The 144,179-nt window shown below is 41.0% G+C and overlaps 6 protein-coding genes across 10 annotated transcripts in view; 1 reads left to right on the top strand and 5 right to left on the bottom strand.

Annotated features, from left to right (window-relative positions):
- Nucleotides 1-24,072: 24,072 nt before the first annotated feature.
- septin4b (septin 4b) lies at nt 24,073-31,579 on the top strand. Its single transcript, XM_054605119.1, has 12 exons — nt 24,073-24,168; nt 25,075-25,401; nt 25,811-25,907; nt 26,030-26,116; nt 26,228-26,351; nt 26,533-26,667; nt 27,543-27,660; nt 27,818-27,919; nt 28,552-28,648; nt 28,882-29,044; nt 29,634-29,730; nt 31,454-31,579. The coding sequence occupies exons 1-12, from the start codon at nt 24,073-24,075 to the stop codon at nt 31,520-31,522; spliced, it is 1,512 nt and encodes a 503-aa protein (XP_054461094.1). The 3' UTR covers nt 31,523-31,579.
- A 6,542-nt stretch (nt 31,580-38,121) lies between these two features.
- mnta (MAX network transcriptional repressor a) lies at nt 38,122-53,747 on the bottom strand. 2 transcript variants are annotated; one of them, XM_054596900.1, is made up of 6 exons: nt 53,539-53,747; nt 48,955-49,519; nt 48,537-48,578; nt 48,136-48,247; nt 40,763-40,955; nt 38,122-40,522 (listed from the first exon to the last, which is right to left on the bottom strand). In XM_054596900.1, the coding sequence occupies exons 1-6, from the start codon at nt 53,609-53,611 to the stop codon at nt 39,714-39,716; spliced, it is 1,794 nt and encodes a 597-aa protein (XP_054452875.1). In that variant the 5' UTR covers nt 53,612-53,747; the 3' UTR covers nt 38,122-39,713. The 2 variants fall into 2 exon arrangements, with proteins under 2 accessions (XP_054452875.1, XP_054452876.1); XM_054596901.1 differs by lacking the exon at nt 48,537-48,578.
- Nucleotides 53,748-55,702: 1,955 nt separating this feature from the next.
- Nucleotides 55,703-77,055, bottom strand: mettl16 (methyltransferase 16, N6-methyladenosin). Its single transcript, XM_054599564.1, has 10 exons — nt 76,892-77,055; nt 76,645-76,782; nt 67,413-67,600; nt 66,641-66,781; nt 66,267-66,382; nt 65,932-66,074; nt 63,578-63,647; nt 62,198-62,287; nt 57,382-57,555; nt 55,703-56,601 (listed from the first exon to the last, which is right to left on the bottom strand). The coding sequence occupies exons 2-10, from the start codon at nt 76,770-76,772 to the stop codon at nt 55,912-55,914; spliced, it is 1,740 nt and encodes a 579-aa protein (XP_054455539.1). The 5' UTR covers nt 76,773-76,782; nt 76,892-77,055; the 3' UTR covers nt 55,703-55,911.
- A 2,737-nt stretch (nt 77,056-79,792) lies between these two features.
- Nucleotides 79,793-113,319, bottom strand: LOC129090329 (lissencephaly-1 homolog). Of its 2 annotated transcripts, none has more exons than XM_054597950.1 (11): nt 113,078-113,319; nt 106,319-106,627; nt 94,469-94,553; nt 91,404-91,478; nt 90,905-91,111; nt 86,729-86,897; nt 85,207-85,309; nt 84,733-84,961; nt 83,021-83,122; nt 82,726-82,882; nt 79,793-81,569 (listed from the first exon to the last, which is right to left on the bottom strand). In XM_054597950.1, exons 2-11 carry the CDS (start codon nt 106,348-106,350, stop codon nt 81,496-81,498), a joined length of 1,233 nt encoding a protein of 410 aa, XP_054453925.1. In that variant the 5' UTR covers nt 106,351-106,627; nt 113,078-113,319; the 3' UTR covers nt 79,793-81,495. The 2 variants fall into 2 exon arrangements, with proteins under 2 accessions (XP_054453925.1, XP_054453934.1); XM_054597959.1 differs by lacking the exon at nt 113,078-113,319 and adding an exon at nt 112,561-112,740.
- Nucleotides 113,320-114,197: 878 nt separating this feature from the next.
- On the bottom strand, nt 114,198-133,397 carry cluha (clustered mitochondria (cluA/CLU1) homolog a). 3 transcript variants are annotated; one of them, XM_054625148.1, is made up of 27 exons: nt 133,043-133,397; nt 127,696-127,889; nt 127,056-127,227; nt 126,548-126,691; nt 126,301-126,428; nt 125,962-126,116; nt 125,469-125,594; nt 124,927-125,074; nt 124,732-124,824; nt 124,127-124,561; nt 123,466-123,725; nt 122,962-123,374; nt 121,892-121,993; nt 121,192-121,292; nt 120,929-121,081; nt 120,771-120,833; nt 120,436-120,680; nt 120,242-120,326; nt 119,999-120,152; nt 119,742-119,881; nt 118,966-119,046; nt 118,744-118,869; nt 118,467-118,588; nt 118,285-118,378; nt 118,049-118,183; nt 117,874-117,947; nt 114,198-117,546 (listed from the first exon to the last, which is right to left on the bottom strand). In XM_054625148.1, exons 1-27 carry the CDS (start codon nt 133,176-133,178, stop codon nt 117,420-117,422), a joined length of 4,206 nt encoding a protein of 1,401 aa, XP_054481123.1. In that variant the 5' UTR covers nt 133,179-133,397; the 3' UTR covers nt 114,198-117,419. The 3 variants fall into 3 exon arrangements, with proteins under 3 accessions (XP_054481123.1, XP_054481206.1, XP_054481289.1); XM_054625231.1 differs by having other exon boundaries at nt 123,049-123,374; XM_054625314.1 differs by lacking the exon at nt 133,043-133,397 and adding an exon at nt 132,086-132,174.
- Nucleotides 133,398-137,951: 4,554 nt separating this feature from the next.
- The window catches only part of ccdc92ba (coiled-coil domain containing 92Ba), an 8,320-nt gene continuing 2,092 nt past the window's right edge, over nt 137,952-144,179 (bottom strand). The window contains exons 2-3 of the mRNA XM_054604561.1: nt 141,765-141,812; nt 137,952-138,667 (exon numbers count right to left, since the gene is read on the bottom strand). Of these exons, the coding sequence (XP_054460536.1) occupies nt 137,952-138,667; nt 141,765-141,812 (764 nt within the window). The remainder of the gene's footprint in view (nt 138,668-141,764; nt 141,813-144,179) is intronic.

The raw sequence follows: 144,179 nt of genomic DNA, 5'->3' as shown, positions 1-144,179 counted from the left end.
TTGTGTGCTGCAGTTAAGTGACACACATCTCGGGCGGTGTATCAGCCAGACTGATGTTTGTTAGGATGGACAGTAGTCTGGGTGGGGGCCAAGATGCCTTGATCTTATCTTTGTGCTTCTGGGAGCAAAGTCAGAGAGTTTACTCTAATGGCAGGCACTGTGAAGACAGAGCTACACATCAGACAGATGGCAAATCATGACAGTAAAATATCAGTATCAGAATAGCTACTTACAAATGGTCATATGGGAAAGCATCTGAGGTTATGTTATTTTATGTTACCCACAGAGGTGATAAAGTAAAAGTACCAAGTGTAGGAATTTAATTTTAGGTGGATAATGTTTTGCAGTTCACAGTTAGAGCTCCCAAGACCTTCATTAATGTTTTTTTATGCAAACTAATTTAATTATTCCACATCATGTTAACCCATCAACAGTATCAGACATGGCATTCAGCCTTTTATTTTTAGTTCTTAAGATCTAAATATCAGATGAGTTACACATCTTCTGATGGCAGCCATGAGTGCTGAAGTCCGTGTGTGAAAATTAACATTCTTGCGTGTGTGTGTGTGTGTGTATATGTGTGTGCTAATGCATAAAGATGACAGTGGTGCGTGTCCAGAGCCAGCATGGTCCTCAGCTGCAGCGCCCTCCACTCCCCTTAAGAAAACACTTCCAGATGCTCCCTCCATGCTGCAGGACAGGGAGGGGAAATGCCATCCAAGCCAAAAGGAAGAGCAGGAGAGATGGTGGAGATCTTGTGGAGGACAGGGGATGTAGTAAAGGAATGTCCCCAGAGGACATGAATCCTCTATCTTGATTCAGTTTGTCAGTGGAAATGAGCCCCTTATCTTCAGGATCTGGGTTTAAGATATAAAAGGGGAAGGGTTTTGGAGAGTCGGAGATGATGTGGAGCAAAAGTAAAAGGGGCTGTGGTGTTAAAGGGGTTTGACTAGCAGTGATGTAAATTCAGAATATCCTTATTTAGACTGCAAAACGGCTTTGAAGAAACATAATATATTCTTCTATCCACAGCATCAACACAACCAGCAGGAACACACACACACACACACACACACACACACACACACACACACACACACACACACACACACACACACACACACACACACACACACACACACACACACACAGACAAAACAGATACAGATGGTGGTATCAGATTTAAGCACTTGGGTGTAAGTAAAGCATGGAATGTGTGAGCATGCTGTGACACAATGATAGATGGAGGAGAGAGGGCTTGGAGTTTAAGACACTTAAGACAGAATCACAATATTTAGAGAATGTCACTGTGAGTGGGATTTAGGAAGTGTTTCAGTGAGAAGAGGTAAGACGTAGAAAAAAGAAAGTTTGCAAACCAATCAGTCAGTGATTGAATGGATGTTGATCCCTCAACATCACAGACCTCCGGACCGTACGGCCAACATAAGCAGGAGACCTCAACCTGCACCAGATAGATAGTCGCTACACAAACAAACACACGCAGAGTAGCTGCTAGCCCGATGTGGGTAAACAGTGTCTGAAATGTAAGAGAGAGTAGGCAGAGACCAGGTGCCCTTTTATTGACCATAAGCTCGGTGTGTGAATTTTTCCTTCCTCTGACCCTTTTGTGTGTGTGTGTGTGTGTGTGAGCACGTGTGTGTGACTTAAACCAACTCACTGCACACTGCAGCCTTATTGAAGCTAAACGCTGAAATAACCACAGCACTGGCACCCCACCATTCTGTAAATATTTTCTACTCTTTGAGCGGTTTTATTTAAATATTTTCTGGAGTTTCATATGTCAAAAGTGACGCCTATTTTCTACTATTTTCCCGAATCTGGAAACAGATTTAGTACTTCATATCCAGTTGAGCTGCAGATGATTAAGCAGCATTGTAGGTGATTTACCTGCGAATTTTGCATTTTGTAGAAGTATATGCGCATAAAATCTGCTGAGAATCTGTTGAGATCTGATCTGCTCGTTCCACATACTGATGTTACTACATGCTCTACAATCTCTTTCATCTTTCTTGGCAGCTCAGTCTGTTTTCTTTTAAAAGATCTGCACAACTATGTTTAAAATCTAACAGCTTAAGGCTTTTCTATTGAGACTTTTTTTCTCCTTTTGAAAGTTATGTTGGAAAGAATTACAAGCTATTTTTGATAATCCCATTTAAACAGAGTGTCGTGGAACAAAACAACAAACTGTGAACTACCAATACGGTAAATGTGGCCAATGTTGATGAGAATCATCATATGTTTGGATCATCTCATGACATGTTTGGGTACTTGTCTGGGTTTTGATTGGTTTCAAGTAACAACCTTGATCAATAAACTGTCAGGTATGTAAGTCTGACTCTTGTGGTAAATTCTTTGAAATACAAAATGTCAACGATTGAAATCTTTCCTGTTGCCCGTGTTGGGATTTGGGACGGAAGTGTCTGAATGTGCTTCTGTGAGAATTGGGATCATATGAACTGGGTGAACACCACAACATGTGCATCTTATTGAAGGATCAAAGAGGAGACTCGTGGCTCCTGCCTCCCTCGATCCCCAGAGTCTGCTCCCCCTTTCCCCCTTCACCTCTCTCCTCTTTCATGTGCTCCCCTTCTTTCTGAACCTGTTTTTTCTACTTTTGTCTTCAGGCGTACAAAGGAGCTCCCCGTCTAAAATAGTATGTTTCACTTACAGGCTTGACTCCCTCTGGCTTTCAGGCTTTCTCTCTTTAACTTCCACATAAACACACTTGCATACCTGTGGCATGTTGACCTTCCTATTATCCAGGAGCTCAAACCCCATCAGCGTTCCTCTTCATACCCATCTCTTTCCACATGTCTCCACCCTCAATGCCAAGCAAGTTTCTGAACCAAAAGTACACAAAGCAAAGTATAGTTTTTAGGAGAGAGCCTGCTTTAGATCTTCATAACTCATGCAGTTTTTCCCCAGATAGTGAAAAGCACAATGCTCAAAGATATTTGTTGCCACTTTATCTATATGACAGTTTGTCAGTTCAAAGAGTAATATTCATGATCCTCTCATGATCACTGCTGCATCTTTGTATCTGTTATGAAGACCCATTAGGGACCTATTAACATACTTAAATACTGCTTGTCAATGGCGGGTGTAGTGGAAATGTTAATCAATTAAGGCTGTGATAAAAACACTTCAATCCACTGCAAGCGAAATACTCATTTTTCGCTTCCTATAAATATTGATCAAGGTATCAACTGATTCCAATCAAATCTTGATCATTTTTCAATAAAATAAAAGTCCAACATACTTCTTGCATCCCTTATACCTCTCCCTCTATTTATATTCCCTAATTTAGGGGAACTCACAGTAAATCTACATTGATATTACTTGAGATTTAACCAAAATTGCTTAAATATAGGGTTCAAAACCTCTGAGTGGCAGGAAACCACATGCTCATTTACTGCTGCTCTGTGTGAGGTAGTTTTAATTACAGGTGTCTATCTTATCTTGTGTGTGTAAGTGTTTATGTATGTGTGTACGCACATATCTGATCTTCAAAGGTTGAGAGGACACAGAGCATGGATGCCCATTACTGACTGCTTTATGTAGCTGGCCTTGGTATTTAAGCGCCATACGGATCTAATGACTTCCTTATTTTTACTGTTGGAAAACCTCTTTTTTAGACTCCAGGTCAAAGAAAAAAAGGAAAAACATCCGGTACTTTTAGCAGATTAGCAGGTTGCCACAGGCAACTCTTTATAGGGTGATACACACTGGCAGTGTTAATAAAGACCTTTCTATGAGTATCCTTAGTATTTGTTTTTACTGTTTTTTAAACGACACAAAGACACAGGAAACTTTCTACAGCAAGTGGACCTCTTTAAAATCTGTACAAAAGAATCGGGTCACAATGACCTCTGTGTAGATGGTTAAGTCAGTGCTTTAAAAACTGAAACTGAAGGGACAATGAAGGCCGTGAAAGCCCAAAACATTTAATTTGTCTTAAATTAGCTTTTACATAAAAATATGTGTGTTGCTGAGGGTGACTGCTTTATGTCCAGCTAAATTAATCACATCAATTTCCCATAAAATCCAGAGCCCTCCAAGGTCAACGTAATGTTTAACTTTAGAAGTGAACTGTATCTCCAGCCACAGACAAGCTCCTAAATAGTTCACATACTGTTAACTACTGTGCATGTACACCTGCTGGACCAAGGATTGTCAAGCTGCGAGACCTTGGCAATGTCATATTGCGTCTTTAAGTTTGCTCATTAGTCTGTAAATTAGTGAAGATTCATACAGAAATGAGGAAGGTTCATCTGGTTGTAGATGTTTTTGACTGAGGTATGTGCCCCTGTGTGATCTAGGATATGATGACCTAAGTCTTAGTTTTTACTCATGCTGTGATCTGAAATTTTTTTATTGTCTGTCTCTGTTTTATGTTGTATGTCTGAAACTGTGTTTAATGTGCTGCTGCTGTCTTGGCCAGGACACTCTTGTAAAGGAGATTTTTAATCTCAATGAGGCTTTTCCTGGTTAAATAAATAAAATTTAAAAAAAAAAAAAAAAAAAAAAAAAAAAAAAAAATGGCTGTTGTGTTGTTGCTCTGATCTTGGTATCATTATCTCTGGTTCCTTCCTGCAGATGGTAACTTTGAAAACCAATGCTAAATTGGATTTCGATAATGTACAGCATGGAAGTGATAGAGTTGATATAATCATAGCACACCACAGTCTATATACTGTATGTACACATGAATTCCTTCAATAGAGTTTGTTCAATCAAAAGATATGCTGACCTGGAACTGTCTGTCTCCTGGAGATGTCAGGGTAAAGAAGAAAAACCAGGGCGGTCCCTTCCCTGCTTTCCTGATGCAGTGTTTATTTTCTTAATTTATACTAACGAGAGGCCAGATTTTCTCTTTTTTTCAGTGCAGTGTTACAATTTGTTTTACCAGGGTTTGCTATTGATATTGGTACCCTAAAATAATGTTAGTGAATGTGCTGAATGTACGAGTAAATGTTTAAATGTCATTTAAAATAATTTAAAGATCTTGAACAATCCCCTCAGGCTCCTATACCATTGGTACAGACCACAGAACAGACCACTGGGCAGTACATAAACGCCCCTCAGTGTCCTTGCCCTCTTACTCCACCTGTTAACAACGGCCACAGCAGACTGCCAGCCGCCCTCTCGTGCCGCCTGTCTGGGATATTTATGATTGTGAGGAATGTGACATATTTAGAAGCACCCTTTGATGATGTATTGAATCAAATTACAAAACACACACTGAGGACATCTAAAAGCAGGCATCTTCAAAGTTAAGTAGCACTGGAATTGGTGTAGTTTTCTTCATTCTGTTCCCAAGACGACAGGGAGAAACTTTGTAGTTGAGACCATGTTTATCTAAAAGGACACTTGTGGTCTTTTCCACTCAGCCACTTTGGTTATGACATTGTTTTCACTGGGAAAACTACAGCATGAATGTGCCAGGGGTAAAAAAAAAAAAAAAAAGAAAGAAAAGATCTCTTGGCATTGCATAACATCACAAGACAATGTATACCAATCCCCCCACCGGTGCCGTAAACAAAGCAAACCTCAAGTAGGAATTCCTGTGTGACATGACGATGCTTGAGCTGTAAATTTAAGTCACCATAAAACACAGAGAGTCAGTTTATAGCATGACAGAGGACTGGCGTTGCTAAAAGCACATCTCAGAAGCCTGTCAGACGTTGTTCATCTTTCGCTGGATTTAGGCAACTTTTTGACTGATTTACAACCAGCTCTTGTTAGTGTTGGAGCTGCAGCACACAAATATTCTCTAAAGACCTCTCTGTTTTTCAGAGATTGTGGAGACTAATGTTTCCTCACTCTGAATGACCATTCTGGATATGGCATCGCAGAATCTCCTTCACATTGCTGTCCAGTTTCCCTGGGAGTCATGCCAGTAGGGTTGCCCCCTTCTCTGCAGGATTAGCATGGGAGGGAGAGGGTGAAGGCTTGTGCTTTGTCATTTTTAACCATTCTGCTCAGGTTTGATCGCAATGCAGTAACAGATGTTGATATTTTATAAAGTGCATGACAGGTGTCGACTGAAATGTAAGGTCTTTGCCATTAGTTGAAAGTTTTAAAACTCTGTAGAAGTTGATTTGGGGGCCATGTTTTTCTTTCTGATCAACTGTCTGGTCCATCTAAAGCCAGACTCGAGCAGGGCCCGGCGAGCGAGCTCTGGCTGCTGACTTAGGAGTCCCGCTCTCGCTGGTGTCTCGGCTATTAATAGAGCTGGCCTGAGAATTCAGACTAAGGTCAGCAATCAGATTCCTGCTCCCAACTTATGCAAGGGAACAAAAAAGGAAAAGTCCCTCCCTCGAAATTATGCATTTTTCACATTTCTATTCATGTAAACTTCCACTCATGCAGATGCTCTGTGAGGTAGGAGCACCCACTCCTGCTGTGCCCACCGATGTGTCCTCCTTTTATATTATTCTCACAGTGGAGAGTTCTCTACCCACGGGATTGTCTCATCAGCGTCCCAACTACATTATGTATTTTAAATTCATGAGGTGAAACATTTTTTGCACTGGAATTGTTGTTCCATCTCCACCTTTTTTGCTTGAACACAAATTTGTGTTTGAGAAGTAAGAAAATGACAGCTGTAAACAAGCGACAGACTATTTTGGTTCTAAGTGGTCCTTTGGTCCTTTTTAGTGGACATTGTGGATTAGAGGCAGTGGCAAATAAATATATTAACTTATTATTTATTAGTATTTTTTTCCTTATATGTAACAAATTGTTTGGTGCTACAATATATCTTCTTTACCTTTACCAAATAAATCTTGCCAATGTCCATTTCTTTCATTACACCATCATACCCTCAAAATTTCACTGGCCACATGTGACATTAGTGGTTAGATGGCATTCAATGTATTTCTCCTCTGAAATAGCTGTGGTTTTCTTTACATTACAGATGTGGCTGACTGGATTATTGTTATTAGCACAGCACAGCTGCTGGCTAGACGATGTCAGCTTTGTCAGCAAGCTGCCCTCTCACACAGAATAGATAAATAGACACACAAGCGTCAGTGAACATAAACACACAGTCACACACATCTGGAGTTTACAGCTTAACTCAGAGCCGCACAAGCCCTGCTGTCTCACACTAATTTAAACCAATGTCAACACAGGACGCTTATTTCTCAGTCACAGATGGCCTGAATGAATTCAATATAGTCCCTGCCAGATTAATGTCTGAACATCATGACCTACACAGATTACCATCCTCTCTAAATCTACACATATGAGGGGTTAAATAGTGCATGAATGTCAGTTTGACTCCATCTTTGACATCATCACCGTGTGTTTGTTTTCCTTAGAATAGTTTAGTGTGTGACTTTGTATTTACAATTCATTTGTATTTGCATTTACAAAGTAATCTGGTCTGATCGTTCCTAAATGTGTGCTTCAGTCACTTTGTGTAAAAAAAAAAAAACATCTGGTGGAATGACTTTTTAAGTGCCACATGGAGAGCTTCTGCAACAGAAGCAGAAACAACTCGTTATAAAGTGCTGGAAGCATTTTGCTATTTACAGTCAATCCATTTTATGTTTTTTTTATTGCCATTTTTAACTTGAATGAATTGCAGGAATGTGAATTTCATAGGCAAGCTTATCATTTTTGTCCTTTTGGGGTCATGCCTGTGAAGGATAGAGTGAACAGAGCCAAAGGAAAAAAACAACAAACCCTTGTGGATAGTTATGAGATGTCATTTAATTCTGGGTCTCTGGTCTCTGAATCTCTGTGCTTCAGTCTCTGCATTGCTCAAAGCTTTTTCTCTCCCCCTCTTGCTATCTTCCTGTCACTGTTGTTAATTCCTCTGAACTTGCCCTTCACCCACATCCTTCTCTCCACATCACTGTTACGTGGGGCCATGGTGGCTCAGTCCCTGCTGTTCCCAGCAGCCATGAAGACCCAGAGGCTTTTAAACAGTGGAGTTCTTCTCTCCATTCAGCTCGACTCACAGAGTGTTTCTGACTGCAACTTCCTCAAAGAGGCTTCTTACAGTCCCTGATAAGTTTAAAATATCTCTCCTGGAGGAGTTCTGTGCCACTTAACATTGTCTTTATTATCTCCATATTTTGCAGCCTTGCCAGGTTTTTGTGTTTGGATTGGCTGCTAAATACAATTATCTAATGATTAAAATAAAAACATTTTCTCTTACTAAGGCAATCAGAGAAAACTGCACGCAGAATTGAATAATACTGGATTTAATGCTGCATTAAAAGAAAATCTGAATACACTTTTTTCTCTATCATTATAAGAAGAAATATATCACAGCTAATAGTCTGAACAATACTATTACACTCCACTAATGCCTCCTTTGTGAGGTATTTCCTACATTTTACTACACTAGATCCTGGATCTTATGAACCGCACACAGGTCCTCTCTGATGGTGCAATGACCCACTTTAAGAATGAGGGCGTCTTTGAGATTGTTCTCTGCTTTTGGTAGTTTGTTCCACAGAAACATAGCCATGATAGGTATTGACTTACCATTGGCCTTAAAGTAGCTCATAATATCAGCAGAGCTACTGTCTGACATTTATTGCTCAAGTGTTTTAACATCTGCAAAAGATCCCAATATACAACTCTCAGTATATAACTGTGCCTGTGAGGAAAATCACACCATGTGAGACCCTGCAGGGTGCAAGGTGTCCTGCTGACTCTGTGCCGCTTCCTTTTGACACTCTTTAGACACCTCGTTTATTTGATGTGTGAGTTCTGGTGATGCACACCATGTGCTCTTCATAATTTCATGCTACCTTATTGGGATTCAAGAATCGTGTGGCACGCTCCAGACATCTGCAGCACTGCTCTTCTCACAGCTTTGTGTAAACTTGTAGTGCTTTTTCTTTGGTTCATAGATAATTGAACAGTAAAGCTCAGTGGAAATAGTGACTATGAATATTTAAAGACAACAGAGGCTACAACAATCAACGTAATCAACAAAAGATTTTACTTACAAATCCGGTGACAATTTTGAACTTAAAGGGACAGAAGTGCTAACTTTGACGCTGAAACACTCTTAGCTACAGTACTTTTCAGTTCATGTGTGTGGGGGCAGTCTATGCACAGCCTAAATAAATATTATCATGCTCCACTGCATGTACCCAAACACTTTAGCCAGGGCAGCAGTTATCTAAACAAACTAGAGGTGACAGCCCTCTCTGCAGCTTTTAAAGCGAATAGTGGTTAAGCTTGTTTCAGAAGTTGGTTGTAGTGATCCCATTGTAGTAAACAAGGGTTTATTATTTGATTTGGCTTTGAATTAACCATAAAAATGTGTTCTGTATTTATGAGATGCATTACTTCATAAAATAAAGTTGTAAAAAGTCAATAAAAGGCATAGAGCATTTGAACAGACTTATTATAACATACTCTTATATTGTTTGTTTGTTTGTTCATCATTTTCTATTGTAAATCTTAATACTTTTGATTATGTCTTTTACCATAACACTGTGTTTAAACTGTGTCATGCGCCAATCAAAAAGCCATATTCCGTGTACGTGCAAACATAAACATCCGCCGTCAAACGGAGCTAATGCATCATTTTCTATTGTGGACTTCTAAAACATGTTATTAATGCAAAATCAGGTTTATCATAAAAGTAGATCAAATATTAGTATTTAGGCAAAGAAACAATGTTCAGTTTGTTTTTTTGAGCTGTTACAGAGGCCTGGGGTCTCTAGGACCTCAAACACAACATCCGGATTAAATGATGATGATGATGTTTCATACTTTAATATTAAGATTCTTAGAGTTTTAGCTCCCACCTGTTTTCTTCCAGAACCACACATAGCTTTTCCTTCCTCCTTCTGTCTGACCCTCACACACAAGCAATCCTCTCCCTTTTCTTCCACTACTGCTGCTCCTTTTTGCAGCAGAACACCAGCCAGTCGAGTCCTGGGTTTGCAGCTTGTGCCTGTGTGCAGCATTTTACGTTACTAATGTCTGCCTGTAAGACTGTGTAGCTCTGCTGGAGCTGGTCTTTCCGCACAGACCGTGAGCAGCTCACAGGCGGTCGCTGTCCTCCACTGGGTCGTTTGTGTGTGTGTGTGTCTGGGCCATCTGCAGAATGGTAAGTGCAGCGTGTCATCTGCATTGTGATGAGAGGAGAGATCAGCTCGGCTACAGGCTACCGGACTATAATGTGAAAAGGGTAGACACACCGGTCATGTTTTCATCAATCTGCTTTTAGTTTTCAGAGGCTGGTGCTCTGACCAGTTGTTTATCTGGGATTTTCCCTGCACAGTGTCCTCCGAACCAGTCAGGAGTCTTAATAAGGACAATAATGTGCTAATGACTGTCTGGAATCAGTCTGTCTACTCTGCATGTCTTGAGATTGAAATGTTCTCGTTGGCAGTGTTACTGAGGTGACTGAGATGTACAGTAGTGTTAGAGCTGGGGCTTTTTCATCTGTATGGGACGGCTCCTGGCAGGCAGATGTTCCTGTACGTTTATTCCAGCAGTACAGTAGCAGCTGGCAGAGGACTGTGTATCCTATATAAAGGGGTTGCATGCATATTAGTTAGCACAACGTATGTTTCAGCTACTAAAGTCACCGGCATCCCAGATGAGTTGGTTGGCAAGGCATCACGTTCATGTGTGTGGGTTCTTGTGTTGAGGTTTCCAAGCTTTTTTTTGTGGCTCTTGGTGTGTTTGAGAACAGATTACATCCGGGAGGAGGAGAGCAGATGGAAAGAGAAAGAGGAAGGGGACAATTATGTGTAGTTCTTGTTGGAGCCCAGACCGGTCGGGCACCGCCCCAGAAGACACCAACAGTTTCGGGTACAAGTCACGGGTTAATGAATATCTCTGGATCCTAAATCAGAATCAGCAGAAATCATTTACTTGTACTATTGTTTTGGATTTGTCGAGCAAAAGAGTCGTCTAAATGTAAATGTTAACTTTACAAACAAAGTTGCATACTACTGAAACTATTTTACCACATATGAGAGCAGAGATTGTTGAGGCCACATGGTTGCAAACCAGCTCTAGCTGGCTCATTTACAGGTGAAGCCCAGATGTAACATTTATATTCCTCTAGCCTTTGTAGCAGCTTTTTAGCCCCAGTGTGTGTAGACATTTTCTGAACTGCTAACCTGCTTATTATGCTAACTGCTTCATAATCCTGAGCACACAAGGATTCCTGATGTGGTGTCTGGTGCTTCAGTCACAGGCCCTTGTAGGCATCCCATTGTCAATCAATAAGGCTTAACAATATTTGAAATACGAGATGAACGGCTCAATCACCAGGAGAGATGGCACGGTAACTAAGGCAGTTTTGCTCTTGACAAATATTGGATCCAGGTAAAACATCCTGATCTTGTTTATTTGGGGAAGACATATTGACCTATCGTATATTTATCTCCCCAAACTTTCCACAGATAAAAGGATATCTATGTGGTAGATTTTCTTTAGAAAGGAGTCCGTACAGAAGGTTTTACCCTTACAATCAAGTCCTTTCTGCTTTATAAGAATTTAACAGTTTCAAATATCGGACTTCTCTCACTTGAAGTAACACTTTTGCTGTATACATAGTGTTGGTGATAGCTATTGTGTAATGGATGTACCAAGGGGGAACATGTACACTTACCATCTGCTTTAAGGCCTGCTGTGTGTGTATTCACGTGTTTGTGTGTCACATTGTGCTCTTCGCTCAAACATACATTACCGTTCACCGCAGCAGTCTGAAGCCTGTTTGTGCTGCCATATGTTGCCTCTTCGTTGGTCTGTATATTTCTGATGTCAGCAACATCATTTGCAATGACGTGCATCAGAAATCCCTTCTACTCTTTTCTTTGAAATCTTATTCCCGAAAGACAATCTGAGTTATTTCAGATGTTGGGGGTTCTCCTGTGAAAGGACATTATGAAATGAAAAAGTGTATTTTAATCATACAATATGTTGCATTTAACAACAAATGCTATCGAAACCAAGCACAATAAACACTTGTAAATCTTGTAAGTCACAGCCACCTTACTTAAAAAACATATTGTTGAAGGTGAATGGATGTATATATTAGTTGGATAGATACTGGTAAATGGTTTTAAAGTGCAGACACAGCTGCTGGTTTGGCTTGCATATTCATGTCTTATTGTTACAGGTCTCAACAAAAGCACATGTTTGCATTTTACGCCAAACTCAGATTTGACAAATTAAGGCTGATAATGTTAATGTAGCAGTAAAACTGCAAGTTGTTAAACTTCACAGATTATTTCCCTGGCGTGTGTTTTGCCTTCAGTACAAATTTACCATGTAGTCAAACTAGTTTTGCATAAAGCAGATGATGTAATAAAGAGTCAAGCCCCGAGCATTGCCTTCCATGGAGACTGACGACTGCGGTTTCTAAATCTATTGTTGCAAAAGTAATGAACCTGAGAAATGAAGCTATTTACAGTTTGTTTCCACTTGATTGGCACTTTTAGCAAGACAAGAAACCCGGTCCAGACACTGATGTAATTTCTCTTATTGAATCTGTTCCAGACACAAGGCCAACACTGTTTCAGCAGATCTGTGGCTGCGACTTCAGACTTCACTTCAGTAGCATTGAGATAAGGCCCATCAGGAGCCAAACGAATCACACAAGGTGGTTTTGTGTTCATGTAATGTGGGAGTTACACTGGCTGGGATTCAGTGTTGCAGAAGCGAGTCCACACAACAACCCAGTGACTTCCTTTCACCGGGGCAAACAGAGTTCAGCAGCCAGCAGATGTTGATCTTGTTTTGTCTGATGTCGCCTTTTGCCTCACAGGTGTGTTTTTTTTTCTGCTCTCTTTGGGTGCAACAGACCAGTCTTACATATATATTAATAGCACGTTTCTAGATCGGATCACTGTCAGTTTGATCTGTGTTCTCTTCACAATTCATCTCACTGGAAGTCAGTGGAAACCAATAGACGTAATAATTCCTGGTTCTCATTTTGAATGGTGGCTGCGAATAAACATTACAACTCATTAAAATCCCCAGGTCTCTGCCAGAAATTGTGATATATAAGTGCTTAGGGGAAACCGGACCCTTTGTTGTGGCTTCTGTAGAGTAATTTCAGCGTCTGGCGTGTGCTTGTCTGAATTCGATAAGCTCTAAATCTGCTTGATATTTAAAACAATTCCTTCCTAATTCATCCAGGTCACATTATACCATCCATGCTTTTTGCTAATGATGCAGTTCAGACTTCTCAAACTGTTGGAAAAGATTACAAACAGAAAAGTACATACACCCCAAAACTGAGAACACAGTTCTTATGGCCATAATTGCCTTATTTTCTGCTGTTTTCCCTGAAATATGTTTTATTTGTTTTGTAGATCTCTGACAAGGAAAACCAATTCCTAGCTAAAATCTTAGCTAAAATGATCTTAAGATAGATTTTGGGACAGCTGGATGTCACTAACTCTGCAGGTCGAGCTGGTTCATGTTGCGTCAGTGGACATACAGACTGGACAAGCCACAGGTGATTGCTCCTGGCATTACATGACACATAAATCTGGCAGCTCATTAACATATTGTGGATACTAGCTATGTCCCTCCTAAACCTGTAAACCTTCAAATGACTGTGGATTGTAATATACTGTGTGATTAAAATGAACAAAGGCATTCCTCGATTTTAATCTGGAAAACCCTCTGACTTTCTTTAAGTCGTACAGCAGAAAACACCCTCCTCTCCAGAGCCACATGAGCCTTTGTTGCACCACGCCACCTTTTTAAGGGTGGAAAAAACAAAGTAAGAAAATGCTTTAGCCGCTTTCCAACAGGAATCTCTCTGTGTCAGATAAAGAGCCTTAATTGAATGGAGGAGGAAGTGTAGGAAGTGTAGGTTCAGCAGATCCAGCGTTCCTCGCTGTTGTTGAACAATATTTATGTTCCTGGTGGAAATCTGCTTCAGAGGGCGTCAGCATCCACTGACTGTAAGTGTAATGTTGAGATGTTTCATCCAGTTTCTCAGACGGTTCAGGAGAAAATGTATATCCAATTCAAAGTTTCTGCATATTTTCTGCATATTTCCTGTTGACCTCAAACTACACAAGTTTTCATTCTTTCTTGGGTTTTCCTCTGTAACTCACACAAAACAGCCTGTTGTAGACCGAGTCACAGGACTGCTCGTGCTTGGGGTGATGTTGTCGGTGTGTTCAGAGCTGCTGTTTAGAGTCTGTATATCAACATTTAGTGGAAACGATATTGTGACGATATGACCACCATTCCAAGCTGTAATAAATAAAAGGTTTTCTGATGTAGTGCTTAAAAGCTGCACACAGATTGTGTTTAACATTAATTGTATGAGGTTTCTCCATTTGTTTTTATGTTGTGATATATTTATCGATACAAGGGAAAATATTATCACCCATAACTTAATTAAAATTTCAGCCAAATCGCCCAACCCTATTTTGTTTTATACCTTAACATGTCTGTGAGCATCTAGATCTTCACATAATCAATGTTACGGTTGTGAATGGTAGGTATTTTCCCCTGTAAACATTTTGACATGTCCTAGTAGGAGAAGCAGAAGTGTAAATGATAACATTGAATAAAGCAGGAATACATTTAGCTGCTTCAGGTTAGGGTACTGGTATTCCTGCTGAATCACTGTCATGGCTTACTGGGAGTCTTTAATAGAACAAAGCCATCGTCCATGTCAGAAGTAACACCTGTGCTTCTCTGCTGCTAAAAGTCAAAAAGGCCAACGACACATGTACGTACAACAAATGCCATTCAGGACACACAAAGACCTTTCAGCACATCTACAGATGTTCGTCTATAGTCCAGCTGTTTTTTTTAGTCATGAACAGCAGGTGGCACTGCCCTCTCTCCACTGTGTGCTCCCATGGGGCACAGCTGCGTCCTCTACAATAATTAAATGCGTTTTGCACTCCATACACATAAAACACAGACAGTTATGCTTTGTGGAGATGCAGTCAGTAAATCAGACTTCTCTTTGGTTTGTTGGTTTGGGTCTTTATTGAATACCAGCGTTTTTTTGGGCTGCAGATGTTGGTTTGTGTTGCAGAGGCTTTTATCAAGAAACTCATTCCAGTCCTGCTGGACCAGAGCCAGGCGACCTCCCAATGTAAACAGGGACAAAGAGACATTTTAATTACCGCCGGCCATGTGATCCTCACAGCACCATAGACGGCACTTTACTGTCATGTCATGTGTGTGTGTGTGTGTGTGTGTGTGTGTGTGTGTGTGTGTGTGTGTGTGTGTGTGTGTGTGTGTGTGTGTGTGTGTGTGTGTGTGTGTGTGTGTGTGTGTGTGTGTGTGTGTGTGTGTGTGTGTGTGTGTGTGTGTGTGTGTGTGTGTGTGTGTGTGTGTGCAGGCCAATATACAGTATAAGCTGATGCATGTGCATGAATGTGTGCGTGCAGCCGGAGATTGTATATCTAAAGCCATCCATCCCTTGGGCACTGTCATCCCTTTCAGACAGTCCATGATAGTAACCCTTATGATGAGGGCCAGCCAGAGAGGATTAACGCAGACCTGAAGTCGGCTCCCCAGAGTATTTTCTTACAGGAAGTAACGTCTTCCGTCTGTAAGACTAAATTCTGCCCCCTCTCATCTGGACCATTTCTGTACGTGTCTCATTAAGAGGGGGTTAAAGAGGGATTTGCCTACTGTGTGGTTTGTTAGACTGGCATGTCTGTTGACCTGATACTATTTGTGTTACTCTCTGTCTACTACTTATGGTAGTTATTACCGTTGTGTAGGTTGGCACACTTTGCAGTGTGAGCTATTAAGATTGGGATCATGTTACGTTTAGTTGTTCCTCCCAAAGGCAGAAAATGACCTCTCAGCTGAATTGTGCCTCTGTTTTTTCCCTCTCCCTCTTTTTCTCATGTTAAACTGAAATACTGGAGATTATTTCCCAGACACAAGCTGAACTTTTTGAACCAGATCTCTGTCTTTGTGGTTCAGACAGTGTCGGGCTGTGCGGTAAATATCTCTTTGTACAAACCATACAGTAGATGAGACTCATTAAGCTCATTCACTTCTGTACAATATTCAAAGAAATCCCTTAATCACAAAATCCTGATTCCTTAAGAATGTGCGAGTCTTAAAAGACTTGCCAAGCTCAGAGATCCATCGAGATTAATGGAAAAGATTTGTGCTGTGGCCCGTTTAAGATGTGTGTGCGCGTGTACGTACGTGCGTGCATGCGAAAGAGAGAGAGAGAGAGTATATTAGATAAAAAGATTATTTGTAGCATGTAGGCCACAAGTCACCTCTCCTCCCCACCATGAACGAACAAACACACACACTAACACAGATTCCTCTTGTACCACTCTGGCCCTGGCATTGGCAGCTGGAACGTCTGGGTTGGATGTGACATCCATTGTAAGAAGTCGTCTGCATACTGCTGTTGTTTCCCTCTGATGCTCAGACCTCATATCTTTGATTTATTTTAATTAAATCGATTGATTCATGTTTCCACACCTTTTTATATTATCGTAGTAGTTAATTTCTGTATCGGTCCAGAACATCTACACTCTTTCATTCATGAATATTTGTAGTAGTGATTAAGTTTTGTTTGTGTGTGCGTTGTGCAATGATTTGTGTGTTGTGATCCCACAAGAGTGGGGCTAGGATTGAGGGCACGACAGGCTTGTAGCAAGGTGACAAGTCAGATGTTGTCGAGCTCCCTTCAGAGCATCACCTCCTCTAAAGTCGGGTCGCCTCTGCAGACACGATCTGCCGTCACTTCAGCTGCAGCTCATCTGCATATCAGCTGCAGATTAGCCAAAACACCAGAGCAGGGTGGGGCTATTGAAATCTAGTTATTGAGTGGCGGAGATCGAAGGTGTACCTGTTTAAGAAAGAAAAGCTGTTTCCAGTCCAACTGGGTGGGGGTGGGGGGGAGTCTGAAAAGAGAACACTGGATGCCATCTGATTGGTGAGGCAGGGAAAATAGGTGTGCTTATGTAACGTGGGGTGCCCTGAAACTAAAGAAGTGACACTCAGTCTGAGGAGCTTTCCAAAGGCCTTTTTTTATTTTTTTATTTTACTGGTTTCTGTCTATTCTCTGGCTGTCTGGTGAAACTAAAGGAATACTGGTTCTGAACGGATAATATGGCAGCAAATACAGAAACAAACAGTGATACAGAGGTATGTGCTTGTTGCTTTTTCTTCTAGCTTACACTGCAATTATGTGCATCTATCTGTTGGTGGACTGCTCTTTTTTTCTTTCTATCCAACATAGTCATTTGTGGCTGCAGGTTTCCCCTCCTTTGCATATACAGCACACATGTGTTAGAGTATAGATTATCCACATGTGAGCTGGACCGTTCACATGCATGCATGTGACATGGCTTTGTGCTCTAAAATGAACATATGAATAATGACAACTTTCTGCTGAGCCACTGAGAGGAGTGTCTGTTTTCCACATGACTGCAGAAACACAGTGTTGAGCTTTTCCCTGCTGTCCACCTCTAAGATGTTAAAGCAGACTTATATTGATCAGATGTGACAGCTTAATGCATTGAGAGTGGGATGACTGAGTGTCTCTGATGGTTGAAGACCCTGACAGGAAATTCATTTGGGGCGGAGATGCACGCACCTTTAGTGTACTGGCATCTTTTTATCTTTCTCTGACAAGCACTGAGAAACTGGAAGTCCCAATTGTGTTCTTCTGTTACAATGAATATGTGGAGTTTCAGTCACGTGGATATTTTATCAGCTCTATATCTGTGGGAGTGTGTGGTAAAGGGGGACTATTTCTGTCTCTTTCTCTCTGTCTCTCTCTCCCTCTCTGTCTCGCTGTCTCTCTCCATCTGCACTGAGCCAGCTTCACACAGAGCCCCGCTATAACTATCCAAACAACCACAGCATTCACACAGAGCGCACATGGCTCACTTCCCCACCTGCTACTGGCCTCGCCACAAGGGGAAACCTCACTGGTATTCAGCCTTTGCATTCCTCAACATTCACTTTTTAAATAGGGATAAACACTGAGCGTTGTTTCTGGTGAATGCCTTTGAATATCTGCATTTATAGTCATGTTTGTTTTATTTTTAAAAGCTGTCTAAAATGCAAAAGGGAGCTTAAGATCACAGTGTATTGGTTGCTGCAACCCGCTTTAATCTCCCACATTTGAGCAGCCCTCACTTAGGTGAGCATTCCTGCCAGCAGGGGCGAAGCTTGTCAAGCAAAAATGATTTCGCATTCATTGAATAATGGCATAGTAATTACAGAGCTGGATTATAAATGAGTATGTCGACTGCATTTCCTCCTCAGCTGAAATCTGCTTTCATCATAGAAGGTCAATGACAACACGCCTCATAGTTTCTTTATGACTTCTGGCAACTTCTGATTGCATTTCCCATGTCATACAGGGCGCATTACAAGTGGGCTTTCCCCCCGAGAGCTGTGTTTCATGCAACAAATCATCATCCATCAGCACTGTGGCAGCCGAAAAAAACACTACCACGATCCAACACTAACAAAGCCGCGAAGTCAACCACACAACTTGTTTATGTTGAATTGGGTTTCATGTCCTTCAATTGTTTCTCAGGGACTGCATGGGCTTTAGTCCCATCATAGAATGTCCCACAATCTCTGACATACTCAAGAGCCTACTTACAATGGTCTCCTTGATGAGCTTTGACTCAAAGGGCATTTGTTTCTGTAGTTGTGCAGCAACCTGCCATTTGCCCCTCAGACTGCTTATTAAATTTGATTAAAAGTATTGGATCCCTTGGTTCTGTACTGTGTATGCAATAAACTGCTCTGTGGTCAAATAGCTGCTTAAGCTCCACTTTACTCAATTCACATGACAAACTGGACATTCCAGGCCAGCGTCTCCACGAGAGCGCAGATGTTAGATTGAGCTAAAGATTAAGTTCAGCATATGAGTCTGTTAGGAGGCATCAACTGGAGTATTGCAGGAAATGCCAAAGAAGCAGCTGTTGAAAAAGAATGATATTTTTATTAAGACTTAACATCTTTGTTTAATTTCCCATTATGTATAATTCATTCAACTATGTAGAAAATGTTTTAAGTAATGGGAGGAAGTCTTTAAAGCCAAGTGGGCTTGAGTTATTTCACTCTATATGAATGCTTATTTGTATCAAAGTAGTCCTGGTGAGGTTTTTTGTGATTTTAGCTCTGCTGAGGCATTTCCAGCCATGTGTCTTGCTGCAGGGCCTCGGCTTTATTATGCTACTCTGGACCTGAACCAGCCACTGAGGTTTCACCTGGTCTGAGGCTTATTTATCTTCTTTATTAACTGACAAAACTCTGCATGGCATCACAGCTGATAAAGGTTACTTATTAGTCATGATGGACCAACCCTCAAGAGGACCTGAAATGTCAGTTTGGCTAGTTATGGAAATTGTAATTGGTTCAGGTCTCAGCTGTGACTCGTTCCAGTGGGAGACTCTGAGAGGCCACCTAATGAAAATGTGTGAAATTGATGTCAGAGCCCATTAGGTTTTATTCGAGATATAGAAGACTGTTTTCACACCGTCTAATTAATATTGCAGAAATGCAATCTTACTCAAATGTTGGTTCTCTTACTTTTAATTGACAAACTATGTTGTTTGATTTTGAAAGGAATAATGACTGCATTATTTGCCTTCTCTGTGTTGGTATTGCTCACCAGAGCTGGATTGATGTTCGTATGGACAGTCAACCATGTGTTTGATAAGTATATTGATTTATCTGCTACACACACAATAACCTGACTTTTTCTATCGGCTGTGTTCTGGACGTGGCTGCCAATAACAACACACAGTTGTTGGCAGATAGTACATGTTTGACTTTGTATGATATTAGAGCATTCTACATTTGACACTTAACTATAGGTAAACTTCCCTAATGATCCCACCAAATCCACTTTTCAAACATTTTTAATACATTTTGCCCCAATTTAAGGGGGAATATTTAAGTTAAAATACTAGTTTTATTTCACATTTTAAGTGTAAATAATTAATTTATACCAATTTATAATGTAATTTGTCAAAATATGTCAAAAGCCAGGGTTTATTATTTGGAACACCCATGGGCTTAAAGGGTACATTACAGTAGAGTAGGTACATATGAAGCCCATATTTGTTCCCAATAAGTCCACCTCATGCTTTGATTATATATGATCAGGCGGTATTGTTCTAACATACATGATAAATTAAAGCTTAAAGACATATTAATAATGTTAGGATAGATTATGCACCTATCCAGACCTATATAATATTACTAATATTTAAACATTTCTATTAATTATCTGAATTATGGATCTGATTCATCAGATGAGGTCAAAATTAAGGCAGAAAATGGTTTGAATGTCATAAGGGTGAGAATCCCCATTAAAACACAAGCAGTTAGGCTTAATGGGATCAGTGGACTTAAAGGGAACATCGGTGAATTTATTGTTAGACGAGAGAATATTTTTTTCTACGCACATTACATTCAAAAAACAATGACATTGAATATATTTGCATATATGGTGCAATAGCATAACAAGAAAGGAATAAATTCATCATGCAGAGAAGTAATTAGATGCTCTACCTCCACCCCAGACCATGTGATGTTCTTTTTTCTACCTTCCCCCATCAGGTAAATAAATAAAGATAAACATAACCATATGTTGTCTTTTTAACAGTTTAATAATATAAACTGCATACAAAATGTGAACTTTTATTGTTTATCATGCTTTATATCATTGCAATGAACCATACTATGCAGCTAACGTATTGATGCAGCATGTGGTCGATTTGTTAGCATGCTAAAGCTCATATTTGGATTTTTAAAAGAAAAAATATGTCCCGTTATTGTTGTTGTTGTTATTCAAAACACTAATAACTTATGATAATAAATAAGTACTTTTCCAAAAACAGAAGAAGAAATATGCAAAATATGTAACCTTCTGAGAAAACCTACATCACCAGTAGACACATGTCACTTGTGCTTCGATAACTCAACAAGTCTGATAAAAGTGTAATTTATGTTAGTTAGTTTTAACAAGCAACTTCATTGGAAGAAATACAACAAAGTAAACAATGATTGTCTTTTTTTTTTTATTTGACTCAGTAGTTGCAAGTGGGCTTATATGATATGTGTGCTTAATAGGGCCGTTTACCATGTTATATTAGTTTTTCTCTCATTTTTGGAGAGTTATAGCAAAAGTTTTTGCACAGTCAGACTTCCACCTGGATTGTGGTTGATCTGTGGAAAACTAGAGTTGAGTGAGTGACGCAAAAGAGCAATTCAGTGGTATTAAATTTAAGTAAAGGATTGAGTGCTACTGCTTCTGTGTGACAGGAGAAACTGGAATGCCTTAATAAAGTTCTGCACTAGTGGAAACGTTTGCATGTGGAAAAAGTGCTCACAGTAGGAATCGGATCAAATCTCTCCTCTCTGTTGAACTTCTGAGATTACTGAAGCGTAATAATTCTCCCGTATCCCTTTTTCCGCTAATGCAAATGTCAAACCCTGAGCTTTTCCCCTCAGCGCACAGCTGTTTGCCAGGAACACCAAGAACCTCTGATTGGAAAGCATGATGTCCCCAATACATCTCTCAGTAACAAACACAATTTTGTGCTTTAGCTGTGATAATCTGCTTTCTCGTTACATCTTCTTTCTTTTTTTTCCCTTGAGCTGACTGTCAGAATATCAAATATAGAATTCAAGAGAAAACCTATGTGTTTTTGGTCTCCTGGGCAGATATGTATAAAAAAGAAGGATTACTACAACAATTAAATTCCCTTTCTTTCTTCAGTGCCTTAAACCCTTTCAGCTGTAACTGTTTTTTTTAACTTGAATATCAAGACTCGTAACATCACGGACTAATAACCTGGCTGGTTCAGTTGGAGAGGAAAATGTTGCATCGTGTTCTAGTTTTGAATTCATGGTGCTCAGTGGAAAGTGAATCTACTACCTGCACAGAGCAATGCTTCACTTCTTAGATTTAAAGATAGTATGTGTGGCTTAGAGAAGAAAGCTGTGACCCAGCTCAAAAGGTAGGCTAGACATTTAGAAATGCCACTAAGGGAAAGTGGTTGAACTTTTAAATTGAATAATAATAATAATAATAATAAAGACACACTCCTCAAGAAGGTAACATACATACATGTAAAAGTAAGTTTAAAGTTTATGAAGTGCACATAAAAAATTGAGAAATGTTACAGGACTTGCAAAGTATGTCATCTGTTGATGCTATTACACATTAATGATAACTGTGTGAGTAGTTTCATCCCAGACATTTTGTCATCATGGTGCTGTGTGTCTCATGAAGACAAACACCCTGCAGAGTAGATAGTCGGATTTCATTTTGGAGCAATGCTGCTTAAATTTGCATATGAATGAGGAGATCTCCTCAATGCTTAATGTGGAATGTGAAGACAAGTACGTTGGTATTTAAATAGTTTGCAATTAATTAATTTATAAGCCTAATTAGGGAATTCATTAGCATAACAGGTTATGATTAATATATATTTTGTGGTTATGACGGGCACGTTAAGCAGGTCAAGTGGCTCGTCTCAGTTTGGTGGATACACAGGTTGAACTCACTATACAGGTTTGTTATGACTCTGCCTTTACTGAACCATCCATGTGTAAGTATGTTGGAGGCTGATAGAATAGCATTGTGTCTGATAGAGAGCTCTATACTGCTATAACTTGTAAGTAGATTCATCATTATAGAGCATGTTCTTGGTGTGAACGGTGATGCGTGGCTCGTCAGTGCTAATGATCAGTTCCCCGGGGGGGCACTGAGTGGCTCGATGGGGCTGAAGGGCGCTGTGTCCTCTGGGATGGAGGCGTATAAATGCTGGAGCCTCTGGTCTCTGCTTGCTGCTGCCTGCTGGAGAGGGCATGACAAGCAGTGAACGCATAGAGACGAGAAGAAGAGGCTCTACGTGTTGATAAAAGGAACCACAGGTGAGGCACTGCAAGAGAGGAGGTGAGGCTCTGTGTAGACGGAGGGTGGGGCTAGTTTGTGAGTTTGTGATGCAACTTTTATGATCCACTTTTCTAAAGATGAAGGCTTTTGTGGTTTAATGTTGTTTCTGTATACATGGCTGTTGTGATTTTTGCAAGAGATTACATCTGATGATCTGGTTCTCTCAACCAGTTCGCTTTTTAACAACAAAATCAAACAAAAAGAAGGAAACTGAATGATAACGTTGTTCGCAGTTCTGCTCTAAAGTTGTCAAAGCTTCGCAATCGACCATCTCTTTTATGTGGGTCACAGGATCCTCCATGTTGGACATTGATCTCTGTGCTTTGATTGTAGCACAGGAAAGCAGGTCACTAATTTCCTGTGAAACTATCAATTTCTCCTCTGCCCTAAAGCTCTAAATCGCAGCATAATTAAAACTACAGGCCATGGATGGAGGACATAAACCGTGTGGGGGTGACATAAACGATTTGGAAAGATTACATTTTAGTTTTTTTGGGGTTAAACAGTGATGGAGGGATATCAAACCTAATAATCTGTTAACATTTTGCTTCAGACTTAAAATACTTCCAAGAGAGGATATTAACGTGTAAGCGAATAAAACACAAACCGTGATTACTGACTCCAGAGCGGCTCTGGACATAACTGGGCAGAAGTGTGACTCGGCATGATTTACTTTGCTGCTCATCAAACTTTCAAAGATTCTCTGCATTATGTAACTGCAGCTGGCACAGACGATCGTATCTGCTGGCACTGACACTGACTGGACTGGTGCATTATTGGAGCCTGAAACACTGAATACAGCGATATCAGAGGAACTAATAGCATTAGTTCAGTGCCGTTATGGCAGAAGGCCAGATTGGGCTACATTATATTGGAAGACTATTGAAACAACTGCTATCAAAATGCCAATATGCATCGCTCAATCATCTCTCTGGTGACTCACACCATTTTCTGTAGTAAAAGGTATGTTATTGTTTTATATGTCGTTACCTTTGCTTTATTTAATTTTTGTTTTCATTTTCCGTCTTGTTTTCCGTCTTTCCCGAACATTCACTCCTTCTGTCACATTGCTCCCCATTATCCTTCGCCCTGATAAACCTCTCCACATGTGTGCTCCCTTCTGGTTGGAGATTGCAGAGTGCACTGTAGCCCCAGTTGCAATGGCTGACAGTGATCATGAGGCTCACTCTTCATCAGACGAGCAAGACTCCTGCCCTGCCTCCCCTAGTCAAAGCAGGGACCATGACGCTGAAAAGGTACCAGTGACACCCCCCAAAAAAACCTGAACCCCTTATTTAAACCCCCCTCTAGTGGCAAACTTTGTGTGATTCAGTCAACTTAACCTGTTGAGCCTTCGCAAAAGCAATATATATTTTTCAAACTGACTAGTGTCTTATTAGTTTAAGTTGTCTCTTGTGTCCTGCCCCATACTTTTACCCCTCAGCTAATGCATCGCGCATAAACATAACATGAGTGCAGAGTCACAGTATGGGCTTACTGCTGAATTTAAATTGCCTCATTGCTTTCTGAGGACCACTGCATTATTTATCTTTGTGCTCGACTAGCAGGGAGACTTTAGTTTGTGGTAACTGGAGTCCAGAATATGCACATAGTCCTACACTTCATCTGTGTATCCTCTTACAGGAAAAGCTACACTTGTATTACCCCTGGAAGAATTAACGTATGTGCCCTAATGTCTGTCCTCTAATAACAACCATAAAGAAGACCTTTTTTCCTCACATTAGCACTTTAAAATTTATGAGGTTGTCAGGAGATTTATAATCCATGATGTAGGAAAAACTCCCTCTCTGCTTCCAGGAATGTACAGCTCATTCAATATTAGTTTTAAAGTAATGAAAAAACACACAAACACACTGAGATAGATGTCTGGTTTTAGTGCTCACCTAACTTGTCCCATCCTCATTATTGATGATAGTCAGTGATAACCAGCTGTACCTAATATTTTGCTTATGTTGCATTATTTTAAGTTATCATAAAATATTGCGACCGTTTCTAAAATTGTTCATCTTCCACCCTCTGGATCTCCATCCCTTCCCCTCCACAATGACACCTCTACTTTCCACTACTTGTCTTTGCCTCTCTGTTTTTTTTATTCCTCTGCTCCGCCTCATCCACCCCCTTCAATCATGGTCTCTCTCTAGCATTCAAGCCATTCAGACGACTCAGAGGTGGAGAACATTATGCAAGACCCTCACCACCAAGGAGGGCACAGTCAACATGACCACAACCACCCCCACCATCATGGCCACGAGCCTTCTGATGTGGACAGGGAAGCTGAGGGCGAAGACCGCCCTCACACCCCGTCATATTTGCACCCCCCTGTGGCGGGACGGGGGCAGTCGGGTTCAGGTTCAGAGCCCAGTGTTCCACAGAGCAGAAGTGTGGAGTTTGACTTGTCGTCAGTCCCCATCAGTCCCACCAGGCCCAAGAGTCCCTGGGGTCGTTTTGACCCGTACAACAATAATGAGGTAACACAAGGACAAGAAACCCAGAGAGGATAAACAAGATCTGTGTGGTTCAGTTCTGCTGTAAAGGCGATTATGATTGTGTGCTGTTATGTATTGAACAATTCATGCTGATGAAGAACATTCAGAGGTTGTGACTGAGCTATAATATGTTGCTTTATGTGGTATAAAAAAGGTTGATTTGAGCTTATTTTCCTCTGGTGGAACAGGTTGTGATTGGGGCTTTGAGATGGTAGTGATGCTTTTCGTTGTTTATTTGGGTGTCAAACTTTTGTGGAAATGTTAACATACTGTAATTCGCACAAGCAAACTTTTGGAGTGGTTGATAACAGAGCTGTATAATTCTAGTCATACATTCAGGGTGATGCGTGCTTCCTTGATGTGTTATTTAATCTCTCTCTGTATTTTTCAGGACCAGGACAAGGAATACGTGGGTTTTGCAACGCTGCCAAACCAGGTTCACCGCAAGTCAGTGAAGAAGGGATTTGACTTCACGCTCATGGTGGCAGGTAAATCCTCGTTTGCACATGAGCAGACATTTGATCTTAAGCCCACCTTTTACTTTGAAGAGACTGAAAAACACAAAGGCGTAAACCTTGCTCTTTACTTCTTTGTTGTTCTTTGTTTGAAGGGGAGTCTGGCCTGGGAAAGTCCACCCTGGTCAACAGTCTCTTTCTCACAGATCTTTACAAAGATCGGAAGCTGCTCAATGCTGAAGGTGAGGGAGCCACAGCTTTTGATGTTTTCTTTTTGCTTTATTAAATATTTGCCCCACCATGTATCATGTCTGATATTAAAAACAGTGGTCTGTTTGTGTCTTTTTCCCTAGAGCGGATCACACAAACAGTAGAAATCACCAAACACACAGTGGACATAGAAGAGAAAGGTGTCAAACTGAAGCTCACCATCGTGGACACCCCTGGGTTTGGGGATGCTGTAAACAACACTGAATGGTAAATGTTAAACACCTTTTAATGAATGACCTGAAGTGAAAGAAAATGGACATATTCCCAGAGGAAAGATAAATAACCTTATTTTAGCTCTGCTGTGTTTAAAAAGTCATGTGCAGTATTTTGGTGTTGCAGTTCGAGCATAGCCTCAGAGAGTGAATGTTCCTGTGTGTTTCCGCTCTAGCTGGAAGTCAGTGGCTGACTACATCGACCAGCAGTTCGAGCAGTACTTCAGGGACGAGAGTGGCCTCAACCGCAAAAACATCCAGGACAACCGCGTACACTGCTGCCTCTATTTCATCTCACCCTTTGGTCATGGGTATGACAAATCCTCAGTGCTCTCTAAGGGATTAGTTAGCCTTCACTCTCTCTCTTCTATCACTCCTAATAATGGGGGATGTTAACCCCTTTCTACTGCAGTGGTAACATCTGTGCTGCTGGCATTTACATCAGACCAGTGACAAACTTTTTCTTTCCCTTACATGCATGCTAATACACAACTTATTATTTCCTGCACAAACACAACCACATGAGTATTCAGTTTTATCGTAAATCTCTAGTGTACCAGTATTTTCTCGCAGTGCATTCAGTCCCATAAATTGTTAATGCATAGCCCTCTTCCTGGAGTTAAAACAGTCCTCAACTGCCTCCAGGTGAATTTACATCTAGTGCAGAGCTCTTACTCTAATCAATTGTTTTTGCTGAGGTGGTGTTTTTTGCTGCAGTTGTGCACATGCACTGTTCCACATCACTGCGCTCATTAAAGTACAAATTTGCTCTCAACCCTAAAGTATTGCTGCAGATCATTCTTAAAGTCAGTGATGGAGAAACTGCCCCCTCTGTTGATGAGCGTCAGTCATTACTCATTAGATACCAGGAGGTCACTTAGAGAGCAAACCTCTGCGACCCCTGATTGGCCAGAGGCATCATCTTATGTCTTCAAATCTATTTCTTCAGGCTGCTAACATATAATTACAGTCAGGCTCAAAACTACCATTTCTATTGGCAGAAGAACACACATTTTAATCATTACTAAGATACATTATTTGTCCCTTGATCCCAACAACTGTCATTTGTGGACATTTATGGAAATCTGTTGATCTGTTTTGAAGATATCTCTTTGATAGACATAGTATCGGTTCACTTTGAAGGTATTGTGTCTCACTACACATGTATGTTTCATATCTCCTCTAGCCTTCGGCCTTTGGATGTGGAATTTATGAAAGCTCTTCATGAGAAGGTTAACATCGTCCCCATTTTGGCCAAAGCAGACACACTCACCCCTACTGAGGTCAAGAAAAAGAAAATCAAGGCAAGGCTCATCCCAGTCAATAAACTCGTCATCTGTTTCATCCCATAAATGAAACTGTCACTACTAAGCAGAGATTCACAGCACTCATTTGTGAGTCTTTAACAGTCAAATTGCATGTTTTCACTCTGTGCTTTCTCTGTCATCTGTTTCCCCGTAGATCCGAGAGGAGATCGAGCAGTATGGTATCAAGATATACCAGTTCCCTGACTGTGACTCTGATGAAGATGAGGACTTTAAGCAGCAGGACCATCAGCTAAAGGTAAGAGCCAGATCTGCCAGAAATCTTCGTGTGGATCATTTAAAAACAAGGATAGACATCACTAATAGCAAGTAAATCATTTTTACATTTTTTAGGCATTTCTTGTCATGCCAAAAAAGCATTATGCACTTCATGAGTGTAGTGATTTTAATGAATATATAAACCCTGTAACACAAGACCTTGGCAGTCAGTCCACCACTGACTTCACAGTCTTGATGAGTCAACTGTTTTTTGCTCTCCTGGCATCATGAGCTGGCAGCGAGGACACAGTCATTGTGCCAATATTTCTCTCTTTGCCTCTGTCCTTCAGTAGCCTCTGATAAGAGGACTGTGTTAACTCCAGCAGACAAATGGCTAATGGGAATAAAATATGGAAGATTAGAAATTATGAATGGGAAGTTATTTATAACTCCTTTGACAAAAATATGGAGTGGAGTCTGGATTTTAGGAGTAAATTGAGAGTAAGAAGAAATGAGAAAGGAAAGGAAAGATGGCAATGAGGAGGAAAACAACAATAAACACATCTGCACTGCACCACTCACTCCAACCTTAACTCATCTACACCCTCCCCTGCCAGATTTCTTTGAAGCGTCATTTTACATTTTACGATCCTTTCCTGTTCTCCCAACAAGGAAAGCATTCCCTTTGCAGTGATCGGCAGCAACACAGTGGTGGAGGCCAAAGGGAAGAGGGTGCGAGGCCGTCTCTATCCCTGGGGCATCGTAGAAGGTAGGCCCATCCTCATCCTCATCACATGTTAAAGTGATTTGTATTAACAAAATGTAAAACAGCCTTTAGAGACACTGCATACATGTTGACAATGACTGTGCTTGAGTGTGTTTTCATTGATCCTTTATCCTTTTATACATTTTTATTCAGCGTTGCCTGCATGATTCAGTATGAGCAGTTTATGAAGAATACTAATATATCGTTGAAATTGATCCTCACGCTCTGGTTTGCAGTGGAGAACTCGGCGCACTGTGACTTCGTGAAGCTGAGGAACATGCTCGTTCGCACACATATGCAAGATCTGAAGGACGTGACCCGGGAGACTCACTACGAGAACTACAGAGCCCACTGCATCCAGAGCATGACCCGCATGGTTGTGAAGGAACGCAACCGCAAGTACGCTTAAACTGAAGCAAGGGGTCCTTTACATACTGTACTGAAGTTTAGAAGAGATATTGGCAGTTCAATATCAACATTAAAAGACCATTATTTTTGAAGAGCTGTGAAGCATTTTTCCCTTTATTTATCCTTACGGACACATGTACATGAGTCTATATCCTGATTCTTTTATTTGGTATTTTAACGAGGTCTGTCAATAGCATTAGTTAGAGGTCAACTAATTATCAAGTGCCTGAGGCAGATTTAAAGAACTTTCCGTGTTGTGCTGTGCAGATGAAAGTTTTTGGCTTGTGATTGTGATAAGAAGACTTCTAACACTGGTGATCCGACACAGCTCTGGTCTTGACCTGATGTCTTTGTGCATAGTTTCTGTATTCTATGGTAACCATGATAATGCCATACTCTACAGACACATCTTTTTTAAAGATCCTAAGTAGCCTTTTTCTAATGCACTTAAATCCCTCAGTCACTACTGAGTCACTCATTGGCCAATGACATGTCAGATCCAGATCCACCTAGTATTTTAACCTCAATCTTTGTGATACAATTAATGTTTAATTTCTCCATAACGTTTATCTCTCTGCAGTAAACTAACCAGGGAGAGCGGCACAGACTTCCCCATCCCTGTGGGGCCCGCAGTGGGTGACGAGACAGAAAAGCTCATCCGAGAGAAAGATGAGGAGGTACGGCACGCCAACCAACAACCGGACAAGCACCACCAATACGATCACGAGTCTGAACATAATTCTGCCCACCATGAGCATTCAGAGCCTCAGCCCAACACAGAGACGCACTATGATCAGAGAGATCTTTCCGATGAAGCCCTCTGAGTGTCTTTAGCTCACATTTTTGTATCCATAATATTTATTTGAAGCACATTCGGATCATGTTTTCTGAGGCTGACAATGAGTAGCCTCAAAAACATGAATTCGTGTATTTATACATTCAAACCCCTACCCCTGTCCTTGCAAATTCTTTGGACCTTTGAACCGTGCATAGAAAAAATAATAATGTTTCATAATCCCTATGAGAGTCAGCACTGCGTTTATCCCTGCATTGGTAAAAACTTGATCCATGGCAGGTTTTACACAGTGAGTCAGTGCGGTGCATACAAGGAACTAGTATTGTTAGAATTCAACAATCATTTTTTAACACCCCAGCAATTATATTTAAGGGCTAAATAAAATTGGTATGACATATATTATAAATTGTTTCTTCTGCATTTCTTAGAAGAAAAAAAATTATTCGAGGAAATACAATTACTGTAGATTAAAAATGATTCCTTTTAGACTCCTTATATTTTAGTTTTTTCCACATACAGTATGGACCCTCCTTCTGTGATTACTTTACTTAGATAAAGTAATTAAAGAGAACTGACCAGAAACACATAATTGTACATGGTGTAAGTTTTCATACTTAATCAAAGAAAGCCAATGATACAGCTGTTCATGGTGAATGATCACAACCGTTATCCCCACTTCCCCACTAAATCTATTTATTTTATTTAATAAAGAGATTATTTCTTTCAAGTTGTTTTTTTTTGTGTAACCAGCATTAAAATGTTGTGGACAATGGAGCTGCAACAGTCAATTAATCAGAAGCGATTTCTTTTTAATAATCGTTTCAATCACTGTTTAAGCACAAATGCGAAACATTTCATGTTACGAGCCTCTCAAATGTGAGAATTTGCTACTTTTTCTTGTCTTGGATTATAATAACATGAATATTTCTGGGTAGTTAAGACAACAAGACATTTGGTGATGTCAGTGTGGGCTGCAGGAAACTGTGATGGTTATTTCCTTCCTGTTTCTGGATGTCCCGTGTGTGAATTAGTTACTCAAAGTAAATTTAAATAATCCTCACTGTGGCACTATATTATCTCACTATGTGTCGGGAAAGTGGAAAAAGGGAAACATTTTGTCCATATTTGACACATATTGTACACGAAAGTGCATCACAGCACAAGACTGCATGTGTTCTTTTTCAGTTTTTGCATGATTCCAAGAAATATTAAGGATTGGAGAAAGCAAATATTTGAGTTTGACTTAAGTCTTTAGACCCCCTGAAACCAAAGAACTTCACATGATAAACTATTTAACCAGATACTACTTGCTTTTGTATATTAGATACACTGCAGTGTAGATGAAGTGGCAGGTGGAGGAGCCAGCCGTTTCCTACAGTTGTTCAGCACAGGTCACATGTTCTAGAAAGAGCAGTCTGATCTCCCGAGTGTTATTGAATTGTTGTCTGTGCAGTCATGTGTAAATAATTAGCCTTTTAAAAGGCTGCACCGCCTGTAGACATCCCCAGATTGCACGCCGCTATTTTTGCAACAGTAGATGTGTACACTTGTGGATGTGTCGAATCAAACTGTGGTACTAACATTTGTCTCCTCTCTCCTCACAGTTGCGGCGGATGCAGGAGATGCTGGAGAGGATCCAAGATCAAATGCACACTCAGAAAGAGGGCTATTAACAAAGGACAGCACTGTGTCCATGTCTCTCTGTAACTGGGATTTAAAAAAAAAAAAAAAAAAAAAAAAAATTCACCCAGGAAACCTTCATTCCTTTTCTAGAACATTGACATCCCTATGTGTCCACCTGACCACCACTCAACCTCATCAACAGCACGTAACACTTTGATCAGGGACCTGCAAGGAGGTGGTAAGATATTCTGACATGTGCAGCTTCCCTTTATCCTCTCTGACGTCATGGCACCAGTGCTGCAAAACACTCAACCCTCCACTCCACTGTTTTCTGTTTTGTCAAAACTTTTCAAATAATTCAAAAACAGTTTTTTTTATATTGTTTGAATAAACTTTAATGGTAAGAGGGGTGGAATAGCAGCGTATGTTGCGATCTGATTTTTCAAATATATGAACTTTATTAAGCCACATGATCACAGGGTTATTCTATTTTTTACATGATATCTGATATGAGGTTTACATGTGGTGACCTGCTCTTTTTTATTTTTTTGCATACTGTAATAATTTAATTTTCTATATTACACTCATATTTGTTGTACTGTTTTTCATCTTTCTTTGTATTCCTGGTTTTTATTTAAACTACACAGCTTGACATTATGTATGGATGATTGTTTTATGTATATTTCCCTTCATCTGAAATTCTTGCTGGTTAATTTGGTTTAATCTTAATCTGAGGATTGTTTTCATTCATTTAAACTTTGTGTTATCAGTGTCTGCATGTTTATCATAGCTGCCACCTCTGCTGCCTGACAGCATGGATGTTAGTGGCTCCACTCGATGTTAGCCAGTCTTAACTCAATGCTTAAAAAAAAAAAAGAAAATCTACCTTTAACAAGACAAAGGGGTCTATTATTAATTGAAGAGTACCCTCAAAACAGTGTTGTTCCAATGTCAGTTTATCTCATGACAAAACCACCAATAGTTCACCTGTGAGAGCAGATGACATCTGTTAGTTGTTAGAGATCATTAGGACTTTGATAAGATAAGACTTTCTGATTTGCACGAGATGAGTGTCCAAGGAAAAGGTTGCATCAAAGGCCATGCAGTGTATTTATTTTTGCATGTGTTGTGTGAAGGTTTGTCAGATTGCAGATCAATTTAGTGATCATAAGGTTATATATGGGCAATGAAAATATGTAGCTACTTAATTGTTGGGGAGAATATATTGAGAGGAGGTGGATATTTTATTTTATTTTGTTTTGGTCGGTTATAATTATGTCCTCAATTTAAGGGATATTAAAAGTTGGATGTGTGCTAACCTTTACGTTTATGTTGTAACCAAAGCCAACAATGACAAACTTTATTGATTTTCCTTTTCAAAGTGCAAATTTAGTTTTGTATTGACAAGCTAAGAGTAATGAACACAATTATGGGTTGAACTTGATTATTTTGCTAATCGTTTCTATGTTCAGAATATAAAACAATGCAATGTTGTGAGACCTTTGTTATGTTAAAAAAAAAAAAAAAAAAAAAAGACATTCCTCGAGCTTCTGTCCAAGAGTCAGGTATTACTTTTGTTTCAGATTTTTTTTTATATTAAATTTGTCTTTTGTTATTCTACTTTTTGGAGTATATTTATGTAATAAATTTATAATAGAAATGCGGATGGAGAAGACGATATGTACAAATTCTAATATCGTAATAAAATATGAGTATAATTTCATGAGGACATTGGGTTTAGCTTTTATGTTGTTAAAATGTAAGCAGATTTGAATAAACAAGTTTAACCTGTAACACATATTATTCAACTAATCACCATCACACACTGTGTGTTATAAGCGACATAGCCGCATGTAGTTTTAAGTACTTAGGACTTGCAGTTAGAACTTTTGTTAAGATTTCTGACTTAAAGGCAACTGCAGGTGTGGCCCCGCCCCCTAGGGTGACGCTCATTAACAGCTGTTGTTAATTGCTAGTTAACTAGCTCCTGTGGCTCATTAAATGTTTGGAGACATTTTTGTAAATCTCCCGAAAAAAATCTGTATCGTCAGTTACCCACTTATATTTCAGTCTTAAGGCCTTTGCACACCGGGGCTTGGCGAATTAAAAGCGACACCATGCGAACTTTTGGATAGTTGCAAAAGTTTTTCAATTAAAGATTCAATTAGATCTGCTCAGGCAGAGGACCGACTAATGGGTCCTGTTGACTCAGAACAACGTCTGGTAATCTTTCTGAGGTAAACTGTTGTCAAACCAAATCTAATGTAAGCTAAAATAACTTCCTTTTAGCAAAATGCTTTTTAGTGAATTTTCCTCTAGTCAACAGTTACATAATGAATATTTGTATGGCTTTTTTTCATGAAAGGTTATGCGTTGCTGTTGTTCTCTTGGTTTGGACTACGTAGCCTCATCCGTGGTTTCCCACTTTTGCAGAACGTGATTGGTTGATGCCTTTATTCGCCCTGTCAAAGCTCAGAAAAAAAACTATTGTAAAATTAGCGCACTGTGTGAATGAACAAGAACAAAAATGGTTTGAAAAACAATATTGACGTGGAATTAAAAAAGTCCCCCGGTGTGTGAAGGCCTTAAAACTGGTTATTTTTGTGTTCATGTAGCTTCATCTGCTGCCCTCCCTCCATGGCAACCAGATGGCATCAGCTACCCGTTGGTCAGCAGGCAGTCAGTTTTTTTGTTTTTTCCTCAGGCCCTACTATGACTGTTTCAGGAATTTTTTTGACATAATATTATATGACTTTTTTCATGATACTAAAATATGACTGTTTCAGGATTTTTTTCAACATACTATACTATGACTTCATTTTTACTTTTTTCGTCACACTATACTAGGACTTTTTATGACTTTTTCATGACTTTTCGCAACCTGCCATACTATGACGTTTTTCGAGATTCTAAACTATGGCTTTTTCATGACTTTTTGTAACCTGCTATATTAGGACTTTTTGGACACACACTATCCAATGACTTTTTGCGTCATACTTTACTATGACTCGTGATACTAAACTATTAGTTTTACATGACCTCTCGACATGCTATGCTATGACTTTTTTATGACTTTTTCAACATACTATACTATACTAGACTATTTTTGAAATGCTATACTGTGACTTTTTTGACATACAATACTATGACTGTTTCATGACTTTTTTTATGACTTCTTTCGACATGTCTATTCTATGTATTTTTATGATTTTTTTCAACATGCTATTCTATGTCTTTTAATGATTTTTTTCAACATGCTATACTATGACTTTTTAATAATATTTTTCATCATACTGTATTATGACTTCTTTGACTTTTTTCAACATACTATACTATGACTTTTTTATGATATTTCTTTGGGTTATACTATACTATCACTTTTTTCGACATGCTATTCTATGTCTTTTTATGATTTTTTTTTCGGCATACTACATTATGACTTTTTTATGACTTTTTTCGACATGCTATTCTATGTCTTTTTATGATTCTTTTTGACATGCTATACTATGACTTTTTTATGATATTTTATTTTCGGTTATACTATATTGTCACTTTTTTCGACATGTCTTTTTATGATAACATTTCTTTCTACAATCAACACTTGAAATGATGAAGGCACTTTTTTCGACATGTCTTTTTATGATTTTTTTCCACATACTATAATATGACTTTTTCATGACTTTTTGAACATGCTAAACTATGACTATTTTATGACTTTTTTGGACATACTATACTCTGACTTTTTCAACATGCTATACTATGTCTTTTTTGGACTTTTTTTTTTCAAAATGTCTTTTTTCAAAATGCTATATACTATGACTTTAATAATATTTTTCGTCATACTATGCTATGTCTTTTTTGGACATGCTATACTATGTCTTTTTATGATTATTTTTGACATGCTATACTATGACTTTTTGTCATACTATAGTATCGCTTTTTTTGACATGCTATACTAAGACTTTTTTGGACATGCTATACTATGTCTTATTATGATTTCTTCCGACATACTATACTATGACTTTTTCATGACTTTTTGAACATGCTATACTATGATTTTTTTTTTAAGATTCTTTTTTTCTTACTGTACTATGTCTTCTTTCGACATGCTATAATATGACTTTTTATGATTTTTTTTGGTCATACCATAGTATCACTTTTTAAGACATGTTATACTATGACTTTTCAACATACTATGCTGTCTTTTTTGGACATGCTATACTATGACTTTTTTGGACATGCTATTCTATGTCTTTTTATGTTTATTTTTGACATGCTATACTATGACTTTTCTATGATTTTTTTTTTTGGTCATACTATGGCATCACTTTTTTTGGACATGTTATACTATGACTTTTTTATGACTTTCTTCAACATAGTATGTCTTTTTTCGACATGCTATACCATGACATTTTCTGACATATACTGTATACATATACGTATGTATATATACATTTTTAAAAGTAAGTGGACATAACCGGTAGCTAATGTATACCTGCGTGTAAGAAAGGCTGTGGCAGTGAGCAAAGTCAACAACTTAAATAAGAAACAGGTCCGACTCAAATGTTTATTTGTTTTTCTAGTAAAGTTCATCAAAAACAAAAATTGGGCTGCAACTAATTATTTTTACTGTTGATTATTTTCTCGATTAATCAATGACTTATTTTATATATTATCACTATCATAAAAAGTAAGAAATAGTGAAAAATGTCTATATCTTTCTCTCTTTTGCTCTTCCTGGTATGCTAACAGTTCATCAGAATTCACTGGAGTTGGTTGCCTCGGTCTACGTCAGCAAACAATTACATAATGACATGACTTATTGCTAAGTAGTATTAGTTTAAAATATGTGTATACTTTGACGGCTGACATTTTTCGCCCTCCCCCAGGACGGAGGAACGTTTAATGGCACAAATCCACAATGTCCTCCTTTCGTGATTTTCTTTCTCGGATGGTACTGTTTATACATAGCCCAGGCTTGTATTCTCATCGGATTTGCATCCGATTGCACAACAACTATCCCGCAACTTGACGAAACAACAGAAATCAATCGATTCGTAAGCTGAGGACAGCAATGTTTTGACCTCCAAGGGGGCGTTCCCCTAAGGTAGTGACGTCACATGAAAACTATGAATAATATATTTTTCGTGATACTATACTATGATTTTTTTCATGACTTTTTGCGACATGCTATGCAATGACCTTTTTTGGACATGCTATACTTTGACATTTTTCGTCAGACTATACTATGCCTTTTTAGACATAATATTCTAGGACTTTTTTTAATGAATTTATTCAACATGCTATACTATGACTTTCATGACTTTTTTGGACATGCTGTTCTAATAATTTTTTTACGACTTTTTTCAACATACTATACTATGATTGTTTTCATTACTTTTTGCAACATCATATACTGTCTTTTTAGACATGCTATACCATGATTTTTTTAATTACTTTTTTAGACATCCTGTACTGACTTTTTCATGACTTTTTAGAACATACTATACTAAGACTTTTTCATGACATATTTTTACAAGAGAAAAATGCAGACAAACTGATGGCAATTCACTTTTTTTTTCTTCTTCTTTTGAACAACTAGCCAGTGTGGCTTGTGACATTTCCCTCCCTGGTTTTGTCTGTTTTTATTTTGTCTTTTAATGCAATGCAATTTCTTGTTATAGACATGCTATACTATGACTTTTTTTGACATGCTATTTTATGACTTTTTCATGAGAGATGTAGAATTAACCACTAGATAAATAAATATCCAATTTTAGTTTCTCAAACATTTGATTGAGAGAAATTGCTGCCTGATCAACTGATATTAAAATAATTGTTAATTGCAGCAATAAAAAACTGCAAAAATAATTTCATTATAATTGTTCCCAAGCAAAAGACAGCAAGCACTTTGTATTGCTGCAAGTCCAAATAACATAAAATAAATGTTTGGTGAAAAACAACAACAAAAAAAGCAGCTCCAGACATTTGTAAACATAATACAATTTATTAAGTATATTTTTTATAAATTTTTAATTTTACATATTTCCCCCAGCTTTTTACATAATACAGTTAGATCTAAATGCAGCCCAACATTTACAGGCTATATACAACTTAAACTTTCTCCATAGGGAAAACACACAAGTATATTGTTGCTTCTTCAAGTATCTGAATCCCTGTTCATTTGTACCCATTTTGTTTTTCTACAATATGATTTCAACATTATTTTTTAAATATTATTTGCATAAAATATGAGGGTGAAAAAAGTGTTACTTTATCTTGGCAATTATTTAGTAAAAAAAAAAAAAAAACAAGAGTCCCTGCTTTAATCATATTGCATCAGAGCAAAATAAAATAAAAAATGACGGGAGAATACTTTCCAGAGTGGCCAAATGTAATATCAAGGTGGGAAAAGGTCTGTGTATTCTCCACCTCCTGATATACAGCACTGTACATGGTCCCAGTTAAAAAAAAGAATTATGATCAAATACCAATATCAATTAGTCTGAACATAAAAAGCTATTCTCCAGATGAAACAAGCAACAGCAAATCTTAAACATACAAAATCAGTTTTAAATGTTACACTTTACATACACAAGATACTTTAATAAAGTAATCGCATATTTCTTTAAAAAAGGGGTGGGGGGGGGGGGGGGGCTTAACTTCTGATGAGTGCACTACTCCACATCCTTTCATAGATCAGTACATTCAGATATAACAAGAAGAACACAGCATGTTGCTGTTCTAGCAAGTGCTACGCTAAACTGCTGCTCATTGAGACTATATAGATTTTCACAGTGCTAGCTTTGGAAAAGGATAATCTTGAAAAAAACAAAACACATTGATTGGATGTATGCCAACTGTTGAGATCACTTTAAACCGATCCAAACACGTTATGAATGACAGAGCTTCAACTCTGAGATTAAAAACATTAACATTCCTACTGCAACTTATCAAAGTCAGCAAAGCACAACAGACAGCACTATGGCTCCTTGCTTTCAAGATCATCACTAATCAACACGGTCATGCTTTCACAGCATGCAAACACACATCCTTCTACCATTTGCTTTGCAAGACAGCAAAGAAAAACACGTAACTACATTTTATGGACCTTTTTTTTTTTTATGTATTCACATTCAAAACTCACTCAACTGAGTTTATATCTCACACGTTAAGTGTTTACATTTAGGGGGCATCTCAAACGGATTCTATTTGGCAGAAATATTAAAAAACATAAGCAGCCGAGACAAAAACATAACTTTATCCTTAAACTTGTACTTGTGCTCAGTGAACAGCCGACCGGTAAGTTTGAAGGACAAATACGACAGATAAGTAACAAGTTGAGTGCCCAACACTAAAAACCAAACCGTGACAAAACTGTGTATTCTTTTAATTCGAGTGGCTGTTTCTTTAATGATATCCATCAGCATTATACTTAACTGGAACTGTTTTCGTCATTGTCAGAGAGATAGTAGTTTTAAACTGAACTCAATGAGCCAGCAGGGCGTGCTATTGCTGTACGCACCATCACTGAGGACTGCAGCTTCTGTTCAGGATTTAGTTCAGTCCGCGATTTCGCTCCAGCCCTGCTGCATGTGCCTCTGCTGGAGAGGAGGAGCTCCTCTAAATCACATTCCCAGCGTGCTGGTTATGGCGGGTCTAGCACTCTGATCCTACACTGTCACAGGCTTCAAAACCCAGTGTAGCCTTCCGAATATATGATCTGCTTTTGGTTAATCCACAGCAGGCACAGTGATATCAGGGAGTTTAACCACCAGTACCTACATGAACACTGTAACAGGGAGCGGACATGGATACCGTACCATTGGTGCAACATCTTTCTCTACGAAGCAGTTTCTGTAAAGCTCATGTGAAAATGACTACTGCTCCATTATCTGCAACTATGGTGACAAGTGAGGGTCTAATCATTTGACCATATATTGCCACACACACACACACACACACACACTCAACAGGATGACTTTCATCCATGTCCTGAATTCAAGATCAAGATTTCAGGACACTGTGGTGGACTCGTAGAAAGAGGTTTTGTTGAAGGAATGTTCCTGGCTTTATATCAGCTGTAATGCTTCAGGATGATAGTGGAACTCTGGATCAGAGGTGTCCAGCAGCTCCTCCGCCCTCACTTTGGGCTCGTCGGTGGCCTGGTCTGAGGCCTGTGGTTCTCCCCTATTGAGGGGGCGTCTCCATCTCCCAGCCTGGTGGTCCTATTGGCAGTGTTCAAGCCAGCTTCAGAGTGCTGATGGGGAAGGAGGGCATGGTCACCATTGTCACAGGGTTGAGCACTGTCTGACCCACCAGCTGTGGGTGGTGGGTCACCATTTGGGTGCTCACTGCTGTCTGCTTGCCAACAATGGTGGCAGCTGGTTGGCTAGTCGCAGTGCCGTTCATGTGTGGGTGGGCGTGGTTTAGCGTGTGGGTGATGTGACCGACCACAGCTGACTGTGTGACACTCACCGGTTGGGGGTAGAGGGAGGGTAGGTGCTGGCTCAGGTGAGCCACCGGGTGCACGGTGATGTGGCCGATGGGCTGGTGGCCGGGGGCTAACTGGACTGTGCTGGTGGTGGTGGTGGATGGAGCCAGGTGGGCAATATGTTTGGGACCCCCTCCCTGGATGACGTGGTTGACTGCTTGGATGACTGAGGGATGGGACACTGAAGCGTGGGCAATAACTGTGGGGTGTAGGCTGGAGGCGGTCACCATCTGTGTGTGGGTGGGGATCAGGGGCTGACTGGTGGTGATGTGGGTGCTGGATGTTGTGAGTACCGGTGGGGCTGCAGGCCTGGACACCGGCTGTGGAGGAGTCAACGTCAGCGGCTGGAGCTGAGGCTGATGCAGAGGGACTTTGTGCTGGATGGAGATGTGTTGGGTGATGAAGGAGGTAGTGGTGGGCGTCCGGGTCGGGGTCTGAGTGGGTACTGCAGTCTTGTGGAGCTCAGGTTTCATGGTTTGAGGCACGGCGGGTAAGGCAGTCTGGGCTCTTGGCGCAGTCTCATCTTCCAGGTCATCATCCATTATGTCTTCACCTTCTGCAACACCAACAGATGAAATAATATCAGTATTATCAGATGCAATGTGATTTGTACAGTTAATCTCATTTAACTAACACCTATATTAAAAAAAAGCAGCTGCTTTGGTGCTGTAGTTGGTGGGTCATTTTGCAGGTCAGAAATTCACATAGGATTAACATCACTTAAAAGATATTCTTAATATTTACACAGGGGCATGCCTTCAGGCCCCCAGTAATCCAGCCCTGACTGTCAGTGTACCTGAGGCTGTTGAGGTGGAAGCCTGGTCCTCCTCTGGCTGTACGGTCTGTCGGAGGACTCGGTCAATTTCAATCACATCCATCCACTGGCTCAGCTCGTTCTTCAGCTCCGCTAATCGCTGCTGTGTGGCTATCTTCTCTCTGGCCAGTCGCTCCATGTCGTGCTCGTACTCCTTCTCTTTCCGCTTCAATGTCTGAGAGAGAAAAACAGAAGATGGAAAAACTTTTAAATCATTATGGATTGTAAAATGAGGTGGGTGACTCCATGAAGTAAATGTACAACTTGTTACTAGTCTATTAGGCTTACAAGTAAAGATGAAATGATCCTGAGAGAGAGGTTTTGATTCAACTCCATGTTAATGTTTGACACCTTAGTTGATGGTTTTGCATTAGAGTGTGATATACTAGTTTTGAGGCACTTATATAGTATTATAAAGTACCTTTTATCGAATCACATTTCAGAGGGAAGTATTGTATGTTTTACTCATCACAGACAATTCAACACAGGATTCAACTCAGGGAGAACTTTAGTGGCCTTAAGTTATCATTTTAATTGAGCCTCCAACAAAAACCAGTAGGTCCTAGAAAAGGTACAACCCATTAGAAAAAAAGGTGTCTACTGTTATTTATGTTAATGCTCATGCTGTCTTTACAGCTGATTCATTTGGAATGGGTTTGGGAATTAAATAAACATGTGCATGGAGCAAAATATCAGAGCTAAAGAATCACAAGAGCGGGAGGAGGTGGAGGAGGGAAGAAGGAAGGAAGGAGTGGAGGGACGAGTATGGAAAGTAGAAGGTGCTTCCAGGTACTGGCTCTGTGTGACCCAATTTCCTTTAACCCATCAGCTGACACGAAGCAAAACAAAGTGAGCTGGACTTCTCTGTACACGGCAACAGGAGGAAGAGTTGGAGGAGGAAATGTGTGAAAACTATATTAAACTTCACATGTAAATCAATAAAGAAATGTTTAGCAAAAACCTTAATTGGGCTCTAATTCCCAACTTATTCCCAAATAAATACCGGTCAGCTGAGGTCATACAGACAGGAGGATAGAGCTACGTTGTTAGGGGATTTGTGTTTTGTAATTGAACACTCCATATAATTTATTGCATGACAAGCTCAGCACGGTCAAACTATCCGACACAGACTGAGAGGCTCAGGGAAATGACACTGTGTGAAACCTGTTACCAGTAACCTGATGACACAGGATCATAAAGCCATTTCCCCAAAGGGTGGACTCCCTGTTAGTGTTAATGCCACCGTGTCTCTGTGTGTGTGTGTGTGTGTGTGTGTGTATAGTACATGTGCAGGTCATCTTCTGTGAGAGCTGGATGAGGAAAGGGTGTATGTGTTGTAGAGAGATTTCTATCAGCGTGGTCTCTGCGTGTACTTCTACAGGACAAAATATACATTTACATAAATAAAAAGGGGGACAAAAGTAAGGCTTTGTGTAATTCAGCACCTGTCTTTAGTCATTATCCAGGATTAGAAATGCAAGGGTAAAGCGGTCTGTGCTTGGACTGCATCCCACTGGGGGTGTTTTCAGTCACACAAACACATAAATATAAACTCAGAGGAAGTCCAGTTAACATATTTGTTTGGCAAAATATAGCCATGAGAATATCTTAATTTATCCCAATTAAAATCAACATAAATGAGAAGTTTAATCTGCTTTTCAAAGATAAGGAATTTCAGGCCAATAATGATACATACTGAGACGGCCATTTCACAGTTAATTACACAAACCGATATATCTGTAATGAACTAATATCAGCCTGGCAGTGTTATCAGTTAAGTTTTAAGTACTGGTTTTTAAAATATGAGCCAACACCAAATTAGAACCAAAATTGTCTTTACTCATTACTGTTAAAGAGAGAAAAAAGGAGGAAACACTGCTGTCTGCTGTGTATCTCCTTACTTATGAAAGTGGTCGAGTGCTTCTGGAAAGCCACAAGAATTCAAGTATTGCAGTCTTTCTCAGTCACACACACACACTGATATTCAAACAATGAAGTTATTGTATTTTAACTGAAGCATGGATAGCAGGACGAATGATATACTCCACAGAATAACGTGTTGCACATCAGGACACAGATGAGTATCTGAAGACAGCCTCTCTCCGTCAGGAAGAGCTGATGATATCGGTACTTCAGTCAGAACTCATTTACAGTATCCCCAGTCTCAACAAATGATACTGAAATGCCCCCATCTTTGGTTGTCATGGAAACAGAAGAAAACCTCCCAAGGTTTCCTCGGTAACCTGGAAGAACATGCACACCGTCATGTGCCAAAAAGGTGCCGTTTTGTTTTCTCCTAAAAGTGTTTCAGCGCGTGAAGATGTCTTTCACAGCCGTGTCTCACAAGGAAAAAGATGAGTCACGTGGATGGAGAAAAGATTTTCTCTAACAACGCATCCATCTCATAAATGTCAGCGGGGCGGAATGAAATGGTATAAAGAGCGTGCAAAATATGTGTCACGTGGACGGAGGGCTGGCAGCCTCCCTTTAACACGCATGTATAAGCAGGCAGCTTTGTGTGAGCGGCGCCACAACTGTGCATGCCACAAACTATGACTCATGGAGAGAATCGCTCCACAAACACCGAGACCCACTGAACTCTCCCCGTTACAGTGCGCATGGTGGACGGAGCACTGCGTTTGACTCCTGAGAAACAGCCAGTCGGAGATTTACTATGAAAACCAGACGGCCAAGTCCGTTGCAGATGGATCCCACGTGCCCGCATCACCCCGTTAATCAAGTCACCAGGTTGGTGGGACACCGAGTACCCTTTGTCTCTTCACACATGAGCCTCTGAAACTCCTCCTTCAGAGACAAGGCCCAACCTTGGCTTTGTTTGACTGTGAAATTCTAGATCAGTACACGGGGAAGGCTGCAGTATCCGTGTGTGCGTGTGTGTGTGTGTGTGTGTGTGTGTGTATAAGGTAAACACCGCTCAAGCACTGTCACAAGCAATGCGAGTGCTGAGCACATGGCCCCACAGAGAACGGAAGAGGGAGGGCGGCAGATAGCGGGGGATTGAAAGAGAGCAATACAAGCTGTACTCACTGACTCACTTTTGCAGCAGACGGCACAAGGCTGTTTTTTTCTTAAAGGGCCAGGAGCACAGGAGGCCACGTTGCAGACCTCAGGCTTCTGCACAGATCTTGTGACAGTGTGGTAACCATGAACCCTTGTCTCACTGTGCCTTCAGGCAGTTAAAGGGAACTTCACATGGCGCCTGAGTTCAACAATAACAGGCTTGTCTGTGGAATATAAAAAAAACTACTTTTGCATACCACTCCCTGTGTGCAAGCTTGTGCTGGTCATAACTGACCTAATTACCTCATCGTGGCTAAGGACTGGTCGATAGTCCAGGCCATGCTCCGGTGCAGTGCATGAGTACTGTGAGGCAACAAATCTGCTCTCCACTTCTGTGCTGTGGTTCATAGCTGCTCTTATCACATAGAAACAACTGGTCAGGAGACAATCCTGCTGATAAAAATATTTTCCTTCTTTACAAAGAAAAATCACATTTTTCCCAAGAGGTAAATACTATACATGCTTATGTGCCACAGCAAATGTAACAGCCGTTGGATTTGACTGTAGACTCAAAAGAAGGAATTGAGTTTCACTGAGACTTTCACAAAGACCTTAAAAAACCTTGAAACAATAAAGAGAAGTGACCTTGACAGCCATGGACTGATTATTTTTAATGTTCAAGGCTGAATGAATAATAAACGTCAAAACGGGGCTTTGTTTTGAGGCAAGGCTTCTTGGGAAATATGCCATTATTGCACAGTTAAATGTAATTTACCGACAACATTTTAAAAACACATATCCAAACCTCCACCACCTCTACATTAAGATTGTCCCCACCAGATGGCACAACACGTTTCAAACTGGCATTCTGGGAAAAAGCAGTGGAGGAACGAGTTTCCGTCGTCGATGAGGGGGAAATGAAGCGCGAGCGGAGTAAACGGAGCCTTGTGTTTACCGCTCCATGTTCCCTCCCTGCTGCTGGCAGCTAAGCCTGGTGGTACGGCAAGTCCTGCCTGTTGCAGTGCTGGGCGGGGCCCGAGCACGGGGGAGGGGGGGGTGACGTCACGCAGCTCAGGCTAGCCATGTGCTTGCTGCTCATGTGGCCTTAAAAGCTCAGACAGGCAGGATGTAGGGAGGAAGGGAGGGGGAGTAGAGGGGAGGAGCTCTTATGCATCAAGGCTTATTTTACAGCCAAGGCTTACGCAGCACCACTACAGGCTCAGGGGAAAGCCTTCAGGAACAAGATGCAATACATTTTACGTAAAAAAAACCACCATGTACAGCTGTTAACACGGTTTCCGGTCATTTGAAATGACGAAGTGAAACTTGAATCACGTAGCTGTTGGCAAAGCCAGTGACTCTCTGTGGAGAACTGATAAAACCACCATGGCTGCACATATTTTTCCAAATTGACACTTAAGATAATAGGCAAGATGAATCACCATGATGTCGAGCCTAAAGCCTCTCTTGAACTCAGTGTTTGTGTGTGCAGGCTGCTTCTCTGCTGCCAAACCAGAGGAGAGCTACGACAGGGGCGGGTGGGGAGGAGGTGTATGCAGACAGGACACGCGTCTGCACCACCCATGTCGAGATGCCAGCGTGAACACGTGTTTTGTTTTGGCTCCCCATCACCTTAAGATACCTTCTTTTACTCCCCTCCTTCCAAAACAAGCCCGGCTGATGAAAAATCCAGTTGCTCTTGTGACAATGTTCATGAGCTCATCAAAAAATGTCTAGGTAGACACGATCGGGTTGTAAACAGACATTTTCTTCCCTTTTGCTTTAAACATAACCCTCGTATAGCTGGGCTGTTGATAGGAGGAAAAGAGAGGCAGGTCATTCTGGCAGTCGAACACAACACTCTTAACACGGTGTTGCTTCATCACACGGGGGGGGGGGGTGATTGGCTGACGAGCTCTGCACCCACGCTGTCCTAGTTTCTCTCAGTATCCACGCGCAGAGAGGAATAACCAGACTGCTGCTTCTTAAGAGCATCAAATCAGCAGCACACTGCGCTCTGCAAAATGTACATTAGTAAACCTGCACCACAGTTACATAATAATATGAAATATGTACAGCGTTGGTTCTGTCATAGAGGCCTTTAAAGCTCATAACCAAGAAGGACCATCGATGTGCACACCAAATAGCCCATCACTACGGAGTATAACCAAATACTGACTTAATCATTCTGTAAGCCAAACATCAAGCCCCAGTCATCACAAGACAAATGTAAATACAACTAGAGACCATATTGTGATGGGATCACGCCAGCCGTGAACCATCTTTGAATGTGGCTTTCACTTAGATTACGACAACACACCTGTAAAGTTTCAGGACTGCATCTTGCACAATTGTGCTGCTATTGATAATGGCGAAATCTGTCCACAGACAGCAACATAAACACCTGGCAAAGTACTTAAAACCAGTTTTGTGGTAGTACGCGTCTCCAGGACCACATTTGTTTCCCTGCTGGTATTAAAAACAGTTCTACTAGCTTCCGTGCAATTCTAATAAGAACACATTTACAGAAAACATGACCACCATTACTAAATTACAACACTCTGTGCCAACTTGGGCCCCTGGGTGAACTTGTGTCTCAGATTTAAAACTGCCACCATACAGTATCTCTATAGGAGAAGAAGAAAAATGAGCCACAGTTTACACTATGACACACTCAACAGCACAGTCAGTCTGAAAGAGTTAAACAAGGCCAGTGGTTAACCTTTGCACCAGCTGTTTACAACCAGGATACTCTCAGAGTGAGAGCATGATGCAAACACATGGTGAGTCATATGTAGACATACCACATATTCTTTATATCAAACACAGTGTCGCTTAAAAATGGTATAAATGAGGACGAGTTTGAGATTCTGCATTATAGAAGGATGCTACATGTAGAAATACCAAAGGCAGGAAATGCAAGAATAAAGAAGAATTTGACTGAAACCTGGTGATAAAGTGATAAATAGGGAACAAAGTTTTGGCTGAAAGGAGGATTTGAAACTTCTTTGGTCAGACTATTGGAAGTAAATGTTTATTTGGGACGAACAAAGACTACACTAAAGATAAGTCAACCAAACATCACTTATCTTGTACTCCGTGTGCTTTCAAATAAAGTTCATCCCTGAAAAATCATTTTAACACTACATCAAGGACTGTTTTGTGAAAGCAGGACATACTTAGTATAATGTAAATTACCAATGTTTGGTGGAATAAAATACATCCATACATCAATATCTCTTTGATATCAGAGCTGATTATAGAAACATCCTCCTGGAAACCAGACTATAGCTCTAATGCAGTGTGGCTTCAAGAAAATGGACTCTCCCTGTTTCAGTAGTCATCGTAAATGCTTCTAAACTTGTACAAAAACAAGTCTTGGCAAGACCAGAGGAATATATGTCATCCAGAATAGGCTCTCATCACCACGCCCCTTTATGGGGAATACAATCCTGAGCAGGAACTTGTACTTTAAACAAACTGGTTATATTAATAATGCTATGCTGTACACTTAAAGTTGTTTGCACCAATGTAACTCCAAGAACGCTGATCTCCGCTTTGTTCCACTGCCATGTCAATGTCATGCTTCAAGGGAAGCTATTACCAAGACATGATTCACGTCATCATTATGGCTGCACTCCCTTTTTTGGAGAAAGAAAGTCTCCGTTGGATATGGAGGGTGGCAGGAAAAAAAGAGGAAAAGCTGTTGTGTAGAAGGTTAATTGAGACTTTCACACTAAGATAAGAGGCACATAAATACCATATAGCAGCATTAAACTTCTCCATCTACGCATCAGCCTCTGGGCAAACAGTTGTATATTAACAGTTTGGTTATTTACAGCCAACACTTAGCTTAACTTGAGACAATCAAATATCTAAAAAGATGTCTGGATAACCTATATCCATCCACTGTGTCGGATGGGGGAAGACTGAAGAGACATGACAGCAAGAACCTTCATTTTATGTATCGCGAATGCTCAAGTACAGGCAATGTCGCAACAGAATTGTATATATAACAAACATTATATCTAAACAAATGTAAAATTGACACATTGATAGCTCTAGGATATTTGGTTTTCAATCCCCAGAAATGAGGCGTGGCCTTGCCGTTTTGCATGTACCCATATGAGCCGATCTGATGTATTTGACGAAAGCAGTACACAGGCCGAAGTTTATAGGGTAAGTATTGGGTCAGTTGATTTTTTTATTTGGTTTGACCATGGATAAAATGAAGGTCTGCCATAGTAACGTATAGTATAGTATAGTTGTTTAGCTACAGGTCTGTGCCGAACATACAACAACCACTTTGAATCAGTAAACTAGACTTGTCTTACCTGGATGTATCTCAGCGCACTTCTCAGCACACTCAGATTGGAAGTCTTCTTCTCGTCAATGTTGGGGATGTTCTTCTTCAGCGTGTCAAAGCACTCCTTCAAGTGTGCTCGTCTGACAGACACAAAACAAAGAGAGGAGACGTGAGACAGCCGGAAATGGCAGGGCCACACTGGGCTTTATTTTATTAGCATATGATTACCACAACAATATTTGCAATTGGTGTTTCTTAACTAAAAAAAGATGAAGTTCAGCATTGAAATTAAACAACTACAAATAAACAAGCCAGTTTCAGAGACAACACACTATGTAACTAGTACAATATTATTAATATATAACAATACAAATAACCTCAGATTGCGCTCTCTTTTAGGAGACCCTATGGTAGACAGGTTGAACCCACCTGTTTTTCTCAAGCTTGTTATGCACTTCTCTTGTGCCTGCCCTGTAAGAGCACAGATGAGAGCACAGTAAGAATTTGGTGTTTAAAAGGGCAATGTGACAAAAATAATCTAAGTCAACCAAAGAAGAGTTCTCTTGTTTTTATTGCTAGCAGTTAGTTTAGTTCAAATGTATCAAAGATCAATACATGTAGTGTAACAGCTTCACAAATGCTAAATTTTGCTTGTTTTTCTCCAATTTCAGATCATTACAAGGCGAATCATTTGAGTGGTTTTAGGAGGCTACAGGTCAAATGTACTTTTATACTTTTAACGTCTTATACACCGATATATTGATTGACAAACATGAACAGATCAATTAAAACAATACTCAGCTGTACTCCTATTTAAGTCATAATGTAAACAAGTATATAGACGTACCCTCCAGGTCTCTTCTTGTCTAGCTGGCGGCCGTCATCAGGAGGACTCCCCCGGCTGATGGGGCCGTTCTGTAGAGGAGCCTGCTGGACGACGGGGCCCGGCTGAGGGAGTAAGGCGTGTTGCTGGGGGGGCGAGACGATGGAGCCAGGGTAGCGTTGAACCAGCTGCTGGTGTGTCAGCTGCTGGAGCTTAGCATTATTAGTTTGGGCGATGAGCTGTTGGTGATGATGGTGGTGGTTCTGTATCAGCTGCTTGTGGTTGGCGGTCAGCACAGAGGCTGAGTGGTCAGGTTTGGGTTGTGGAGAGCGTGGCAGAATGGTGGCAGCTGGAGGGGAGAGCGTGGCGACAGGCAGCGTGGGTGAGCCTGTTGGGTTGGGGGTGACCATGGGGATGGGGATGACAGTGATGGGCATGGAGGGGGGAGGCAGAGAGGGTGGGACGGGCGCCGGGCGGCACTCCTCTGCTTTAGAAACATTGTTGATGTGGATCGTTGAGTTATAGTTCACATCAGAGCGCCTCTGCTCCACCAACTGCACCGGACGCTGCTTTTCCTTTAGTTCATCCTCTGTGGAAGAAACAAGGCAAAGTCATCACACCGGAGGAGAAAACAATTCATCAAGCGCCAACATGAGCTGCCGAACCGGAAAAAAACCCAGAGGAAACAGGCAATAACACGTGAGGCCTTAACAGGAATAATGGGAAAGCTGCGGGATCCTGATACTCAGTATGTCCAACGTTACGAATGCAGCAAGCATTTTGTCCACATGACAGAGAAGAGCTGTCATTTGACTTTGAGCACTCACTGATGTCGATGTAAGATGTTTGTCTTTATGTATCATTTACATCTGATGTACATCTCTACTAACAAGCCCCCCCACACAGAGGGAACCCTTGCCATGTCCCCTATGTCTCGGACATGACATGCTGTATGTTGTGATGGGTGTAATAAAAACCTATGTGGAAGTTTAACCGTTACTGGAGATCACTTTTGAAACCAATGTCAGTAATTGCTGGACATGCTCCGGAAAACGCGAGAAGCTTCAAAATACCTGCTATATTTCAGTATTTTGACAATAAAAGACGAGTTGGAATCAAAGATCTTCCTTTCGCTTTTTAGTTCAATCCAATCATATTCAAGACACCCTCTCCATAATGTGTGGATGCAGTATAAAGAGGCGGTCTCGTTGCTATGGCAGGGGCTGCGATGTTCAGTATTGAGATGTCACACACAAGTGGTTGTCATTGACATTTTTATAAGCCAATGATAAAACCATAATATCCATGGCAAAACTGAACATTATAACATTCATGTAGACTGTTGTATTAGATTGCATTAGTCTTAACTAGCTGTAGCTCATAAACTGGCAACTGAGTGGACAATAGGATAACAGAGATATCTGCATTGTAATCAATTACTTAGATAAAAAGCAGGCTTAATATTTGGATATTCTCTAGTATTTCTGTCTTGAACTTTACACTAATTGTTTTAGTCATTAGTGTTAGTCATTTGGGTTACGGTGAACTGTTAAAAACAAATAGGGTTTTCTATGTGATGGATACGACCTCATATTTTCCCCTGCATGTAGTGAGTCAACCACAGATTACAAATTTTAAAAAGAAAAGAGTTTCAAGTTCAGGGACATTATAGCACTACTTTGACGAAAATCTTTGGCTTTACTATTACTACAAAAATCACATTAGATTCCATCTCAAGCAGATATATACATGCATTTGTATATATTATTTATTTGTCCAAACAGAAATATTTGCAAGGATAGTGATACAGCTTTCTTTTCATCCAAAGAAAGCTCTGAAGAACAACTTAATGGCATCCTATTCAACAGTCCATGTGTCACCATCTGCTGCATGTATAGCGTACGTTACCCTGAAAAATATGTTCTTCACATTACAATAAGGTAGAAAAGAACAGGATGTTCTGGTTACTGTGCTATGTTGAATGTCCTTTTATGAGAGACTGATCATTTAGATTGTGGCGCACACACACACACACACACACACACACACACACACACACACACACACACACACACACACACACACACACACACACACACACACACACACACACACACACACACTTTTCTGAGAGAAAGTTTATGGAGCACTTAGAAAAACAAGAGGATTTTCTATAGACATTATATAACTGCCGCACATAGAGAAACACTGGCCTACTTTTCTCCACACAGTGACCTGCTCTACAGTAGCAGAGAGGGGGAGGCTGGGGGGGAGGACTCTGCTCTCCCAATGCAGCATGGCGGGAGGAGCTGGGAGAGGGATGAAGCAGGAGCTCTCACTCTGAGACTTTTCTGAATAGCACAAATGTCTCCATAATGAAAGAAGGGGCTGAACTGCAGGCCTTTTCAGAATATGTCTTGCGTGCTTTGTATTTTGTCACTTCACACTCACACTCACACACACACACACACACACACACACACACGTCTCCTTTATGTCTTTATCCACTTGTTTTAAGTACAAGGTGAGCTTGTTTACTGCTACATGCCTATGCTGTTGCATTATATCGTCCCTAGTGAGCAGGGAAATTCTGTGGTTAATAATTTTCCAGCTTGATACAAAAGTAGTTTAACCTCATCTGTAGCTATAAAAACCTTCATGGACTAGGTGCAGTATTTACAGCTACACCTCCTAATAATTGGTTCACAAGCCTCAAATGTGAAGCAGTAACACATTATAGTAATAATATGATAATGCTCAAGTAGGGCCATTGACAGAGCAATTAAGGACATGTAAAACTGTGAGTGTTTACACATTAGGATGCATGTGTGAGAGGGGCTTACTGGTCTAGTAACTCTGCTCTACTGTGCTGTTAATGCAGTAAGGAGGTTGAAGATTATGCTTCACTGGCACACTTATGTCTGATTTAAATCATCTAAGCTCTTTTTTCTTTTCTTTTTTAATCAAGTTACTGACAAAATGAGATTGCTTTTAAATTCTAAATATTATTTTTTGTTAGGATTACATTTTTCTAATACAAGCTCTGTCTTGGATTGTGTGCATTTATGAAGGTTATAGTTACAAATATTTTTAAGTGGATGCAATATTGAAGATAAGAGCTTGCATTAATGTGACATTGTGAATGAAACAGCCACAGGAAATCGTAGGCAAACAAGAAGGTATTAAACTTTTGAAAAACATTTGACTCCTTCTTTGTGAAATTTAGTTGGTAGTAATATGTATTGTATAATGTTCCCTGTGCAATACAATGCACTGTGCAATTACAGTTATAATAGTTGTTCTGTCTGTACATATAAAATTCAGTTATTGTGGATTCTTTACTGTTTTTAATGCTTATTTATAATACTTGTTTTTCTTTTACTATGTCTCTTGTTTGCACTTTAACCTATGCTGCTGTAATCCTGTAAATTTCCCCGCTGCGGGACTAATAAAGGATTATCTTATTTTAAGTAAAAACTATGCTATTTATTGTATAGTAACAGTTCAAACAGTATACTATTAACATAGCACATATCTTACAGCAGTTAGTAAATCGTATTGAATTAGGACACAATGCATGTCTTTGTTTTAGGCATTCAGCTGGTATATTTGTCTTGTTTTTTTTCAGAAAAGAAGCACATAAACTACCGAGGATGTGGGCAGGTATATCTCCGGACTACACGTAGTAGTGACTCATCTTCCTCACAAACAATCTTTGGGAGGGGTAGCCCAGAACGCACGTGGTGAAAGGGGCGGGGCCACCCCCTGCTGTTACCATATGAAGGCGTGGCTGGTCGGCACACGTCATCGACAGACACTCAAAGCGCTCCAAAAGCGACTGAGAGGCCAGGGAGTTGTGTGCGTATGTGTGTGTGTGTGTGTTGTTTTTAAGAGACACACTCGATCAGACTGAAACATATGCATGGTGTTATAGAAGCACAACACTATATATATATATATATAAATATATGTTTAAAGAGGGAACAGATGCATGTGCCAGAGTCACTTGATCCCCGGCGGACTATGTCAGGTCATTATGTAAAACGAGCTCGGCATCCCCTGCGCCACCGCCCTTTATCTCCGCATGCTTTGGTTATTTGGTTTTAAATGTCTCGCATATACCCAGAAGCCAAAACAGAAAGAGAAAGCATATGTGAGCTGTGAGCAGTACTGCCGTGCAGCTTCGCATTGTAGGGCGGCGGGTTTCAATGCAGTAACCCCCGATACTGCAGCAGCAGCCCGAGTGTGTGTTTGTTATCTGCTATTGTGGACGGCTGTGCTTTAAGGTGAGGAAAACAAGCACGACGTCACACGAACCAAAGAGGCAGCACATTTCTGCAACGCGTCTGCACACTAAAGCGAATATGAAAGTAAAACTTAAAAAGGTTACTGACACTTAAATGTGCTTTTTAATTATAAATAATAATAAAAAAGCACCTACCCTACAATGTGCATGTTGTGTTAAAAAGGTAATGAATGGCGCTTATAAACAGGGTTTGTCTATAACTGAGAAAGCAAACCCTGAATGACGCTGCATTGTCAAGTATTTAACATCTGCTATTTCACCGTTTCGGATGTTGTATTTATTTATAATAAAATCCAGCTTACCACGTGCTTTCTGTTGTTGCTGGGCTTGCAATTCCAAAAACTTGGCTGCCTCCAAAAGCGTTTCGATGCTCATTTCTGTCCGCTTAGAAAGGCTTTTTTTTTTTTTTAAGAGGCGACAAAGCAAATGCAATATGCGCCAGAGTACTACAGGGAGAGGTTTCCTGACTAACGCTGGAAAAAAAGGGTAACCGGATACCCCCTCGGTAGGAACTCTACCACTTACGTAGAAGAGTTACAAACAAGATGGCGCTCAAAGTAGTAGGAACAAATAAGGTTTGTGAATCACGCACCAGCGTTTGTGACCGCCCACAGGCCCGGACACGCTCCCTCCCGGCCACAGCACATGGAAAAGGACAAAACACGGAAATGATTCGGATTGGAGGTGAAAATCCCCACCGGGAGCTATTTTTACGACAGTTTCAGTTTTTTTCTGGTTCCCTGAAATGTTACTATGGAAACGCTACGCTAGTTCCAAAGGCTACTTCCCCCGAATATATAAATATATATATATATATATATAAGCTATATATATATATATATATATATATATATATTATATATATATATATATAAGCTATAATATATATATATATATATATAAGCTATAAGCTATATATATATATAGCTTATAAATATAAGCTATATATATATATAGCTATAAATATAAGCTATATATATATATAAAATATAAGCTATATATATATATAAATATATATATAATATATATAAACAAATATATATATATATATATAAATATAGCAATAACGTTACTTTTACGTTGGTCACATTTATCTAAAGTATAAAAAAACATTAATGTTTTAATGTATTTTTAAATGCTTGGTGCCCGTTGTTAAGAGACTTTGACAACCGTCTCCGTAATTCACACGTAACCATGACAGCAGCAAATTCACATCTCATTGATGTATTGTTCAGAGGGAATTGTTGTACTTTTTTACTCAACTATATATTTTTTTGATAACTTTATTGACGTTGCAAATTCAGATTAATAATGCTAATAAAAACAATCGACAAATAAATTATGATGGTTACATAAATTATTATTAAATCATACATGGCATAACTCATAAAGAGAACTTTGAGTTTGGGTACTTGCGGTATATTTTGATGCCAATACTTTTGTACTTCTACAAACATTTGTACGCAGGGCTTTCACTTGTAACATTCGTCTATTTTTACTAAAGTAAAAGATTTGAGTACTTCTCTCACCACTGCACACAGGGCATTATATTAAGTATATAACTGCAACTTCATTGTTGTTTAAAAATATGATGTTCTAAACCAATCAGATTTACAGTATTTGTTCTGGGAATACAAATATAGATAAGTCGACATAAGTAAACATCCTCAAATAACATTTGTCCAGCCAAAAACTCCAAAACCTAAAGATAGTCAATATTCAATGTTGTGAAAAGATTAAAACTAAATCAACAACAACAAAAGCAGTACATTCTAACATTTGAGGGACTATTAACAGCAAATGTTTGGCCTTTTTCTTTGATTAATGACTAGAATGATAAATCATCATATTATTTCAGCTCTGGTTGATTTATTAATGTAATTCCTGTCATAACATCAGCCCAAAGTGGCCCAGGAATAGCCAGACTATGGACTTTCTCACACACACAGGCTTGTGAAATCAAAGTCCTGGTATAACCGAGGGACATGTAGAACGAGTAGGAACTGGGTTTTTGCTTGCAACACACAATGAATGTGCACGCACAAACAATTGGCCCTGGATATTTAGTTGTCTTTTCCTGTTATTCACTCAGCTCTGGTCAGGAAGTTGTTTGCCTACAACAGAGTAATAATAGTGGACCACAGTACTAAAGGTTCTCCAGGAACAGGAAGGACTGAGGGGCTCCAGGAACATCCTGAACTAAACAGGCTTTGTGTAAATTTAAGACATGCCCGCTGTCAAAAATCATTGGGATTAACTTCCGAAGCCATTTACCAAGAAGATGTCTCATAAAGCAAAAAAATGATCTCATCTTAATACAAAAGATCATAACAGGGGTATAGTCCCTTTAAAAGAAACACAAACACTGTGCTCTTGTGGCCATTCAAATGTACTGCATCGTAAAAAAAATAAAATACACTGCCAAAAGTACTGTCTGTATATAACAGATGCACAATGAAGTAGATATCATGTTAAAAAAATAAACATTTATTGCAAATGTTTCAACAAATTCGAGCACAAGAAAACCACCAATATACAGTAGGTATTACCTGAAAAGGTAAACTGACCAAGTACAAGACAGTGGTGTAAACTACTGATTATCAACTGGAATATATCTCCAGAAGTCAATGACCAATAAAGAATTCAATGAATATAAAGAAGACATTTTTGGTCATTTAGGGCTTTGCGACAGACCTTAAAAGGGTGTTCTTCAGGTACGTGCACAGCTGGTTCATCAGGTCTTTACTCTGACCTTCGACCCAGTGCATCTCAATCACCACATCGCTCTCCTCAGGCATCACGTTCAGCAGACACTTAAACAGGAAGTGGTCGACTGCAGCCGGGCTCAGGGGTCGCTTAGAGGGGGGTTCACCCGCTGCAGCAGGTGTTTCCTGTGGGACGGTTTCCTGCCTTGCGTCTGTGCAGGTAGAAGACATCATGTCCACATCTTCACCTGGTACATTCTCTAATACCTCCTCCTGTTCTGCCGTTAGGTCACGTGTTACATCTTTCCTTGTCTCATTTGAAGAGGCGCCATTTTCCATCTGCTCCGCTGGCTCCTGCTGACCAGCTGGCTCCTGTGCAGACGTAGTTTTGTTTGGAACGCCATCATCCTGGCTGTTGCTGTTTTGTGTGGAGGCAGACTGGGTTTGAGATGCTGGGGTTGTGGCTGCAGCAGCTGGGGCCAGAGTGGTATGAGAGCTGGTTTGAGAGCTGGTTCCAGCACGGTGAGGCGCCCTGGGAAGCTCTCGCAGCTGACGCGACCCTTCTCGCCGCTTCTGTCGTCCGTGGATCCAGGTGTTCTCCACAGCTGTGAGAAAGAGGCTCTGCTCCTGCTTTCCACATGGGACACGCTTGTATAGCACCTGCAGAGCCACATGAAGACAGTCTGACTAATGATGATGTTTACTGGAGATGTATGATGCAGTAGATGTACGATTCACGTCAAAAGCACCCAATTCAAATTCAGTTTTAACAGATGCAACTATTTATTGAGTTCCTATTCTCAAGGGAACTGATTTAAAGTATCACACAATATCAGGGGGGTAAATTGCACTCTGCCATTCATTTTGAAGAAGAGACACACATAGCTGACCTATGTGGTGACAGGTTTAGTCAGCAGATCATGTCGGCTCCCATAAAAGCAATGTCTCCGACTCTGCAGAGAAAACTGTGCAGACTTGCTATCTTAATAAGCTAACTAGCCAGCCGCTAAATATGGAAAACTTAACTTAATGCTTCATCCACACACACACTCTTGTCACAGCGTAGGAAAGCACAGTGCTATCAGTGTCTGATTAAGCAGATTTTGTGATGTGCTGATGGCTTCATTTCAAATCTACAGATAAGATATTAAAGGCTTGTGTTGCCATTGAAATGCTACACAGGTTATGGAAAATGAGTGGAAGAGAACGGCAGCGAGAAGTAGCTGATCACAGAAAAGATGGACACGTCTGGTTGTATCTTACACTGTTGTGTTTAAGAAAAACTTTCCACTGTTCAAATCAAAATGAGTGAAAGGAGCTCGGAGAATCTGACGGAGAACATTTAAACTCTAGTAATGTCTACAAGTTTAGAAAGACTCAAGCTTAACCTTGCGTTAACTTTTCCTCTTCTAACGGTGGTAATGTAGCCCTGAAGCTTACCCGCAGGTCAGTGAGTGTTTTCTCCAGCAGAGCGGTGACGCTGTCCACCGGACCGCGGGCGGTTCTGCCTAAAGCCGAGGCTTTGACCTGCAGCTCCCTCAGTCCCGCCTCTGGAAGCGTGAACGACAGCGGCTTCTTCACCTTCTCCAGTTTACGCTTCTTACTCGGAGGAGACTGAGACAAAAAGGGAGAGGGATCATGAGAAAATGAAAAAAGTAGTCTTTAATGGTGTATTCTGGTTTTTGACATGCAAAACACAACAAAATGGATGCAAATTAAACCAGTTTTAAAAAGGTAAAGTCTAAAAGAGAAACAGAGCTGCTGATACATGTGGAACCACAGTCAACAAGATTATTTTGCAATGATACGCACATTCTCAAACATTCACGAAAATATTCATCCTTAATCAATCAGATGGTAAAAAATACATGACAATAGAAAGGAATTTTTGTACCAAGGGTCCTCGGTGCTCGAAAACACTGCCACTTTTGTCGACAGGGACGTGCAAAATCAACACAAAGAAAGTTCCTTGTAGTAGCTTTAACTACCTCCAGAACCAGGCTGCCTACAGAGGGCAGTGCTTCTCACTAAAGTGCAAGCTGCACTGCATCTTCTTGGCACAGAGAGACAAAGGCTTTTGACCCAGGTAACATGTTTGAACAATTCGACAATTGATTTCAACTAAAAGGCAAATCTTTCAACAAAGTCATACATGTCATATTTCTCACCTGTGATATTTGTGAAAATACAGAACTACAAGTAAGATTCAACCATCAACTCAAACTCTGTCAGGTATCCATGTTTTGTTATGATTTTAGCTACCACAAACCACAAGAGCAATATATGAACTATCTAACTGTGTGACATTTAACTTTTGTCTAATATTTTGAAAGCAGTTTCATATCCTTTATTTGTACACACAATTTTCCCCCAAAAATCTAAAGCATTCCAATTTTAATTGGCTTGATAGCCTTTTTGTTAGTCAAATTAAAAAGTGGTCCTTGGGAATTCAACACAATACGTTTTTTTTTGTTAAAATATATATCTATGAATTGAAAACTTATTATAAATATTTACTTGTCTTCTTTTCTTGGGTTTTCAAAGAAACCTAATAAAGTGAAGTCTTTATGGATATGATGAATGTCAAAACTGCAAGGGTCTTTCCTGAAATTCTTGGTGTGAGAACAATGGATAGTCGATATCCAGCAAAGAAGGAGCGGTGTTGTCTTTTTTATTCTTCCAGTTTATGCATGTAGTGATTGGAGGGGTCATATCGATGAAACATTTTTAAGTACATTTATGATGAAGCAGCCAGAACCTCTTCCAAAAGCCTAACTATCATTTACAACCCAATCCCAAAACACCATGACATATGGAGTATACTGATCTTATGAGCTGATACTTTAAGCTGTGATGATTATTGGTGGTCAGACAGAAGACACAAGAGGGCGCTCAAACCACATGAGCCGGTCCTGAACCTGCTGTGACTTAAACAGCGTTCCTTATTTCTAATCCCCTCTAATGTTATGCTGTGATGGCGATGGAGGTCATCAACCAACCGAGTCTGAATAAAACACTCTGCAGCAATAATACCCTTCATGTCCACTGCAGCAAATAAGTCGGAGCTGCACTGGCGAGTCACTGCAGGCTGACTGAAAGTGGGGAGACAGAGGGGGGGGGCACTCTACTGTGACAGAGCAGACAGCATGGCCGACTGACCTACAAACAGCTGAGGGAAGGAGCAGACTGTGACCTTCACACTGCTGCACTGATCTGAGACTAAACTTTTGATTACTCGTTCATTATTAGTGCATCGGAAGACTTTGTGGATTTAAAAAAATAAAAAATAAAAAAATGTATTATAGAATGTGATATATATTCGTTTTTCTTTCTCTAAATGCTATTAAGAATAACAGAGGAATCTGAAATAAAGTATAGTAAATAAATGCTGATTCCTGCATTAGCTTAATGTAAATGAACAAAAGCTTCATCTTCACTCACAATAACAGGTGTTTCAATCTTGATAATTTTTTTGTTGAAATAACAGTTCTTGTAGATGCATGTTTAGAAGGGATGGACATATTCAATTAATGTGTTGACAATGAACACTGCCCTGTTTGGTTGCTTGTTAGAGCTTCTTTTCTTTCTTATTGTTTCTCACAGACGTCTCTTCCCCCTTTTCCCTCCACGCTCTGAAAGCCCTGCAGCTCATTGTACAAGGAGAGGAAATCAATAGAAATCCATCAAGCCAAACGTGTCTGTTTGTATGCAGCCTCCTTGACACAGATTCTTGCACCAAATACATTAGTGTATGAACTCACACACACAGTCATCATGCACGGATAAAGAGATAGCCTCACTGACAAAGAGCATGAAACCCTCATGTGTACAAATTTATATGAAACCCCCACAGAATCACATCCACTTCTGACTCTGCTGCTCTTTCACTCCATTATTAAACCTACTTACACACTCTCACCTCACTGCAGGGTCCCCCCCCCCCCCCCTCTCACACATACACTCTCTCTCACACACACACACACACACACAAATACAAAATATGGGTAAATGACAACCCCACAATAAAAGCCTGGCCTAATTTTAAAAACTAGACACAGTAAAAGCTTACAAGCCCAATAAGAGCTGTTCTCTCCAGAAATGTCAGTGGGCACGCACACACACACAAAACAAAATGCTGCAGATTTAACCTTCAGGCAAACATTGTAAATCATACTCTTATCACCCATCTTCTCGCAACCCCCATTTCCTTCTTGTCAATTCCCCAAACCCCCAGGATGGACTCCTGAACTCTGAACCCTCTCCTGCCAGAGGCCTGGATGAGCAACAGCACGCCTCCAGGCTCAGATAAAGCCTGGCCTCCTCCGTCTATTCTCACTACATGTGCTCTAATCTCTCCATCCACAGTCTCTATCCCTTTGTCTGTTTTCGCTGGATTTCTTTATCTGCATCTTGTTTTATTTTCAGTCCAATAAATCCATCCTCTGCATCTTTTCCCTCTCGATAATGAGAATATCTTATATTATGCTGCCTTTAAAGAGTAGAATTCAATGTTGAATTTCTTCAAAACACCCATTTGATCAAAAGTCAAGTACTCAACGACTATACAGGAATCTCTGTGGTCAAATCATACTTCTGTTTGCTGGAGCTGCACTAAACTTAAGCCTGTCTGGGACGATATACTGGGGAGGCTGTACGAGGAAGAGACAGACACCAGTATAAAAGCTACAACAAGGTATTGATATAAAAAGTACTCCATCAATATAGCATTGCATCTCCATAACATCAGACTCCAGATGGAATCAAAAAAGATTCAACAGAACCAGAGATATTGTACATTACCCACAACCCTCAACTACAAACAGTTCAGACAGAGATTTGTATAGGTTATGCTAGTAGTGACTAATGTAGCCTTAAGCAGGCTACAGAGGTCTTCTTTCTGACCATTTTTTTTCATTTTCATACATGTAGTCTTCACACATTACCACACATAATGCTTTATATGTTTCTCACATTTGCACAAGTACTTCCCAAGACCTGTTAATAAACTTTGACGTGTTAAATTGGTGGAGTTTCCCTTGAAAGCAGGATCAGTCCATTTTTGTACACAGTTCTGTTTTGAAGAAGACTTATGGAGGTAAGATATAAGTCAACCTTGTGAATTCTAAGATTTAGGTTTATTAGCTGTAGCCTGAGTTTCACTTTAAAGAAAATCTGTCACCTGTGTGGTTGAATCAAGTCAGAACAAACCAGACGGCAGGTAGAAAGTGAAGATGATTATAAAGTAAAGGTGGTAATAGTAGTTTGCAGGCTGACCTGGTAATAAGATGTCGAAGTAGGTCACGTCTGCATGCATGTCACATATGTTATAGTCTATATGTAACATTAATGAGCACATACATATATACATACATACCAGACGTCCATAGGACCACACGCATGCAGACAGAATTGGGCAGTCAACCATACAAGGAATTACACATGCAGAAACTTCTGTCATGTAAACACACACACACACACACACACACACACACACGCACACGCACACACATACACACACACTCTAGGGGTCTGCGTTGTAATGATGGTGAGCAGCTCTCATATTTAAATGACGGTGGATATGCGTCAAAGTGGAGGAGGAGGGTCGCAGGAGAAAAAGTAGGCCAATCATTCTGCACAACTGCTTTTATGCTGAAAAGGTCAAAAAAGAGAGGAGACCGATGCAACACAAACCGTTGTCGTCACACAGCCTCTGCTGACCGCCTCCACTTTCCTTCATCTTTAATCTGTCATCACCACATTAACATTAATATTAGCCTTTAGCTGTTGTGGCTTCTTCAATGTCCCTGCTTTCTATTTTATCGCCAACTCTCTCACTGTCCAGACAACGGTGCGGTGTGTATGCACACATACCTGCCCTGGCAACTGTTGCCTGGATACAGCATGTTAAAATCCACATAAACATCTCCCCAGAGGAGAAGGGGGTAAGTGCTTCTAATGGAACGGTGCTAGAGGGAAAGAGGACCAGTGTGGAGAGGGGCGAGAGGATATATGTAGTGCATAATTGAGGAGGCTTTGGGATTTTGGAAATATCCAGTTCAAGCAGCAAAATGGCAGACAATGTTGAGATTATAAGTGTGTTGAAATATAGTACCAAATGAAGTCTATTTCTTGGTAGTATCAATGCATATCGGTACCGAACTTATTATCCACTTTACACTCAACTACACTGTAATGTGTGCAACAGGGCTGGAGTTCTTCAAGTGCATCAGGGGAAATAAAATCAGCTCAGACTTACCGGAACAATCACATCATCATAGAAACTCCAAGCCAGCGCCCATCGCATCGTCCGTCCCTGGCAGAACTCTGTGTGTGTAACTTTAGGTACCTGAGAACAAAAGAAAATACAAGGTGTAATCAGATGTTATCAGCACGATTTCACTTTCAGTTTACTTCAACGGCAACAATGTTTGAGTGTCTACGTTTACGACGTGATAAGCAAAACATTGAATAACATGGACATCACAGCAGACAAACTTTTTTGCATCACATTTGCTCAAAAATCTGATTCACCCGCTTTTCGATTAATAAAAATAACAAACTTTATTCCATCCCTAAAACAGCTGGAGTCACTGAACTAGACGGCTGAACTTTTAGTTTGTACAGTATGTGATAAAATGTAAAACAGATCTACATAACCAAATCATTTTCCACAGACCAAGAATATGACTTTATGACGCTTCATCCCTGAAAGGATTTTTCCTGCTGTGTGACTTTTGGCTTCAGTGAGCTCCACATCTCTAGTTGTGGGTGAGAAATATAGATCCAGGATGTGAAAAATACTCCCATGTGGTGTGAAAACCCCTCGTGCTAACGGAACACTTTAAGTGTCTCTCAGGACTGCTTCAGTAAATATGAAGTGGAGGAGGGTCACTGAGATAAAGGTCAGAGGTCAAAGAGCTCTGTATTTGAGACATACACATTTGCTAAATTAAAAAAACACAAGGAGAGATGAGGAGACACTGGAGAGAAAATAGAGTAATGGGTGATAAAAGCATTAGCATATTAACTAGGCCGGGTTTCTGTTTACACACACTTTAAAAAGAGGCAACTGTCTCCTCTCTGGACGTTTGCCAAAGCTGCACTCGCGCTGATGAACAGTGTCAGCCCCCCGAAAAAAAACCTCTGGAGGAGCTTTGAGGGCTGGCAGGTGGAGTTTTCTTTTGAGCATGTGAGGGAGGTGACTGGCACAGGACCAGAGGCCTGCAGCAGTCAGGAGTCATGTGCTGGGCTATTAGCTAAGCTAATGAGGCTAATGCATGTTATCTACAGAGTGGTGTGTGACTCAGTCATGCAGCGCTAACAGAAATCAGCTCCTTCATGGCTTGTTTGTGACACAGCTTAGTGGGCATATTAGAAAGAGCTGATGAGTTTTATTTCGTGTCTGCTGCTCTGACGAAGACAAACGTCTGCTTCTAGCGTCAATACAACGTCCCAGAAGACTGTTGTGGTTTCAGAGGGGAGGCAAAGATTGTTTTAACAAGCCATTATCAAAGCCGGCACAGAAGGGGCACCTTCCTGCACGAGCAGACTGAGATCAAACGCCGTGGATGCTTCGTAACTCATTGATTTCAGAGGATGCAGATGTATTTGTGTGATTGCCTCGGTTGGTACTCACTCCTTGCTTCCTCAGCTCCTCTTTCAAAGGTGCCAAGCTGCATTTCTTCCCCAACATGCAGCTGTACCACCTGCAGAAAGACAAATCCATATTAACCAGCTGCGAGCCACGATGTTAGCGGGCATGAGCTATCAAGCAGAGATCAAACGAGCCGAGGTGAGCAACTCAAACACAAAAAGTAAAACATGAGACAGGAAAAACATCTGTGTGTATGTGTACAGTCCAGAGTGGAGGAAAAAGCTGTTTTGAAGTTGTCCCTTGGTGGAGGCCTGATCTATAATCTCTGCTGTGCAATACAGATGCGAGGTTAGTCTTGATCAATAAGAAGTAGAGTCCAGCCGGGGAAGATGGAGGAAAGATAAACACATCAGGGAGTCGGACTAGAAGGAAGCTGGTCAATATTCACAAACCATGTCAAGGTTTGTTTAGTTTTCACGACACATTGTTTAAAGCCCATTATATTTATTGAATTGTACTTCTGCCTCCTGATTTTTGGGGTAAAATGCAATCTATGTTGTTGTTTTTTTACAATCAGTGGATTATACAATCAGAAGACAATTAATAAAAAATATTCAGAGTAATTTTTCAATCAAAAAGCCACTGAAAAGTGAGACTAAGATGTGTTTTCTTAGTCACATGTAGTTACTTATTGAATATCTTTGGAAGACAGCACCTCGGGCTCAGGGAAATTTTGATTGTCTTTTTTTCACTATTTTCTGACACAAGAAAAAAGGTTAGCACATTAATAACACAGCTATTGACACAAGTTTAGATTTATATGAATATATAGTATAGTAGTGCAGAGTATTGCATTTCTTTTTTTCCTTTTGGGTTGAAGGACCTCTGACTCTTGATTTTACCTAAGCCCTTGTAAATAGCTATGTTCCTGAATTTACAATATATATAAACGTAGAGTCCCACCCAACGACTGTAGAAGAAATCCCACCTAAAAATTGTTTTGACTTGTGATTGACGGAGAAAGTACTATGATTTGTTATCAGGTGAGGGAGGTTTGAAGATTCCCAGAGGGGGTGAAGGGGGAGGGAAGAGCAACATGCCATCATCGGCTGACAAAATGAAATATTGAACAGCTCTAATATTCACAGATGTTCCCCACTTTCGACACAGTGGGGAGGAACACTCGGAGCAACCCCCCGGCTTCCCTCCTCCACCGGCAGCTTTTTCAAACATCCTAGAGTGTGTGCAGCTGCATTGGCTTCCACATTCTCTATTGAAGCATGTATGATTACAATCTTATTAGCAGAGATGGCAATTTTCATATCAATGGCATGATAAATGAGGAGTATCACCTCGTTTCTAACTGGGGTTTTTTGGATGTGTGTTTAACTGGGAAGAAAGGTGTCTCGCCCCGATCTGACACTAATTACACTTCAGTGAAAAGACGAGTGAACAAGGAGCAGGGCGGGCGGGGTGAGGGTGTCTCAAAGGACCAATTGGGGAAGCTGGCAGGGTTTCCATGGACACCTGGTGGCTCTGGTGTCCCAGCATGCATTTGGGAGTGACAGCCAGCTCCGGTTGGTTTGGCCTGAGCATCAAACCAGTTAAGAAATGACTGGGTTCCTTCTCACTTCCTTTGTTTGCTACTTGACTGCAACATAGAGCCACACAGGAGCCGATAGGTGTTCAGATCGGTCCCTCTCAGGAGCGCTCATCTTTCCAGTGACGCATTTCACACACACACACACACACACACACACACACACACACACACACACACACACACACACACACACACACACACACACACACACACACACACACACACACACACACACACACACACACACACACACACACACACACACACACACACACACACACACACACACACGGCAAAGCAGGGGTGGCATGTCTAATCAGCTTTAATAGCCCCATTCTGCAGCTCCCTCTATCCGTGTCTCACTCTGCTGCCCCGGTGACAGCCCTGGTAACGGGGGAGGGTAAAGTGACGGCCGCTGGAGACACCCCCACCCACCCAAACACAGCTGTTCCCTGTGGGCTCCCGGATGCAGTACAGGGTAAGCTTGTGCCAGAATCATTAAACCCAATGCAGGTGACAGCTCCATTAATGTGCAGCGACCCATCTGCACATTTCACCTCTTGGTGTCTCCCCTTCACTGGTGCTCTCAGCGGCCATTAAAACCTCTCCAAAGCCTCGCCAAAGAGAACCTAAGTCTAGTGCTCTTGTTCATCCATCTGCCACTTCAGATATGTAGCTGTGTAGCTCTGAATATATGTACAGTCTACTTAACAAATACACCAACAACTAAGCGAAGAAATCATGTTTGAGCCCGGTTTCATTTTGAAGGTCAACGTCCGGCTATTTATCTCACCGCAAGCGTTTCTTGAGCTGCAGGCTGTCATGAATGATCCTCTTCACAAACTCAAGTTCCCCACCCTCCGCCATGATCTCCGTCACCCCGCCTGTGTTAACTGAACTGGGAGGAGGTCGCCGTGAGTTCCTGGAGTTTACCCCCTGGAGAGAGCAACAAGACAGACAGAGATTAAGCTAAAATCCTATTAGAAGCCTGTTACTATCGTGTAAACAAACAGTCAACAAGTGCAGTGTTTACGCTCAAAAAGCAAAACTTCAACAAAGTTTATCCATTTTGATTTTAAATGTTCAGGACAAGACACCAGTAAAAAGTTTAAGAACGGAAACACTCACCTTTGCTTCAAGCTGATTGGCAAAGAAAGGAGGGTTGCACATGCAGAAGTCGTACACTATTTCTGTCTCTTCTTTCAAGGCGTCCATCAGTAGAGTCTTCTGAGGGACTTTGACAACTAGGAAAGAGAGGGATTTGTAAATGCAATGTTTTAGCTTAACATGACAGCTCTTGGGAAAAACTAATAAAATGTCAATGGCTTTTAAACAATGTGCAACTTCCGGCTGACCCACATAAAAGTTGACTATCATGACAGAAACGGGTTAAAATCTAAATGAAAAAATCTGACAGCACTACACTGAGAGGCTGCGGTTTAAATGCAGCAGTTTAATGTCGTGAGATTCATTGTCCTTCGGGATGAGTGGACCACATTTACCTTTAATGAGGTCAGACATGTTGTTCTGCTCCACGTTTTTCGTAGCGTAGTCAAAACAGATGTCGTCCACCTCTGTGGCCAGAAAGTACCAGCCGTTCATTGTGGCTCCCAGTAAGGGGTAGATACAAGACGCACCAGTACCTGAGAAAACACACACACATAAATTTGGCAGCTTGAGGATGTGTGTTCAACAGGAAGATGAATGGTTATGTGTTTCATTGGCCAATATGGAAATATGTTGGTTTTAAGTACATGGTAAAGCGATTATAATGGACAATAAATGTCAGTTCCAGCTCATTTTATTAAATCCCCCACGTATAAAAATAAAAACCGCAGACGCACAAGTCAGTCCAGGCTCAGATAAGTGGCACCAGTTAGTAAAGGAAACACCCAGTGGTGATCCATCAGGGAGCAGACAGCTTCAATCTGCTTACAGAAAGATTCAGGGTCGTCAATCACTGATCTGAGGTCCTAAAGAGGACTCTCTCTCTCTCTCTCTCTCTCTCTCTAGCCATTTCTCTGACTGACAGAACGGCAAACACGCTGTGACATGCGGGTGAGGATTTTGGCTGGTGACTGCTGGGAACACTGGGAATGGCTGGGCTCATGTGTACCAGCTGGAAGCACCAACTAACATTTTGTGTGCCACATTGAGCTGCTGGAAGCCACATCCTGAATAAACAAGAGCAGGGGTCTCAAATGTAAACTGACTGACCAATCGCACACGCAGTAAAAGATGTGAAGCAAATGAGACAAAGAGTGGTGGTGGTACCGATGTCGATTCCCCTGCGTGGCTGCTTCTGGCCGTCGATGAGGTCCTCCACCCAGTGGATGTAGTTGAGGCGGAGCGGGACGGTGGGTATTAGGCGCTCCAGAGGGATCTCGATGGTCAAACCGAAGTCCTCCTTCAGAAGGGTGCAGGTCAGCGCTCGCACCGCCTCCGGCTCTTTGAAATTCACACTAGAGGAGCAACAAGCATGGCCGAATGAATTCATGTTAGCATCGAACCCTACAGTAACACAAAGGAAAATTCAGGTTTATTAAAACTTGGGGCTTATTTTTGTGGTTTTGGCTTTTATTCCAACTGTTTTGATTGTATTCATATCTTTTTAATTAAATTGTAATTTCTTACAAAACTGCTTTTGTTTTAGACAACATTTCACATTCAGATTTTTGTCTTATTTTGTTAAATCAGTAGTGTAAAAACAAACAAACAAAAATCAACCAATATGTTTAAATTTCTCAAAGAATTATCCAAAAGAGTTTCTAACATTTCCAGCCATGGAGATTGAAGTTTAGAACAGAGAGTTTGGGTTGTAACTCTACTGTTCACCTTTTTTTCTCTCCTGCAAATAAGTTTGTTTAGCGTTAACCTGATAATCATTATTACCGGTAGAAACGGTCACCAAAGCTACAAGAATTAAACCAATGTTGTATAAAACCAATATTTCCCTTTAAGGATGATTTCAATTTAGTGACATGCTGATCCTCTCGTTTTATCATTGAGGCGACCTGCTAGCAATTTACCAAACTGCTCTTAATACTGCACTTCATTAACCCTCTGCCCTCCAGCCTGCTGCAGCTCTCTGCACTGAAACTCATTACTTCACACACACACACACACACACACACACACACACACACACACACACACACACACACACACACACACACACACACACACACACACACACACACACACACACACACACACACACACACACACACACACACACACACACACACACACACACACACACACACACACACACACACACACGGGGACAATAGGGAGATAAGCAGCCCATCAATTCAACAATCCCTCGCTAATGACAATGAAATTCACATTTTCACGGTGTGTAGACCTCCCACGTTTTTACTCCCAATCCACGGTCCCACTCGCACTGCTCTCCCGTGTTTCCTCTCGACATGTTTAAGGAGTTCAGCTGTCACACAAGCCGGCAGTAGTGAGGCAGACAGAACGAGTGGGCGAGATAGGTATAATTAAAGCTTTGCTGAGCGCTTTCGCACCTTGGCAGATGTAATTAGACACATCCTGGTAATGGCAGCGTCTGGCACCTCACCAGTGTGTTGTGAGCAAAAAATAAATAAAAAAATGTACTGCTGGTAGAGATGGTGTTATATCTCTGAAAACCAAAGCAGCTCTGATATTGCTTTTATTTATTTCCATTAATCAATTACACAATAATAAGTGTTTATCTCTCAGTATTCAGCTCCTCTTTGGTGATATTTCACAACTCACAAAATGTAATCCAAATTGACATTTTTCCTGTCTACTAACCCAACTCAGTGATCGCAATGCCACTGTAGCATGCAGTCTGCACTCAGCCCAGAGAACAAAGACGTAGAGTTTGTTTTCTCTCTTTTCCCAGTTTTGATTTAATCAAATAAACAAACTATCAAAGCATGTACGGACCAGACAGCATCGGTCATTGTCACACACAGATGGCTGACGTAAACTATAGGCCGACGCTGCACGAGAAGATTACAAGATAGCAACGTTAATCTGATCATCTCCCAGAGTTTCAGCAGTTTTGTTGAATTTTGTGTATAGATCGGTTAGTAGTTTTAATTACTGATTACTGCAAATTTAGATTGTATGGACCCAGCAGTAGAGGTGAAATGCAGACCCCTATTTCTTTTAAACAGGTGGACAGGTACAACACAATGAACCTTTAAGCAAGTGTTTGGACTGATAACAATCCTGTGTTGTTTCAGGTGCCAGTGAGGCGTGTGTTGGGTTTGTGTCCTACTCCATGTATTTTGGCAATACATAATTTTATTCCTTAGACCGACTGAACTGAAGTTTATGTGTGAAAGTAACGTAAAACACAGGGGGCCTCGTTTTAGGGGCTGATCGTGGGCCACAATGTTCATGGCTGGGGATTTATGTTGGCTCTCTCTCTCCCCTCATTTTGTATAATCTCTCTACTGCCGGCCGAGTAATAAAGGCATAAAAGGCCATAAAAAAACATTTAAATGAAAGAAAAGTCTCTGTTCATTGACCTTTGCATCTTCACTCAGGAGTGATAACAAAGACAAACGACGCTCCCAGTGTGAGTTGGATATAAATGGGCAGCGATTTACCTGTAGAGCCTGAAATCAATCTAACCCTGTGTCTCTTCACCTAATGAACATATTAGGTTAATGGTCCAGTTTAATCAGTGGCTGAAGGAGTGTGACCTCCGCTAGGAAAACGAACACCTGGCTCTCCCTTCGGGATGTACGACACGTTTTCAAAAGACAAAACCAGTGAAAAAAATTGCACTTTTTAAAAATGGTCCTTAGCTTAGGGGAGGAATTAAGCTAATGAGGGAGAAATGATACATCAGCATAACACTCACTCTTCCCCAAAATGAAAGCTCGCCTCTCTCAGATTATTCTGCCCTCTTTCATTTCTCCTCTGAGGCATCATTAGATGAGGATCAATATTCAGAGAAGGAAGCTGCTCAGGCCAGCCCTCTATTTTTAGTTCCTGATGGATGTGTGTGTGTGTGCGTGCGTGCGTGCGTGTATACGGTGGTGTGTTTGTGTGCAATGCAGACCGATCACTCCCATCACTCCCATCAGCAGCACTGCGAACGCCACGTCTCCATGGCAACCCCACCTACTGAACAGATGAGGAGAGCACGCAAATCCGGCCACGCTGGAGCAATGGCTGATACCAGACGGAGCGTGAGAGTGCCCGCGATTTACGTCTGCACTGCCACGTAGGTGCAACGCTGCGTGCTTACGACATTACTGTGGCCGACGGGACACAGTGTGGGACAAACCTAGATGAAAAAACTTGTGATGAGACTTAATATACTGTGCGTGTGCGTGTGTGTGTGTGTATGGAGGAGGGGTTCAGTCAAAGCTCAAAACTGTACTACAGCTCACGTTCAGGTAAAACAGCTGGACCAGGTGTGAAGGAGCAGAGATAGTGAGACGAAGGTGAAGAGGAAGAGATTTAAGTGATGAAGAGAAGGAAAGACTTTGGTTTGGATGGATGAAGAGAAAGACATCAGTAGACCAGAGGGAAGTTTACTGCTGAGACAAACAGCTTGCTCTCACCTCCACACTAGATGATCAACATGAAAACACTCACACACACACTCACACTCACACTCACACTCACACTCTTTCAATCTCTGTCCACAGAGAGGTGACCTTCAAGGTACATCTACTTCACTCTCAGTGTGGTGGGAAAACATTTTGTGCTGATTAGCAGCAACTTCTTTTTCGTGTCAGGTGTTTTTATTCCCTCACAAGAGCAGGAATGAATGCATCACTTAAAACACATTTCAAGCTAGACTTTGAATATCTCTGAGCTCATTTAGTGATATTTTTGGCAATTCTGCAGATATGCGGATGGTGTTAAAAAACAAATGACTAGTTGAAAGTTTAATAACATCCAGCAATTATGGGTGAAATAATGTTTTTTCTAGATGTTTCTCTGATTAGTTATTATGTCTTATTTGTAGAATAAAATGTTTACTGAAGTTTTGCAAGTAGTCACTTCTTACTTTTATTTTTTCAACATTTAAAATTGAACATAAAACACAAAATAAGACCTGGAGGACAAGGATGAGCTCATTGATTAAACAAAAACAAATACACATAAAACACTTATGGTGGAGGAGTGGAGGAGCATTTGTCCCCAAGAACTGAAGTTTAACAGTCAACAAATATCACTTTAATTTCCAACAATATAGAAGATGATCTCAGTATATCAGACAAGACGACAGTGTTGGAGTTATGATTGTGGAAACAAAAACCACAAGATGTGATTTGAAATGCCATTTTGATCTTAGTGATAAAAGAGACGGATGCAATAGAAAAATATCTTGTGTTTAGGTTTGGTGGTGAAGTTAGCTCATCAGCCAACAACTAATCACTTGCGTTTATTTAATGGGATCTAATCTGTTCATGATAAACTGGTTTTCAGATCAATGATGGTTGTGCATGGATATTAAAGGCCACGGCACAGCAGTCACAGCAGATTCAGTAAGTGAAATATGTAAAAATAATGTCCAAGGCAGTGAGTTTCCCTCATCTCTGTCCCATCAGATAGTTAAAATGATCTGCATGGTAATAACCGCTGGGCTTTCCAGTGCTGCTGATTTATCAAGTTAAAATGTGGCATCAGAGGTCGAAGTTGTTCCTTCATTTCTCTTCTATTGCCGAGAACATGTTAAATAATAAATCTCTGAACATAAAACTGGTGTGAAAATTGAACATTTCATTAATTACGGAAGTGGAAATCCCTTCCACAGATGAACGCGTCTTATCCCGATACAAAATATGACTACCGAATTGAATGTCACTCAGGCTGTTGCATTTTTAATACCCATTCATGCCTCCCAGTCCCACCCCTCTAACTGGCTGATCTGAGCCCCCCCTTCTCGTTCCCCCAAAAACTGAAACAATCAGAATTCAGATTTTTTTTTGTATTTTATCTGTTCCTCACTTAAATCCCAATCACATCCCCCATATTGTTTCTCCTGCTGCCTCTGGTCTGAGCTCGACTCTGCCCACCGCTATCAGTCCTCCACACTGACGATCCCTAAATGAAGGGAGACGTATCTCCCCTGAGGATTGAATGAGTGTCTCCCCAAGATTACTCTCAGCCCTAACTCACCGATTAAATACTTAAAAAACCCAGTAGATGAATACATTGGGAAATACAAAACCACACTAATCCCTCAACTGATGGAATGGCAGACTGATGGGGGGGAAAAAAGAGCCAAATTTCTGCAGACAGCTCACGAGAGCTGGTACCACACACGAAGGGAGACACAAATCCTGGACATCCGTTTATGCAGCAGGCAAAGAGGACAACTGACTCCAGTCGATGTCTGATCAGTGTGCAATGTACTACTGAACCTATTTATTTAAAAAGGGAGTGTAAGCAGACTTCTTTGCAAGTGCTAGTGTCTCCTAAGAATCGTCCATAATTCCATATTATTTATCATCTTTCAATGGAATCATATCATGATGAAATCATATATATTGACATATTGTGATACACAATAAACTTATCTTAATTAATAATAACAAGCATATACAAACTCAAAACCTTGAAAATCTGATCAAACTCTTAAATAAAACCCATTGTATTAATCTGATTGCTCTGTATTTGAGTGCATGTATGTAAACATCGCCAGTGTATGGCTGAAAATATATATATTTTTTTCTCTATAATTTTACATGAAACGGATGTGTTCATTTTGCACTAAAGTTCTTAATAAAGAGAGAAAATACTCAGTACTTTTTAAAATATTTGTCAAATATTTATTTCACATAGTATACAAAAGTAGGCTTAACCTTGTGGTTACTTTAAATAGACTGTATATTTTTTTAAATACCCGAAAACATGCTATTTGTGATAGATTGAAGATTTTGGCCACATCGCTCAGACCTAGTCTGCGTTACTAATAGCAACAAACATATAATTACAATGTCATTTCACATTTCCTTGTTGTCTACAAATAAAGGCCAACATAGCTTCTGTTTAGTTGTCAACTTCCCAAATAGTCTAAATTTCCACATTGATTGTCCAGCCCAAACACTACCAGCCCTTTGTTTGTTGTCTGTCTGTCGGTCTGTCTGTGAGCCACAGACTGACAGAGACACTACAAAGTGATAATTAACACCTGTCACAGACGGACATCCAGGCGAGTTCTACAGCGTGCCCACACATGCACATGCTCGGCCCGCTGTAGGATGATTGACTGGCCACCTCACAACCACAAAGGATCGGCCCACACCAATATGTTCACATTCACACACAGATGTTCAGACTTGCTGCAGTGACACCACGTCGGCATTCATCTGCATAACACAGACAATAGCAAGTGATTACCTCACTGAGCGGACGAGGTACCTGTTTAATAAAACCCAAACAAAGAGGGAGGAGAGCGTCTCCGTCCTGACAGATGAACAGCAGACCTCCGAAACAAGTCTCACAATAACTGTCTGCTCTTACAATCAATGGGATTTTGCTTTGTTTTGACAGACATTTTAATCAACTGAAAAGGATTTAAAAAAAAAAAAAAAAAAAAAAAGAGACAAGCTGACATGTCTCGCTTAAAAAGACTAGACCTACTTAACCAAAATAAATCGTGCTAAATGCTATTTTGGGTGTGTTTTTAACTAAAATAAATAAAAGTATTACCAGTGCCAGTATAGCACCTGAGTTGCGATGCCAATACCAAATTCCCATTAATAACAATAATTAAATGCATAAGAACACTGTTTAGATAAAAGAAAGTCCTAAAAGAAATAGCAAAATTATTATCTATATTGGGAAACATTTAATTGAACAGTGGAAGAATTGGATCAAGCCTTTGATGCTAACTTTCTGTACTTGACAGTTATAGGTTATTGGCAAAAGAGAGACATTAGTTGGTAAAATAAAACTGTTTACGACATAAACCGGAAGCATAAGTTGCAGCAAAACGCCCTGAACAGCAGAAGAGGCAAAAGTAATTTGACATGGCTAAAGAAAAAACAAATTAGGAGGACAAGCAGCAGAGATTCACTTTAAAATTCAAGGACGTCCCTCTGGACGGGATTTAAAATACAGGCGGATCAGCAGATTCGCAGAAGAACAGTAGGTAATTGCAACTGTAATTATTACCAGGGCGAAGGTGTCAATTTACCCACATGGATGGGATTAAATTCACTGAATAGCGCAGGTAATGTTAGAATAACCCCACCTCCCCCATATCCTTGGATAAATTCAAAATTATTATGTATACGGTTTGGTAATTAACACAAAATGTGACTCAATTAATTTGTCTAGAAAAAAGTTCTGATTACTGGAGAAACACTGATAACTGTAATTGTTGGATATTGTGATAAACTGTAGACTGTTAAATTTCAACAGCAGAGAAAACACAGGTGTAGGTAATATCATTAACGATGTGAGCATGCACATTAATAGACAGGGGCCTCACACTGACACACCTGGATTCAATGCAGGCTTTATAAATGAGTTACACCTGTGCTTTACCTGAATTAGAAAAACATGCAAAGAAAGTGTCATAAAGTATGACTTATTTACAAAAGGCCTCTGTGATTCTTCTGTCCACCCATCCAATCTAGGTTGTTGTCTCAGGTTTAAAAACTCAACACTTTTCATTTTATTAAATCTAATTCCAGTTTCTTTCCACAGCAGCAGCAATTATTAGCCAACACTGTTTGATGTCCCATCCCCACCAGACATACTCTTCCTTTGTTCTCCTGCCTGGACTTTCTCACATCATGACATCTCACTGGGATGGACGGACACACACACGCACACGCACACGAAGCTTACAGGGCAGCGTTTGATTGACACACCAACCTATTTTCAAAATTGGGAGTTAATTTTAAACTGTCACTCACACATACTTTGAGAAATCTCTCTAATGAATAAAGGGAGCAGCAAACAGAGGATGGAGTGAAAAAGAAAAAGGAAAAAACTTTGATGTTGGGTCCATTAATCATTTGTCCAGGCTTCGTCGTCCTGCTGTTGCCAGAAGCTGAATGAGCACTAAAGCTCAGACTGAGTCAGCTGGGGCACGAGCGGTGCTGAATGGGGTCCTCAGGGCTCGACTCTGGCATACTGGTGAAAAGGTGTTTCTGTACACCACCTCAGTATTTTAATAATGTGGCCAAAAACATGTGGAAACCTGAACATTAGACCCATATGATAATCTTGAACATTTCCTTACATAACCGTGGACCTTATTAAGCTGCTAACAGTCTCCACCCGTCTGGTTTCAGGCCTTCCACAATGTTTTTTATATATTATATTTCAGAAGCTGGCTGCAGGAACTCCATTCAGCCACAAGAGCATCAGTGAGGTCGGCCACTGGTGTCGGGTGATAATGTGGCACAACACATTACATGAGATGGATAGGTAGGAATTCCAATGTTGAATACATGAGAGCGATCGTCAAACAACTGATAATTGGTTGTGTAGGGTTAAAATATTGTGCATTTCCAACATAGCACTATATCCATTATATTTAGATGGAGTTTGGTTGCCATGACGAACCATAATAACTGTCTGCTTTCAAGGCTCTTCCATGTTTTTAAGTGGCAAGTCGGATATGTCTGACCTTTGAGGAGTTCCCCAGTCAAAATTATTAGAGATGCTTCAATCCAATTTTTAAAAATATATATCAGCTCTTTTTTTTACCATATTTAAAATCTGTATGGCGCAGTGTGTAATGAGCTCATTGGAATGTGGACAGGGATCGCTGTGATGCTGAAACTTGGCGATCGGCCATGACTGAATGAATGAATCTGAAAGTGGAAACACTGAATTTTATAGTGACAAGGACCAAAAAAAAAAAAAAAAGAACAAACATTGACTGTAATAATGATGTTCAATCCCGTCGTGGCTGATACCCAATCAGCTTGAAAAGATCAGTATCTGCCCTGATATCAATTTGGTGCATCAGATCAGTGCATCCCTTATGATTGTGAATTGGTGAAGTCTGAAACTATTAAAAGCAGTTACTACAGTATGAGACATTCTTCCCCATAGATCTGGCAAAGTGCACAAGGGCATGTTAAAACAGGAATGGGCCTTCCTGAAATTTTTGCCATCAAGTTGGGGCATTCATTCAACCCAGCTCTGACCCAGGAGCATCCTATTATGAAACACACTATCCACACACCCATCATTTGGACATTTCTGTCCCTGAAATCTTCTTAGTGGGGGAAAAAAACAAAACGATTGCAAAGTAACAACAAACACAATATCCGGCAACCAAGAAAAGTTCTTCCATTTCCGTCAATACAAAGATGCAAAAATCAAAGATGAGGATGTCCAAAAGTATGTGGACAGGTAATAGATTGTTTATGCATAAAAAAATAAATAAACAGAGCTGCTATGTGACCACGGTCTGCTCCCATATGTCCATTTAACGTATGGTAATAGTTAGAGATTTGGGACACAAACACACACACACACACACACACACACACACACACACACAGGTACTTACACAGGTCGTCCCGCGAGACTGGTGTGCACGTGCTGCTGGAAGTCTGGATATTTGGAGGCCAGGTAAGCGAAGTCCGGAGGTTTGTCTTTGTAGCGGTTCCGGGGATGCATGGACTTATTCAGAGCCATGAGCACAGCCCTGATTAAATGGAGGGAAAAGAGGAGACATCAGCATGGACCGGGGTGCTCGTTGGGAGCACTTAGCTGCCCTTTGAGCTACCATGGAGCCAGTATTCGTGCCTGCCTACCTTGTGCTGTAGTCTCGTCCGTGTGGTGATGAACCTGTGATTATGTCCCGACCGGTGGGAACTTTGTTGGACTAAACAGATGAGTAGAGAAAGCTCACACAACTCACGTTGACAAAACGTTGTTCACTTTCTGTAACTCTCTTCCTGGTTGTTTGCGACGTCACCGCGCTACGCAAATGCGTGTTGACGTCATAGAAAAAAAAAAAGAAAAAAGGTTCCCCCATGTACACAGCATGGGTTTTATTTGAGTTTACTTTGGTTTTATTCTGGATGTTTAGATGATTTATACGGAAAAAACAGTTTTACAGTTGTTAACGGAACCTTTTTGGAAAAAAAAAATAGTTTAAGATTTATTATTCAGTCATCTCTTTTACAAAAGTAATCAGAAACAATTCTTAAAGCTGTTTATCTGTGAATTATTTTTTATTTTTCTTAAAAAAATACTCATGCAACTTTCTAGAAAAGTTCTCTTCTTCATCATTTACTGTTCTTGTGTTTTTATTTTTGTTTCGTTTTCTTACCACACAAAAGCTTTGGTTGTACCTTCCTTTGCCATTAACTATTTTTTTTATTATTCTTAGGATCCATTTTCATTTTTAAAAAATACACTAAAATAAATCCCTCTGTCACCACTTAATAATAATATTATTTGCCATGCATTTAAATGTACTTTAACTCACTGGTGGGACATTTTGCTCAACTTTGTCCCCACATACTATTATTTAAAATAAAATTCACCTTCAGTACAATAACAAACAACACTACAAATGCAGATTTTTTTTTCTTTTATTATATCGCAAACAATAATGACATCCAGGTATATTGTTAACAGTTTGCTGAGTGAAGAGTGAGACCGTAGTGGCGAAAACATCACAAGCTCTCCTGTAGGAGCTTGTTGTGCAGTCTGAAGCCCTCGGATGTGGTTCACAGGTGGAAACGACCCACAGACAGTCAAAAAAAAGTCTGTCAGTCCCTTCACACACCGGACCAGAGCAGAACAGGGATTGCTTGGGACCTGCAAATGGCAAAAAGGGGGATTTTCTTCATCAGGGCACACACTTGCCCACAACACCAGCAGCTGTGTTGTATCTTTTTCCACAGATTCTTACAAAAGAAACGGAACACACATCATCCTGACCTTTCATTGACCACCTCCTTGAGTAAAATCAAGTGAGGGAGTACGTTTTTAATTTACATTTTATGGTCTGGCATGTCATAGTGTGATCCAAGGAGACTAGCGTCATGATTAACAACAAAGGAGGCTGATTTCTCTAGATAAACCAGATTGTACTGACAAATGTCTCCATTTTTGGCTTCAGCTAGAACATTTAACACGTAGGCATCTTCATTATTCACGCCAAATTGTACTACAAAATTAGCCGATTCACCACCCAAAGTCTTTGCCTCAGAAGTTAGGACAGAGAAAACAGCTGGTAGAAAAAATAAGACCTTTGTAAAGGGGCACACACCGAAGGGAGACATGAGTTATATTTCCTGAAAGAGAGGGTTTCTCCTTTGGGACATCCTAGTCTGCCACAATCCCATTGCATTTACAGAGGAGGAGTTAAACCTCCGTCAAATAGCACCACACACAACAAAACCAACCTTTTCTACAACCAGCGAACAGAGCGGTCTGAACTTATCAAGCCAAGTCGACCAAGGCCACAGCAATGGAAGAGGAAGAGCTTCATAATTTGGGAAGTACGCTTGTCCGCTTTCTTGCTGAGAGTTTGGTTTGAAGAGGGGATTGATGACTCATGTTTGTGCAATACATTTGTATTTTACTGGGGAAATTATTAATTCACAATTTTCTTAAAGTATTGTCCGTGTTCACTTATTTTGTTCAAGACTTTACATTTTTGCTGAACTAAAAAAAAAAAAACAGCCAGCACATAAAACGTCGTTTGTCGTTTTTTATATGGATTACACAAACAATACATAATGCTGGTATGAAGATTTTGTTGCAAAGAGCCAGGCTAGTTTCCCTTCTTCCTAGCTTCTTAGTCGGCTAATCTGTCATTTTGGTCCTATTCAGCTGAGATTTATTTTAGCTGAGTGGTTTTGATTATTCAATTTTGAACGCTTATTCATTTTGAATGACATCTCTGGTAAACACAAGATTTACAGCAGAGTTTTTGTGTGATTCTTTGTGGGGAAACTTAGTTTTACAGATCTGTTAAATCAACTAAATCGTATCAGTGTTTGCCGTTTCTAAGAATTTCTTTAATTTTAGCTTGTGGTATTTATGCTAAGCAACGCTAACCGGCTTCATATTTAAAATCCATGTATTAGTGTTGTATCAAGGTTCTCATCTAACCATCACTCAGCAAGAGAGCAGAGAAGTAAATCTCCTCAAAACCACTATTCAAACCAATTGGTTTTTAAAATGAGATTGTTCTGACAGCTCTGCTTCTGGTGCATGTCAACAGGTCACGTCAGGCTCACAGTAGCCACTAGCAGGAGCAGCAGATCACCACATCCAGTACACGCAGGAAGAAAGAAAAAGTGCCAAAGAAGCGAAGATAAGAAGACCAGTTAAGCAGTGGAATTCTTTATTAGCCAAGAACTGCATTGGAATGAAAAGGCTAAATCAGAAATTATACGTTTATGCATTTATCAACATCATTAAATTTCAATGTTGCCTTTGGTCATCATTAAAAGGACCAAAGATTTAGTGAAAACAGGGATGTGCAAGATTAATGAATCACCTTGTCAGCTACAGTTAGAAGCAAGATGTTTCATTGTTTTTTTTGTCCTCCAAGGGGAGTGGAATGGTTGTTTCTACAGCATGGACTGGTTTACAGTTATTTTCCAGTCTTTCAGTTACAGCTCCACAAAGATCAAAAGCTGAACATTTGAGGAAAGCCACTCAGAAGACGTTTGAACACGTGTGAGGTGATCTGTGGGGTTTGCCTGTAGAGATGCTCGCTGCTCAGGCTTTTTGCATTCTCCCCCTTACAGAGAGTCTGATCCAGGAGCTGCCACAGCCTCTTTTTACAATGAGGAGCGCTTTAAAAAACACAAAAACCTCAGCATCAGACCCCTCTACAGACAAACAGCATCCACAGATCACCTAGCATGTCTGCTGCTAGCATTTCCACACTAATCCTAAATTCCCATCCAGTTCATCCTTTAGTGCGATAATACAAAATTGCCAAATCTCTTAACAAGCTAAATTTACATTTCATATTTTCACAGAAAACTGATTTTTTTTAAATTTATTTTTTTTACTCAAAACTTTTTTTTTATTTTTTTATTATGCAGAACATATTTCACCCCTCAGAAATTAGAGATCTTTGCACATCCCAGATACCAAACCCAGGGGGGCTCACTTTGACTCCTCATCATGCCGTTATGTTTTTCTCTTTAGCGGGTTTATTTTACACAATGCTGCCATTTGTGGCCTTCAAAGGCGCCATGGGAGAACTGAGCATCTTCTGGCTCTACATAATTCCTATGGTACACCGAAACCCCGCCAAAAGCAGGGGACTAGAAGTGGAGAGAGGCTTCAGTTCAACAAAAGTCTCACATGCAAGGTCACAGGAAATCATCTCCTAACAGGAGACACACCAAAAGGTCAAGTACTGGAGAGGAATCAGGTGTAATCCCTGAACTCTGCCCAGGTGATACTGTGACCCAGAGCGCTCACTGACCGCAGAAGCCAAACAGACTTTCTCTCTACGTTGGGCCTCATGTGAGGAACTCAAGTTTGGTTACTCACAAAGCCACTTTTATACATTTTGACTTTTCATTCCTCGCTGCAGATTCATTAAATGGGATAATTTATCTAAAGCCTAGCAGTGGTTCATGTGCCACCATGACAAGAGTACAAAGCTGTTTTTTTAAGCCCCCGTGGTCCAAGGACAACAGTTCGAAGTATTCGTATATATATACAGCCATTAAAATATTACCTAGTTCCACATGAAGAGAAATGGTATGCACACTTGAGAAGTGATGTTATAAAGCTACAGATTATTTCAATAACAAAGCCCCACAGACAATCGTATCTTATCGCATCATATATGCCTTTCCAGCCTCATCTCTCAGAAAGTTTCACCAAGCTAGGCACCAACAGACTACGACAGTGAAGGAGAGAAATAACAGAAAAGAAAAAAAATCCTAAATAAAAAAATAGACAAAAATAAATCTTACACATAAAGACACTGTCATTTCTTAAATTATTGGGGTTTTAGTGCCCTACATTTTACACCCAGTCAAAAACATCTGCCTTCGGTTGGTCGGTAAGGCTGCGTGACAGACGGCCAGCCCCGTGGTAAACCTATGGTACTTCTAGACGTTATGTAAATTTACAGTATACAATTTTGGATTACCATGCAAGAATACTTTTTTGTGTAACATTTAATAGCTCGATCTACATCCAGGAATAATTTACATAGAATGACAATAGTTATTGGACCAGAGAGCGCGATAGGTAAATAACCAGGGTGGTAAGTGCAGCCGGAGATGATGTGGAGATGAGGTTTAGGTTAGGGTGAGGGGAGACGGGGGATGAAGGGGGGTGGGGGGATGGCAGGAGGGGGAGGAGGGATCCAGAGAAGCGCCTGGGTAAATGGGGGTGGTGGTCCAATCCTCCAAGGTCCAAATCAGCGGCACTCCCACACTTTTACTGTTTGATCTACACTCCCAGTGACCACGTAGGGAGCAGCCTTGTGGAAATCTGTGGGAGAAACAAAAGATCATCAGAACAAAGCCAAAGAAAGGGAAATCCATTTCAATACAACAGACCTCTGAATGCACCTCAGAGAGAGAGAGAGAGAGAGACATAAGAGCACAGTCAGATTTAAAACGAGAGTTATTCGAGATGCTAACGGTGGGGCTAACTCAGTCGTCTGCTGTTGGTCTGCAGTAAACACAGCATACACTATATTTACCATCACACCTGACTATCACTCTGTTTGAATTAACAAGAGCATCTATGACGCCATGCGATCGTTCAAATATGGTCGGGAAGAAATCAGTATAAAAGGCGGCCAATACAACACTTGTACCTATGAGAGGGATAAGATTTCTGAATCTTTGCCCACATCTCAATTTTTTTCAACAATTCAAATCGAAGTAATTGACGGCAATTTACATCTGACAAAGAAAAATAGCCGCATTCATAAAAATAATGAAAAATTGCCACAAAAACAGACAGAATTGTTGATGAGATTGATGCAGCTAGCTCACTACTGATTGGTTAATGAGTAATTAACTGAAATAGCAATTCAGTCTGATATCAGGCTATTGAAAATGCAGAATGAAAACCTTCCTTTGGGGAAGGCACTTGTTATTGTGTTGTGCATACACACAGGACAATGCTTATCAAAATGGGGAAAATATGTAATTCTCTTTTCCTCAATGATTTCAAACAAAGGTGCTTTGTCTTTTCCACACTGCTGCAGAGTTTCTCACATCAATAGCTCACAGCGATTTCCTCTTTGGTTGAAGGAGGATTTAAGAGGACTGGGTTTCAAACGGCTTGCCAAGGAAAAGTTGGCTGAAGAGCTCCTCAAGAGAGTTACCGAGCCTTGATCTGCTGAAAAGCTGCAGATACACGGAGGGGGGAGGCGGGAAAATCCTGGAGTGCTCGTCTACCTCTTAAACCCCAGCTGCCAGCAACCCTCAGGACACTGAGCACATAGCGGTGGAAGCACTGGGCTTCTTTACAACGATTCAACCTTTGGCTAAAGCAGATATTTGTGAAACCAGCTCGACTGGCCAATGGACGCTGAATAAAGAGGTTTCTGTTGCACCTCAGGAGACCAGCTGGTGAAACAACAAGGATGAAGCTTTTTTAAAAAAAAAAATTGTTTCGAGGGGGGGTTGCTTACCCAGAGAGGTAACAAAGTGTTCGTGGGCACACAGGGTTTTCATGCAGCGCTTGTTCTTGTAGTCCCAGATCCTTAAGGTCTTATCATCTGCACAGCTCACAATAAACTTGCCTCCAGGGTGGAAGAGGATTCCACGCACCCAGTTATCATGGCCAACCTGTGAGACAAACACACTCCGATAAAGACACTGGTTTCAAACTGAATAAAGAAGCAGAATGTTTTCACTCTGGGTCCAAACACTTAACATACACATACATACAGATAATAAAAGGGTTTAGCCTAACATGGTCCTTACCAGTGTCATAAGGCACATGCCAATGCTAACATCCCACATCTTGATGGTTTTGTCTCTGGAGCCAGACAGCAGGAACGGGCCGGGCTTCCCACTCTTCTTAGTCTGGATAAGAACAAAACATGAAAAGTCAAATAGCAGTAATGGTGCAAAACTAAGTAGAATCAAAAGACCAAATATGACAAATTATTGTGAATAATATCATGAATTCTTGTTTCACTAGAATAGAAAACAAAATAAAGAACACTTGTCATTCATGGGGAAAGACAGATTAGCTGAAATAAATCCATTAACTGCAACATTTACAACCAAGTACTGTTTACAGAAAGATGTTTAAAAGCTGTCAGGCAAACTGGAACTAACAGTCACCTTTAACTGATCAATGGAGATTTGTGTGTTCAAACAGGATGGCAGGTGCTTCTAATCAGTGAAGCTACGTTTCACTGCTTTGGTCGGTTCAAATGTTTTGGTCTAAAAAGATCTAAGCAGAAATTAACTTAATAAAATGGATGTTTCTCTTGGGCAATCATCACATTAACAAAGACAGATTTATTTCTCTCTGCCAAACATAACTTTGTGTTGAACATTAATGATTCTCTCTGTACAGAGAGAATGTGTCTATATCATTTTGCTCATTGTTTAATCTATTTTATTTTTTCATTTTTCAATTTCTGCGTTATTTATTATTAACATAATTTGTTTTTGTGCTGGTTTCCCCCCCCAATACTCTCTGTCCTGTTTTTGTCTTGTAATTTTACTGTGACGTTAATAAATTTAAAGTTCGTTAAAATAAAAATACAAGAAATTACTGTACCACAACACTTAGAGCAGCAGAACATCCCAAATAAATACCTGGGGGTGTTTTGTGCACATTTCACTTCAATTATGAAACAAAACAACACCAAAGATCAGCTTCTGTACAAGTGGAACAGTGTCTTTCACTGCACACAGGTTAGACTGGGACAACTGCTGCAAGGGCAAATATAGTTTTAATCTAACAAGTCTACAATTAGACACACTTTGGATCACAAGGCATGAGGAGGGAGTCTGGCCTGACTCTAGGCCGTGCTGATATCCAGCCAGATTATGCATTTCATTTCAAGCTGGTCTGTTCACGTGGCTGTCAGTCTGAGCTGTGACCTCTGAGACTCAGTGACATGTAGAGAAGGAAGGAACAAACTCTGCGTCATGCGATTATGTAACGGCGCTCTTTACTGAGTGAACACGTTACATGACCGTGAGTCTACCCTGTTTGGTCTGAATCCACTCAAGGATGCACATGAGCCCTCATCGTTACACTTTGTATGTGATGGTTGTACAATAAGGAATGATTGCTCAGTCGGTTGACCAGAAAGTCTTTGTCTTTGGCCAGCGTCTGGAAAATGTGTTTCTAGTGCCAACAATGTTCACCAGTGAACGGTTAGTAGCACACTATAAAAGATCCTCTACTGGTCCGTTGTCTGCTCTGCTGTGCTTTGATGATTAATCACACTGGGCATTAGTCTGGAATTGTCACATTGAACTATGTAGTGTAATATTGTCTGAGTGTATATCTACAGTGTGGCAATCGACCTTTGCTCGTGGATTAACCTATCTAATTATGATTAAAAAAAGACCAAAGTGCTGCAGCGATTTGGTTCAGATACCACCAAACCCTCAAGGTCTGCAGATGTTTCAGGAAAAAAAACCAGAAAGAGGTCTGATCGGTGCTTTACCTCGGAGCCTGTGGCCTCTTGGATGGTTGGGTGGGCGCTCTCTGGTGCCCAGGAGATGCACTCCACCACGTGTTCGTGCTCCCGCAGCTCAGCCTTGCAGTCTTTGGAGGCCACGACCCACACACGCACCGTTTGGTCGTTGGAGCAGCTGGCAATCAGTGTGCCGTCCTGGTTGGGCCGAACCATACGGACCCACTCCCGGTGGCCTGTGAAGGTCTTCACACAGTAGCTAACGCACAGGAAACAGTAAAAGGAGTCATTATTAGATTAGATTAGATTCAACTTTATTGTCATTGCACAGAGTACAAGTACTAGGACAACGAAATGCAGTTTTAGCATCCAACCAGAAGTGCAAAAAGAAGCAGTAAAGGTGCAGTGCAATGTGCTAGATAAACAGTGTTGTCAGAGCGGATGTGATAAACAGAAAATCCTGCTTTAAAAACAAAACTGTAGATGTCTACGGAGGGCACATACCCAGTTGCCACCTCCCACATTTTTATGGTTTTGTCCCTTGAGGCAGAAACGATGTGATCTCCATTGGGCATGATGGCTACAGACGAAACATTGTGGTCATGTCCTAGAAAACAGAAAGACAAAAACATGTTCTTCGTAAACCAGTATAAAGCTTTCTGAGCACAACTCAATATTTAAATCTAGTCAAAAACAGCGCCAAAAAACCCTGGGTTTGGTCCTAAATAGCCAATTAAATGACAAGCAAGGGAGCCAATTTGCTGAGCTTACTTTGTTCAAAGGGGAATAAGAGATGGCTAATTAACTAGTCGCTGGGCCATACTTAAGCTGCTAAACAGATGAAGACAACAGTAAGTGTACACTAAAAGGGCCAGCTTAACTATGTGTGTGTGTGCACATACACATGCCATCAGGCTACAATAATGGGTGGCAGCTACACAGAAAAGTGCTATCTGGGGCTGAAGAGGATAATTAAACTGCTGCGCAACTGGGCACTAATCTATTTCACCAGTTAGCATCATTTTTTTAAAGTGTAAAAAAGAAAAAGGAATGGGTGATAGAAGAGGAGGAAAGGTTGAGTGGGTAAATTAAAAATTAATGGAGATGTGGGTATAAATGAAGATGGAAAGGAAATGGAGCAAAACCAGACAGCAGGCCCAGTTCAATAAAGGGTTTTAGACGGCGATCCCTGCACTCAGATTTTTTTTTTTCTGCACAGTGTGAACTCGGCTCGTCTGTTTGAGGAAGTGTGCCAGGAGCACGCACCGCCCTTTACAACAAAAAAAGATTGGCAACCAATGAAATCTTCTGCTCATGTTATCAAAATGCAGTATTTAAAACTCAAAATTTACAGCAATAATGTAAGAAAGCCAGAACGCTTCTCGTCTGTTCGCTAAGTAGGCTTATTTATTTCACTAATTTTCATTGATGTTTTATTCACTGTCAGACATTAACGGGCACGTCTAGCAGACTTATGAAGAGGAGAACAAAATACTTCATGTTGTTTGGGCTGCTGCTGGCTGGTTGGCGGGGGGCCTTATCACAATTCCAAGGAAAAAAAAAAAAAAAAAAAAAAAAGATCCTTAAAATCAGCAAGGCCTGAGGGCACATGTAGACTGCTGCCATAATTTACTTGGCAATTAGGGTGTGAAAGTGGAGGGAGGGAGGGAGGGGGGGGGGGGGGGGGTATGCCTACAGATGAGACATTGAACACCTGACCAATGGGGACGTAGATTCTCAAATTAAAATGAAATAATGGAGGTAGGCTTATTAAAAAACATAAACCAATTCTTTACCATTTAAATGACACATTATGAGAGGAGGTGGATCCAAGTGCCTGTAGCAGTAAACTGTAGAGGGGAGTACACATGACGGCTAAAACTGTCCATTTAACAGAGCTGGTTGTGAATCTAAGTGTCAGGTGCTGTGAATTGGAGCAGATTGAGGCTCATCAACAGCATCAGATGTGAGAACGAACAGCATCTGCACCGCCGGAGCCCTGTGTACAGTCGAAAGCTATATTTACCGTGCATGGTCCGGATGCACTCAAAGCCCTGGAAATCCCACAGCTTGATAGTCATGTCTGCAGAGCAGGATGCTAGCAATTTGCCGGTCTGGTCAAAAGAGATGTCCTGCACCGAATCTGTGTGGCCCTTCAGTGTGCGTTCAAAGTCTCCTGTCTCGTAGTCCCACACCTAAAAGGAAAGAGAACAGATTCTTACATTAGTACTGTAGTGAACCCTACATATATTAGAACATACATACTTCATCAACAGGCAAAGCAAACATTTGAATCTGCATATCACTGAGAATCACATGTGCCGTTCGTTTTACATAAAATCCCTTTCCAAACCCCAGCAAAGACCCCAAATGTCACATCATCTGTGGCACAGTCACCTCCTTTCTCAGCTGAGCAGTGCAGTAGCCAAAACAAGCTGAAAAGAAAAAAACCAGGCTGTTCAGGGAAGTCACATTATAATCCCTCAAACCCGATATGCTAATGGCAGAATGCTTAGAAATGACTGTATTGAAATGGAACTCCCCTTAAGACCTAATACAGGTCTCAGTTTGCAGACACAACAGCCTCTTAGTATATAGAATTACAGAGTCTGTGGCCCATTGCTAATGGCAGTGATGCATGCGATAGGATGCTGATTAGGGTTACAGTTGGGCCTGATAACAACAGAGAGACAGTGTATTGTGCCGAGTTTGGCAATGCCAGTTGGAGTACAAGCAGAATATAGAGCGTACAGTAGTGAGCTTCATTTTCAAGCCTGAGAAAGCTGTTAGGTTTCAGGATTTCAAGCAGACAGACTGTTTGTCACGGAGGGATAAACCTCTTGGGCTGGGGCAGACGGTGACAGGAGACCACCCTCTCCTCCCTCACCTCCCTAGTCCTTCTGCCTCCCCCCTCAAAAGGAAGCTAGAGACAGTGCAGATGGCCGCGAGGTACAAAGTGCAGAGGGGGGTTATCCTGGAGAAGTTCAGGCAGCCATCGTGTTTGGAGATACATCAGACTTACAAACATAAAAGACTATTTAGCGGCATCATCTATTAACACATAATCCATTTACTAATTGGAACTCAATGCTGTCTCACCAACAGTTCATACTGACAATCCTCCACGGCATTATGAAAGCAGAAACCTTGCCCTACTTTATGATGGTTAATAGTTTTTCAGGAAAAATGCCTTGGATCTTGTGTCTTTCTTTGTAGATGCCATTTATGAAGAAAGCAACGAGAAAGCTGACACCCGAGCTCTTTATCATTGTTTAAATTAACCTAGCCTCTGATTGACATGTCTGACTGAGCACAGTGCTACGCCCAGGACCTGCTGATTTACATACTGTGAAAGGTTAGAGCTGAACTCAAGGTAACATCTTGTCATGCAAAAATCTGCCACGATAGCAGAGGAGAGAGGATGAGGCAGAAGAGGGGGAGGATGAGGACCAGAGAATGGCAGAACTAAAGGAGTGGAGGACAACACAAGCAGAGGAATGAGTAAGAAAACAAAGAGTGAAAAGGGTGAAAGGTACGACCACAGAAAAAAAAAAAAAAAAAAAAACACTTGACACCCTACACATGAATAAGGGAAAAGACAGGCATTCTCTCGCCTTGTTCCAGACCTCTGACTCGGATTTAATTAGACATTAAGAAGCCAGTGTCATCTTTCTGCATATATTTTTCTAGCTAGTTAGCTGCATACATTCATGAGCTACATCAGGTAAATGGGGACACAAGACCAACCCAGCTGTACAACTTCCTGGAGTCTGATTATCAGTTGAAGAAGCCTCACTGGCATGAGGTGGAAAGCCAATGAGCCTCTCAGTCAGTGACAGAGAGCAAAAAAGCACAAGGTCTGCTCCTCAGTTAAAAATTTAACAGAGTTGTTCAGGAGGAGAAAAGTAGGACACGTGGGGGAGTCGGGCCGGGCTACAGAGAGACGAGGCAGCCACAAGAGGTGCAAGGAGGCAGGGCTGAATTTTAGATTTGGGCCCAGGCCTGACTTCTCCTGAAGTGGGTAGTCATGGTGGGGCAGCTGATGCTTTAAGTGGAAGATAAATGAGGCAGGATGCTGGGAGGCGGTTTCCAGTGGGGGAGGGGGGTGGAAAAGGAAGAAGATGCCAAAACGGAGAGAGGAGCCCTGCTGTGTGGGTGTAGCTGAGGAGATGTACATGTGTCTTTCATTGTCTCGTGAATAAAATATACAGAACAAACAGCTCAACAGAGTATTGGCATTTTGCAGTGAGGCAAAGGAAATGTGCTGCAGCAAAAATAGCCCAGAGACAGACTATGGAGTTTATATATGGAATCTAGGGATACATAGACGACTTGGAGAAAGAGACACTCGTGTTCTCTGGGCGTGTCTAGGAAGGAGAGCTAGAGCAAGAGAGGTAAAGCTTAGGAGAGAGGCATAATAGATGGAGGGAGGAGAGAAGAGTAGCATTGAACCAAGAGAAAAAAGCCTGTGTGGTAGAGCTGCCACTAAGCTGGCACTAAATGAAATAACGGACCACTCTGAAACCTATTATTGTGATGTGGCCGAGGACATGTGAAAACAAACAAAAAAGGACACAGCAGTCCGTCTCTTGAGTCAGATGATGTGTTTATAATCTGTTTGAACTACACCCTAATATGGCGTCATTATTAGTTGGCCAATAGTCAAAGAAAAAATGAGGAAGCCCCAAAATCAGACAACAGCTAAATCTAAATGATGGCTTTCTTCTTTGAAATTATACTATACACAGATTTTTATGATTCAAAATATATGCATACAACTTTTTCTCCTTTAAAAGCAGGATGTTATGGTTGTTATAATCAACAATATACTGTACAACACCATGTCTTGGTGACTACTGTACATTTTGTACACTAAAGCTCAACATATATTGCAGTGAAAGTGTCATGTGACAACATGTGGGCTGACAGATTTGTATTTATAGCTCAGCTGCTACTATAGCAACCTGATATTCAGCACAGCTGGGTTTTGTTAACATTGCCTGGAAGAAGTGGCAGCACATGTTGATTTAATGGAGGAGAACAAGAAATGATTTACTTTGGTTAGAGACAAAAAGAAAAAGAGGGATTTTTATCAGGTTAATTAATCAGGCAGATGAAGAAATGTATTGACGTTAGTTTGCCTGCTTACTGTTTTGACCAGTCTTCTCTGCTTCCATCACCAGGGCACTCAAACCAGTCTACCAGAATTTTTAGAGAGTCCTACTATCAATATCTAAGTTCTCACCACGTTCTCCCCCCCAAAATGCTTCAAAAAGGGCCAGTATGTTGCATTTCAGTGGATCTATAAGCACAAATTTTATATGTAATACTCATAACTCTTTTCATTTGTGTATATTCCCTGAAACTACGAATTAAAATGAGCCCTTCATATCTACATAGGGAGCAGGTCCTGTTTCTACAGTAGCCCAGAACGGAACTAGAGAAAGCCTTTCACATTTCCACGTTACCTGAAGGCCACCATAGTTCTCTGACACAATAGTGAAACAGCTGTTAGCAGTTTATCTGAGCTTAGCTGCAAACACCCACCTCAGTGATCACCATGTTGAGAACCTTTGAGAGACAATAGAAATGCTCCCACATAGCACCTTTATTGTGTGACAACAAATCAGCCGAAAACACTTCCAAGAATTATAAATATGCCTGAAGCAAAAAAGAAAAAAATCTTGTCCCGCACAATTAAATCTGTTTAGTATGATGCTTCATTTGAGCAATTACATATCCACAGTGAATATTATCTTAAAACAAGATGTCAGATAAGCACAGCAGCTGCTTTTTACCCATGGAAAACCAAAATGCTTTAAAGGGTGAATTTACATGCTTCCATTTCCTACTGTGGCTTTGGAAACCTTAAAAGTGCACTGAGAGGTGTAGGCACGTAAGGTGCATACAGTAGATGGTTATGTTGAACTGAAAACAAACATCAATAGATGCTCAACCCTGCAGGTTTTCAATAGAAACTTCAGCAGCGGTTTTGCTGAATGAACTAATCAGCGAAATAAACTGATGTGGCTTTACTTTGGATAACCTGCAGGTCTGAAACCCCTGAAAAACTGTTAAAAACACCATTTCTTATCATAAAAAAAACAGATTAAGGCCATTTATTCCAGAGCCCCGTTTTGAAGGCAAGCTCTGCAACACATTCTTTGTCAGATCATCACACGCGCCCTTCGGCTGCACTGACCTTTATTGTTGCATCCTCAGAAGCAGACACCATGACGCTGAAGACCGGGTGGAAGATGACCCTGGTGACTGGACTGCGGTGGCCACTCAGCGCGTACCTTTCTGGTGGCCGTGGGATCCACTCTTTGGGGTCGCGCTTCATAGTGATGGGCCCACCCAGGGTGATCTCCTCTTTTGCCTCATTCAGTTTGGATTCAAGTTCCATCACCTGCCCAGAGTGTGCAGGTAAAGGGTTAACGGCGTAGAGGCAGAGGGTTCAGTATATAGAAATATGCACATGTTTGGACATTTACACCAGGGAGGGAACGTATAAAACAATGGTTTTAAGGGTGTTGAATTTGCTGGAGTCTTTGTTGAAACTAATTATTATATAACAGTTGTATTAATGCTTTCTATTTCTTGGTTGACTTTCTTTCAGTGTCAACAGTGGATTCAGTATTCAATAATGTCACGAACTTAAATCCCCACAAGCATTCTTGAAGGAGGAAAAAAATACGAACCTTCTTTTGTAATCTAATGACTGAGGTCCATTTCTTTTCCAAAAGGCCGGCATACTTCTTATCCAATTCTTCATTCTGTGGAGAAGGGGGGGGGAGAAAGGATATCAGGCAAACATACGCAGAAAGCCAATCAAAGTCGTGGGCTCAGCATAATCGCTGAGGCATGTGGGAGGGAGGGAGGGGGGGCAGCTGGGGTGGAAAGCTGAGGTCTTTTGGCTATAGTAAGAAAGAACAGTACAGTGAATCATTAACACACCCCTCACAGGCCAACACCCACTGCCAGACACTGCCAACCGACTGTACAACACACAAATGTATACATACTACACACATATAAAAACACACACACACACACCCTAGTCCTAATCCTTCTCACACAAGCTAATCTCCTGCAGACAAGAAGGGCTTAGGCAGCTTAAAGCCACACACCCGGTAGTGGAGGCAGCGGTGGAAGTTAACTTGTGGCGGTGCTGGCAGACAGACGGCTGATTCCACCTGCAGGCTAATACCACAAGCTGGCCACTAGCTTTTACATAATGGTTTTTAATGGCACATTGAGGCTGTCAGCACTGCCAAGAAACAAACAATGTGGTGGAATTTATTTTCTCTGGCGCTACATACAAACTAAAAAAAATGGTGCCGCAACTAATGATTATTTTCATTGTCGTTTAACCTACTGATTATATTCTGGATTAATTGACCAATGCTTTGGTGTCAAAATGTCAGAAGATGGTGACATATGTCCTTCACATTTACCCAGAGCCTAAGCACTTCCATTAACTTTCTTTGAGCAACCAACAATAGTCAATGATATTTTTTATTCTAATACATTATTGCTATCATATAAGAAAAAGAAAAGCAGGAAAATCTGTAACGCTGGAACCAGTAGTAATAGAAGAAAGGGTTTGTTATTCTATAGACCGAGTACAACAGTTTTGGTGCCACTGTGCGTACAACAACAACGCCTCGCGGCTGTTACTAACTATCAAAGCATCAAAAACCTACATTGACAGACAGCCACGAGTGCCAGTGAGGGAGAAAATTAGCGTTGCGCTCCAATTTCACAGCTAGCTCCTGAAGCCTCGGCTGGAAACAAAAGCAGACCTCGAGGTGTGGAGAGTTTTCCGGCACCACCGAGGCTTATATTTAACACTTCTTAATGACTAGAAGTGATTCCTCAGACTAACATGAGGGGTGTATATAAAGACAAAGACATGAACTGAGGCACTGCAGAGAAACGGAGGAGAAAGAAAACACAGAGGGAGAGCAGGGAACCTAGTTTGGACAAGCCTGCCATCATCTAATCTGCCATCTGCCTGCCCATTACACCAACACACACAAAGACACACATACACACACACACAAAGACAGAAACACACACACACAAGAAGTGCCAGACTTCACTGCAGCCTGCCAGTCTGTTGACTGTGGATAGTAACCACACACATGTATGTTTATATGGGCATGCAGGTATGTACAGTCTCTTTTGCGAGGTAAATAAAAACTAAAGCATGACCTCTTATTTATTGCTCCTGCTATGAAAACCTGCTAGTGCACATCCCCTCATAGGATTAACCTTTAAACTGCTGCTCAAGTAGCCACAAGGGTTAAGGTTAAGAATATCAAGTTCACTCTGAACCATTTCTAACCACATTTAACAGACGTAAAGATACCTAATGTGGCCTCAGGGAAATGGTGCTAAGAATCCCTTAGTTGTTTAGCACGGTGGTGCCAAGGTGTGCGTTTTGTGGCGGAGTGCTAAAACCCAACAGGGTGCACTCATGCCTCTGTGCCGTTCATCCATTATTCAGCCTGCTTCTACAGGGCTGCCAGCAGAGAAAATGTCCGAAAGAAGAAGGAATGAAGACACGGAGGAGAAGGGGGTGGGGTGTCACGTCAACACAAAGGCTCTGCGATAGTTTCCCCATATCGTCCAATCGCGGTTACTCGAGATCACAGATAGGCGATCCGAGGGGTTGGGGGGGCCACGCTGTGCTCAGCTACGGATGGACCGTTGAAATAGAACCTTTCATCTTTTATCAAGCAATAAAGTAAAAAGGTAAATGAATAAACATTATTAACAGTTAACACCCTAAAAGTCAATGCTGCTACATTAACATAGTCATTGTTTCTTTTTAAATCCAATGTGCAGGAGTCCAAAGCAACAAAAATGTTAAGACAGCAGCACATTGGTTCTTCACTGATAAAATTCTCTGCACGAGAAAATCATGGGTAGCAAACAAAGAGAAGAGGGGAAAAAAATAAAAAATAAAAAGTCAAATGAGAAGAAGAACACAGCCCAGGTGCAGGGTCTCTATTCATGTTTTGTGTCATTCAGAATATTTAAGGGTGAAAAAAAACAAAAAAAAACAGCTGCCACATTATTAGGTTCACCTGGACAATCTTACAACAGTTATAAAGTGAAATCATGATATTGATTTTTGGTGGACATTGTCAGAAATGTGTAGAGTAAATGATATGTTTATTATTAAAGGTCATAGTTTAATGGTGGTGAGTACTGGACTACATTATATTGAGGTGTTTCTAGTTTTGTACCTCTCTATTTACACACATGAGACATTAGCATTCAATATAATGCAATCCAGAACAACACCACTAACTAGGATATCAACACACATCATTTAAATTACACCTATATGACACATAATATAAATCACAAAAATAGACTTAATGGCAAAACAGTGCAGGTGGCGTATTTCAAACATATTCAACCCCCCAAAAAATTCTCATTTAACCAGAGAGCAAAGCCAATATTGTAAAAAGCAAAAAAAAAAAAAAAAAAAAAAATGTATGTCACACTCTATTGTAAATGTAATAAGTGGAAAAAGCTTTTCTCAAGATGAACTAGAAGCAGCATGTAGCGTAGACCCCCTAATCAGACAGATCACAATAATTGGCTGCAGGTGCTCCCGGTCACACTCGTGAACATGTTGACTAAAATGAGAAATAATGTGGAAATCAAGGCATATTGTTTGTATAAATTGGTTCTGATTGGCTGTGCGAATGTGTGTGTGTGTGTGTGTGTCCACCCATAATCTACTCACATTATCTAATTCCGCCTCCTTCTTGAAAGTGGAATATGCTTCTTCATATCCATTGGAACGTAGATAATCGGCTATCGCTCGATTTCTGAAACAGACAAAGAGGACCCGTAATTAGTTCTCCTGATTAGCAGACAAGATAGTTGTTAAAGTGTCAGGAGAGACGAGTTTTATTCAACACTGTAAAACAAAAGACAGAAAATTAGCATGTTCAGGAAATTTGTCAGACAAAGATGTAAATGTTACAGATCCAGACTGTGTTATCATGGTTCTAACTAATAATAAAAGTGCTTGGTATGCAAGTATGCAGTCTAGCGCTATCTTTAACAATACACACAGACAGTCGACTGCTCTCTCACACAAACGCAAACACACACACACACCCTTCTCCGCCCATTTGACACAAATTGGGAACACAACACAAATGTGGTGCTTCTATAATGAGCTCTTGTTGCTGTGGGCAAATAATGGAAAAGGATGACTCCCCATGGTGTAGATACGGGGGAAATGAGAGTCAGTGTACATCCCATCATCACCTACATACACACAGGAAAAGACTGGCAGACGGAGAAATGATGGAGAGGCCGGACAACTGTACCGCCTCTGGATACTTCCATTTTAAAGAGTTCATCTGCTTTTAATGCAAAAGTTTGCAGACAAGACATTGGAAGAGAGCACACAATTCAGAAAGCCGGCACAAAAGATGGTGGTGATGGTAGCAGAGGTGTGTTTTTAGCCAACCATTCTAAATATGTGAAGAGAGATTTTCAGATTGAACAGACAATAGACCAGATAGGCAGAGCTAAAGGTGAGGAGAAAGGAGGCAGAGCTAAAGGTGAGGAGAAAGGAGGCAATCTTCTATCAACCTTTTTTTTGTCTCCTGGGCGGCCACAAGGGAAACCTACGCACACACATAACCTTCACATTCCCATACAGGTCTGGTTTACAGATGCAGCCTCAGCAGCAGTTTTATTTACTAAGACTTATTTTGAGGTTTAAGTCAATTAGTCTCAATAGTTCAGACTTTAATTCTCCATTTAATAAGATTTGCATGAGGGTGCAGAAAAGTATTTTAATTTAACGTCCTCTTATCCAACATTTCTTAGTTTAATTATATTATGAAAATATGTTGGTATAATAGTAGTATTTTACATACTGATCACAGACATATAACTGTACATCTGTTATGTCAAAGCCTTAAACATACATCCAAGTAGAGCAGCCATATTTGTGTTGTAATCATAATATGGACATTTGCAATAACACACATAAGAAGGGGATGCAATAACGGAATAGCCAGAAATAAATACAATAAAAAAAAACAACATAATGCTGTGAAGCATGAAGGGTATTTCAACTCTAGCTACTCATTTATGTTTACCAGTGTCTCTAGCTGTGAGCTAACTTGACTAGCATGGTTAAGCTAATGGAATCCTTCAATGACCAAACTCCTCATGGGAATGCTGGTTATTTCTTCATGGTAGGCTTTGGATTTGTTTTTCCTTTTCTACTTGTGTTATTAGTTTTACTATTACATGCCATACCTGGGCAATAAAAGACCTGACTGAAAAAAGACTGCAAAATGAGGTGAAGGGCACAATTAAAGAGACTGAATTCATGAATGTCTGGTAAAAAAAAAAAAGGCTATTTGACTCTAATATTAACACCATATTTCCTTTTTTCCAGCCCACCTGTGTTTGCGCACAGCGAACCCCACCACTAATGCCAGGAGAGGCCAGACAAGCTGTCAGGCAGGCAAGGCTTTGAGGTGCCAATATGAAGGGGGTGGGGGGGTACAATCTGTCAGCCCAGCCTGTGCCCCCTGCGCCCTCTCGGTCAGCGTTGAGCACCGAAACCCCCGTCTCCCTCTGCCCACCTGAATCCCCATGACAACAGGAGCAGGCCTTATTACAGCTCAAGGTTAGCAGGAGGTTATCTTCTCCTGTGACAGCCTGCCTGCCGCAAGTCTAGAAAACTAGCGGGGAGGGCTGAGGTGTGCCATCGTGTCTGAGAAAGTGTATAAGCAGGCAAGGGGAAGCTGCAGGTGAGGCACAAAGGAGGCTTTGATGTGGGGGTGGGTGTGTCAGGAGTGTGTGTGTGAGCCACAGACTGTGTATAAGAAGAGGACGTAGCTGCTGTGAAGTCACCCATTACTTTGGGGACTGACGATTGAAGCCTAGAGGTCGGGGTCGGTATTGTAGCCGTCACAATGTAGTTGTTTTTTTTTTGCAACGAGAAGTGATGAGAGGGTGGAGCCAAGTACAGCCGAGACATGTGTGAGAAACCAAAATGCAACAGTTAACTTTCATGAACTGGCAACACATTGTGAACGGGTTTAAGTTGTAAGAGGAAAACACGCAACACTCCCAGACTCGACAACACCGGGGTAGCGACCTGTCAATCACAAGGTTAGCCACGCCCTGAATCCTACCCTGCTTTATGGACTATTTTACTCTAAATGGGACCGTAGTTTACTAAATGAACATCACTGTGTTGAAAAAGAAACCAGCTAATGTGACAAAAAAAACAAAAAAACAGTTCACAATGTTAACTGAGGTAATAGAACAAGTGAGATTTCCATTTTCCTCGTAGACTTCTATACAATCCGACTTGTTTTTGCAACCAGTCGAGTCGCCCCCTGCTGGCTATTTAAGAGTTTCAAATTTAAAAAGGAACTGACCCGGAGGTTTGCCGCCTGTTATGAGTAAGTGTGTGTCCAACAAACCCCAACAGTAAGATGTCACACCAGCCATTAACAGTCCAATTCAAAAGGATGGGGCAATAGGAAGACAACCTAGTAGCCAATACACACCATGTACCAAACTCTGAACGGACACTGCTAAAAAGATTTAAATGATTGGAAAGGCTTTCAATGACTCTACTAGGGCTGTAATCAACCAAAGAAATTCTTGGTCGACTGAAACCCTGAAATTTCGACTAAAAATCGACTAATGGGGGGGGGCATCACGTGCATCTGCGCAATATAATAGCCCATGATTACCGAAAATATATACTGATATCAGCACAAGAAGGCAATTAAACACAAAAGGCAATTCAGGGAAAATTATCTTTATTAAACACGACACCAATGGGCCTCATATCCTGAGCAATAAAATTGACAATTCCTTCTGTGATATCATGTTTGCGTTTGGATGATAGAGGAGGCTTAACATCCAGCGTGGTCTGGGTGTATCGGAGGGATCCTGCCGTTGTTGCGGGCGGGTGCGCCCGCAGTTATAAAACGAATAAACGATTATTAGACTAAAATATTGAAATATGTTTAATATGATATTAATAGGCTATAATATTGAAATATTACCGTTTTTAGATGATACGCCATGTTTGTAGTCGAGCTGTGATATGCAAACTGTTGTTTGCAAATTTTACATTCGACTTTTGGAAAAATTCTGCCACACTGCCGATGTCTTTGACATGGATGGTAGAGGAGGAGGACTCAAATGAAACTTCAATGAAACGCTCAAAATAAAAATAAATATTCAGCAATTAAACCACCGGACGTTGAATAACATGGACCTTCTTCAATCTACCTGTCTCTAGTGGGTTGGGCTAATCCAAAATAGTGAAAACAAGGGGGGTGTTCTCTGAAGACAGGCTGTTTTCTGTGAAACAGGGCTCTGAAAACACCCCCATTAGCACTTGGTACTTTCCTCCTGATGACGACTTTATGAAATTAACACGGCAAAAAATCTACCAATCAGAATTTTGGTCGACCCAGAACGTATCGACCAATAAGTCGACCAGTCGACTAGGACTTTACAGCCCTAGACTCTACATAGGTCAACTCTTTCTATGCAGGAAATCAAATCACACTGCAGGGATTTGATGAGTTACTGTACCTGTAGCTCTATGGAGAATACAGGCACATTGTTCTACTCTCCTTTCAGTCTTGTAAAACTATAAATAAACAGGTTGCCCCACAGAGGGTAAGTAAGTAAGTTGCATGGTGTTTTATGCAAACCAGATGGTGGAGCAGTTTATGTAGCTAGAGGGGACGAGTTGGTAATCACATTCAGAATATTTAAAGAGTTTTTGCATGGTGCAAGAACACCACATTATACAATTTGCACAAAACAACACAAGCACACAGCAAAGCAAGTGAACAAAATGGGGGCTAATATTTATAAAACAACAGCTCCCATTTCTGTTCTTGAAAGCATATCGTTTCAAATGTAAGCACCCAGAAGTAGACGTAGCTAAGCAGCTGAGAACAATATTGTCAGAGTGGGTATCTGTGAAAGAGCCTCAGTGCTTTAAGCAAAGATCAAATACCAAACACTACCCTGACCCCAACTTTACTATACATGATGGCAAAATTAAAAGAAACACACACACTATCATGCAGTTTTCAATATATCCAGTCCCCAAAGACTGAGAAGGAAAGACAGTAAAATGTGTGTATTAATGTCCACAGAATGGAGAGAAAAACGGCTGGTTTCCATGGTTACTAGTCACAGCTAGATGACGTGATGGGGAGATAGTGAAAAAGAAGGCAGGGCCAGTACATGGACAGAGAGGACAGATGGAAGAGGGGGAAAGAACAATAGACAGCCTGAAAGCCCACATTGTAGCTGTAAACTTGTTTCCGTTTCAATAGGATCAAAAGGATTCCTCAGTGACGGCTGAAAACAGCACTTATCACACACTAACTATCAGAAAACTACAACAGCAATGTCTTTCTAAAACTGCAAGTAATGTTGTGTCATCCAGTGAGGCCTACGCGAGTCTCACGTGGATTATATTAACGTTGCGGTCAGTCAGACCTCCGGTACAGAGCTGCTCTCTCATGTACTATAAACCCTTAATGGATTGAGAGGGGAAAAAGCAGTCCGTGACACAGAGAGACGGGGGTGGTGAGACAGGGGGGGGTGAGACGGGAAGAGATGAATGACCTCATCCTTCAGAAAAGAGATGTGAGTCAGCCACCAAGCATGTCTGCCAGTGACATCACTTCCTCCCAGTTAATGCTCATTGATCATTCACTTTCACATCGTTTTGAGGATGAGCAACACTTACTAACAGAGCCTCCACCCTCTCCTTCATTTCACTACAGTCGGTGTCAGTGTAGGAGCAGTTTTAGCAACTCAACCATTTGTTTGAAGTGTGCTGAATAATACATAAAGAGCATCTCAATAAGTTCAAAACAGAATAAGCTGTACCTGGTGGTGGCTGGGCCGTTCTGTTTCAATGGTCATTGGATTAGCATTAACCCATGTCTTTGCCTTTAAGTATGACCAACAGCACAGTTGAGCGATACCATGAGACCTTGGCGGCATGGCTGCTGCTGTGTTTAAATAAAAAACAAAACAATGGTGGAGGCGATGGCGACCGCTTACTGACCGAAAGCTCCTTAACACTTCACAAGCACCACATGAGCGCTACCACCAACAATTATTTTCCAATGTATAGGTTTTGTTTTCAAAAGTCAATTATCTAATCTAGAAATGTGAGAAAGTGATAATGACAAATGTTGAATCAGAAGTTCACAAGACCAACAACGATGTCTTATGCCATTGCTGAATTGTCTTAATTAAATGACTAATAACTACTGACTTTATTGACTTACAGAGCTTAAAACATAAGTCACCCAACAGACACGGCGAGTTCTCTCTTGACAAAGCACCACTTATGATACATTTAATTACAGACACGTTGAGCAACCTACCCACTCTGCCTAAATGTTAAAGAAGCACAACCCTTCACATGACATAGAGCACTCTCATCAGCTACAGACGGACTCTAAATGCTCTCATAAATCTTGTACAAAAGGGAGATTTTGCTTGCCTGGCCAGGCCATTGCCCCTGTGCCATATATCTGTCTATGGGCGCGAGTATTTCTAGGCCAGACGACGTAGGACCTGTTCAATCTTTCAAAGCTGCTGATAAATGTTTAATAGGAGGAAGTTCAAGTCTACTCCCTGAAAGGTCCCTCTGCACATAAACAATTCACCTTCCTATGGATCGCTTCACGGGCATAAATATATCACACCCCCACAGGTTTATGTTCACTATTGCTCACACCCTTAGGTGCATGCACTGTTTGAAAACAACTGTATAACCACCTTTTGATGAGGTGATGATTTTGCTTCATAAAATGTACAAAAGGTTGAGCCATTGCTTGTTCTTTAAGAGGATTGCCACTGTGCAAAAAGCAGAAAACGACAGACCAGTGTTGTTGGCGATGTAACCACTGTCTCTGCTAAGTTTTCAAGCAGCAAGGCCACAGGCATTGCAGTATGTTAAATACTAAAGAATGGTTAAACAACTTATTTCACACTTCTTTTATCCTTATCTTCTAGTAAAGTCTGTGCCTACTTGGCAAAGTGTAGGACTTCCTCTCAGGAATGAAATTGAGCTAGTTCTAGAAAATGTGCAGCTTTACGCAGATATTCTCCAGATTTTTGTCATGTTAGGTACATGAGTTCACAGGGGCAACACACCCATGTCATTCTTTGAATTCTCCCTTTTAAAAGACATGATGAATCAGGGGACTTCTGTCGAACTGGTATGAACAGCTCTATAATTTACTAAAGGCATGTATTTGTCTAGAGTTGCTGGGAAGTCTATAACGAGTGATGAGCATTTTTTTTCAAGCTTGACAACTGAAAGAACCACAAGATGTCAGTGCTATTACTCAATCAAACAAAAAGGACCCAATGAATTTGAACGGTGACATAATGAGAAACACCAGGTACCTTACATCAGGTGAATCAAACCTCATCTCACATGTCCAAGACGGTCATGTGACATCATCGTTAAAACAAACTCTAATCTATTTGTTACAGACGATAAACCAATACTTCTGCCGAAAGGTTCCATGTGTAAAAGTACTAAGAGACATATTCAGTGAGGCCGAGGGTGTGTTACGAGAAGAAGCAGGACCGTGGGGAGCGATAAAAGGTTCAGCTTATTCCTCCGCCTTAACAGCTGAGTACTGAACAGCTGATAACTTCTAAAAGAGAAGCATTCCATGAAAATCATATGACAGGATTGCATATTTGCCCTGTTACAGTTGGATCTCCATGAAAACTGTAACCAATCTATTTGTCTTGCTTGACTGATGAGGAGGAGCCTCATGTGTTGGTTACTGAGACATGAAGCATGTCTCCTCGAGGTAATCACTACCTAGACTAACCAGGCAATGAAGCAAACATGTCATTTCAAAAAAGATATAATTTCTGCACTTTACTTGATTCCCAACTTTAAATAACCTCATAGCTTCTTAAAAGGGGGCCATTATCACGATGCTGTTAATTTCAATGTGAAATGGTAGGTTGTGAGGGAAGGACAGCGGTCTTCTTCCATAAAGGTTAAGGTTACGAGCACTGCAGTGAGGATCAACCCTTAAGCCAGAAGAAGACTTCAAAGTGGAAAGTCTCTTTCACTGGGATACAAAGGAGAGTAAAGTCTTTCTAATGACTGCAGAGTTAACACAACAGACTATTCTTCTCTATGGAGGTGTGTGTGTGTGTGTGTGTGTGTGTGTGTGTGTGTGTGTGTGTGTGTGTGTGTGTGTGTGTGTGTGTGTATGTTCTCAGAGCAAAAAAGCAGCATGGTCTTCACATCAAAATACACAAAGAAATCACAAACGTTCTATTATGGGTGATACATACACACATTTTCTGTCACATGGTGATGATGGAGCTTTGTTGGCCGAACTGAAGCCAAAGCTTTGACGAGTTAATTGTACATTATTAAACTTTAATGTTTTCAAGGTGATGAAACACACATAACATGATCAGAGGGGTTATAAAGATTTAGGGCTGCAACTAACAAATATTATCATTGAAGCAGGAATGGTCTGGTTGACATGAAAAGTGGGTGGTCAGAAAACCAGTGAGTGGTTGATGATGATTGATATGGGATGGTGGGTCTTCGAATACAGACACTGTTACCATGCCGATCCATTTGTGTGGTAGTCCCGAGGCAGAATCAGATCCGTATTGCTGATAGACCCCCTGCAGATGCACCCTCCTGTGTTCACTACACTGAGCACCAATGGAGAGGCTCGGGAACCGAGAATGTAAGGCGGAGTGTCTTTGTGTTCCAGCAACAAGTGTGCAATCCCCTCAGGAGGCCCCGGTCCTACTAAAATACTGAAGTACTACTTCAGATATATGACAACTATTTGAAATACTGCATCTCTGGAACCGACAAGGGAAATAATCTTGTTTTGTTGACGAGTGTAATGTTGGAAAGAAATCCTGATTAATACTCATCCCAAAAAAAGACCTGTGTATGCTTGTGTATCTAGGACAAATTTTTCATGTAGTGATGATAAAAAAAAGAAAAAAAAGATTGTGTTTCAAACGATATAGATTGATGATATTTAAAAACATAACGGGGGGGCAAAATAGTCGCAGTGGTGCTCCGAGTGATACGATTTAGTCGCACTGTCTTGCAAAACGAAATTTTACGGTATTTTTTTAATATCACATTATATATCGCGAAAAAATAATTAAAAATGTAATGTATGTAATAAATGTATTGTGCAGCTCAAAATACCGGCAAATACTACGAATGTCCTTTGCCAGTATAAACTCCTCAAGCCATGGATTTGACTGTGCTGTACTATACTACACACTTTAGCTGATTAAGTCGCCTTTATTTCTTCTGAATTGCAGAATTCTTGGTTGTCTCACCACCTTCACAGCAAAGAGATGATGGAAAAAGACAAAAAACATAAAAACAAAATCACATGAACCATTTTGTAGCCTAAGACATGGAGAAGGGCTGAAGGGAGTTTCTTTGTAAAGCAAAGAGAGCGTTCAAAGGCAAAGCCCCATCTGCACATGGGCGCCTCCAGGTCTTTCAGGAGAGCAGATAGTTTTTGTTCTGCATCTATTTTTACTACACGCCAGCAGGGAAGAGTCTCCTGACCCTGGTAAGAAACACAAATGTGCTTTTCATTGGCTATGCTCTCAAAAATAGAGTTGTTGTGAGGATGCTACGCAATCACAGCATCTGACTGCAGTGCTGGCAAAACAGCACAAGTCAAGGGGACAAAGATTATTTCTCTTTTTAGAATACAATGTTCCGCTAATATAACTGTTAATGTCAATGTCAACTGGAAAGACAAAAAGAATAAAGATCAACCGTTTTCTGTTCTACTCGTTCTTTGATTTCACCTTTAAGAAAAAATTTGGTACCAGAAACATTTGATCTGATGGCACACATCGGTTAACCCACACTGCTACACTTATGCCGAGCTTTCACACTACTCTGGCGTTTTAGAGCCCCTAAAAAGGAGAAGTTTGAAAACATTGTTGATGCTTTTTTTAGCTTGAAAAATCCAGGATGCATTTTAGTCTGGATGAGCTGAAACAGAGACCGTTGAAAACACTTTTGCTACTTGTTGGGTCTTATCAGTCACAACGTGTTTAATTAGTCAAGCCTATCAAGTGATCCTTTTCTAGAAGATAATAAACAAAGAAACAATCAAAGAAACAAAAACAATCAGCCTCGACTACCATCGGTTGAAATTTCAAAATGGCAAACAAACTACAAGCACTGCTGACACTGATAAATTCTGCATATTTTTATGCTTCTACTGCCTAAATGTGCAAAAGGAAAGCTATTATTTAAGGGCTTTGCAACAATTCCAATGTCCAGCATGACCAATGTATGTAAAACTCATGTGATGTGCATTTTCACAAGTGGTAATATGGACAGAGATCATTTCTCAAACCGTGACAAAATGCTGGTCTGGAAGGAAAAATCCATTTGTTTGCTGCCTGATGGTGAACAAGGCCGTGACAAAGAAAGGAGGGGGCCCAATGAATATTAGCTTGAATAGCAAACAGTCCACCGGTCACTGTTCCCATTAACCCCTTTGCTATATTGCCTGATACAAAATAGGCCGCTGGGTTTTCAAGCTGGCTTCCCTAAAAGAGGCTGCCATTTAGGAAATAAGATCTAACGGGGCACTTTATAGCCCGACAAACTCAATGAGAGCGCCAACTGAGCTAAGCGACATCTCCAACGGGAAGAATGAAGCAGATGCTTGAGTGTGACTCAAGTGGTGTGATGGTCCCACACTCGTTTCCTGTGAGCTTGATGGGGCCAGAGACTTGTGCAACAGAGGAGAAAAGAGGGGTAACGGAGTCCCTGGCAGCTTCCTCTGAATAGCAAATAGCACGAAAGATTAGCATTCCAATAGCTCTCGCCATACCAACAGACTCCTCCCACAGGGCTAATCTAAAAACACGGAAAAGATAGCGAGGAATGTTAAGAACCTTCTCATGTGAATCTGATTCAAAATAAACCAGCAGTCGTTTCTCTGTTCAAGTCAGACGCAAAAACATCCAACATATCCTTTTTTTAAATAGGCTGTTTTAACAAAGATCTTAAGTGGAAGGTTATTCTGAAGGACTAAAGCTCAACAAGATTATATCATCTCCTTCTCATGACCTTGTATCTCACAATGAGTTATCTTAACTTTTTATCCCCCCCGCCTCAGGGGTTAATTACCAAGCGCACAGACTCAGCAGAGCCATATTACAAATCCCCCATTATCACAGTCTCTCTCACTTTCCCCACTTGCTTGATATACACCACACATCACATGTGCATATATTTATTTGTCTGAATGCCACTTCAGTGCTTATGCAGTGATTTTTCAGTTATCTCGCTCATGTGGTTTTCCGGTGAAATCACTGAGCAGTGTTGGCAAAACAGTTTTTTCCTCTACATTTATTTTAGGTCAAAAGCAGTACGAAGCTTAACCTAAAAAGGTCACATAAGCCAATTGTGATAACGTAACATTTTCAGCAGAAGGTAATGTAGGTGGAGGATCAATACATATGTGCTGCAAGATCTCAGGGGAGCTTAGGAACCTTAAAGTAGTCATTGATTCTCCTTGAGGAGTACCATGGAGAGAAAAATTAACAAAAATGTCCCCATTTACACTGAATGCAGTGATCAATACACATCATTGCTCGGAGGCAATGAAAATCACAATATCACTATTAAAACAGGAATTGCCTTACACATATATAAGGCTATTCCTGGACCACGGTTGATCCCTGATCGTTACAGAACCGCGGATTAATTACCCAGTTTAACGTTAACCATCGCAGTGTGAAATTAAGTTTTACTGACGATCATTATCCACCAATATTCAGTAAAATTTGTGATCAGGAAATCTGCATGTATGCTTGTCTAGTTGCAAATCTCTGATAATGTTACATTGGTAAGAAAAACACCAAACGTGTTTAAATTGACACAAGGGGGACAACGGTTCCTTTGTGTTACATTATGATGCGTTCAGGTACACAAAATCTCACTGGAACAGGCCTGCTTTAAACTATTCATGGAGCTCTTTCATACAATAATAAGAACAGGAGATCTATTGGCTCAAACTTGTTGAGATGTCATTCACATTCTGATAAAGAGTGGTTATGACAGAAAATGTTATTCTCGGGGTGCTCGGGTAATCTTACGCTTTAGGGGGCCAATCTTGAACTGCAATAACCCCAGTTAATGTCTGGCAGGCAAACGTTTGAAATATTGAAAGTCTGATATTTTGTATTCCCCTCCTGTGAAAAAACACCTTCAAAGTGGCTTTGATGAAAGCACCGAACAATGTTCATTCCTTCAAAGCAGATCGTAGCTTCAGAAGAATGTGGTTTTACTGGACAGCTGTGAAAGTGTCAGTGTATGTGTGTGTGTCAGGAAAGTGATCTAGTATGAGGGTGAAATTAAACCTGTCTCATCACATGATGCAACAGAACATCTTAGCCGCGATGTATTAATCCATACATACAATCTATATATTTTGAATCGGACATCTTCATAGCTCAACCATATGTTATGAAAGGTGTGTTGGCGACTTACAGTTCATCTCGTTGCCGTTGTGACAGCACCATGGCGACGGGGGAAGTGTGGGCGGTGTTCAGGAAGGATCTGCTGGTAGAAGGCAACTCTTGTGCAGCTGCTGCGCTCTCCTCAGTCAGGAGATGAGCTGAGCTGATCCAAGCAACACGGGCAAGGATGAGCCGCGTACTCCAATGGCGGCCAGTTGGTTTTGTCCAGACAGAGATCTAGAGAAGGGGAACGCAGGAATCCGCCCCCCAACTGGCTGACCCCGGGGACAAGAGAAGTGGAGAGCCTGCAGACCAGTCACCAGCCGAGTCTACACTGCATCTGGAGAGGAGAGAGAGGCAAAGTCAGCATTAGGTATGCATGACAGATAACATGAAGAGTGGCTGGAGATGGAAATGTTTTTTTAGGCCAGGGGAGTACTGCAATGTCTGCACCAAAAATACTCAGTTAAAATGACTTAAGAATCTGTCAACAATGGAAAAAAAAAAATTAAAAGGGAAGCATAAAATATGTACACTGTTAGTTATATAACCAGAGAGATGATGTTACTCCCAAAGCAAAACACATCAAACATTTCATGAAAAACACCTCCTTTCCAATAAACAACAACTTGCTTTTCAACTCCACTCCTATCTACCTTCATAATTTGTCCGTCATGTCACTAGTCTGGTCTCAGAGCTCTGGCCTGCTCTTGCAGCAAATTCCTGTCTCAGTTATCATACAAGAGCTGACCCACATTCCCGAGCAACGCACTTCTACTCCCAGGTTGCCAACAGAAAAGAAAAACAGGACACAGCCGAGCGGGCTCGAGTAACGGCTGTGCTCGTCAAATTCCCCGAACCCATCGTCTCATTAAGATCACTTCTCATGAGCTGGCTGGCCTGACTGATAGCAGGGTGAGATCACTTTGACTGCCAGCTAAATATATATTATCGTTAGTGGGAAAATGTATTTATTGTCAGGAGTTGATTATTGAGGTGAGGTAGAGGCCAAACGATAGTGGATTTTTAAATGGCTGATATAATCACAATAGTTTGAAGCAGGAAAAATATGATAGCCAATGAATGGGCCAATACCTATCAAGAGCTGACAATGTTGTGTTATATCTCAGAGATAAACTTTTATGGGGAGAAATAAACTGAAAACCGGTCAGATTTCACATGCCAGCTTGCTGTAAAATCAGCAGTTCCTGGGACCACAAAGCTTTAGCCAACATTTCAATGCAGCCAACATTAATGTAATGAAGTCCCTTTTTTTGCACTGCATCGTAGTCTTGAAAAGCACTTTACCAAAGCAGGTACCCACTAGAATATTAACTGAGCTACAATAAGCCTCTTAGTCTACTGGGACCAGTCTGACTAAATCTCTGCCAGACCAGTAAACAAAAGGTACAACCAAAGCCAATTTACCTTCTAGAGACCTGCAAGAAACTGACAAAAATAAATCCAGGCCCAGATATCCAGACACATGTATAGGAGACAATGTGTGCTCGGTGAGAGATTTGCTGCATGTGAAAGGAGCAGTGAATGAAACATTGATGCGTCTGGAGTAAGCATGAGGATTGGAAACATCCCAGGAAGCTGCTATTTAGGAAAATTCACACGTTCCTCATTTCAGCTGATGATGCAGGAGTGACGTTACCACCAGGGAAATGCCTCCTTTTCACTCCTGCGTCTGTCTGCCGATAAGTAGCACAGCAGCTTTCCATTTTGTATATTCAAAACACGATGCCTGCTGATGTACGATTAAGTCTAATCTGATGCATTTATAAGCAATCTCACAAAGCTAACAGATAACCTATGGACCCTGAAGTCTCCACACCACACCTAATGTGACAGCAGTCCAAATATCTACTCAACTCTGACTGTGTTTGGATTACGGCATGGACGTTTTTTTTGGTGGGGCTGTTGCGGTTTACTATGCCATGATTCAGAGTTACAACAGTACAACAACACTAAGGCCATTGCACTAAAGCTAAATATGACTCATTCAAAAACTCCCCATACAAAATATCAATAAAAAAATGGCATGTGCCTTCAACATCAACCTGTAAAACTGCTGTGGTGTGTGAAATGAGGTCATCTAGTATATATTGCTACTTCCCTCTGTGCGTCTGGCAGCTATCATCGCTGTGAGTATCCGTTACCGTGTTAGGCTCTCCTCTCTGCAAATCTCATTTGTGGCTTCAGTATTGAGCAAAATATTTGCACCATCACATAATCAGGCTAATTGGCTCAGCACAAAATGTGGTTGTGTCTTGTTGGAATGGGCTACAGCCGCGGTGAATCTATAAATCTGCCAGCCGCCAGTAAATAACAGTTATGCGTCTTCCTCCCATTGATTCTCCTGTCTTTGTGTAGCGGCAGGAACTGTACAATAAAGGGCCCCTTACTCTAAAGGCGCTGACTGCTTTGAGAGATTTCATTTCCTGTTGAGTACTAACAGCTTATCTGTTGTTAAAAATGCCATTTTAATGAATAATGGAAAACAACCTCTGACTGTCAGTTTAAGAATGTAATAACCAAGCAGCAAGTCTAAGCTGTGATGAACCACACCCATTGTATCACTATCTATGCACACAGTCGGTTCTATAAAGTCAAGTGCATGGATTGGACTTACATTTCTAGACAAAAATGTGGACCACCGAACATACGATATCAGTAAAAAAAACTCAAATCAAACCAAGTCAAATCATGTTGGAATATATCAAAGTATTGTGTCAGCATTTTTTTCCAAAGAGGATGTCACAGAAAAAACTGTTAACTACTAAGACAGTTTGAACAAAAACTTAAAAAAAACAACTAAATTTACTGTTAATGTACATGTAACAACACTAAAGTTGAGCAAATGAGTCATCTGGTGAAACTGTAACATAGTCAGAAGAACAATATTACAATGTTGCATCATTTCACCTGCCAAGTATGACAGACAAGGTGTATGCACAAAATCTGATAATCGACACTTCCATGTCTGAACAAAGGAACACGCCCCTCAGGAATGTAGAGCGCAGTTTGCTGCTAGTGTCATTATATCATTATGTCATCGTCCTCTCGAAAAAGCAAAGCATCTCAAACAGCTGGAATCTGGAGCGCCTTCATTTTCTGCCAATGACTTCACCTTTATATCACCTGTGTCCTGGGAATGTTACCATATCATCTTTCACTGCCTTTTACAAAACAACATGGAGCACTATTGACCAAGGGAAATAATATAATAATAATTTAAGCAACCAAATTTAAGCAACCAAATAACTATTGTTGTGCACTAGGTGCTTCAGATTAATTTTTCTGTGATTTGTACTTTTCTGTAAAGATTTGTGATATAGGTTGTTTTAATACAAGACGGCATATTTTTGACATTATGCAAAGGATGTTAAGATAGTAATTTTTCGGACTTTTAGCAGTGAGTACTTATGCGAGACAATAAAGGCAACCTTAACTTTGGTTTCAGCTGTGGCGCAAACACGATTCAAATTTCTATTAGGATAATTTTGTGGTATAACATCTATCAGGAGACAGCTACACAACACACAGTAATGTACATGCCTAAAGTGCATCACTGTGTTGCATCAGCTGGATAAACATGGGTAATTTATCATCCCAAGCAATGAAGTAGGTATTGTGATGCAGCTCTGACATAAGCCTCTATAGAGGCCTGTTCAACACTACTTGTCCAGATCCTTAAACCAACTGACCCCTACACAACCGGACTGAAAGGCTGAATATTCTGTTAATCATTGCCAGTTTCTGTGAATGTTTTTTCTTGGTAAAAGCACTCAGACACAAATCATCCATAGAGCTTTATCACTAACTGAGTGAACATCTGGCTCAGCTTTCAATCTGAAGCCTTTGCAACCCGCAAGGTGCCTGTGTCAGTTATGTGGGTTGGTAACAATCGGTTAGCCTCACTAAACTATACAGCTAGTGACGGTATTTATTTAGTGTATATTTACAAGTGTATATTTCCAATCAAATAACCAAGCCATCGTCCTATCAGTTGTGTTTCCTGATGTGAGAGGCCCGATTAGTAGATCAGAATCCCCACATCCACACAAAGGGGGATAAGAGACTGAGCAGGCAGGAAGCTCACAGGAACAACAAAATCAATCACATACCCGAGCCAATCGGCATACACGAACGGGAACAACCCAACGAAGGCATGTTTAAGTCAATTGTACAGTACAAGCAGAGCTCCATTTGGCAGCCATAAGACACTTGTTCAATTTCTCCAGGGTATTCACCTCATGCCAACACATTGGAAGTGTTAATTATTATATCTCCATATTTAGAAGGGAGGTGTATGCTGAGTCAGTTACTGTTGCCAAATTGGCAAGTATGAAGCATTTTCAAATCAAATCTTTCAATTCTTCAGGCTACTTTGCCAACCACTATAACTGGTTGCTATACATATATATCATCAGCAACTAGATGTTGACGCTACAGTTTCATGGCAACATTGTCAGATGTTTCTTCACAATCCAAGTGGTCAGTCATAGGTTGACAGCAGTTGCTGTTGGAAGCAGCTCATTAATGGGCACTCACTGGTGGACAACCTGTCTCTGGTAGGTCAACCTCTGTGCCACTGTCAGCTCAGGGCAGGAGGTTCATATGGATATCTATATGCCCTCCAGCCCGCCACAAGCACAAAGATAAACAGACTCTCATTGACTGTCGACACAAAATGAAGAGCAGGCCCCCCCTCAGCAAAACCGCACATCTGCTCCTTGAGGCAATTCTTACCAATGACAACGACTCGCCCAACGACATTCATAAGGAACGACCGTCAAGATCTGTGGCTGTCCTTTGCTTTACTTTTCAGTCCTGGAGCTTGCAACAAGTCCCAGCAGAGCGACTCTTGCAATGGTCGAAGCTTGTACAATTGGTGTTGCTGTGTTTTCACTGCTGGCAGCACTGAATAGAGACTGGCTGCAGGGACGCTCTTATTCAAATCAACCTTTGATAAGACTAGGGAGTGACTAAGAACGCTTTCAAGTAAACTGTTATAGAAATGAAGCATGCCTGTATCTTTAAAAGAACAGAGCTGTTCTCATATTTAGAAAGAAGGTCTAGCAATACCCGGTTCAAGTACATTGCAAATACGGTGCACTGTAGTTTGAACTTTGAGCCATTTCAACATCATGATTAGTCAGTTAATCTGCCTTTTTCTGATATGTGAAATGTTATCAATCTTAATTCTTTTTTGTAGTCGAATTGCATCATATTTCATTTAGAAAGCGAAAACCCAAATATAACAGGGCTAAATATGGGCTTATTGGGATGACGAAGACATAAACCAACATTGAAACAACAGAGGGAACTATCCTAAACTGAGAGGAGACCAAAAATCACTCCATTTAACATGAAACAGGTGGTAACATATGCCTTAGTGATTTTAAGAATAAAGCCTGCATCATTGTAATCCAGTAAAAATCTATTTAAATACTAATTCGTTTAAGGGATAGTTGTGTTAAATGTTAGCATATTATTGTTGGAATCACCAAAAAAAACCCAGCAGCTGTTAGGATTAAGGTGTCAAAATGACTACAAGATGAAAGAAGGGATCACAATACCCTTTAAGATGTTTGCATTGGATTCAGTTCAAAACATTCACAGACTACACAAATGCTCTCACCTGAAAAAAACCAAAACAATCAATATCCCATAATTCCAGTAAAATCAGCTGCAGTGTAGTCCATACAGGAGTGACTGGGGGAAAATAAACCAGCCACTGATTCTTACTTAAACAAATGCTTTATATCCCACACAAGACAAGCTGGCCTAACATTTAGAGTTGGACTCAATGTACAAGTGTGAGTCACCACAGTGATGAAGCATTCATCCCAGTGTAAGCCCCTCTGCTCCATACGATCTTGTCCAGCCCCCCCTCCCCTGATCACACAGCCACACAATGCGTGACTAAACGTGCAAAACGCAACAACAAAAAAAACCCACGCAGAGCCTCTTGAGCAGTGTGGTGGAGGCAATACATACATAACCTCCTCGCCCTGAGATGTGCTCCACCCAGATTTCCTAACACTGTGCCAACAAACCCGCATGAGATGATGGGAGCTTGAGCTGAGCGTACCAGCACCACCAGCGAGCATCCACCAGTATGACAGCGATGGAGAACCCAGCAGATGTGCGCACACGCACACGCACACACACACACACACACACAGAGAGAGAAACAAAAACTGTTGAATGAGTGGAAGGTTGACAGAGCGAACGTTCCAGCGGTGGCGTCGCGTGACCTACATTCGATTTGGTTGCCAAGGTTTCGAACGCGGGTGACAGGCTGCACGGACGCCGCTCCGAACTACGCTGACGACGGCCCTGTCGCACCTATAAACACCGACATGTGGTCATGACGACGGTGCCAGCCGGTAGCTTAACGTCAACCGTGCCCTGTTGTCGTTAAGCTAATGCTAGCTAAAGTTAACGCTAGCGGAGTTAGCTTCCCGACGGTGCAGGCAGAAAGTTAGCGGTTAGCGGTTAGCTCGTGCGTTCTGTCCAACCTAAACGCCCACGCGCACACTAACGCATTCGAGCTCAAATCACCGCATACAGGTGCACGCGATCGTTTATCTGGATAAACCCCGCAGACACGGTACCTGCTGCTCCTCTCCAAGCGGCCTGTCCGCCATTTTGAGACCTAAAAAAAAAAAGGAGGTGCAAAAAAAAAAAAAAACCCACAGCCACATCGTCATTTTCCTCCTAACGCCGGAGTCCTGCCACCCGGCCGGCTCCGTTACTGGAAACAATTTGATCTCACCCTATTGTTGTTGCCCGTGAATGCCCTCAGCCGTCTTTAACGCTAACACGAGCCGACAGGGCGTGAGGGTCCGTCGTGGTCGTGTGAGTGGAGGTAAACCGTGCCCGTCTCGTCTCTCCGCCGCTGCTTGCTTGTTTTTTTTCCTGGGTTGCTGCATTCGCCTTCAGACGAGAGCGCGCATGAGGCTCGCGTTCACGGTCTGACGGGAGTGCGCACGCCCTTGATAGAAGAAGAAAAATCCCCCTTCGGCTGCTTTATACGTTTTTGACATCTCGGCATCCGTACATGCAGAATAGCTGGAATTATTTTAAATAACAATAATAATAATAATAATAATAATAATAATAATAATAATAATAAAGTGTTTAAGTAGCTTGCTATTATTAGATCTAATTTTGTGCATGCAAAAAGGTGAACATTTACACTATGTTGAATGCAATTTGCAGTGGTGAAAGTAACCAGGACTAGTACTGTACAGTACCAGACAAAAGTTCGGACACACCTTCTCATTCAATGTTTTTCTTTATTTTTTATTTTTTCTACATTGTAGATTAATATTGAAGACATCCAAACTATGAAGGAACACATATGGAATTATGTGGTAAACAAACAAATGCTCAACAAACCAGAATATGTTTTATATTTTAGGTTCTTCAAAGTAGTTGAGTGAGAAGGTGTGTCCAAACTTTTGACTGGTACCGTACTTCTGAGGTACTTGTATTGATTACTCGATACTTCCACGCAACTACATAAAAAATATTGCACTTTCACTCCACTGCATTTATATGGAAGATATAGCCACTTTGGAAATTAGTAATTAACATAGAAAACATGTGATCAGCTTATACAGCACCTTCTCATTCAATGGTTTTTATTTTTTATTTTCTTTATTTTTTTCTACATTGTAGATTATTATTGAAGACATCCAAACTATGAAGGAACACATATGGAATTATGTGGTAAACAAACAAATGCTCAACAAACCAGAATGTTTTATATTTTAGATTCTTCAAAGTAGTTGAATGAGAAGGTGTGTCCAAACTTTTGACTGGTATTGTACTTTTTTATTTTTATTTAACTAATTTATAATAACTGAAATTTTTCATCTTTGTCTCAGCCAGCAAAAACAATAATATCATGCATCTTATACGATAATGCATCAGTAATAATACAAAACTACACACTGACAGGAGTTAATAAGCCAACAGTGGCGTTACTACTTTTACTTAAGTAAAATATCTCGTTACTTGTTGAGTTATCAGTACCCCCAAACAAAGCTAGGTTTATTTTATTCATTTTAATATAAAAGCATACTCAAACCAAAATATGATTATTTTGTAAAGAACAACACACAAACACCACACATCATCAGGGGAAGTGGAGTCAAACATTTGAGCTACGAAGCCTTTGACCAGAAGAAAATTTTATCAGCTAAGAAAGCGCAAAACTTTCAAACAATCATTTCCAGACAATATATGCAACACTGGGCAGCAAATTGCATTTATAACATTTTGGGGTAGACATTACTCTTCCCTCCCAAACCCAGACCTTTAAGTGTTATTTTGTACAGGATATTCATATCTTTAAATGAAAGGAATATTTTCTGTCTTTATATTCAGTTAATATACATATTCCACATTTGTATTGTATTTCACACATTCAGATTGGAAAGAAGCTGAAATTGTTATACTAGTGTATGCAAATTATGGGTGAAAGCATACACTTAATTACTCCACCATAGGTCTTCTTGATTTTTTCCAGTTTCGATCCTAACGTTCTTAATAACATGAAATAACATCTAAAACGTTAAACAGCTACTCTATTCAAAACAGAAATGTTAACACTGAGCTTTAGTGGAGTGAGATTAGGGCCGCCTACCAAACCGTAGCACCGGGTTAAAAGATTAAAAGATCTTTGCAGATCAATTGTTTGATCATTCTGAAAGAGCTTCTTCTATATCTTAAACAATTAACATTACCAAACAAGGTGGTGGGATTAACAGGTTCAGAACATGATTAACAGGAAGTAGTTTGTAATTTAGTGCTATATTTTTAATAATCTGAGGGGGAAAAAAATGCAAAAGATTCCCTTATTTTAATTTGTCATAGTCAACTGAAGCATTTGATTATACATGGACCAGCACTGCAATTACTCCCGTCACCACACGTCCTTCATGATAAATGTTAGGGCGCAACCTTGTGGACACTGTTGGTATTTGTTGATTGAGACTTTGGTATCAGGGGGGAAAAAAATAACCCAAAGTCAATAAAGAAACTTGAACAATTATTTTAGGAAAAACAGAAACTCAGAAAGTTATTCACCGTCATCACCCTAGTTACCGTTCAGAAGCATAAATAATAATAGGCACAATACACACCATGCTGTGCTATTGATGTCAAGACATGTTTAAGGAGCACAATCAGGAAATAGCTGTAATAAAAAATATTCACCCAGCCCTTTGTTTTGTTTTTATACAGCTCCCTATTTTTCAGGTAATTCAGCCCATACAGTGAGGAATCAATCTCACACATCTTGTGCCAAGTAAAAGTTCCAGCACCATCTCTCTATTGCTTTAATCACATACATTTAGACACGGCAACAATTAAGTAACAAATTGCCATGGGAGGGATACATTGCATGTACACAAGCGCAAACAAACCTCTTTTTGGTACATCACATTGAAGCAGCGCTTCTTTCGTCCACTTTTGGTGGTGCTGTGGTCGCCATCACACATCCAAACAGCCCGAGAAAGTGCACTAAATACTGCTCAATGAACAGACACTGCTGGCTATTTTTTCTTATCTCTTCGTTACACATGAAAAGCTGACCCAAAAATGAAAATAAATCAGTCACTACTGCCAATGCTGAGCACCTGTCCAGTGATGAGAAGAGGTTCATTTCAGTACCAATTCATACAGTAACAGATTTACAACATTGGTGGCCATGAATGTGTTGCGAAAAGAGGCATCAGCCTTCCAACAGGTTTACTATGCGTAGAAAAATAAAACATTTGGAAAGCCAATGTTCGCTTAGCCCCTATTCAAAACTATGCAGCAGCAAAAGCAGCGACAGCCCTGGCCAATAGATTTTCTGTTGGACTACACAAAGACACACACACACTGTCACACACACAAACATACATGCACATAATCTTTCAATGTGTAAAAATAGAAGATTGAACACAGCTAGTATATAGATAGATAAATTTACTGCTTAAAGGTGGACGTTTCAAATCTGCGTTTTCCATAAACATCAATCAAGGACCTGTCTAAATCCGATAGAGATTTATACATCTTTTTTTCCACTTCTATACATTTTCTATAAAACAGACATGGCTTAAATTAATTGATGATCAACAGGCCTAAAACCCTTTTCATAATTCTCCTGTGCACATTTACAAACTCCATTATATGTACTAAAAAAAAAAATTTAAAAAAACTCCAGCAAATGAAATCAAACCGGTTGAATGCTCACTAATGTGTCACTGTATTGTTTTGCTTGCTTGGAGAAACAGGAACCAGAGGACACAGCAGGCACCCACCTGGGATGTCGTGAGTACAAATGATAGAACGATTAAATTAATTAACCATCGGGGACGTGCAACAGTGATGGGTGACTGCTGCGAAGTGGCTCAAAGAAGCCACGAAGAAGGGAATTTACATTCTGAAGCCCCGCTTGGGAAATCTTAAATTTAGTGACTGTATTCTGGTTCTAGTGCACAGTAGAAAGTACCCCTGAGTTCTAGGACAGGGTGGGTGCTTTATCATTTAGAGAGCACCGTTGGAGGGGTGGGGTGGCTACATCCCCGGTGGGCGGGGGGGAGGTCTTTGAGGATCTTTAGGGAATGGTGGGGCAAAATCTGGTCCTGGGCTAACAGTGCTGTGGGAAGTTTGAGCTGAGAAGAAGCATTATTGGGGGGGGGGGGGTGGGGGATATGATACAATGGATAAGGCTCTGGTATACAATGTCATGGTCATCCTTGGTCTCACTGCCCCGGCTGCAACCATTCTCTCATGTGCAATCATATTTCTTGGCAGCTAACACCTGAGTGAGTTCACATCACCAGGTTTCTTGGACCGGGGATTTTTTTCAGACTGCACTTCTACATTGATTCTATGTTTGTTTCTTCCCCTCCCTCCCTACCTCGTAGGAAATTCCAGCTCTGTATCCTTTGTCCTACAGTTGATGCAGTTTGTTGTCTGGACTGCCCTGACCCATCCCTCCCCGTTTATTTCAATGCTGATTTAGACCGCTCGGTTCTCGGGTCCACAGGCTCAGTGACGTGGCTCTCCTGCCCCCCCCCCCCATAGCAGAAAGTAGCTGGGTTGAGGGCTTGTATATATTAATCAATGGGAATTCTGTCCTCTAGTTCCAGTGGTCGGTCCTCAGTGGGCTCCTCGATCTTTCCCAGCTCCTGCAGCTGCTGCCGCCTCTGAACCTCTGCCTTCAGGTTCTCCAGATCCTTTTGGCTGTAATGCAATACAAAAAAAAAATAATGAATTCCTGTAGAGAAAGGGTTTTATTCATCCATTCACTCAGAGATTTTGTTTTTCTCTTGTGTTTCCAATTTATTACACAATACTAAACCTTACAGTCAAGTTCAAAATGAAATTTTAGACACGAGTCATCATTATGGACCTAACTTGTCTGTAAAGCTATTTTCAGGAATAGCTTCCTCAAATAACGTAATAAAATCCCATATAAAACAGCTGGAGTATTCCTAACTTTGTATATAATGTCAGTAATCTGTTGTGTTAGAATATTAACTCCCTGCAGGTGTTTAAAGCATTTTGTACCTGAGTGGTATAAAGATGATCCCATTGATAATGTTGAGCTGTTCCAACACACTGGCCATGCTGGGAGCGGTGAACTGGAAAACAGGAGGAAATAACACATAGCATCACTGTTAATCAGTGCAAATGAAACAGATGGAGGCACATAAAAAAAAGCATCCTGAACCAGAGCAGTCACCTTGAGGGGCGTGATGCTGGCGTTTGAGCCGTTCTTGTAGATCTCGTTCATGGTTCTCTGCAGAGCCACAGCCTGTTGGGTGAGATACTTCAGGAACTCTGAGCTCTCCTTGGTCTTCTCATGAGCCTCGCCCATCTGAGAAGAGATTCAAAGTAAATTTAAGCTATCACTTAATCACAACTGACAAAGGAACCACGTTTCAGTTCCCATCAGCGGAGAGTCGTGCAGGTTCCCACCTGGTTCTTGTAAATGGTGTAACCCTCCTTCTCATGCTGCAGCGCAGAGCGGAACTCGGCCTTGCTCTCGTAAACCCTCGCAACCAAATGATGACTGAAAAAAAAAAATGAATAATGTAAATCAATATGTCAGCCAGTATTATAACAACTATAAAGGATATGGACGATCTATTTCTCCCCACCTGAGGGCCACTTTAAGGGACCGGGGTCCATGGTACTTTGTGTTGATCGTCAAGGCGTTCTCCAGGAATCTCAGTGATAAATCATACTCCATCACTCCGTGTAGCACCAGCCCAATGTTACTCTGTGGAACAAGAGACAAGAACAAGAATAACATTATTAGTGTTACTTCTGTTTTTTTTGTTTGTTTTTTTTAAACCAAAGACTTTATCAGCATCGATGCATTACTAAAGAAGCAATTCGTAGCTTATATAAATCTTAAGTAAAGACTGCACTCACGTCTAGCAGTGCCATCTCTGGGTGGTCCTCCCCAGAAACCAGCAGCATGAGGTAACGGGCGCGATAAAGCAGCTTCAGGGCGGTCGACAGCTGGCCGTTGGCAAAGCAGTACAGAGCCAAGTGCATCTGGGGAAAAACAGGAAACAAAACGTATAGGTTAGAGGGATGTGAATGATATTTAGCACAAACTAAATACTTCCTGCATTTGTTGTGATAACTTACATATTCTTGAACTGTGTTGGGGTGCTCGATGCCGAGGACTCTCTCACTCATCAGAACAGCCTTCTGCTGGTTGCTGAGAGCCTGTGGGTAAATACATAAATGTTAATTAGGTAGGCCTTAATTCATAACTTTGACATTTGAATTCTAAATTGAAATTCGATTTGCTGCTTTTTTTTTTTGTATGTCTGTTCATTGCTTAAACCCAGTATTTCTGCAGAGGGTTCAGGTGGTTGATTCATGCATATTTTGCATATTTGGGCCGTGCATATTGGCTGTCGCAAGGGGTTGGCCGGGAGTAGGTATTACAAAAAAAAAAAAAAAAAAAACGGACTCGTTCCACTCTACTGCGTGGGATTGTTTCCAGCTCGTGTGATCAAAATATTTCCAATGACTCGAGAGCAAGTCCAAAAGTCGCAAGTTTTTTTTTAATCTGTGTAATCATCATCAATTTCATAACATGTTTCTGTCTGAATGCAGCTGCTTCAATCCATATTTTGTTTTGGTCTTTCCAAAACTTCATTGTCAGTTTGCTCTCCAAGGAAACAAAAGAAGGCTCACACTTGTTTTAACACGGCATCTAGCAGCAATCTAACATCACAATAAAATATTTTTAGGATGATGATATCATAAAAAATAGGACAAAACATTTAAAGCATTATTAGAAAACCTCAACAGTAGCTTTGAATAAAGATAAACAAATATAATTAGGAACAGTCCTACATTTAGTTACACAATAAGACACACAAAGTACCAGGTGTCACCATATTTCTGCCTACCTCAGGGTGGTCTCCCATGATGTAATTAAGGCGTGCCAGCAGGCGCAGGCATGCACAGATCTCCACGTGCATGGCTCCGTACACATTGTTAAAGAGGTTCAGAGCCTCGTTGATCAGCTCACAGCCCTCCTTCAGGAAACCTGGGAATGTCAAGAAAAGGTAGTGAGATTCATGTTCAAGTTCTGAAAGTTAAGATTTTACAATCCATTAATTCTAACAAGGTTTAGGTATGATTTAAATCTTTTGTAATGTCGCACCTTGCTGCACTTTCGCCTGTCCACTCTGGAAGAAGTGGAAGGCATCTGAGGCTTTGGGGTTCACGTGCTTCACAACAGGGAAAATGTTGAGGATGTCCTCCTCTGTGAAGGCAGGCTTGTGACGGCTGTCGAAGTTATACTCTTTTATCAGAATCTAGAAGGCAAATCAAAAGAAGGAAACATTTCATGAAGGCCATTTAGCAAAGTGCCGTGAGGGGTCATTATCGACTAAACGAGTGTTACCTGGATGCCAGTTTTGACTGAAATCTCTCTGAGCAGAGTGGTTTTCTGGAGGCCGTATTTCTCCACCACCTGGTCCACACTTTCACTGTGCAAGAAAACATTTCATTTGTTTAATAAAACACAATAAATGGAAATGCTGAAGTGCAAAAACAGAGCTTTAACATCTGTTTCACATTAGCAGAGGGGGCCCTCACCAGTGTACGGTGAAGTGATAGTAGCTCTTTGCCTCAGAGGCGATGTTCTTCCACAGCTCACTGGGTGTCAGGCTGGCCCACGCCGTGTTGTCACCGCTGCCGGGGACCCTGTTGCGACGTTTGCGGCTTTTACGGCGAGACACCAGCTCGTCAGGAGGCAGGTGGGCGACGGCGTCGGGGAAGGAGCTCAGGAAGCAGTTCAGGAAATGGCTTACAGCAGCAGAAAGAGCAGACAACTCCACACCCTACACGGTGAGGAAAAATACAAAATATGTTTGTAGGTGTGTCGCTTGTTGTTTGAAGAGGTTGGGAAATGTATGTGGGATGTTACCAACCTGGAGGTACGTCTTGAAGATGTGTTTTGCACATCTGGTGATCAGCTCACTGATTCCTATTCTCTAAAAAGGTAAGGAAAACGGTAATATTAGCATGACCAACTACAAGGACAAAAAGTGTGTGACAGTGGTGGTTGGATTCAGAGGTTCAGACTCACATAGAAGTGCTCCAGCTGGGTTTTGGCCGGGGTCTTGTCCACAAACTCCAGAACGGTGCCCAGATAGCGAATATTGATGCCTCTCTGTCGCAAGGCCTCGGTCAGTGTGGCTCCATCCATGGGCAGAGCGCTATGGTCCAAACAGTCTTTAACCTGGTAATAAAACACATGTATAGGCTTTAAAGTCTCACACACACACACACAACCTTAACAATTCAACCACTTTATTACTGGGATGTGTGGGGATCATCTGTACCACTGACCAGTGATGGGATCTGACAGGACACCAGGAAGGCAGCGGCGTCTTTGAGAAGCTGCTTCTGCTTCTGGACATCATCTGTGCTGTCATCTGGGAAACGTACTCCTGATTCAAACAAACACATGCACACATATTCAGTGCTTTTATTCTCATGTGAATAATTGCCATTAACTTTCTCATATTGCTTTAAAGATCATTTGGAGCCCAATGTGGTAAAAATGTCTACAAGCAAGAAGGAGATTAGACACAGACAGATCTGTGTCTAATCAGTGTAGGGAGTTAAAATGGATGAAATAACATCTTGGCTGCTCTTCAACTAAAATAGTTTCATTATTTTCTAAGGTAAATTATTGTTACATTAAAATTAAAAAGACACATAATATAGATTATAGACATTTCTGCCAGCATTTGCTAACTAGTTCTTAGCTTATCACGTTACATTGGTCATTATCATTTTGAGCTGAGAACTTTTTCACCAGATTTTTTGTTTTTGTCTCTGACTGGTTTGTTTTGAAACAATGTTTGTCTTTTATTTTGATTATTTGACATATTCCAAAGCTGCCCCAAAATCTCTAAAAAGATTCTGATTCTTCACGGTCTTCTTTTTTTTATGGCTACATAGCCCATTTCCACATCATTCACTGTAAAGATACTGTCAAGCTTTTCCCATAGTCCACATATGATTAACCACTAGTTGTGCTTACCCGGGGAGAAGATGTCAGGGTTGAAGCGAATGTCAAAAGATGTGGTGCTGATGGAGCCAACGGCCTTGCAGGCATTGAGGACAACCTCGCGGCTTTTGGGATCTGTTAAGGTCAAAGAAAAAGAGAGAATACAAACATGTTAAAAGTAATGGCGACAGACACATTATGGCAAAGGGATAGTTTAAACCATGTCCACGTTAAGCCAAAACATAAACCAAGCTGAGCATCAAAACCGCTCTTTTTAAAGTGTATGTGGAGAACAGAGAGGGCTGCACAGAAGTTGTTGTTTGGTTCAATAATGTAAATACAACAAACTTCTGTCACCTCCAACTCTCTCTTTGATCTTTTTTTCGGTTTAACTAATAGGGACAGTGCACATTAATGCACATTCCTGTAAATGTCCCTGAGTAAGCCAAAAATATATTTTTTTATTTATAGTATTTAAAAGCGGATCATACAATAAAGACAGTATCATCGTTCTTGTTATTCAGCATATTTTGATCACGACATGGTTATTTGGTAGGCTTACTGTGGACATTGCCTTAGTAGAGAACCCACCACCTGTTTTAAAACTGACGATTAACGACACCCAAACACAACAGATTAGTTCACTCGGATAACTGTGATTTAGGATCAATTTAGCAGCACACCAAACAAACACCAAACAATCAGTGATTATTTCCGCATTCCCAAACAAATTTGGATTAATGAACACAGCTACTGATTATTCAGTTTATTGGGGTCAGATCCCACAGCACAGGCATCACAGGCTGGGACAGTTAGGGATGGGCTGATTGTGGGGCCAACACACTTCCCAACTTCAGGCTGAGGACGGACCAGGGACAGCTAGACTGGTGGAAAGAAGCCACCATAACGCAGTACTTGAAATTTGAATGCTCTACCTGATACTCGACACACACACATTCTCTAAAATAAGCTGCATCAAGAAAACATATTTTTAATTAAATGCTGCTTCGATGTAAACGCTTCTTTCTCTATGCAACCATCCACCAGAGTAGCTCTCCCCTGCGTTGTCCTGGCCTTACAATTTGGGGGATTTTTGGACGTACCAATACAAGATCCATCTTCGGCAACTAAGGTCTCTGCCAGCTCTTTGGCCTGAGCTAATCCTGGAATACTTTCCTCAAGATCCTTACCCTCCAGTGGGCTCTTGCATTCCCCATTTAGGGTGGCTGCGGGTTCTACAGGCCCGTTTGTTGCGGGCTTTGAGGAGTTTTCTTCACCGCCAGTCGTTTCCTGTGAGGCAGCAGAGGTGTTGTCCTCCGTCTGGCTTGTGCTGTCCGTGGAGGCCTCTGTCGCACTGGGAGACTCTGATGCAGCGGTCTGTGTCTTGGTTGTGTCAGCGGTGCTTTCTGAGGGTGCTTCGGCCGTCTCTGTGATGGCGGGTAAATCAGTCTTAGCCTCCTTGTTTGCCTTCTGTTGCATGAGCTGCAATGCCGCCATCTTCATGAAGAGAAGATATCTGCGGCGGGACAGAATCAATGGTTAAACAAGTGTAGAGACTCTCCTGTGATGGTGGAGATGTGATGACGCTCGACAGCGCTGACACCCACCTGTGCTCCACAAAGGCCTCGATGAGCTCTTGGCGTAGACAAGCCAGGCGGTGGCGGTGCTGGCGGGGGAAGCCCTGGCGTTGACTCTCGGGAGACAGCTCCTCTCCGTCCACAGGCAGGAAGTTGAGGTCAGGAGGGAAGGTACGAAGAAGGTCCAGGATGTAGTGTCTGCCATCGTTTCCGATGATGCCCTTGCACTCGACAGAAGAGCACAGCTCAACGGACTCATCTTTCTCGTTCAGCACGTTGTGCCTGTGGACCTGAAAGTTACACCCAGAGAAAAGATCTGAATACACAATGTCTCTTTGGTGGTTTGTCAGGCTCAATAAAATCAGAAAAATAAAGCTGCCAATATTCTTTATACTCTCTAAGCATCTTTCCCAACTGCTTAGCCTGTTTGTTGCTCTAAGCCACAAGTCTATTTTATTCCCTTTTTATATAGCAGCTGTTTTTGGATATGAATGGAGGACACAGAGGAGTAAGACATATCAGGCTCCAGCTTCACAGAACACAATTACTTGTCGGATCAATTCATTTTTGTTTTTGGTCTTTTCACTGGATTTATTGACTATAAGAAAAATATCACCAGACTTGTCTTTTAACACAAAATGTACTGTGATAACACAGTAACTTGAGTAAAGTCAATAGGCGTGTTACTGACCTTGAGTGGCCTGCTGGTCTTCTCCAGAAGCTCCAGGTATTTGCTGTGAGACACAACCGTCTTTCCAAAGTCAATGGAGCCGTAGATGACGCTCTGCTCCTGCTCCCGCTCCAGGATGCCCGGGATGATGGACTGGGCGGTGACGCGGTAGCCTCTGTAGTCCACCACCACCGTCCCCAGAGTGTACAGCCCCTCCACATCCACGGCGCCGTAAGCCCGCACTCCATTCAGGTCATTGGTGGGCGCAGCGTGGGCGGCGGCATCTCCGCCCAGCTCGCGATAGTGATCCCGTACATCGAAGCCCAGGCTGAAGAAGATGTTGTTCCAGATGAACATCTGCATGCGCGTTTCCTCGCCGGGGTTGATGGCCATTACGTTCCCATCAATGACTGCCATGGCGCCTCGAGTGGCAGCTGCTGCAAAGTCACTATGGACCTGCAGGAGAACAACAACAAAAAAGAAGGTATTGGTATTTTAGAAGAAGAATAAGCTGTTACACATTTAAAAGCTACACATTTACAAATCAGATTGCTCATTAAGTGAGCCAACAGGTTGGATTAATCTGTGTCATCCAGTCTACGCTGTTGATTGTGTAAAGGCGGTACCTTGAATATGGCCCGCTCCCTCAGCAGGCGTTCAGGCAGGTTCTTCCGGGGAAGCTCTCTGGTAGTCTGCAGCTCCTCGTTCCAATCTCTGGTCTAAAGACAAATCAACACAAAAAAAATAAAATAAATATGAACACTGGAACGATTTAGCATTATTTGTCTGCCTGGTGTGCTGCTGTGTTCAGCTGTGCCTACCTGTCCAGGTATATGCTCCTCATAACCCAAGCGGGAGGTGTAGGCGTCCTCCGCCCGCACACAGTCCATGGCGTGGTCTACCTGCGGAGCTGTCCAGCTGTACACCTGGAAAGGTGTGGCTATCCTCTCAAACGGGTGTCTCTGGACCCTGCAGCAAAAACACAGCAAAACAGAAAGAGGAATCACTTTTGGGATCTGTCTTTGTTCATCTCGGGCAGTTTATCTGAAATTATAACCAAATGAATGACCATATTTCTTGTAATTATTTTGGATTGTTTAGGGTTTTTATCTTGTTTTAAGACTTTGACCTTCTGGCCAGGTCGAGACTGTGTGTTTTCACCTAGTTAAATAAAGTTAATGAATGAATGAACTTTAGAATGATTGCAGAAAAGAAACACTTCACAGATAAATGTAAAAAGGAGAAGCCTTTGTACAGCACAGTAGGAGGACAGAAACTGGAAAAAACACTGAGGTATTAGTGTCCTACCACAGAGGATGAGCAAAAAATGTTGGGAGGCTAAAGAGAAAAGAGATATGTATACCTTTTCTTTTGCAGGGCAGTGAAGTTCTTCTTGAAGGCAGGGCTGATCTGGCTCAGCAGCTCCACCAGAGAATGGCTCAGGAAGCTGGGGTTGGCTGGTTTAGGGTTGAAGGTGTAGGTAGTAGATCTGGAACACACATTAACCATTATTATTCACATAGTTATGGCTTGTTATAGTGGCTTTTTTGGTAACAAATCTACTAAAACTAAGCAAGCATGAACAGGAAGTAATTTTCATGTTTGGACTTCACACTGCCAGTTTTGTCCAACAGATGCTTATCTAGAGACTACTTTCCAAAGTAATTCAATTGTCCCATTGTTAATTCCTTGCTGGCATCCAAAACCAGGATCCTGACACCGTTAATGCTAAGTGACGGCCAAATTCTTTGTGTATAAACTTTGTACTTGGAGATTATGCAGCTTAAAAGGTTGAGAGTCCATTGCAGTGAAAAGATGTAGCTGTAACGAAATACGAGCTTTAAATGTTGACTGACTGATTGAGGTAGAAGCCGCGCGTAGAGGCAGTGAGGCTGATGTGACGCTCCTCCACAGTCACCATGTACAGGTACATGAGGTCGCCGTGCATCTTCCTGTTTCCAGGTGGAGGGTTCCAGCCGCTCATGGTCAGGACCTTCAGGCACTGCATAGGCTGTTGGAGGGATTAAAACCATTAGCGAAAGGAAACCATTTATAAAAAATAAAAAAAAAAATAAAAAAAAAAAAAAACTCATTCAAGTCTCATTCAACTCCTCAGACTTTTACTATAAATAGTATGCAAGAATAATTAGCATTAATCCAAGACATAAATTCCCAAAAATCTGTCCAAGTCTCACTTTCAAGTCCTTGTTCTGTGGCTGGAGGGGAATCAGGGGACGGTCTTTGCTGCCAGGCAGGATGTGCTCCGGGGGGGTGCAGTCAATCTGCTCCAGCTCGTTGCCCTTTTTCTTCCGCTTACCACTTTCTGCAGTCACATAAAAACAAGCTAAATGAATGCCGGCAGTCCATCTGCATGTTGCCAGTCAGGCAGGACACAGTACATGAAAACGCTCGCTTGAAAATGGCCGTTCATCTCTGTCATACCTCCGAGGTCTCCATCGGTGAAGATGCTGAGGAAGGAGAGGGAGTTGCAGTCCACTCCGTTGTAGGCGTCTGAGGGGTCCAGACTCTTCAGCAGGTCTCTGATGTGACGCACGTGGATGCGAGCCTCACGCACCGTGTACGGTTCTGGAGAGAAGAGAGATAAAGGAAACCCAAAGGGTGTCAAAAGCAGAACGTGAGTGGTTAGACAAGGAACAGATCAGGCTAATGGTCGCTTGTCATAAACTATAACTTCATTCTGTTTAGTCTTTTGCAGGCAGATACATATCAGTATCGCCTCAGCAGGAAATATACTGTGCCAAGCTGTAGATGGAGGGTAAACCATCAAATCGATAATGTTTATTTTCATTAATAAATTCTATATTTTTTTCAAGTGAGGACAATAACTTTGATTGCCGTCTCTCAAACAAGCTATAAAGTAAGTGTTTATTGTTCCTCTTTGCACCTCAACAATAAGACAAACACAGGTGTGTGAATAAAAGCCTCTGACCTTCCACCACTTTGAGCAGAGAGCCCTCCTGCAGGCCCTCGATGGACTTGAGCTCAGCGAAGTTGTCCAGCACGTTTCCGTCCAGCTGCAGGGAGAAGCAGGTGCGGTGACAGGTGTCCTCCCGGTCCATCAACACCTGATGGATCTCCTGGACCATTTCCTGGGGAGACACCTGATGGAGGGGAGGGAGATGAAGGGAAGTACAGCTTCAGATTGAGGAAAAATAACCTGCTTTGGTTCAGATAAATAGTCTTGCTTGCTTGCTTATTTTAATAATGTTCACACTGCAGTGCAACCAGGTGTTCAGACTAAAAACAGCCCTGAACCAGAACCGGTTCCAACTCATATGATCCAGAAAGGCCGTCTTGAGTACTAAATCCATAAGTTTTATAAGATTATGAGAAAGGATTTACAACTACAGGAGGTTATCATAGCGGTTAGATTTCCTTCTCTGTCGTGACAATCAGCAGGTAAATTGCTGAAATAGCCAGTTTAGGTGACAAAGTATTTTATAGAGAACATGCACATATTTGATCCTTGAAATGAATGAGAGGGTTCAGGTTTTTCCCCCCCAGAAATGCTCTTGTCTGTCTGAACACATGGATTTATGAATAGCTTCTTGTCAAGAGCTAATCCTTACCTGCAGGTCAAATGGCTCCGTTCCAGGCGCCTGGATCTTGACGGTGAAGCCCGTGTCCTGGATCACTATCACTTCCTGTTCGTTAGACTCATCTCCTCCGTCCGTCTCACTGTTCCCATCCTGCTTGGAATCTGCCTCCTCTGTGTGCTCATGAGCCCCATCACCATTCACCATGGCTGTATCGGCACTGTGCCCTGCAATGGAAAAGACACAAAGGGTCGTCAGTGAGGTTAACATCTTGTGATGGCGTTAAACTGGACAGCTCTGATCAAAAGATGCGGAGAAAAGCATTCAAACCACATGCATGACTCTGAAACAACACAAGCGGAGAACTACACCCCTCAATGACTATCACAAGTATTTTGGACAAACAGCTATGTTCTCCACAAATCTACAGCTGCCATTAGAAAATAATCTAATAATCAATGCCGTTGTGCAAAGTAAGCCATCCTGACAACAAAAACACCTGACCTTTCTAACATATGAAAAACACAGACGCTGCCAGGCAGCCATATCACAAACAAAGCACCCAGAGCAGACGCATAGGCCTGATGACCTTATAGATAACCTTATTAAACATTTATGAATGGGTGAACAGAGCTGACAGAGCTCAGGTATAGCATTCTAGCGCCGTGGTGTTCCTACATCTAACAATACAAATGAAATACACACAAACTGCAGAATAAGCGTGATGAGATCTAGAATCCATCACTTCACGTTCAATCATCAAACCTTCAAACATCTAAAAAAGTTTAAACTGATAAACAAAGATAACTAATGATTGTATTAAAAACAATAAGTAACCAGGCGTTCTTTTCAGCCAATCTACAGAGAAACACCGAACTGCTGAAATCAACACTGTTGCGACACAGAATGGAGTTCAGCCAGAAAGCCTTGAGGGATTCAAAACAAAAGAACTCGACACCCACAAGAGGGGAATTACTTGTCACTTGCAAATCCAACACCTGCAAGTAAGCTAGGAACCATTCAACAGCTGCCCTCATTCTGTTGTGGACATTCAATCTCTTTAAATGACAGTTGCGTTTAATGACCACATGGTTTTCTTTACTGTTGTGCTAATGAAATTCTTGACAAAAAGTACTGAGTATTTTCTCATTTAATTAAGAACTTTAGTGCAAAATATTTCTTGAGAAATTTTAGTTTATACATGCATTTAGACAATGTAATAGTTTGTCACGAATCCTGATAATTTAGCACATGATTTCATCACAATATGATTCCAAGACGATAGATCACCATATTGAATAATTGCCCAGCCTTAAATGATCTCATTATATGCATGCATTATATTTCCCACCTTTTCTAGACTAAGTGGCAGTTAAGGCGAGAAGAAAATGAAATGAATAAAAGATGAGGCTTTCTGGTGCATTAATTCAAAAAAGGCAGGGCAGAGTGTGTGGATGTCTTGCTGGAACTCAACTGCTGCCAGCCAGCGTGTCCTTGCTCACCGTCAAGGGTAAACACCGTCAGGGTTACTGAAGAGAAGGGGCGGGGCCTGAAAACTGGACCACGACCCCGGGAATGAACGCACTGAAATGAGGAGCTGGTGGGGTGTGTAGGAGGAGCACAGGAGAGGGGCGACCGGCCACGCTCTGAATAACAAACACAACGGCTTCAGAGCCGACAGCCGAGTTAAGAGTTTGTTGCGAACTGGCGAGAGAATGAGGGCTTTCAGGGAGGCCGTCTTTAATTTTCAGTATCAGTACAGAAGCGTTTCCTTTCTCATCAGATCTGAACTATTTTTGTCTGAGACGTTGAACTTGAGTTATTCTCCTAATACGCATACATTTGAAAGTTTAAACAGTTTATCACATCCAGCAGTTACCTGGAAAAGGAACGATGCATTCATTTGGAGCTGTGTTTGTGTTTTATAAAACACTATTTTAGCTCTGTTTTTGGGTTCAATCCATTCCTGAGACATCTGTCTCTTTAGCTGCTAAATACTCCACTATGTTCACCAGGTTAACTTTAACTGTATCTGTCTGTCTTTGGTGCTGAGCAGGTAGCGGGCAGTGGCTTTCTAGAGCGTCTCCGTGGAAAACAGCTGAGGGGATGAACCAAAATAAGTTAAGTTGTGGGCAAGACAGCTAAATAATGAGCCGAAACTCCCTGTAAAGCTCATCAGTACGAGCATCCCCTTTCACATTGTCATTTGATACAATTTCATTATTAAAGTATTGATTATAGCCACTTCAATAGGCAAACACACAGTTGCCACATTTCAGCAAACTTTTAAGATCATCTTTGTAGTTAAACTTTAACAAATTGTATTTCAGTTATATGGGAGAGGAGTGCAGAGGTGGTGTTTAATGAGGAACATCAAATGAAGTAGTTTTTTTTTTAAGTAAGTAGCATTCACAGCATGAGAAAAGCGAGAGTACAAAGTGCCAGATTTCAGACTGTGATTGATGAGGCAATCCAGCAGCCCGTTTGTTACAAAACGGACCCCTTTGGCTCCACAGCAGTAGAAGAAAGTTCAGTAAGAAGAAAGGAAAAGGAGAGAAGGGAACGATGAACCTTAACCTTTTACAGGACAAATCTCATGTCGGCTTTAAGGGGAGGAAGTTGAAATGCATCAAGATTTATTCCTCGATGCATTTAATCTGATCACAAACTTGAGGTCGGACAGTTACCAGGCAAAAGGTCATGAGGTCAAGATAAAGAATCAATGAAACAAGGACACAAATCAAATAGAGACAGATGAGAGGCAAAAAAACAGACACGTTAAAACACCACAGTACGCAAAGATTACTCTGTACTTGCCCCATTTATCCTGTGAATGATCCAAACTGCCAACTCATTGTGATCATTCACAATTCTTTCAGATGATGCAATACTTAAAAATGAGCTTTACCCAAGTTCGCACTTCTCCTGGGTACAACTAAATAATAAATCTAGCTAGCTATCTATCCACTCTGCAGCCCTTGACATGGGGACCCTGGCTGCTGTCATGGCAACACTAACAGGCCAGGCAACCCTGAAAACAACATCATCAACAACACAAGGTCTGTCTTAAACCTCCTGGTGGACAGATCGACCCTGAGTCACGCATCTGCAATGGGATTTCACAGCTACAAAGACTGAATACAAGGTCTGTTTGAGTTTGACTTTAGAAGTAAAACACTAAATTATTTCCAGCAATGAATGAAAATAATGTTGCTACATGCACCATGTGACTGCATTAAGAGGTTCTTTTAAGTGGTCAGAGGCTAAAAAGGGGAGGGTACCATTGCTAAATATTATGAATACAATAGAGTTGACTGTAGACTGGTGAAGAAGACATCTAGCCAGGAGAGGAGTAGTGCCAGGGTGTCAGAAGGGGTTCCTTAGATTACCCAGGTCACACTTCAGCAGCATGAATCCCCTTAAAACCACCAACAGTGACCCCCCGCCTGGATCTGTCTGCTCTGCCATGTGCTGCTAGTGTGTCCTGGAACTGTTACAACTCCCTACTGACGGTCTAGTGTTTGTGTTGGTCATCAGACATGTTCAGCCCATCAATCCTATCACGGACCGTTTTATGGCAGGTCACAAGTAAGGCTGCAGCTAATTCATTTTCATCATCAGTTCTCTGTGTATTTATTAAATCACTTATTGCCGATGACAAGTTCCTTAGATCAGGTTGCTTGTTTTGTCCGACCAATACTTCAAGAGGAAACATATTGACTTTATTAAAAGCAGTTAAACTGACAAGCTGGAGCAAAACTGATATGTGGCATATTGCTTGAAAATAAATAACCTATTAATAATAAATGAATCTACTATTTGTTTAAGCTCGTAAATTGAGCACACTGCTCCATGTGGGCATATGGAAGGACTGAAAGACTGGACAGCACATACAGTACCAGTCAAACGTTTGGACACACCTTCTCATTCAACTACTTTGAAGAATCTAAAATATAAAACATATTCTGGTTTGTTGAGCATTTCTTTGTTTACCACATAATTCCATATGTGTTCCTTCATAGTTTGGATGTCTTCAATATTAATCTACAATGTGGAAAAAAACACAAATAAAGAAAAACCATTGAATGAGAAGGTGTGTCCAAACTTTTGACTGGTACTGTACATAAGTAATCATCCAGCCAAATAACATGAGGCATTCAAATGCATTCAGCAGATCATCCTCAAAAGCAGCACAAACTCATCCTCTCACCTGTGTTATGAAATGAATGACAAGAGGCAGGGACGATTCAAGGTCCCACATGTGACACGCACAGACAGGCAGCAGCACTGACTTTTTGGTGCTCTAGAAGTTGTATAACAATAACTCCACCGGCCAACAGTCTCGCTTTAATCTTTCCTCCACCAACAACAGTCTGCTGCTCCACTGCGAGCCGCCAACACTATTATCTGTCAGTGCACTCACCTGCTTACACGGCTGTTCGTGTATTATTAGCGTAACCTTCCCTCTCTCACTGGGCATGCACCATCATGACTTTTTTTTCTACAACAACCAACTTCCGCTTCCCGGTCGGGGCGGAACAGTCGACTCTGATCTTCCCCGACGGGGGGGGAATGGGGTCGCTAAGAGAGTAACACCACACACTGGACACTTCACCCAACAGTCTCTTTAAATACACAATCTAAAGCAAGACAATTTAAATAACGCATCTTTTAACGCCTCTTTTCGGACACATATACGTGAGATGGAATGACCCAATGTTTACGCCCCCCCGTCTTCATGCGGAGTGGTCTGCTCCACTGAAGGTGACCTTCAGTTCATTCCTTTGACGCGCTGTTACCGAACATGTGCGTCAATACGAGTTAGTGCAACCCGAGCTACTACACTGTATTACGTGAATGAAACATGTGCTACACAGATAGATAACGTTTTAGCACAAAGAAACACTAGCTGTCAGCACATTTGTTCGTGTTTTTGCGACGCGCAGACTGTGACAGGAGCGGCTGTTTGCTAGATAGCTAACCGGCTAGCCTCACTCAATGAGAAGGCTAATGTTAGCATGTGGGCTAACTTGTTTTGGGTTAGCCTGGTTTACCTGCAGTGTCAAGCTGGACTACATGCTAATAGCTATGACTAATGGACGTAGACATGGACCAGACCCCCGTGGAGGTTGTTAGCCTCCTGATTAGCACTGATAAACACCATTTAGTTAATTAGCAGCTGCAAGGTGGTGCATATAAACCTGGATTCATGCATTTGAATTCAGGTCATTAGCTGCTATGCAAAGAGACAGACAACCACACTGATAACAATGCAGATATGCTGGCCATATGCAGTTGTTAATGCATGATGTTTTTGTATGGTGTAAGTGATATTAGATGGGTGTTATAACAGCAGAGTCAGTCTGCTGCAGAGACTCACCACAGCCGCAGGAGTCCTTCAGACGGGTCTTGCTGGTCTCGTTGCTGTCCTGGGCTCCATCGCCTGCTTCGTCCGCTAGATCGACCGGATTACAGTTAGGCACTGACGCCGGGATGTCATCTGTCTTGCTCACCATGGTCGGCAGTCAGTGTGGCAGCAGAAAAATCCCCTCCAGCAGCAGCGATGCTTGACTATGCGAGTCTGTAGAATAAATACAACAACAAAAAAAGAGAGTCTGCTTCTCCGGCTAACGCAGGCTAGCTGGCTACATGCGAAGGGTACAAGCTCACAAAAACAAGTATACAGATGAGGGAAGGACAGTGCTGTACATGGTGCCGATCACACGTGGTTTCCTCCTCCCCTTGACCTCTTTGCCTTTGCGTTGCACTTCCCCACCCACTGAGCACGGCGCTACGGAAAGCCACGAGCGAAAAATATCACTTCGACAAAATTCATATTAGGTTTTTTTTGTTTGTTTTTTTTGGAGAGTGAAGAATTTATCTTATGCATGAAAAGATTACATAATAACAATGTGTGAGTGAAAAGACAATGTATTACAACAATGTTACTGTTCTTAACACCACAAATAGAGATCAGGTAATAAAGCAGTTCACACTTGATAGTCCATATGTTATTTAATAATCTAGTAATGCATAATCCCAAATGCTCACTGAATTAGATCATATCAGTTCAGACACTGACCTGCGTGGAAACCCAGACTTGTATATTTCTTTTTCTTTTTTGAGGGGACATTTTGAGCTAACAGCAAAATGTTTTAACCATAACCTCATGAAAGTAAAAAGTAAATACCTTTGGTAGAATAGTAAAATTAAAGTCTTTTATAATCTCACTTGTAATCTCTGTCGTCGTCGTCCGCCCCCCAGGACTCACATCAACAATGACCCTTTCATTCCTCCCACCATTATTTTATTAGGAAAAGTACAGAAAAATCCATTCCTTTCTGCCTAACAAAGACCCAATTTGGGCTTGAAAGGTATTCTTATTAATGTAATAAATAATACATTTTGCAGGGTGCAGATAACAATACTATAAGTCTTCTGGGAGATAAAAGCTACATCTCTTACAAAAAAATACTGAGAAAAGTAGCCTGTCCTGAGAGCTTTCTCAGAAGGATTCAAAGCATTTCACTTAAATAAAAATGGGCTGGTAAATTAAACATTTTTAAATGGCTTTAATAATGTTTTATCCTTCACACTGAACTACTGTATATGCTAAATGTAAGATGAGTCATGTACAGAAAAATCTTGATTAAAAACATTTCTGTGAAAAAGGGAAATTATCATTTATTTATTCAGCTGCACATTTATTCTCTGCTTCTTTCAAATCAGGTTTTCTCTGGTAAACTTTCAAGCAACAATAATGAGAGTAGACTACACAATCCTTAATTTTATTCAAATTAAGTGTACAGTAGATCACTATAGGAAGCTAACACAGTATATGCGGTAATCAGTCAACAGCTATGCAACACCCCAGACCAACATCTCCATTTTGGGTACCACAGCGCATTATTGCTAGAGACCACATGACATGTCAAACAAGATGCTTCATACATACATACATACTTTGTCCACCAACATGTTCCTCTAAGATGCAAAATAAACAGATTTGACCTCAACACATGGACGAGAAGCTGCTGACATTTGTTTTCATCATAACTGTGAGGATTAGCGTTATTATAAAGGCGTCTACAAAGATGGAAGACATTCTCTGTGGGTGTGAGTATTTTATCTACTGCCTTGCTATGTTGTGAGATGCCAATGATATGATCTGAAAAGTAGAAAAAAAAGCAAGTCAGGCGGTGAAGATTTATTCCTTTTAGCTGAAATATTCATGAAAAGACATCTTCATTAAGGCATCACACCATTCCTCTTCTTGTTAATTTTAGTGGTGGGCCTCTTTGGCTCATTAGCATTTTCTCTGAAAGCACACAAACAAGTCAACTGTCTCTGTAGCTGTATACAGCAACCAGTATTTTGATGGTTTATCCAAGTTGTTACATAATACCAAAGTATAGATTATCTAGAATGTGAGATGTGGTATGTAGGATGTTAACTTGTATTTTGAAAGGTGGGTGAAGAGTTTAATCTACCTGTCAAATGGATAGCATGTGGAGTGATGATGTCATAAAGTCTAACAGTCTTTCAGGATTCCTGTTGGGGAATTAATTTTTTCAACCAGACAGCTTTGTATGTTTATCCCCAGCTGTCTTATAAAACTTGAGGAAGAATAGTGCACAGACATGCTAATGGCTTAAAAGCTGAGAGGTGAATGAAAACCACAGTCACATTTGCATTTATGCCAAAGAGAAGACAGGTTTAGTTCGTTTTCACTCAGTCTCATGTGGCATTATAATAAGCCCGTTTGCTTAATGCTGCTTCATGTGCAGCATCAACTCCTCCCTTGAATGCCTCCTATAAACTGTAACAAAACAATTAATCATGTACAGATTCAGTAACAATTAGCAGAAACAATCCATTAGACAATTCAGAAAAATATTAAGCAAAACATACTGAGCTCAACAATTACAAAATACAAAGTTAAATAATCATAAAATCTGTTTTTTAACACCTCAAGAGTCCTTAAACCGGCTGACCTGACCTATTATTATATATAAATATATTGATATATTGCTTTATTGAGGATATATTGTTAAAATATAATGCTAAACTTCTAATCGGTAGCTGCAGAAGGCGAGAAAAACCTCACAGCGTCTAATCACAATTATGTCCAGTCTTACAGGAGAACTTGTTTCAAAGACACTGATGCTCAGTTAAGTCATGGCTGAAGTATAAATCCACTGTGACACAACTTTGAGTCAAATATAACTGAGGTGCCCCATCACATACAGTAAACCTTTAATAATCAAATCCTAAAGAGTCTTATAAAAGTGATTCTGAAACAAAAGCACACAATACTTTAGTATTTGTCCTTCCACACTTTGTCCTGCTTCTTTGTGTACACACTGCATTTCTTCCATCCACAGCTCCTCTGTTATAAGGCAGTAATTACAGTCGGGCACAGCAATGAAGCAATAATGTAAAATAACAAAAGTATTTCCGACATTAAAATAATTTATACTGCTTTTTTTTCCAAGTAGCTACGCTAGGGGCCACTATGTGCATGTGTTTTGATAACAGGACACACACACACACACACACACACACACACACACACACACACACACACACACACACACACACACACACACACACACACACACACACACACACACACACACACGTTTGTCAGTTTTTCCTGAGGTGAAAAAGAAAGCCCAACAGAACAACCACACACGTTTGTCAGTTTTTCCTGAGGTGAAAAAGAAAGCCTAACAGAACAACCACACACGTTTGTCAGTTTTTCCTGAGGTGAAAAAGAAAGCCTAACAGAACAACCTCAAAACAAAAACTAGTTGACTTTGTAATCTTATGTGTGTGTTTAGTACATAAACCACACCTGAGTAACACACATGACTCAGAACTTACTATCACCTGTTTATAGAAAGCAGCCACTACAGAGGAACCGCAGAACTGATGGTGTGCATTATCTTTTTCGATTTTCAAAAATGTATGAATGTATTAAATAATCAATACTTTACGACAAGCTGCAAAAGAGTTTGGGCTGTATTATTTTGAAAAAATATCTAATTGCATTACTTTGACTGATATTGCAATTGAAATATGATTTGCAATATAAGAGGGAGTGATAATTCCTAAACCGTTATTTACATTTTCAATGAAAAACATATTAAAATGATAATAGTTAGATTTTTGTGGGGATATGTACCTCACTAAGATGTTTTCTTAAGTCTGTAGAATATGATGTTTAGGCCACCACATCTCTGCAGAACAACAATATTTGATCTAAAATGGTATTTTCACAAATATTTTGCCTGAAACAAATATCGCTGCGATTTGAAAATTGCAGTTGGCCATTTTGAAATTTCTATAAAATTTCAATAAATTGTTCAGCCCTAATAAAAGTGTAGTTAAGACATATGGTTTAACACATTTTTTGACTGTTTTCCTCCTAAACTAGTGTTTGCTGAAGCATTGCCCTCAGGCGCTGGGGTTACGTGTTACGTCACCATATGGTCAATTGTTGCAGAGATCAGAGAAACGAACGGGGATATCAATACAACACCGGAATTATGTGTCCTTTATTTGAAAGGACACATTCTGGTCAATTAGATATGAGTATTTACTGTAAATGAATGCAGCGGTCACGGATTCAAATTCAGACAAACATTCCAATTATTGGAGGACTCACAGGAACACACATGGAGGACTCAAACAGACGTGCATACCTCTTATGCTGTTACTTCAGCTGTTACTCAGCCAGGGGCCACCCAAACATTTGTTCACATGGTTGATTTATGGTTGGCCTTTAAAGCTCACAGTCGGTTGGGCTACACAACACATTGGCTTGTAGTCCAACTACAAATGGATGATACCATTTACCATCCCTGTATTTCAATTTCCAATTTCATTTTTCATTTACACCGCACCAAATGATAAAATAAGTTATCTCAGGGCACTTTTCATATAGAGCAGGTCCACACTACCTTTTAAAGATCAAAAAGGAGTTGCCTTGAAATAAGACCTCACAGCATATTGAGCATGTGACACCAGTGTAAACGGATAATTCATCTATCTTCATTTAAGACTGACTTAAAGTGACACTTACTGAGTTTTGCTATTTAAGGTTATATCAAAGTCCATATTAAAAAAGTGTCAGCGATAAGTGTATTATAATTCAATAGCTGAAACCAGTCTCAGTATCAATTCAGTAAAGGTGCAGAACAACAGTTAACAGCATTAACAGTCCGACAGAAGAGAACGATACAGTGATCAAACTGCAGTTTTAAAAGTGCAGGTCACAGTAGTCGCTAATCTGCCTTCGTCTCAGCAGCAGGGGGCGCTGCTGCTGAAGACACCAGTCTGGCAGCTTCACCCTGAGGCTCCACTGGCCCCTCTCCGCCTCCATCCTCCTCATCCTTCTCCAGGCTCAGTGGAGGGTGTCTTTGTGCCACAGTGTGCCTGGAGCGAGCCCTGTGCCTCCGAGGGTGGAGGAAGAGTGCAGGGTCTGGCATCGCGGTGGGCTCCGCAGGGCCCATCACTTTCTCTATGGGCACACACTCACGTGCACGCTCCGCTCTGGAAGACGCCCTGGCACTCTTGCGCTTGGGTTTAACCACCGGAGAGGACGGGGAGGCTCCTGGCGGCATCTGTGGGGAAACACAGTTCTGCTCGGCACCATACTGGGCCCCCTGACCGTTGGCTCGGGCGAGGAGTCCGTGCCTCTGCTGCATCCGCTGGTGGTGCAGTTTCTGCCTGGCGGCATGCAGCTGGAAGGAGAGGTATGCTGCTGCTTCTGTTTGTTTCTGCAGCTCCGTGTTGAGAATGGTGGAACAGTGGCTGCGGCGTTTGAGCTCCTCCAGGAAGTGGCGCTCCTTTTCCTTGAGATTGGCCCTGAGGGCTCCAACCAAAGACCCTTTACAGCTCAGCTCAGTACGAATCTCTCCCAAGGTGCACTCCTGCTCGGCCAGACGGCTCTCCACGTCCCAACAGCGAGCCTCCAGGAGCTCCTCTTCCTCCTGTAACTCTGACGCAGAGATGAACCAGAAAGGCAAGTGTTACATACATGCAGGAGTTAAAATCATGAGTTTCCACATAAAACTGAGTTTCATTAAAAAAAAACTTGGCTGGGAAATATCAAGATATTATATCAATATTGTGATATGAGATATCGTCTTCAATTTTGGAAGTAATTATAACATAATATGGAATGTTTGTTTCTTTCCTGGTTTTAAATGTGGCATTAAGAACTTCAGTAAAACATTTGTTTTTTTCGGAATTTACCAGACTGTTCTATCTGTTTTATTATTTGCCTTCACCCACTTTCATAATATCCATATTACTGATGGTTATTTATCAAAAATCTCATTGTTTAATATGTTCTGAAAGCACCAATTGTCAACCCTACAATATCGTCGCAATATTGATATCGAGGTATCTTGTTAAAAAAATCTTGTGAGGTTTGATTTTCTACATGTCAGCCAGCCAATTAGTGTTTCTTAGTAAAAAAAAATTGGAATGCTCTTTACACAACCCACTAGTCAGTGGTAACAAAATCATCCACAGTGTACATAAAAACACACACAGCATATACACACTACTTAGTACACGCTGTGCATTACCGCAAATGCAGATTACTTATTTGTTGGGACACACAAGCTCTAATCCTCAGCACATATGACCTTAGAGGCACAACTCAGAGATTGTCCAGATCACATTTTATCCAGGACCCGCTCAGTACATAGATTTGAAAGTAGATCATGATGAGACCAAGTCTGAGTATTTGGGAAATCACCAGTTTCCTCTCAGTCTGATGAATATAATCTGCTAATGGTGGAGTGTGGTGGTTTTAGAGCTGGAGCTAGAAATGTGACACATACTGTTTATGGAAAGGGTTATCTCCATTCTACCCTCAATTGGCACAATAGAGCTGGGCAATATATCAATATTTAGTCTTTATAGTCAATCTTAATCTTAAAATCTTTCAATCAAATCCCATATTTGATTGAAAGATTTTCATAATACACACATTGGTCTTTTTGAACTAATGTAACAAATTTCTTCCAAAACTATTTCTGAAATACTTGAGGACGCCAGCTCAAAGATCTTACAAATTTGGGCTTGTTGTAATGTTCAATTAAACATCAACCAGACATGGCAATTTTAATTTCATCAGTTTTTTTACACACTGGAGAGAGAAAACTTGCCGGCATAGATCACTCAACAAAGTTGATTTAAATGAATCCCTCTTTTACCACCTAAAGCAAGGTACAGTCATGCTGCACCACCGATACATAACACACTGTACATAAAGCTATTCCAAACATCCTGCTGACTAAATTCTATAACATCAACTAGTGCTTATTTGTGAGAGAACAAAATGAAAAACTACTATCCGAGGCCTCCTTTCCATTTAAACTTCAACCTCTCTGCCAATGTCAGGTTTAACACAGTTTTCTACTTATTGTTCTTTATTTTTTAACGATTTTGCTCTTTTTATTCCAGTAAAATTCCCCTGAGGAGAGCGAGGTATGAATGAAAAGCCGGTGCAGCATCCTCTGGGCCGACTGAGCTGGAGCTTGCCAGAAGGGATGGAGATTACATCCTCAGAGGCTCGCTCTGTTGCCTCGGCCCATAGAAATAGGTCAGGTTTGCAGGGCAGGAGAATCCCAAAGGGTGGAGGGAGGTTTGTTGAGTCCTGGAGCTGAAACTGCAACGCCTTAAATCCACATAAGGCTTACATGTATTAGGGTGCTTATTACTTATATAAAAAAACTTTGGTTTTAGGTTAAAGGTGCTAAATATGACTTTGGGAGCATTTAGACTTTCTCTGAACAGTGCTAACAGCGCTAACAATGCAAACAACTACAAAAGTGCTGACAGAGATTATAGTGTTTACCTAGCTAGTTAGTGCATGTGAGCTAACCAGTGGTGCACTCTCACAAGCACTTAAAGCCAGTATATTGCACCTTTAAAGCTGCTCCATCTTATTGCTTTATGATCTGAATTTCTCACTTGCTCTAGCTTTTCTCTCTTAACTTCCTGTTTGTATGACGCTGTACTTTCCCCGATCCTCTTTCTTCCAGGACCAATCCCTGAGGTCCGATCAGTCTCAGGTTTTTTGTCGCCCATCACCACACCCAGGTTGAGCTCATATGCTAACTATAGACTACAATACCTAATGTGATCTTCGTATCCTTCCATACCCCTCTCCTCTCCTCCTCCTCCACGTCTGCAGCTGACCGCATCCTGCCGCCTTGTCTTCTCCCTTAATCGCCCTCCTCGCTACCTCTCATTACCTCCCTCCTTCCACCCCTTCCTCTCTCTCCTTCTTCCCTTGGCTCTACATCTCTCTGGTTCTCAGCAAAGTCTTGTAAGTGGACACCCCCTCTGGGACGACGAGGGAAAAATGAGAGCAGGAAAAAAGAAAGATGGATCAATTTGTCAGGGTGGGAGCAGAACAGAGGGCCGTGCTGTATTGATGGATCGGGGGATAACCTGTCCTGGAATAAGAGATGTGGTCTAATGGCTGAGTAATGCAGCTAAACAACACTACCCCCCTTTTCTATCTACAAACACACACACACAATCACACAGTCTTTTGACTCCCCATGTCTCTAATACACTGTGACAAAATGGTGCCTATCTCTGCATCCCTGCATCCAGACGCCACAAACGGTCCTGCAACCATCGGCTATGAGCCAAATATGTTGAGGCATGCTGTCTTTAAAGCTGTGTTTGTTTCCTCCCAGCTCCTTGTGACCCCCCATACAGCTGTGACCAACTCTTGTCTCACAGAAAAACAAGGAAACACTTTGCAGCCATGATCTGTCCTGTGTATGGTTTGCCAGAGATGCTAAATCCTAGTAAATGAGGTGAGAGAGATAGGGATGCATGGGTGAGAAGAGGGAGGAGGGCAGCTGATAGGGATTCATCCCCCTGGGGGATGGGAGGATGGGGCGGACAGAGGGAGGCAGAGAGGGGTGAGGGCGTCTGGTGATGGTGGATTGGGGGTTGAGGTTGAGTGCGGCAAAGACAAAAAAGCCCAAAGAGATGAAAACATGTGTTTGGGTTTCTGTCTAAAGTCCTGATTCAATATGGAGGAGAGTGAGGAAGATACATACCTATTTGGCTTCTGCCTGGAGGCTTCACCTTTAGATCACTTGTCAACTCTGAAAAACACAAGCGAAAGAGAAAACCACAGGAAAGAGCTGTTAAAGAGACATAAATATATATATATATAAAATCATGAAATAATATTGCTAGAGCTCAAATAAAGATACTCAGCGGTGCTGAAATGTCTTATTAAAGCTGTATGCTGACATTTTGAGTTTGCTGCTGCTGGTTAACATCCCAGATGCTCGATGCAGTTTCCAGCACATTATCAGTCAGCTCATCCATAATTTATGAAGCTAAATCTGAAACTTTACATCAAAGACGATGTCCTGTTACATTACTTGAAAAAACTGCAACCTTTAAAAAGACTTATTAGCATTATTAGCATTCCTCCTTGAAATCAATATTCACTTAAATAAAAAACTACTGGCTGTGTGATCTGTTTCAAGAGGAAATGCCAACCACACAAAAAGGAACCCCCCAAAATAAGTCGAGTTGAATTCAAGATGCTTGACATAGAGCGATGTAAGCAGAGCTGCATTTATCACAACAACTGATGTAGCTGAAAAAACAATATAATTTTAACCCAAACTACAGTTTCACACTGAAACATTCTGCTGACTGACGGATTATGAGGGTGAAACCTGATTTTGTACGGAGAACTGATCAATACATATTTCTCTTGTGTATTGTATTGAGTAGTTTGTTGCCGTTATACGCTGTGTCACGTTGTAGACAACTTTTATCTCTTGCATTAGTCGATGCCTGCATTTGTCTTGTGCCATATAAAAATCTAAAAACAGACACTCAGCAGCTTCCTTGTCTCAATGCTCAGTTGGACAATAAAACCATGATTCTATGGCTTTTCTTTAGTGGTGCAGGAAGCAGTAATATAGATGAATGATGTTACAGTGAGATACTCCATCAACGTGATCAGGATTATCCAAATACTACACGATATGATATCTGGCACACTGTCATTTTTAGATACTGGATGGATTATATCTCATGTCAGTGTATTATAGCCACTGACGGTTTATGTTATTGAGAAGATGATGTATCAGACTGGTATATGGTGCTTAGTTATTAGCAGGGTTGGATTGTCCCTGATAATAAATTATATATCAGCATAGTGTTTCTGACAGGGCTGTGGGGGTCGGACTGCTGGTCGTGTTTGGCCTGTCAGTCATTTAGATTGTCATTCGGGGCTGATCAGCAGGAAAATCTCTACACTCAGCTAACAGCTCACACTGAAACACAGAAATATGTCTGTGTGTGCAGCTCCAGTATTTTCCAGATGAACGTGGCATAGATTTGTCCTATTTTAAGTTTCCATAGCCAGAAATATGTGACTGTTCAATCAGACATGGGTGACGATCGTATAGTAGTTTAATGGCCATCATTTTAAATTAGTAACCCCACTAATAATACTCGCTTACATAGGTGTTAACTTGAAATATAAAGCCAGATCTAAAACAGCAGTTATTTGTAGCCTTTCTTCTCCTCGTGCTCTCCCTGTCACACCCTTTCTCCTTCCCTCTGCGGTAAGTATAACACGCCCGCCCATGCAGCTGGCGTGATGAGAGAAAGACAGAGGAGGTGAGGAGGGTGGGAAGAAAGATAGTAGGCAATGAAGGAAGGAATGAAGAGGGAATAGAGGAGCCGCAGATAGTCAGCTCCAGAAATAAGTATTTAACGGTCAAATATGGGAGACTTTAAGAAGTCCTGTTTTCTAGTCATTATCCTAAATCACGTAAGAATCACTAATGAAGATAGTTTAACTGCAGGAAGTCGATTCTCGGAACTATTTCTTGAAACAGTCAAACAATGAAAACGAGGAGCTCAGCACATTGCAGCATCCAGTATGTCTAACGCTTTGTAGCTTAGGCTTATCTCCTCCAGCCTTAAAGCATTCAAGGTTTTTGTTTCCAGGCTCGACCTTGAATGTTGCGAACGCATCTTGAAAGACACACACCCGACTGACTTCTATGGCACACAATAGACACATTATATCAGAGAAAATGAATGAGGACAAAAATGAATTTTGGCTCGTTGTTCAAGGAGACAGAAGAGTAAGAGCCTTTAAGGTGATGAGAATGAGGGTTTAGAACAATAATAAAGAGGTCAACAGGACAAAGTCAGAGCTAATATGCACAGCCACTTCGTCAGCTCAACCTTGACGTATCCTTCCAGGCTGCACATCAGCGAGCTGGCAGCAAACACATAACAGCATCTGGCGTCACAGCCGTCCTCCTGACTCTTCATCATCACCTCTTTAATATTTGGGAACCTCTTTAAACACAACCTAAAATCTGACTGCAAGTTATACATATTGTCACATTCTAGCGACAATGATTTGCAGCTTAGATTCTTTTATCAATATAATGTTTCTTTTCTGATAGAAATTATGGACAGAGGCTCCC

The sequence above is a fragment of the Anoplopoma fimbria genome, chromosome 1, assembly GCF_027596085.1.
Source record: "Anoplopoma fimbria isolate UVic2021 breed Golden Eagle Sablefish chromosome 1, Afim_UVic_2022, whole genome shotgun sequence".
In the NCBI taxonomy this organism is placed as follows: Eukaryota; Metazoa; Chordata; class Actinopteri; order Perciformes; family Anoplopomatidae; genus Anoplopoma; species Anoplopoma fimbria.
The sequence above is the reverse complement of the archived record's forward strand: the minus strand, read 5'-3'. Positions and strand labels throughout refer to the sequence as shown.

What these genes read in the sequence shown, in the direction of transcription:
- septin4b (XM_054605119.1), top strand. Translation starts at nt 24,073, where the DNA reads ATGGCTGACAGTGATCATGAGGCTCACTCTTCATCAGACGAGCAAGAC. An exon ending in GCTGTAAACAACACTGAATG is followed by an intron (nt 26,352 to 26,532) that starts GTAAATGTTAAA and finishes TTTCCGCTCTAG; the next exon opens with CTGGAAGTCAGTGGCTGACT. An exon ending in TCAAGAAAAAGAAAATCAAG is followed by an intron (nt 27,661 to 27,817) that starts GCAAGGCTCATC and finishes GTTTCCCCGTAG; the next exon opens with ATCCGAGAGGAGATCGAGCA.
- mnta (XM_054596900.1), bottom strand. Translation starts at nt 53,611, where the DNA reads ATGAGCATCGAAACGCTTTTGGAGGCAGCCAAGTTTTTGGAATTGCAA. An exon ending in GCAACAACAGAAAGCACGTG is followed by an intron (nt 49,520 to 53,538) that starts GTAAGCTGGATT and finishes TTTCTTCCACAG; the next exon opens with AGGATGAACTAAAGGAAAAG. An exon ending in GACAAGAAGAGACCTGGAGG is followed by an intron (nt 48,579 to 48,954) that starts GTACGTCTATAT and finishes GTGCTCTTACAG; the next exon opens with GGCAGGCACAAGAGAAGTGC.
- mettl16 (XM_054599564.1), bottom strand. Translation starts at nt 76,772, where the DNA reads ATGGCTCTGAATAAGTCCATGCATCCCCGGAACCGCTACAAAGACAAA. An exon ending in CCAATCAGCTTGAAGCAAAG is followed by an intron (nt 66,075 to 66,266) that starts GTGAGTGTTTCC and finishes TGCTCTCTCCAG; the next exon opens with GGGGTAAACTCCAGGAACTC. An exon ending in ATGATGATGTGATTGTTCCG is followed by an intron (nt 57,556 to 62,197) that starts GTAAGTCTGAGC and finishes TTTTTGTCTCAG; the next exon opens with TCTCCTCCGAGTAAGAAGCG.
- LOC129090329 (XM_054597950.1), bottom strand. Translation starts at nt 106,350, where the DNA reads ATGGTGCTGTCACAACGGCAACGAGATGAACT. An exon ending in CAACGGCAACGAGATGAACT is followed by an intron (nt 94,554 to 106,318) that starts GTAAGTCGCCAA and finishes TGTCTGTTTCAG; the next exon opens with AAATCGAGCGATAGCCGATT. An exon ending in ATGTGGGAGGTGGCAACTGG is followed by an intron (nt 84,962 to 85,206) that starts GTATGTGCCCTC and finishes CCTGTGCGTTAG; the next exon opens with CTACTGTGTGAAGACCTTCA.
- cluha (XM_054625148.1), bottom strand. Translation starts at nt 133,178, where the DNA reads ATGGTGAGCAAGACAGATGACATCCCGGCGTCAGTGCCTAACTGTAAT. An exon ending in CGAAGATGGATCTTGTATTG is followed by an intron (nt 121,994 to 122,961) that starts GTACGTCCAAAA and finishes TGACCTTAACAG; the next exon opens with ATCCCAAAAGCCGCGAGGTT. An exon ending in CCAACACAGTTCAAGAATAT is followed by an intron (nt 118,870 to 118,965) that starts GTAAGTTATCAC and finishes GTTTTTCCCCAG; the next exon opens with ATGCACTTGGCTCTGTACTG.